Source organism: Nuphar pumila, chromosome 6, assembly GCF_984573655.1.
Source record: "Nuphar pumila chromosome 6, dmNupPumi1.hap1.1, whole genome shotgun sequence".
NCBI classification, from domain to species: Eukaryota; Viridiplantae; Streptophyta; class Magnoliopsida; order Nymphaeales; family Nymphaeaceae; genus Nuphar; species Nuphar pumila.
The window spans coordinates 60077137-60221315 of NC_143254.1; the positions used below are offsets into that span (position 1 = coordinate 60077137).

A 144179-nucleotide genomic window follows, 5' to 3' on the forward strand; every position below is an offset into this window, starting at 1 on the left:
TGGTCCGGTAGGCCCATAATGCATCGTGGATCTTCTCATGCCAGTCACGACCTGTTTCCACAGTTCGCTCCAAGATGCGAATTAAAATCTTATTGGTAGCTTCTGCCTGACCATTCCCTTGAGGATAATACGGAGCGGAGAAATGATGATAGATCTTGAACTTTGAGCAAAATGTCTTCATCTTTTCATTCTTAAAATGACTGCCATTATCTGACACGATGTCATGCGGGATGCCGAAATGGCAAAGGATGCTCTTGTGAATGAAAGAGACCACGTGTCAGCCTTCAACTGTGCGATGAGTGATGGCTTCTACCCACTTGGTGAAATATTCTGTTGCGGCAAGAAAGTATTTGTGGCCATTTGAAGCTGAGGGAGTGATGGGACCTACGACATCGAAGGCCCACATAGAAAATGGCCATGGAGAGACAACATACTGTAAATAAGTTGTCGAAGCATGAATAGAGGGTGCGTGTATTTGGCATTGCACACACTTCTTTACATAATGATAACAGTCTTGCTGCATAGTTTTCCAATAATAACCTATTCTGATGATCTGCTTGACAAGAGTTTGGTAGCCGACGTGACCACCACAGATACCTTCGTGTGCTTCTCGCACAACCTCTTTGGCTTCGTCTTCATCTAAACATCTGGAATACTCTGAACTGAATCCACGGCGATAGAGGACATTGGCCAAAATGAAATATCGAGTAGACATACGCTGGATTGCTCGCTGCTCTTTCTTCGAGAGTTCTAGGGGAAATTCTCCAGTTTCTATGAAAGTTTTGATGTTGTAATACCAAGTCTTCTTCCTTTGTTCAGCCTGGTTTATATGTTCTGTTGGAAGGAAAGCAGGTTGGTCAAGCCTGCCAATTTCGAAGGAGCGACAAGATTCTCCATTTCTGAATGTCATAATGGAGCCTAAACTGGCTAGACTATCGGCCACTTGATTAAAATATCTCTTGATATGGAATAGCTGAAATTCTTCAAACTTGCTGACAAGCGCTGCAACAATTTTCTGATAGGGGAATAACTTCTGATCCTTCACTTGCCATTCGGCTTGGACTTAATTGACAACGAGTAATGAGTCGCCGTAAGTGTGCACTCTCTTGATATTGAAGTCTAGTAGAATTTTTAGACCTTGAATCAGGGCTTTATACTCGGCCATATTGTGGGTGCATTGAAAATCTAACTTGAGAGAAAATGGAATCATCTCCTTCTCAGGAGTGATTAATAAGATTCCAATGCCTGTCTCAGGCATATTCTTAGAACCATCAAAAAATAAATTCCAGACTGGAGATTGTTGGATATTGCAAATTTGCTCATCAAGGAAGTCATCTTCGGCTTTCACCTCTTCTGCTAGAGGAAAATCTGCCAATTGATCTGCAATTTCTTGACCTTTGATTGATTGCTGCGAGACATATTCTAAGTTATACTGCATCAGTAAGACTTTCCATTTTGCGACTCGTCCGCTGAGGAAAGGCTGCTCTAAAATATACTTGAGAGGATTGAGTTTAGACAAAATTTTGACTTCAGATGCCAGCAGGTAGTGTCTTAGCTTCTGACACATCCATACAAGAGCTAAGCATGTCTTCTCTATGTGAGAGTATTTCTTTTCATAGTCTATGAAAGTCTTACTCACATAATAAATGGCGTGCTCTATCAAGCTACCTTCTTTGTACTGCGCCAAGAATCCGCCGCATGCAACTTGATTGACTGAGATGTATAACAAAAGAGGTTTTCCCAATTCTGGCGGCTTTAGGATTGGAGGATTGAGAAGATACTTCTTGATTCTATCGAACGATTGCTGACACTCTGGTCCCCATTTGAACTTCACTCCTTTTCTGAGTAAGTGGTTGAAAGGTTCACATCTCATCGCCAAGTTGGAAATAAATCGCCGGATTGATTGCATGCGTCCCTGAAGGCTACGCAACTCTTTGAGATTTTTTGGGGGTGGCATATCAATTATAGCCTTTGCTTTGGCTGGGTCGACTTCAATTCCCTTTTTGCTGACCAGAAAACCCAACAATTTGCCTGATTCGACTCCAAAAACACACTTTTGCGGGTTAAGTCTTAACTTGTAAAGAATGAGTCGCTTAAAGACTTTATCAAGGGCTTCGAGGTAATCTTCTCCCCCTTTAGATTTCACGAGAATATCGTCAACATACGCATCCATGATTTTGCGCATTTGATCATGAAAGATAACGGCCATTGCTCTTTGGTACGTTGCTCCAGCGTTCTTGAGCCCAAAAGGCATAACTGTATAGCAGAAAGTGCCCCAAGGCGTAGTAAAGGAAGTTTTTGATTGGTCGCGGGCGGCCAACTTAATCTGGTTGTAGCCGGAATATCCATCTATGAAGGAGAACATGGCATGTCCTGCCGTGCTGTCAATCAGAAGATCAATGCTTGGAAGTAGATAATCATCCTTTGGAGTTGCCTTGTTGAGGTCTCTGAAGTCTATGCAAATCCTGACTTTGCCACTTTTCTTTGGGACAACGACGATATTGGCTAACCAGTCTGGGTAGTCAATAGTTCGAATAAATCCTGCTTTGAGCAGATCTTCGAGTCCTTCTTTGACTTGTTGTTCTATTCTGGGATCCATTTTTCTCAGCTTTTGCTTAACAGGTTTTACATCTGGCTTCAAAACAAGTCGGTGTTCGACCAGTTTGGGATCTAAGCCCGGAATATCTTCATATGTCCATGCGAACACTTCTTCATGTTGCTTGAGAAAATTTGTAAGCCTTTCTTTCTCTTCAGGACTTAGACTGGTACCGATCTTGAGAATCTTGGGATCTTCCTCTGAGCCGATATTGACATCTTCAGTAGGATCTTGTACTAGAGCAGATGGTTCATCTTGCTTCTGAACTGAGGCGAACTCTGGTAATTCCTGAAGAGACGGATCAAATTCTGCATAATCATCTAACTGTTCTGCAACCTTGCTATCTACTGTGCTTGCTTTGACTCGGTGAATTGCTGCCAATTTCTAGAAAGCCTTTGGGTTGATAACGAGTTTCTTGATTGTTCGGGAAGACATTTCTGAAATTTTGGATAAGAAATTGGATTCAGGAAAAATCGTCTATCATATGACAAACAATTATTAAAAAAATAATTATGCATAAAATGACATTGAGTTATAAAATGAGGATATAGAGATAAAAGAGACAAATGGCATTCAGATAGACAAAGAAACTTGATATTTTATTGATTTGACTTTGATAAAAGACATTTATTTTGAAAGGAATAGAAAGGAAATGCAACAACGATTCTCAATATGCTCCTTTAACAAAAACAGTCTTCTTTGGTGAGCTCCCGCCGGAAAACCCTAATCCTGCCCTGTGGGGACGATGCTTCTGGATCATCGGCTCGATGCGGCCATCTTCATTTTTGCCCAGTCCTTTAAAGGGTTGATAACCATGCTTCAGAAGTAAATCAAATCCCTTTCTTACTTTTATGAATTGTGGAAACAATGGATGATCTTTGACAGTGTCGTAGCTGACACGACCTCCAATCTTGAAGAACTTGGGACCTCTCCATCGGGTCATGGCTACAGTGTGCAGGGATAATTCTAATGTTGCCTGGAGTATTTCCCGACTTTCTCTGAGACTGATTTCTTCACTCTCTCTGATGCTAGAAATATCTGCAGTGAATGATGGTCGAGGGATCATAGGCTGTGGGAGCCTTTCTTTTGGGTCCTCTCCGAGCACTGTTGTAATCATTCCACCTTTGGACCATTTTACGCATTGATGCAGGGTGGAAGGCACTGCATTAACATTATGAATCCATGTCCTTCCGAGCAACAGATTGTAGGTGGGTGGCACATTGACCATCTGAAAAAGCACTGAATGTACCGAATAATTAATGAATACTTCCAGGAATATCTTCTCTTTTGTCGTTTGACCATGGTTGTCAAACCCATAGATGGTAATATGATCTGAAATGTATTCCTCTTCCTTAATGCCTAGCGCCTTTGCGGTCATTTCAGGACATATATTGAGGCTGCTGCCTCCATCTACTAGCACATGGGGTATTGTCATTCCCCTTACCCGAACGACGATGTAAAGAGCATTATTGTGAAAGGAATGAGGCTTTGGAAGGTCCTCATCCGAGAAAGTGATCGGCGCATTAGTCATGGCTGAATTCACGATTTGTGCCATGTCTTCAGGAGTGGTACTGAGCTTAACTTTGATCTTTCTGAGCAGATCATCCAGTACTTGCTGATGCTTGCAGGAACTCTTGGGCAAGTCAAGAATGGAAACATTGGAAAGAGCGGTCAGAGGCTTCTGACTCGAATTCTCCGGCTTGGGCTTGATGATTTGATTGAGAAAATCAGGAAGTCCCTTTGACTTGGGGGTTGACTTTACAGGTGCTTCAGAAACTTTCATCTTGCCGAATGCTGAAATTAGGTCCATCTTTTTAGAAGCTGGAGCGGCCTGTCGTAGCACTGACACCTGATGCTGAACCTGGAGATCTTGTGCAGAACACGGCTTGATATGCTCATGCGGTAAGAATAGTTGTGCGGACACCACTACTGTGGTGTGTGAAGGAAAAGGCTGCTTAAGAATGTCCATTTTTTCTTCTTCTTCTCCTTCTACCAATAAATTCTTGTCAATAAGATCCTGCACAATGTTCTTGAGAACGAAACAGTTCTCAGTGTTGTGTCCCACTGTTCTGTGGAACTTGCAGAATTGATCCTTCCATTTCCCCATAGGCACAGGGGGATCAACCAACCTCGGTAACTTGACCATTTCCTTCGACAACATATACTCGAGCACATCTTTGAGTGATTGGTCAAGAGGAGTAAACTTTCGGCCATAACTTTATCCTTCATGTTTAACTTTTTCACGCAATTTCGGCCCTTGGTCTTGTTGAGAAGGCTTGTTGTATTGAGGAGCAGACTTCATTTTCTGATCTCCTTTGTTGTTGGGATTGCCTGCGCCGTAGCAGTAATCTTTCTTCTGCCCTTTGTACTGATTTCGGCTATTGTTGTTGTTGTTGTTGGCAGAGAAGGGAAGTGAGCTTTCTTCTTCTGCTCACCTTGGGGGTTACTTTTGGAAAAAGTGAAGCCTTCATAGACTCCATTCTTTACGCTCAGCTCGAGCCATTCTGCTCGCTCAGTTAATTCAATGAAGGTCCGGGACGGTGCAGTAGAGATTAATCCTCTTAATGGTTGAGAAAAGTTGTTGAGGATCAATGACAAAGCGTGCCTTTCAGATATGGGATCTCTCATTTTGTTGCAGGCTGACCTCCATCTGTGAATGAAATCTCGTGCTTTTTCATTCTCATTCTGCCTCAGACTGCAGAGATGACTTAATGTCGGGAGTGCTTCTGTGTTGAACAAGAAGCGTTCAATAAATAAATTCACCACTTTATCGAACTCCTTGAGCTCGATGGGATTAATATGCTCAGCATACCATTTAGCTGTAACTCCTTCCAAGCAGTGAGGGAAACACAGGAATAGTGCTCTGTTATCTCTCTTGAATCTTGAGCACTCTGCAAAGAAAGTGGCGAGATGGGCTTTCGGATCGCCAAAACCATCGAACTTGATGAATTTTCGGGGAAGGTTTTCGAGATCGTCATCCCCTTCGAGGCCGTCATAGAAGTCCTCACTGGTGAAGACTTTCTTGCCCTTGTCGCGGGCTTGGAGATCCTTAACAACTCGGGCCATTTCCCTGAATTATGACTGCAGATGTTCTTCTGTGACCTGATTCTTTGATTTGCGACTCTTCCTTTGTTCTCGGCCACGTTTCTGAAATGCCGGTGGCACCTCATATTCTTCTTCAGTGTCTTCCGTTGATTCTGATTCATCTGAGATTTCTTCTGGCTAAACCTGCTTCTTGGAAGTTTTCTTGCTCTTGTGCCCATGGAACTTTTCTCTGAATTGATTTTTCTTTGCACTAGTCCTAGCTTGTTCACTCATCATTTTATTCATCATCTTTCAGAACATGGCATACATTTGCGGATCTATGCCATCATCCTCTTGCTGTTGATCTTGATTCACGGGATGATCCATTTCTCCTTCTAAGGCTGAGGAGTGCTGAGGTGATGTGGTTCTTCTTCCTGACCTTGTTCGAACCATCAAATGTTGCAGATGCTCTAGAGTTGCTGTGGATGCTCTAATGTAGCTGTGGATGCTCTCTGCAAGGCAAAGACCTGATTAGATTATGAAGGAATTGGCTTTTGGAAGAAATATTTATTGAAAATATGGTAGACAATTTGAAGAAGATATCCCATTACTAGGGACTGAGTCGTCGCAAGAATCACGACAATTGTGTTGTCAATTCTTAGCATGAGAAACAAACAACGAAAATATGCCTTGTTAGCTAGGCGAGGTCGTCAAACCACAATAGAAAAAGAGAGAATTTTATTGAAATAAGAAAACATGATTTTATTGATCTTGACAAAGAGGTGGAGGACAAACAATTTGCCACCATTCACGATAATCAGCAGACACTCTAGGACCAGGAAAGATTTTAAGAGAGACAAAGGAATCCCAGCCGTAGCGGGCAGAATGATATGCCCTAGACCATTGTGCTGAAGTGAGATCAAACTCTGCCATAACTCCTGATAACAATCGGGTTTCGACGTACTGCTGTCTCTGGGAGAACTGTCGAACACATCTCTCTGGTTGGTAGTAAGTGCAGAAGAATGGTCCCAGCAACTTGAAACGCTTGCCATAAGCGTATATATATCTGGGAAGGGATAATTGCCGATCAAAATAGTCCCAGACTATGTTATCTTCTTGAATGTTATTGATCATAGACCGATACTGTGCCACTGGAAGAAGTTCTTGACCATTGTATCTAAAAGAGCTTGCTCGGGCTGGAACATGCTGAAAGAACCAGGATTGAAGTGCGTAGATGCATCCTTCAACTAAAATGGATTCTCCAAGTGAGAATCGAGTCAGACCACGATATAGGAAGGCAAGCGCTGCCATGGCTATGGAAAGACGGTTGGTTTGTCGACTTCCCCATCTTCTCATAAGCTGGATTATTCCGATGTCCATGTAGTTTTGTCCATCTGGAAAGAGGGATAGTCCTACAGTGCACAGAACCATTGCATTCTGAATCCTTTTTTTAGCTGTCCTGGATAGCGAACTGACTTCAACGAAGGTCCCGTACTGGCGGTATAACTCGAGCAAGTCAACATATTCATTTCCCTCCAACTGGATCAGCGGCCAGGATCGGCGGCCTGTTATACGAGCTAATGAATCTCGGGGGTCCAAACCCTTGACATTGATAAGGAACTGATGTTCTAACGGATCTCCTGGTTGACTGGCTGGTTCTGGCAATCCCATGATCTCTGAAAATTCATCCATTAAAACGGTCATCTCTCCCCATGGGAACCAGAAGGTGCACGTCCGAGGATTCCATCGCTCCGCCATTGCATGGATCAGGTTGCCATTGATGGTCTGCTTTCCGACTGCTGATGCCAGTTCTAATCCGCACTCGCTCAAATGGTCCGGGAACATTCGGGAAAAGCTTTTTAGCTAGGAATAGTACCACCGGGGAATGAAAGTTCCGGTGCTAAGGGCTCGATGTTCAGGACGACCTTGTCGCACCTCGTAGGAGATGTGACCTTCAGGAAAGATAGGATCGACTTGACTGGATGCCATCGAACTGAAACAGAAAAAGACTCGGAATGAGACTTAGGAAAATGTAGGAAATTTTGAAAAATTTTGCAGGCAGGATATAAAATATAGCTGGAAATTTGAGATCCAGTGGAAAGGTAGAATAGAAAAACCACCTGGAGTTTTGAAAGAAATAGGATGTTTTGAGAAAATCATCCAGGGTTTGAGAAAATAAAGGGAAAAGATGAGAAATATGGGTATTTGAACATATTTTTGGGAAAATGTAAGGAAATAGAGGTAACATACAAACAATCACATCCTGCACAAACATTCATGCACATACAGCACTCCCTAAAAGGCTGACACTAGATGCATCATTTTGAAAACAGCTGTAGGACCCTAATCCTAACTCTAGGTTCAGATCATCTTTGTCCAATCCAGTTATGCCGATATACCTGAACCGAAATTCGAGGTACGTGGCATATAATTTCGACTTCGGTTCTAAGGTAAGGTTTTCCAACATCCTTGAGCGCCTACCGATATACTTCGGACTGTGGCCTGCGGTACGTAGTAGGGGGGTGTTAACCCAAATAGGTGGCCCAGTTGTAAGGCTCTGTCCCGAACTAGGGTTCTGGAAGAGAGCCCAGCAACGTGAAGACCAGGTAATGATAGGTAATTGGGGTTTTAAAAAAATGATCACATGCAAGAAATAGATGGCTCTAAATCTAGAGAGATAGATTTTGAAAATCTTTGAAGAAGCATACATTGTTTGCATTCAGATCCTAAATTGAGGAGAGTTATATTTAGACCTAAGTCTATGTGAACATGAAAAATATCTCCTCAATCTGGTCCTACCAAACCATGCCTAAGCTATATGCAGTCAATGTCAGCTAGGTCAGAATCTAGGCTCCTAAGTTCGCATGATATAAAAAGTAAAGATCTGACATTTTGTGAACACATAATTTCAATAATGGAACTAAGTCAAGCATAATTTAGGTCAAACAAGGACAGGTCCCATCATGGTCGCCAAACCTGTTATCGTCGCAAAATTTTTCCCGTCTTCCCTTCCTTGCGGAAGAGAGGGAAATGGTTTCACGATTCAAACTTGACCGGATTTTGGAAATTATTTTAAATACTCACCTCCATTTTGAAAATTTGTGGGAAAATCCATGGGATGGGGCTCGACCTATCGGTACGAGGTTCAACCGTTCTTGCCGCCTTTAACAGGGGTAATCAAACCAAGGACCAAAATTGTGCTTGACTCGGTAAAATTATCGAAATTGCGTTCTATCCTAAATGCACAGAGAATTCAGGCATGTGCTATGAGAATTTTGGAAAATGTAAATTGGAAAATATGATGTATGCTTAGAAAACATTTGGAGTTGAAAAGCATTTCTCAGGAAAAAGATGGAAATCAATCTCTCAGGAATCTCAGACGAAGAAGGTTTGAAATCTTGAGAAAGTTTATAAAAATTTGGAAAATCTTGAAGAAGTGAAAATCTCGAGAAAATTTTGAGAAAGTTTAGAAAGACTTAGAAAACCATGAAGAAATGAGGATCTCAGAAAAATTTTGAGAAAGTTTATAAAGACTTAGAAAATCATGAGGAAATAAGAATCTTGGGAAAATCTTGAGAAAGTTTATAAAGACTTAGAAAAATGAGAATCTCAGGACAATTTTGAGAAAGCTTAGAAAGACTTGGAAAATCATGAGGAAATAGGATTCTCAGGAAAACTATAGGAATTCTTGAGAAAATATGAACATTTGAAAAAGAAAGCACTTGTTGGGAAAACTCAGACTTTGAGAATTTTCTTAAGAAAAGGATAGAAAATTTATAGGAAAGATTCATTGGAGAAGGAAATTTAGAACTTTGGAAATTAAAATCCTGAGAATCTTGTCTTTGAAATGTCTGAAAATCAACTTTGATTCTTGAGAAAGATGAGAAATTCCTTTTGAAAAGAATCTTAAGAAAATAACATTTCCAAGGAAAATCATAGGAAAACTTTGATTTGGAAAATCCAACTCCGAATATCATCATAGTTTCTTGAGAAAATCGATTCCATGAAGTGAAAATCTTTTGAGAAAATCATGAGAAAAATGAATGATGCAGAGGATTTGAATGAATGAATGCACTTTGAAAAACTTTCTGAAAAAGTTGTTGAAAAAAATGTGGATTAAGCCAAAGTAAATTCTTCATATATTCTTACTGTGGCCATGAATATATTCAAAATTTATTTGAGTTAATTCACAATATTTTGAAAACATTGGAAATATGAGGTGCATTTTTAAGATAGCCTAAGAGTGTAGGCTCAATGTGACTGTTAGAGAGATGATGGATTTGGGTCTCGTCCATATTCTGACTAGGGCCGTGAATATGGATTCCACCGAGTTCATCAACTCTCTAAGAGTTGGTGCACGTGCCATTCGTGTTCATCCACGGTGAATTTTGAAAATTTGAGATATATGCATCATAGAATCAGGATATTACTGAAATCAAACTATATGAGATGCGGCCTAATCTAAGCAGTAAAAGTAAATCTTATTCCAAGGTTTACATTGGATTGTTACATTGCATAACATAAAGTAAATGAAAATTGAAATGGAGCCGAGGAATCAACGTCTTCTAGATTTTCCTGCAAAATGAGAGTTAGTGCAAAATAACCAAGGAAATGGACATATATATATAATATATACAAAGAAGAGATGTGCATATATATCAAAATGGCTAAATTGGTGCTAAATGATATGTAACAATGGAGGTGTATTTGTATGAGAACATAGTTATATGAATGCTCATATATGGAAGTAAATGCACATGAAAGGATATATGGATATATATACAAGTATATGCATATATTTATATATGTATGTTCATAACATATATCTATATATATATACATATATATGTATACATATAGGTAGATATATAATATATATGCATATATATAGATATATATATATATATATACATATAATGAGAAAATATACATATTAATGGAAATTCCATATAATGGGTAAAATCAGAAATTATAGGTATATACAGTTTCTGTAGGGGATTTTACATAGCCGTATTTCCCAAATTACAAGATAATTTTCGATAAAAATGGGTATGAAGCTTCCCTATATATCAATAACGAAGCGTGCAAAAGAGGGTATAGAGATCATGAACGGATATGGATATATCCGTTCATGAACTTGGCTAATTATCAAGACTGCACACCTGCAGAAAAGGAAATGGGTATGGATACAAAGATGCTGCTACTGTGAGTGGTGGATGTGAAGGATGATAGATTTGTGTAAAAAAAACGAAAAGGTGCAGGAGTTAAATATTATGTACAGCTGCAAGGTATAATGAGCATTGATAAGGAGGTTACAGCTATGAAGATGATAGGTGATATGCTGCTGTAGGTGAAAACGTCTGAGGGACATCACTCAAATGTGCAGTTATCCACTATTTATTTCCTACAAAATTGATTGTTTTCCTTACATATACAGATAACATATAAACTACGTTGAACCTAGTTAAATAATCGACTTCCAGCGGTTTTATTGAATAGAAACTCAGGGATAATGAATAGAAACAGATTTTCCTGTTTAGTGGCTAACACTTCATCATTGAGATGAAGGTTTTATAGCAACCAATACTAACGTGAATCTGGGTACACAAAGGGGAGTAGTGACAAATAAAGGCATAATAACCCTACAAACTGATAAAAGGTTAATAATGTAGACAGGATAATGAACAGAAAAAAAAATGGAGATGGATGGGTCCATATAACTGATTCTGTTTTTAAATGATACCCTTTAAGATAACCATGAACATATCTACGCAATGAACAACACCATAGAATCTCATATTTACAGATCTTGGGTAACATAGTAGAAAACAAGTTAAATAACAGGAGAGATGTGCAAAGGAGAAAGGCTGAAAATGCCAACGCAGGTGAGTCTGAAGCCAAAAGTGACAACAAGCTAAATTACAGAAAATCTGTAAGAGCAGTTTCTGAGACAATTAGAATCATATGCTGTTTCACATCCTTTAAGTTACTACAACTCAAATCTACATGATAAAACAATCAGCTATGGATGCTGATAAATAACTCCAAACATACTGTTAATCAATATTAATACAACCCTTCATATATATATAGAATGGTAGCAAATCTAATATCAGCATTTTGGAGCTTTTAGTATTCAACATTAAGAACCAAGATATCTAAATCGTACAGAGGAAATGCCTCTCACGCTGAATATCCTGGATCGCTGAAGGTGTGATGGGCACAACCACACGGCTTGTGATAACGAGACTATCAAATTTACAAGATGACTTGCAGCAGTAGATGGGCTGTAGGTAAAGTGCATAACAGAGAGAAAAGATGAAATAAAAAAAAATAAAATGAACAACAATGGTGACTGAATGTATATAGGTTGTGGATAGGAGAGGTTCGATCCATGATAAGAACAAACCCTCTTATCTGGTTTAGCCTGATTGTGAAATCCTACCCTCTGCCCCTTTCAATATCCTCCATTATGCTAAAACGAAACCATAGAGGTACCTTGTGGATCTCCTGCACCAGCAATAAAGGAGCGATTTCCTGCTACTGGGCTGAAGGAAAGTGGGTAAGAAGCCCTCTATCTCCTCTGCACCAAATGGATTTGCAGCCAGCAAATGAGGGCCGATCCTCTGCTGTTGTGCTAACGGGAATGGGTAGGAGGCTGCTGGGCGTTTTAAGCTGGCTATAGCTTATGCTGGCTTGGCTGCAGGATGATGGCAGCCTATTGGGTTGAAGGAGATGATGGGAGACGATGGCTGCTGCTGAAGATGGGCTGAAGAAGATCTGCTGAAGGTGGATATGCGGCTGAAGATGGGCTGAGCAACAACCGTTGAGATGGCTGCTGCAAGTGAAAGGGGCTCCACGCTAAGAAGGGAAAGCCAAAGCTTCCTTTCCTCTGCTGTTGGGCTGAATAAAAAAAATGGGGAAAACCAGAACACGTTGAGGATGAAATCCCTGCAGAAATCCCAAAAGAAAAACCGTAAATCCCCTCCCCAATTCAATCGGCTACCTCCCTTTTTAAAGTCTTTCCTTCTCTTTTCCAAAGGTCCAGCTTCCTTTCCCCTTTGAAAATACGTTACCTTCGTTCTTTTTTTGAAAATTTTGGCAATGTGAAACCGATACCCTTATTAAGTTTGAAAACTTTGTTGTTTCAAAGAGGACGGTTTTATCATTTTCAAAAGTTTTCAGTTCATTTACCTAAGGTTTTACGTAAAATGAACTTTTTTTCAGGAAAGTTCAGCTGTGGCGCCGTTTTGGGGCTGTTTCTTTTTTAAAAAAAATGAATAGTAAATAAAAATAAAATAAAATAAAAAGAATAAAATTAAATGGGAGATGCCACCTCAGCCAATTTTTTTTTTTTAAATTCTTTTTTAAAATAAAGTTTTATTTTGTTTTGCAAATCTTTTATTTTCAATTAGGGTGCCACTTGTGTGTGGGCCCACTAACTAAAAGAATAAATAATAAAAAAATAACATTAAGAAGAATTTGCTAATGGGTTCGATCTCCGGGTGGGTCCCGCTTGAGAATAAGAAATTTACTTGGGAGCCTGAGTATGATGCTAGTTCAAAGGCGGGTCCCGCTCCATTTATTTGAAAATACGAGAAAAAAACATTATTTGTTTTCAAGAATTTGGAAAAATTGGTTTTTCAAGGCAAAAATATGGATAAAAGTAAAAAAAATTTGTAAAGAGAAAATCTTTTGCAAAAAGTTTTGAGATAAAATCTTTAAAATCAATATCCAAATATCCAGATCGTTTTTCTTGAGAAAAATTTTGTAATTCAAAGTCCTGGGGGTAAAATGGGAAAGATTGGTAATTTTGAAATCCCAAGGTTCTAAAAATCAATTTGAAAAAGTTTAAAAATCAAATCTGGATGGACAATTTTGAAAATCAGGAGTTCTGGATCTCAAAATGACATGTTGTGCAGTGAAATGATGCAATGCTATGCAAAGACATGTTCTATGAAATGTCACTCTGAGTTCGAACTTGGAAATTCTAGCTTTTTGTCCAGAAAAAGGATTTTGAAATTTTGCCATTTGAAGATGTTTTTGAACCTAAATATGGAAATTTTGAGGCTCAAGAATGAAATTTAGGACTTTCTGCAAGGTTCAATCTTGGAAAATGACCATTTTACCCTTCATTGCTTCTAAAGAACTGAAATATGATAATTAAAGGCGATGTCAATAAGGTGAGTGAAAATTTGGGGTGTTTACAAAGGTCCATGGCTGGGCCCTTGCACGCCCAGCCCAGGCCGTTTGGTGGCCTGGCTGAGTCCACGGCTGGTGGACTGGGCCGTTGTGGGCCTTGGGATGAGCCCTGGACTGACCCAAAGCTGGTCAGTCCGGCTCTTCTTCGCAAGGCAAGGTTGGCTGCAGCTTATGCTGCAGCCCACGGTTGGCTTGGGTGGTCTGGGCCACACTGGACCCAGACCTACCCGAGGTGGACCCACCTAGGGGTCAGCCCACCACGGGTGAGCCACCAAGGGTGAACCTCCCCCTCCCCCCTTTTTTTCTTTCCTTGGACAGCCCAAGCGCACCACCCGGGTGCCTTAGCACCCGGGGGACTGGGTTAGAGGTTTGACCTGCAGGGTCCAGGGCTACAACCCTGGTTCGAGCCACCACTTGGCTCGAACCAGGGGCCTGTATGGGCCCTTTTCCTGTGTTTTGCCCTGGCCGCTGCCCTTTGGCAAGCCGGAGGCCTGGTGCGCATGGCACCCAGGCCACCTCCTTGGCGCAACCACTTACTGGGTGCACCAGGTGGGTGCGGCCTGGCTCAGCTCATGGCTGGGCTGAGCCAGATGCTACAGACCTAGGGTCTGTAGCAGGCAGCTGACACACACCCCCTGGACCGGTTGGCTGCTATGCAGCTGGAGGCCGGGTGCTTAGAGCACCCGGAGCTTGGTGCTGGGCACACCACTTAGTGGTGCGCTGGCCCCTTTGTGGGCCTGGTCTGGACCCACGGCTGGGTCAGACCAGGCGTAGCCTACCCCCAGCAACCTGTGTTGCTGGGTCTGGACCCCCTGTGGTCCAGACCATCGCCTTGGTGTGGCGCCACCTAACTCGGGTGGGCGCCCCACCATCTCTCCTTAGCGCCCCTTGTGGGCTGGCGTGCACCCGCTGGGTGTTTTGGTCTGGACCCACCCTTGGGTCAGACCAGGGGTGCCGGTGGGACACCTCAACTTGTGTCCCTGCCCCTGGTTGTCGGCTGGGCTTGGACCAACAGGGTCCAGGCCTGAGCTTTAGGCTCGCCTCACCCAGCCGGGTGGTTGGGTTAGCCGCACCCCACTGGGTGTGAGCTAAGGCCCAACACCCTGGTCCGAACCCATGGCTGGGTTCTGGCCAGGGGTTTTCGGGACCCAGCTGGGTCTGGTCAGTGTGACTATCGCAAATTTTTTCCTTTCTTATTGATTTTCTCTCTCTTCCTTCTCTTTCCCTTTTCTAACCCCTATTCTCCTCCTTTTTGAAGGGAGAAGAATAAAAGAAAGAAAAGAAAGAGAGAAGAGAAAAGAAAGAGAAGAGGAAACATTTTGCGCGTTTTCACTTGACCTTTATTTGAAAAATATTTAGAAAATAACTCACCTCCGTTTTTGAAAATATTGCGGAAAAATGGAGAGACGGGATTCGCTTGTCGGTACGAGGTTCGACCGTTCCTGGCGCCTTTACCAGGGGTAATCGAACCAAGGATCGAATCTATGCCCCTTTTGCTTTGCTTAAATATATTCTAAAAATCTATTCTAACTCTAAATGCACAAAGAATCATGCTTGTGCAATGCAAAATGTATGCTCCTTTTAAAAGATGTTTTTGAAAATTTCCAAGTATTCTGAGATGAACTTGGTAAAGGAGTGAAGAAATGTTTCAATCTAACTTAAAACTTGAGATAGATCAGAGAAATTCTAAGTTTTTGAAGTAAATTAGGATTTTTGGAAAATGAGAAAGAATGACTTGAAGCTTCTAAAAAGTGAAAGGAAATGAAGTTTCAAAGTCAAAATCGACTTTGAATTTGGATTTGAATTTAGAAAAGGAAATGAATACTTGAGATTGAATTGAATTTGGATTTTCAAGTTTGGAATGGATCTGGGATGATCAAATGGTATTTAAGAATAGAAATGGATTTAGGGAGTTCAGATGAGATCTGAAAATGGAATGAAATCTAGAATTGAGAATGGAATTGGATCTAAAGATGGGTTTATAATCTGAGATCTGAGATCCGATATAAAAGTGGGTTCTGGATCCTAGGAGGGATTTGGATCTAAAATCCGAGATCCAGAGTAGAATTGGATTCTAGATCCTAAAGTGGATTTGGATCTGAAGTCTGAGATCCAAAAGTTGAGTTGGACTCTGGATCCTAAAGGGAAATTGGATATGAAATCTGAGATCCAAATGTGAAATTGGGTCTTGGATCCTAAAATAGAATTGGATCTGAAGTTTGAGATCCAATATGAGTGTTGAATTTTGGATCTTAAAGTGGAATTGGATCTGAAGTCTAAGATCCAAAGTGAAATTGGAGTCTGGATCCTAAAGGTGAATGGGATCTAAAGTCTGAGATCCAAAAGTGGAATTGGACTCTGGATCCTAAAGAGGAATTGGATCTGAAGTCTGAGATCCAAAGTAGGTTTTGAGTTCTGGATCCTAAGATGGAATTGGAGTTAAATTCAAAAGATGAATCAAGAATCTCAAAGCTAAAATTTAACTGAGTTGGATTAAAAATAAATTTGGAATTTCAAAGTCAAATTGAGTTTCGAAATCTGATTTGAATTTGAATACAAAAATGATTTTGAAATCTCAAAGTTAAATTGAACTTTGAGATTGAAAATAAAATTGAATTTGAAAAAATGAAAGGATGAATTGGATTTGATAAGGATTGAAGATAGATTGAGGAAGATATTTACATTACTTGGAGTTTTTGAAAAATGCATTTTTTAAAGTATGATGTAATTTTATCCTAAATGATGAATGAATTTGAAGAATTTGAAATTGGATTTTGAAAAGTTATTCCATTCTTTAAATGAATTAAAACAAGATTGAAGATATAATACATCCTTGACTATGGTCATTGAATGCATTATATAATAATCTATATTTAAATTCAAGAGAAGAATAAAATACATTTGGTGCTTTTATAGAATTTAAAATAAAATTAACTCTCAATATACCCTGACTATGGCCATTGGTATATATTTCGAGTCAATTTTAAGTTAAATTCTAATAAAAGGAGAAAATATTTAAGGAAATATGATGAATTTTGAAAATGGATCCAGTGTGGATCCAGTGTTATTTCGTAAAAGATAAAAATACTAAGTTTTGTCCATACCCTGACTATGGCCATTGATATGGATCATCAACTTAGGATTAATTTATCTCTTACGAAATGGTGCACGTGTCATTTGTGTTTCACCATTTGTGAGAATAAAGGTAGAAAGAATGCATGAAAATGAGCAATTCATGATGTTTATAATGCTCATCCATTCTATCTAAAAACAGACAATGTAAATCCTCATTTATACCTAGCTATTACAATCCGAACTGATATGGAAATAATAAATTTCTAAGGAAACCAATATTTCTTATACATTCCCTGCAGGAATAGAATTAGCATAAGGCAAAGCATAAAGTATGAAAAGGAAAGCTGAGGGTTTGTTTTGGAGCTAGAATGCATGCTATATATAGTGATAATATATATGTGAGGGATATGGGATAAAATGTCGAATGAGATATTATGCACATGCGAAAGTGGTATACTTAGACTAACTAAAAGGGTGTGTTCACATAGCCTAAATGATATGCTTGGGTCGACTAAAAAAAAAATGTTAAATGTTTGTGGAAAACCTAAGCTATAATGCAGATATGATATCTAAGTTGATGGATAGAGTGTATGTATATTAGTCTAGGAATGCTTATGTTGAATGGGGAGTGTATGCTAGTGGCCATGATTGGCTGTATGTGTTAATAAGGAAATCACTGGATTAAATGCTGAACCACATGCTATTGCATTCAATACTGTTGTAGGGGCTCTACTTGAACGAACCCACGATGGGAGCAAGGGTCCTCAAATCAATTCATTAAAACTCTTTTTGCTTACAGTGCATTTTCAAATCGTTGTTAATCCCCTGGAGTGGCATGATAACAACAAATTTTTCATAATGGTGACCCGGTCACTTTTTCAGTAGACTGCCATAGGGATTAACAAAAGTGTTAGTGGAAAACATGACAATAAAAGATATATCAGATGATGGACAATGGAAAATGTACAGTCACATCCTTGTAAAAATTCCAAACTGATGCATTATGAAGATTGTGGGTAAAGCCACGGTTGATGGCATAGTAGGCAGCTATACACAGTGAAAGCTTCAACAATGTTAAGCCACAACAATGGTTGTTACTGTTATGAATGCTAAAAATGAAAGTCGCAACAAGTGATGTTGTAGCCTCTGAAGGTTACAGTAACAAGAACAACAAAACAATATGATGGAACTATAAATGGTGATTTTACAGAGGAGGGATTTGTGTATGGATCACTGGTGTCAAAACATAACAAAGATTGGCGAACATACAGGAAAAGAGAAAGAAAATGTATATATATATATATATATATTACACAATATATATGCCTCAAATAATGAATAAACTGAGTCAATGACACCTACCTGCTCACGATAACCTGGTAACACTTGATTTATGCCAATAAAATGACGGTAGATAGAAAGCCTTCTCTGTCAGTTTATCTTCCTGCAAGGAAAAAAAGAAAATTCCAGCGTCATATCATGACTTAACTGACAATATTCCACAGAGGGTTCACCATCTAGAGGATTGGTAGCATGACTTTCCCCTTTCAAGCCTCAGAGGGCAAAGCAATAACCAGTGATGGGTCGCCAATCTGAGGCATAATCACAAGGATAATACATGTTTTCACTGTCACAGCACTATCCTTAAGAATTTAGATAACACGAGTCTCCAACAGCCTTTGTTGCAAGATCTCGAACGCTCAGGAGCAAGTATAACTTTGAAACAATACAATGACTTGATCTATATAAGTTATGCTTGAAACTAAACCATGAAGATCAAACAAAACGAATGAAAAGATGTGTCTGAAAATGAAGCTAAAAATAAGATGGATTAAACTGCGCATACAGAGAAACTTAGTAAAAAAAAAAATGTTTGCTGATTTATCTAGGTAGCAAAAAAAAGTGTAACTAAGGATGAATGTGATCATAGTACCTCAACGCATCCGCACAATGTAACGAAGGTTAAATAGACAGAAAAGAAAGAAAAAAAAAGGAAAACGACAGTAATATGATGAAATCAGAGGAATAAAACAAATTGAATGGATGAATGGAGATCAAGATTATAATGAGAAATGTGATGCTGAAAGTTCACGGGACTCAACAGAGAACCGAATGCTTTTCTTGTAAAAAAAAAAAAAACTCAAGTCTGGCTTACACCTCCAGACATTACCAGCATAAACGATGAATTCTTTGTGCATAAAGAGGTCTGGTACCAGCCCATGACCTGACGAGGGATATTGAATTTCCTGAGGACACAAATGCATAGGTTTTCAGCATATCTCATGCTTTCTCAAGAAGAACTAAATGAATAACCAAACAAATCTGGTAGATCCTACAATTGACCTCTTAACACGCATAAGCTATCATTGTAGAAATAGCAGGCTTCTTTAAATGACATACGGTACTGCAAAAGAACAAAAAGGAAAGAAGAAAAAAAAATAAAATAAAATATAACTCAACAGGGGTTCAAATGAGAGCCAACAATGCAGATGGCTTCTAACCGTAACTCCGAGGCAGATTTGATTTACTTTTCATAGCGAATCAGAATTGTGATATCCCCAACCAATTAAAGCATAATTCAAATACAAACACTGAGACGCTGCATCGAACAAAGGTTATATACTAATTCCACATTAGCAAAAGCCCTCGGTGATTTTTTTATCAAATGAACAAAAGCTAATACAGAGAGGTCGATAAGTAAAAGTGTCAACGATGCATGAAATGAGAGTGGGTGTTACAGTACAGTAATGTTTACATTAACATCCAGATGAATGTGTAACTTGTATGCTACTGATTCAGCCAATATGTGAATGTTAGCCTAAGCAATACCACATATGAATCTAAAGAAAATTTGACTCCAAAATGGCCGTCTGTTCTGGTTATCCTTTATCTTAACGTGACTGATGCAATGAAGAAAATAACCAGGGACATTGAGGCTGGGTTAAGGCAATGAATGACCATGATCACGATGAAACAATGGTGGAAAATGACATTAAAACAAGAAAATCTAAAATAAGAAAATCATACAAACAAGAAATCTAAGCTTGAAACGAGAATCGAGATATAGACCAAAGCCATGAATCGCTAGGAGAGAAGAAGAAGGAAGAAGAAAGAAAGAGAAGAAAAAAAAATAATAACGAAAAGATGAATGAAAATAACACCAGAAATCAAAAGAAATCGTAAAACAAAGGAAAGGAAAATCAAGATGTAGGAATACGGATTCCATTGCTGTTGCACAATATAAATTGATTTGTTATATACAAATCAGATCTATGGGATGTGCGCTTATCGGGATAAAAACGATAAATAAAAAAAGAAATTTAGAATTAAAAAAAAAAAGGAAGGAGTTCTTACTTTATTTGCAGAAATCCTAAAGGCGGGGGGGGGGGGGGGATCTTCTTTTTACCATGGAAGTCCCCTATTGCTGAAGAGGAAGGGGGAGGAGATGAGCGTCCGGGAGGAGAAGGCCGAAGGCGTAGCTCTGCAGATATTCCAAAGGATGGGATGGACCTTCCCTTTTGTCTACGGTGGGAACTTTCTACTTCAGAAGGCCAGGAGGAGACCCCAAAGGGGGAGCCCTTGTAACTCGGCGAATGAGAGATCGATCTTTAGTCTCCTGAAGGAAATTGCACCAAAAGGAGGAAAATGAATGTTGCTAGTAATGAACGTAATTGATGGTGGCGTCTTCCCCCCCTTTACTCATTCATCCTACATCCCATTTATAAGAAAGGGGAGGAAGGGTCTGGAGGGCGATGGTGATTCTGTTGAAAATTGAGGGTGGATGGCCATTGAATCGTGAAGATCTTTCCAGAAACCGAGATGCGAGAGAAGGAGCGGGCAGTCGGCGATGGAGGGTTGAGACGAAGCAGGAGGGCAGTTTGTTGTTGATCGAGGGTTGAGGATGGGGAAGCCGTTTCGTGAGAGGGGAGGAGCTTGATGTCGCACATGGGGCTGGCATGGAAAGGCAGAAGGCCTGCGAGACCGTTGAAGATGAACGGAGGAGGCCCCAGGCCATGGTGATCGAAGGTGGCTGAAGAAGAGGGATGCACATGGGGGTGGTTGGCCATGGAAGGAGAGAGGCGAAAGGAGAGAAACAAACTTTGAGAAAAACTTGAGAGAAAACCCTAACTCGACTATTTAGCTTTGTATTTTCCAAAAGAGGTCTTCTTATAAAAAGATTTTCAAAAATGGGTTTCTAAAAACCATTTTGCAATTTTCTTCATTCATTTTTTATTTTTTTGTTCTTTTCTGAGTATTTTCATTTTTTGTATTTTGGGAAATACAAAATTCTAAAATGTAAGGTAAAACAAGAATTTAAACTAATTCTTTTGTATTTTTGAGAAATATTTGCAAAAAGAAGATTTTCAAGGCTATTTTGAGGAAATTTCTATAGAAAATGGGTTTGGACCCGAGTTTTGAGAAAATATTCGAGTTTTAAACCTCGAATCGAGAAATACAACTCGATGGATCCAAACGGATACCGGACGAAGTGTCTGAGCTTTTCAAAAGATTATTTTGGTAATTTTGAGATTTTAATTTAAAATTTGGATAATGAAGCTCATATTTGGATTTTGATAATGGATCCGGATCCAAAATTGAGTCAGATGTGGAAAATGAATTTAATTTCAATCAAATTTTGAGAAACAAAATGGAATTTAGATTAAAAACTGACTCAATTACCTAGAAAATGGGGGCAAAGGGCAGAAAGGGGATATTTACAACATTTTGAAAAAATTGGGGTGTTCACAGTCAGGTGCTGGCTAGACCTCGCTTGGGGCCTTGATTTGGTTCGGTGGGCCCCAGGCTAAGCCTAGCACCCTTAAGGGTGCTCTAGGCTTAGCCGGGTGCGGGCACACCCGGGTTGGCGCGTGCGGGCTGAGGCCAGTATGGCTGTCATCCCCACTTGGCCAGTTGCTAGGCGGGGACCAAGAGTGGTAGGGCCCCCGTGGCCTAGCCTCTTGTCCAGCCCCCTTCGGGTTTTTGGTTCCCCGTTGGCGCCACAGCGGCACCGGGTGCTAAGGCACCCGGTAACCGTGTCACCTTGTTGGGCAGCCCCTTGGAGTGCTCTGACCTGGGGTTTGAACCCCTTATGGGTAGCACCAAGGTTGGCGCGACCCCATGAAGTTCCAGGGGAACTCATCCGTGGCAACAGTCGCCTTTCCGTTCCATTAGGGAATGTCGAGCCTTATAGGCGGTATGTGTCTCTTGAAAACAACCTATGTCGCGATTGAAGGCTTCAATTGCTCGTACCCGGCAACCCCGTAAGGGAGGCAGTGCGGACAGGTTTCAAGCGGTGTTGCGACACACGCACGCATAGGGATGTCCGATTCTATGGACCTTTAGGGTTTCGGTCACATTCGTGCCCCAGACGTGCGGACCGCACATTTGGATATGCCAATGTTATTCCCATTAGCATGGGATTATATTGAATTCTATTCTATCCCCTGACACTTGTGATGCGGGTCTCGCGAGGATCCCTGGGGATGGATCCGCTACGCGAGATTCTGTCGTGTTATGATAATTGTACGCGTTTTTGGACGAATTCGCACCTATGCGGGTTGTCCTGTTTCGTGAGTGCAAGTTGGCACATTCGAACACGCACATCACTAGCTCACTTGTCGAGCATCTTCGTGTTTAGACCCCTCTCGTATATTGATAGATATACGCTGCACCAGAGGTGCGCCTTACATGGCATACACTTGAAAATATATTGGAATTATCGTAGGGTTTGACACTTTTGACCTATTGAGGTCTTGAGACTCGGATGGAGTCTACGGGCAATGGCCCGGGTTGGTGAGAATGTACTCACATATTCGTGTCGCCCTAGGCATAAAATAAAATGTTGTATTTTATCGTCTTCACAGGCGATGTGCTCGTGGTGGCTGTGTGAGGCCGAGCACGTGGATGGGTAGGCCAAGTCTTCGTCTGCGTACCCCGCGGGGACCACGAGGCGCGACTACCTCGAGAGGAGGTACGACCGGAAGTTGAGCCTAAATAAGATAAACCTGCCGCGCCCCATTCACAATTTGGTCACCCAGGGAGAGGGTGAATGGTACAGCCCCGAGTGACGTGTCGTTACTACGACTTGTTCTTTAGAGGAGCCGATGTGCCCTCTGACCTCCAGTCACTCGGAGTTAGGGAGGTCAAGGTGCCCTCTGCAGGGACCCTTACTACTGCAGTAGTGCGGATTGCAATCCTTTACCCCTGCGAAAGGTTTCTCCTGGCTGCGTGTCGCCCGCAGGTGGTTTTCTCGTTTTGTAGCACCCCCGGTTACCACATTAGAAATTGAATTACAGACGCGGGTGCATGTCTCACAAAACTCGAGGGTTTTCCTTCGCGTACCCGAAGGAGGTAAAAAGATGAACATAAGGACTAACCAATCAGACTGACTTACTGTAGTTGTTACTCTAGAGCAGTATATACTTTTGTTCAGTTGCTACACTCTGTTGGTTGTTTCTTACTCTGTTACTTTAGTTGCTACATTCTGTTGTTGTTCAGTTTATGCTTTGCTGCTCTAGTTGTTGCACTGTTACTTACTTGAAGTTTACAGTCTTGTGACACATGCACCTACCTGACACGCACTGGTATTTTTATTCAAATGCTTCTAACTGTTCCATCATGCTAGTTATAGTCTTGTACTTAGCACACTTGTAGCATGTTGCTTACCTTCTGTTTTTCCTTAAAAATGATAATGTTTGGATGGTTTGTCTCACCAACTCACAAGAGTACTGACCCCGTTTTATGGGGATGTAGTTGATGAGTAGATGCAGCGCGATGTGACGGTGCACAGCAGAAGCCTTGGGACCCACACTTTGCAGCAGATTCTGGCTCCTTCTGGTTTTGGGGTTTGAGGGGTTGTACCTCTCCTTTTTGTGAGACTGTCCCCTTTTTGTACCCAGTCTCGTTTTGTATCATTATAACTATTGTGGAATTGAAGAATACTTTACTTGTCTACTGTGGTTTGGTTTTCTCACTGTGGCTCGCTCAGACTTGCGGCCCTTGCTTTACCCCTGTTTCCCTCCTTTACTTCCGCTAGTTGTTTTTCACTCTGTATATCCTTCAAAAAAAAAAATTTCCTAAAAAACCAAAGGTTTTTACAAGGTCGGGGTATGGGGCGTCACAGAGATTGGTATCAGAGCTGCAGTTTATAAGTGTGGTCCAAGACTTCTGCGTGCATCGTCCATCGCACTGTAAGTATGTTCTAAATGATTGCTTTCATTGTTTCTTAACGATTTTCTATTGTATTTAGCCTTGCATAACTTGTTAGATGCCTGCTGATTCGAGAAATGAGCGAATGCTCGGAGCTCTTATCGACTTGATTCGAGGCACAGAGGCCCTCGATCAAGCGGTTCAACAAATTGTGCGGTGTAAGACCCATAATTTTTCAGTATCTTTCTGAAGAAATTCACGAGGCATTTTCAAGTAAAAATAGCATCTGAACCCGAAATACGAATCAGATCGATTTGTACGAGCCAGTTATACTTAAGATATTCGTCGCTTTGCGAATATATGCTCAAACACTCTAGAAGCCATAACTTCTTACCTAAACGAAATCAAAGGATTTTCTCGAGCCAACTTTCTTAGTTACGTCAATACGAAGAGAATGGCGTACTCAGAATTTTTCGGAAAAAAATCGCCGAAAACCCAAAATTTTTGCGGGACCCACAGAAATGTTGGTGGGACCCACAGAAATATTCCTTAGAAAATATCTTGTGGGACCCACAAAATATCCTATGGAAATATCTAGTGGGCCCCACCTCAAAAAGAACCTCCAGGAATTAAAATATAGCTCAGGGGTAAAAGGGGCATGGAAAAACCCAAGAGGAGGTGGGCTTGGGCTATAAATAGCCCTCCCCACTCTTTCTCTTCTCATAATTTCGACCCCCCCTCTCTCTCTTGCCTTCTCTCTCTCTCCTAAACCTCCCCTAGTGAGCCCAAGTGAGTCTGAGCCCACCTGATGTGGCCTGAACCCACCTGACCTGGTCTGAGCCTGCCTGACCTGGTCCTAGCTCACCTGACCTGGGTCTGAACCCACTTGACCTAGTCCTAACCTAGTTGACTTGACTTGAACCTAGTTGGGTTTAAAGTCAAAGTCAAAGTCCCTTTTTGTCCAGATTCCGGTTTGGATTTCTGAACCCAGACTTAGCCTACTTGAGCTGAGTTCGAACCTGCTGAACCCAGTTGACCTGGACTGAACCTTGTTTGGTTCAAACCACTTAGGTTGAGTAGCTTGACCTACTCTCCCTCTTTCTCAACTAAGTCAGCTTCATCTGACTTAGTCTGACCTCTCGAAGGAAGGCTCAAAGCCAAAGAAGCAACCCGGAGCCGTTTCTTCCACGATTTGAAGTAAGTTCGCTTCGTTGATCCATCTCTCTCAAGTATTTGATTGTTTGTATATAGAATATACTTTCTAAAGTAGTATCTTGCTTTAGTTCTTGGTTGAGCCCTCTAGGACGCTCCGGTGTTCACGCGCTCGCCTCGTAACTATCGTCGGATATATATGTTCGAATGCGCAGTATATGCATTCTTCAAAAATAGTATCTCACCCTAGTTCTTGGTTGAGCCCTCTAGGACACTTCGGTGTTCACTCGCTCGCCTCGTAACTATCGTTGGATACAGATGTAGGTGTATATCTGCTGATTCTGCCGACGCGTCTTATATCGCACAGGCTATGTAATTTACCTTTGCCGTCGCGTCGTATGATGCCAAGGCTCCCTGTTTTCTGCACTTTCGATTACTGCACTTCCGATTATGCATTTACTTACGCCGTCGCGTCGAACGATGCCAAGGCTTCTGCTTTCTGCAATGTATTTACTTACGCAGTCGCGTCGAACGATGCCAAGGCTTCTGCTTTGTTATATATGTAGAATATTTTGTTCAGTTACACACCCTGAACAATAGTATATGCATTTCTTTACGCCGCCGCTGTATAAAGCACAGGCTTCTGCTTATACTACATATATAGCGCATAAATGAGCGTTCAAATGGAGATCAACTCCAAATCGCCCATGCGATTCCTTGACCGCTCCTCGTTCAAGATTCTGCTTGACGAATGAAGCCCCTATTGGAAAGGCTTCGCTTTTTGGCAAAATGCTCTTTACGTAAAGACTAAGTCAAATACGTATGGCCTGGCTATGGCCCAGGGTTCCTGCAACCTTGATGGATGCAAAGTACGCACAACGGTGCGCATCCATTTTCCCGAATTAAGCGTGGCGATTTCCTACCAAAGAGGGGAGATGCCGCTGAAATGGATAAAAGAAACGCACGCTTTCTCCGTAAAAGAGAGGAAGTGCTGCTGAAATTTCTGAAGAAGCTAAGAATAGCTCAGAAAGAACGTAGCAGGATACTCTGACATATAGCAGAGTGCTACCCAGTTCATGGTTTGCCCTCTACAACGTAAAAGGGTTCGTCGCACCACTGCCGGTAGAGCAGGGGAGGTGCTGACGAAATGGTCGGCAGAAGAGCTGCCGAAACCAATGGAACGGCATAATGATGTCCGTTGATGGAACGATGCCAGATCGGCTCGTATCCTTGTGCCTGCAAGGGCACCTTGCTCGTAAGGGCCGCTGAGCCGGAGTAGAGGTTGCGCCTTGGCTAGGTTTGGACTCGTTGCGTAAAAATACGCCGAGTAGCCGATCTATTTAGATCGAGTCATATGCATGCTCATTGAGAACGGTTACACAACCAGACTCGTAAGGGCCGAAGAGCCAGAGTGTGTTGTTTCCACCCAAAGAGGTGTGATGCTCGTGGTGGCCGAAGTGCCAAAGAGCGGTGTTCTGCATGCATATGAATAAGACTTAAGGTCGCACATACCCCGCGGTTGAAGATTGTGTTAGGGGTACCCCCTCAGTAATGACTGTGTTGGGGAAGACTGAATGGGGTCGGGTACATACTCCCGTAGTGCTGAAAGCACGGGCTGCCTAAATGGCATGCAGATTCTGTCCAAGTAATTGTAAGACTGGCAGACCCCTTCAGGAATTATGCTCACTGTGGAATGACAGTGATGGTACAGCCTTGAGTGACATGTATTTTACTTTGGACCTGATAGAGTCCACAATGGCCTCAGTCACTCATGGGTTTTGAGGTCGTGGTTATCCTTAAGATCTAAGGATTGAACCCAACTACTGCAAGTAGAGGATGCATCCGAATATGGGCCTAGTAGGATTCTCCCAGTTGAAACACACTGCCCTACTATGGATAGGGTCAACAGGCCTCTGGGGTATCTAAAATACATAGAATAATCAACCCTCAGAACGTCGCGTTGATGCCCGGACAATAGCTCTACCTGCGTACCAAAGGCGGGAGCGGTTAATTATCGAAACAATGCATTAGCTTAGGTTCAGCGATGCTTTGAATGTATGAGTGGATGACGTGTTGAGTCAGTCCTGCATAACCTTTGTGAAGGTGTCATGTTCGGTATACTACTGGACCGACTGGGCAAAGACCCGTGTTGTATCCGCACGACTAAGCGAAGCTCGAGGAGTTGTCCTTAGATGCGTGGGATACGGATGTGCCAAGTATGAAGACTTGAGCTAGACATCACTTTGAGACCCGGAAGAGGTCATGGCTAAGTCATGGAGACTTAAGCGGCTATTCAAATCACAGCCCTGAAAAGGCTTGCTCTAAGTCATGAGGACTCGAGCGGATGTTCAACTCATAGCCCTGAGGAGGCTCTTGCGATATACGCTAAGTCTTGGAGGCTTGAGCGTCGTTATTGCGCATTGCGACCCTGAGTGGTCATTATTGTATTTGAGTTGAATGGATGTATGACTGCATGTTTACCAGACCATCAGTGGTTCTGACCCCGTTTCATGGGGATTTCAGGTGTTGTACCTGCATGGCGATATGCGGAGCAAGGCGGCATCGAGTTCCAGGGTTTCTCTAGACAGAGTTGTACTGCTTCCTTTTTATTGAACCTACACTGCTTTCCTAAGCAGTAGTGTTGTGATAAACATATGTTTTCGATAAAATGGAACACTTTGGTGGTCAATGAGTTGCTTGGCCACATACCTGCAACGTGCTCGGAGTTTTCTAAAACTGACGACTCATTATCGTCTGATTCCGCTGCTAAAAGCTTTTGTAAGTTCCGCTGCAAAGAAAAAAAAAAAAAAATTCATGAAAGTTTTAACTTAGCTTTGTTTTGGAAATCCGGGGCGTTACAGAATTGGTATCAGAGCATGAGTCTGAGAAACCTGGTTCAAGATCCGTCGTGTTTGCGGTATCGCACTGTAAGTATAAATTTTATACTTTCTCTGATTTGGGTGTATTTGTGTGAATAGATAAAATGGCTCCTAGGACGAGGAGAACCATGCCGAGCGAGGAGTCCCATACGCAGGACTTCCTCCTAGAGACACTCAACAGGCTTGTGTCTGCCATTCGTGAATCAAGGCAAACACCAGCCCCACCTCGCAATGAGAACCTTGGAGGAATAACATATGAAAGGTTCCTCAAACTCGACCCACCTATTTTCATTGGCAGTGCCGATCCAGACCTTGCAGAAAGTTGGATCGATGAAACAGAGCGGGCATTTATGGTATTGGGAGTACCAGAGGATAGAAAGACTAACTTCGGCACATATAGGCTGAAGGATAATGCACGAAAGTGGTGGGATACCACTAAGCTTATCCAGTTCTCACAAGTCGAAGTCGTTCCTTGGACTGACTTTCGGAGAACTTTCTTGGATAACTACTTCCCGTTGCACTCCAGAAATAAGAAAAAGATGGAGTTTCTGGAACTAGAGCAGGGTGGTATGAGTCTTATCGACTATACTACCAAGTTTCAGAACCTTGAGCGGTACTGCTCTCGGTTATTCGATACTGACCAAGAGAGGGCCGATAAATATATCAATGGATTTCGGGAAGGGCTACGATCTCGAGTCATAACTAGCATGCCCCAAACATTTCAAGCCGCTGTGGCAGCAGCTTCAAAGATTAGTGCAGACTGGGAGCAATGCAAAGGGGTCGTAGTGAAGCGACCGGTAGCAAGTAATGGGAACAACAAGAGGACGTTCCCCGGTGGCCAAGAATCACGACCAACTTTTTATAAGAGGGATTTTCAGGAGAACAACTTTACTCCTCCGGCCGAGCGGCCATTACAGATGGTAGAAGCCAATCAGCCCTACCAACAGTCTAATTTTCGATGCCCGAGGTGTAGCTCAGATCATCCCGGAGGGGTTTGTCCTCGCGATACGGGAGGTTGCCTGTATTGCGGCAAACCAGGGCATCGTGTAAGAGAATGCCGCAAGAAGGCCTTAGATCTTCAACGAAGAAATATGGGATCTGGAAGACCCTCTCAACAAATACAACAACAACGACTGCCACTACCCAGGATAGAGCAGAAACCTGTGGCAGGTCGTGTCTATGCGGTGACAGCCGAACAACTCACGGATAATGATCGTATCAAGGAATCTGAATACCTTGATAGATAGAGTTGTGTTGGGTAGGAAGCAATTGAAAGACAAGATCCAATGAATGCTTGAGACAAGTGGCTTATGACCTTGTGTACGGTCATCTGGATAGATATGTATCCTTGCTCTGTAAAGTAATTTTGGATTTGTCAAATAAAAATCTTAAGTGCTTATGCCCAAAATTTATGGCTATAGACCCCATGATTGAAAAATTAAGTTTGCGTAATTAGAACGTTAAAAGTTACTTAATAAAATAAACCATCGAGGAATTGTTCCCAAGAAGAGAGTCCTGTGAGGTTTTATATATTCAAGATCAGATTGTCTAGCCAGAGTGAGCCTGTGAGGGTATACAGCTCCGTGCTAGTGTATATGTTCCAAAATCAGTAGCTTAGCTAGTATGATTCTGTGAGGGTGTATTGATCCAATATCAGGTGAGTCTGACGAGGGCGAACCTGTGAGGAGGTACGTTTCCAATACCAGGTAGTCTGACAGGGGACTTATTCCAATATGGTTAATCTCTAGAAGAATGATCTGTGTGCACAAAATAGTTACACAGGATGGCTATGATAATAGCCGGTTGGAAGAACATTGATTCAACAAACTATCGTGGTTGTAGCATAATTTGAACTCAGATATGAGAAACATACCTCATTGATCACGAATCATGATATGAGGTTATGATTGGAATAAATGCGATGTTGAACTAAGTGAACAACATTATGAATCTAACATATGGGAGAAATATCCCGAGTTACGCACTTAGTACTCTTAACTGAATTTCGCGGACAAAATTCCTTTAAGGGGGTAATGATGTAAGACCCATAATTTTTCAGTATCTTTCTGAAGAAATTCACGAGGCATTTTCAAGTAAAAATAGCATCTGAACCCGAAATACGAATCAGATCGATTTGTACGAGCCAGTTATACTTAAGATATTCGTCGCTTTGCGAATATATGCTCAAACACTCTAGAAGCCATAACTTCCTACCTAAATGAAATCAAAGGATTTTCTCGAGCCAACTTTCTTAGTTACGTCAATACGAAGAGAATGGCGTACTCAGAATTTTTCGGAAAAAAATCGCCGAAAACCCAAAATTTTTGTGGGACCCACAGAAATGTTGGTGGGACCCACAGAAATATTCCTTAGAAAATATCTTGTGGGACCCACAAAATATCCTATGGAAATATCTAGTGGGCCCCACCTCAAAAAGAACCTCCAGGAATTAAAATATAGCTCAGGGGTAAAAGGGGCATGGAAAAACCCAAGAGGAGGTGGGCTTGGGCTATAAATAGCCCTCCCCACTCTTTCTCTTCTCATAATTTCGACCCCCCCTCTCTCTCTTGCCTTCTCTCTCTCTCCTAAACCTCCCCTAGTGAGCCCAAGTGAGTCTGAGCCCACCTGACCTGGCCTGAACCCACCTGACCTGGTCTGAGCCTGCCTGACCTGGTCCTAGCTCACCTGACCTGAGTCTGAACCCACTTGACCTAGTCCTAACCTAGTTGACTTGACTTGATCCTAGTTGGGTTTAAAGTCAAAGTCAAAGTCAAAGTCCCTTTTTGTCCAGATTCCGGTTTGGATTTCTGAACCCAGACTTAGCCTACTTGAGCTGAGTTCGAACCTGCTGAACCCAGTTGACTTGGACTGAACCCTGTTTGGTTCAAACCACTTAGGTTGAGTAGCTTGACCTACTCTCCCTCTTTCTCAACTAAGTCAGCTTCATCTGACTTAGTCTGACCTCTCGAAGGAAGGCTCGAAGCCAAAGAAGCAACCCGGAGTCGTTTCTTCCACGATTTGAAGTAAGTTCTCTTCGTTGATCCATCTCTCTCAAGTATTTGATTGTTTGTATATAGAATATACTTTCTGAAGTAGTATCTTGCTTTAGTTCTTGGTTGAGCCCTCTAGGACGCTCCGGTGTTCACGCGCTCGCCTCGTAACTATCGTCGGATATATATGTTCGAATGCGCAGTATATGCGTTCTTCAAAAATAGTATCTCACCCTAGTTCTTGGTTGAGCCCTCTAGGACACTTCGGTGTTCACTCGCTCGCCTCGTAACTATCGTTGGATACAGATGTAGGTGTATATCTGCTGATTCTGCCGACGCGTCTTATATCGCACAGGCTATGTAATTTACCTTTGCCGTCGCGTCGTATGATGCCAAGGCTCCCTGTTTTCTACACTTCCGATTACTGCACTTCCGATTATGCATTTACTTACGCCGTCGCGTCGAACGATGCCAAGGCTTCTGCTTTCTGCAATGTATTTACTTACGCCGTCGCGTCGAACGATGCCAAGGCTTCTGCTTTGTTATATATGTAGAATATTTTGTTCAGTTACACACCCTGAACAATAGTATATGCATTTCTTTACGCCGCCGCTGTATAAAGCACAGGCTTCTGCTTATACTACATATATAGCGCATAAATGAGCGTTCAAATGGAGATCAACTCCAAATCGCCCATGCGATTCCTTGACCGCTCCTCGTTCAAGATTCTGCTTGACGAATGAAGCCCCTATTGGAAAGGCTTCGCTTTTTGGCAAAATGCTCTTTACGTAAAGACTAAGTCAAATACGTATGGCCTGGCTATGGCCCAGGGTTCCTGCAACCTTGATGGATGCAAAGTACGCACAACGGTACGCATCCATTTTCCCGAATTAAGCGTGGCGATTTCCTACCAAAGAGGGGAGATGCCGCTGAAATGGATAAAAGAAACGCATGCTTTCTCCGTAAAAGAGAGGAAGTGCTGCTGAAATTTCTGAAGAAGCTAAGAATAGCTCAGAAAGAACGTAGCAGGATACTCTGACATATAGCAGAGTGCTACCCAGTTCATGGTTTGCCCTCTACAACGTAAAAGGGTTCGTCGCACCACTGCCGGTAGAGCAGGGGAGGTGCTGACGAAATGGTCGGCAGAAGAGCTGCCGGAACCAATGGAACGGCATAATGATGTCCGTTGATGGAACGATGCCAGATCGGCTCGTATCCTTGTGCCTGCAAGGGCACCTTGCTCGTAAGGGCCGCTGAGCCGGAGTAGAGGTTGCGCCTTGGCTAGGTTTGGACTCGTTGCATAAAAATACGCCGAGTAGCCGATCTATTTAGATCGAGTCATATGCATGCTCATTGAGAACGGTTACACAACCAGACTCGTAAGGGCCGAAGAGCCAGAGTGTGTTGTTTCCACCCAAAGAGGTGTGATGCTCGTGGTGGCCGAAGTGCCAAAGAGCGGTGTTCTGCATGCATATGAATAAGACTTAAGGTCGCACATACCCCGCGGTTGAAGATCGTGTTAGGGGTACCCCCTCAGTAATGACTGTGTTGGGGAAGACTGAATGGGGTCGGGTACATACTCCCGTAGTGCTGAAAGCACGGGCTGCCTAAATGGCATGCAGATTCTGTCCAAGTAATTGTAAGACTGGCAGACCCCTTCAGGAATTATGCTCACTGTGGAATGACAGTGATGGTACAGCCTTGAGTGACATGTATTTTACTTTGGACCTGATAGAGTCCACGATGGCCTCAGTCACTCATGGGTTTTGAGGTCGTGGTTATCCTTAAGATCTAAGGATTGAACCCAACTACTGCAAGTAGAGGATGCATCCGAATATGGGCCTAGTAGGATTCTCCCAGTTGAAACACACTGCCCTACTATGGATAGGGTCAACAGGCCTCTGGGGTATCTAAAATACATAGAATAATCAACCCCCAGAACGTCGCGTTGATGCCCGGACAATAGCTCTACCTGCGTACCAAAGGCGGGAGCGGTTAATTATCGAAACAATGCATTAGCTTAGGTTCAGCGATGCTTTGAATGTATGAGTGGATGACGTGTTGAGTCAGTCCTGCATAACCTTTGTGAAGGTGTCATGTTCGGTATACTACTGGACCGACTGGGCAAAGACCCGTGTTGTATCCGCACGACTAAGCGAAGCTCGAGGAGTTGTCCTTAGATGCGTGGGATACGGATGTGCCAAGTATGAAGACTTGAGCTAGACATCACTTTGAGACCCGGAAGAGGTCATGGCTAAGTCATGGAGACTTAAGCGGCTATTCAAATCACAGCCCTGAAAAGGCTTGCTCTAAGTCATGAGGACTCGAGCGGATGTTCAACTCATAGCCCTGAGGAGGCTCTTGCGATATACGCTAAGTCTTGGAGGCTTGAGCGTCGTTATTGCGCATTGCGACCCTGAGTGGTCATTATTGTATTTGAGTTGAATGGATGTATGACTGCATGCTTACCAGACCATCAGTGGTTCTGACCCCGTTTCATGGGGATTTCAGGTGTTGTACCTGCATGGCGATATGCGGAGCAAGGCGGCATCGAGTTCCAGGGTTTCTCTAGACAGAGTTGTACTGCTTCCTTTTTATTGAACCTACACTGCTTTCCTAAGCAGTAGTGTTGTGATAAACATATGTTTTCGATAAAATGGAAAACTTTGGTGGTCAATGAGTTGCTTGGCCACATACCTGCAACGTGCTCGAAGTTTTCTAAAACTGACGACTCATTATCGTCTGATTCCGCTGCTAAAAGCTTTTGTAAGTTCCGCTGCAAAGAAAAAAAAAAAAAAAAGAAATTCATGAAAGTTTTAACTTAGCTTTGTTTTGGAAATCCGGGGTGTTACATGCGGAGTGCCCAGATACTTGCACATCCGGCACCTCCTTGTGGGAGATGTGACCAGTATCACGCAGGACAGATTTGTCCTCGTGCCTTGAGCTTATGCCCCTACTGTGGCTTTAGGGGGCATATTGAGATCGAGTGTCAGCGCAAGTTGGGCGACGAACTCATCATGGGTAACGCTGAGACCAAAGAGAACAAGGCTTCTGTGCACGGTCAGGCACAGTCAGCAGTTGACCCAGCAGGAGGTGCACAGGTTGCACCAGGTTCTCCTGAGTACACGCCAGCTTCCTACTCTCGATCAGTATCTCCGGAGTACACGCCTTCTTCTCCTCCTCGTCCGATGCAGAGATGATACGGAAATCGGAACACCTACCGCAACTACTATACTCGTAGGCAGCGGTGATTGTGTTTGTTCATATGTGAACATGTGTGGCTGAAACACTGAGTCAGTGTTCATTTTGTAGACTTGCTTTGTTTTGCTTTTGCTGCGGAGGTTTATGTATGGTAACCCTGTTATAGAGGGTAATTTTGGCTTGTACCGAATATATGTATGCTTTCTTTAGTTCAAGTAATGAAATTGTGCTTCAACTTGTCTTCTTGCTTATACATTTCTTCTTTTGATAAGATGGCTTGGCGCGAGCGTTGCGATCGTATCATGGACACTATGAGCAACCTAGCTGAGGTGGTGGGCAGGCTGGCTGAGGCCATGCGTGCTATGGGAGAGAACATGCGGACCTCTCAGGAGCGAGAGACCCCGGTTCCTACTCCCTCTCCAGTTCCAGCAACAGCCGTGCCTTATAAGCAGTTCATGGCTATGAACCCTCCCTCCTTCGACGGAAAGTCTACACCCGAGGCAGCCGAGGACTGGATACGAGAGATGGAGCGGATCTTTCGGGTGTTGCAGGTCAGTGACGACCGGAAGGTGGATTTCGGCACGTATCGGCTCCGGAAGGATGCCGAGAGGTGGTGGGCGACCACCCTGGATGTTAAGTTCGCAGGCGGTGCAGTCACATGGGAGCAGTTCGTAGAGGTTTTCTACGCAGCCTACTTCCCGACCCACGAGCGCAGCCGAAAGATGCAGAAGTTCCTCGATCTTCAGCAAGGAACTCTACTTTGGCAGACTACATTACAAAGTTCAGGAGCCTGGAGCGCTTCTGCCGTCATGTCTATGTGACCGAGAAGGAACGAGCGATGAAGTTTGCTCGTGGACTGAAGTTAGCCTTGTGCCTGAGAGTGTTCACACGTGCTCCCTCGACTCTTGAGGAAGCCCTGGAGACGGCTACACTTCTGGAGCAGGAATGGACAAAATCCCAAAAGACTCCGCAGACCAAGGGTAACCAGCAGCAGCAAGGCCAAAAGAGTTGGCCTAAGAAACGTTCATTCCAGCAGAATTCGGGTGGAAAGAAGTCCGCCCCGCCAGCAAAGAGGAATCACAACAACCGGCAGCGACAGAATCGCCAGCCCCAGCAGCAGCAACAGCAGAGACAGGTGGTGGCAACATCAGGTTGCCCAAAGTGTCGGATGGATCATCCTGGCCGACCATGTCCACGGGACCTTGGAGGATGCATCTACTGTGGCAAGATGGGCCACTACATCAAAGATTGTCGGAAGAAGCAGTCTGACGATCTGAGGAGGAACACGCCAGGAACATCACAGTCAGCGCCTCAGCGACTTCCTCAGCAGCAGCAGCAGATGTACCCGCCGCAGCAATCTTCTCAGCAGAAGACGGGTAACCAGAAGACGATGGCAGGGCGTGCCTACGCAGCCACTATCGAGCAAGTGACCAAGGGAGAGTTTGTCCAAGGTACTATTCCAGTCGCTGGTCATGCAGCTTTTACCTTGTTTGACTGTGGTGCTTCGCATTCTTTCATAGCTTCGAGATTTGCTAGTTCTTTGCCTTTGTCTGCTGTATTGTTGAATTATTCTTTGGAAGTTCGTACGCCGACTGGTGATCAGTCTTTATGTATTTCGTACATTCCGAGCGTAGATGTGTCAGTGGCAAGTCAGGACTTGTCAGCTGACTTGATCCTGCTAGATATGACGGAGTTTGATGTCATTCTAGGCATGGATTGGTTATTTGAGTATCATGCTCAAGTTTTATGCAGAGAAGGCAAGGTGGTTTTGTACCCTCCTGATCGTCTAGTTTTGGAGATCAGCCTTGCTCGACCTATTCGAGACAGTTGTATGATTTCGTCGTTTAAGGTTCAGAAATATCTGCGGAATGGGGGTACTGCCTTCTTGGTCAGTATCACCCCAGTTGAATCAGTGTTAACCCCTATTGAGGATCTTGAAGTAGTTCGGGAGTTCCCCGATGTGTTTCCTGAGGAACTGCCTGGATTACCTCCGAAGCGCGAGATTGAGTTTTGTATTGAGTTGTTACCTGGAACAACTCCGATCTCAAAAGCACCGTATCGTATGGCTCCGGCAGAACTCGAAGAACTGAAGCGTCAGTTGGAAGAGTTGATGGAGCAAGGGTTTATCAGAAACAGCGCATCGCCATGGGGTGCACCTGTTCTGTTCGTGAAGAAGAAAGACGGATCCCTGAGGTTGTGCATTGACTATAGAATGCTCAACCAAGCGACGATTAAGAATAAGTATCCATTGCCGAGAATAGAAGATCTCTTTGATCAGTTGCAGAGAGCGAAGATATTCTCGAAGATCGATCTCAGATCGGGTTATCATCAACTCCGGATCAGAGAAGAGGATGTCTCGAAGACGGCTTTTCGAACTAGGTACGGGTTGTACGAGTTCGTTGTGATGCCTTTTGGGCTCACAAATGCACCAGCAGCATTCATGGATTTGATGAATCGTATTTTCCGTCCGTTCGTGAATACATTTGTGATCGTATTTATCAATGATATCTTGATCTACTCAGAGACCCCTGAGCATCACCAAGAACATCTGCGTATTGTATTGGGAGTACTTCGGGAGCACAGATTGTTCGCCAAGTTCTCTAAGTGCGAGTTTTGGCTTCGGCGAGTCATATTTTTGGGTCATGTGATATCCAGTGATGGGGTGTCAGTTGATCCAGCGAAGGTCGAAGCAGTGTTGGACTGGAAGCAGCCTCAGTCTGTCACCGATATTCGCAGTTTTCTCGGGTTAGCTTGTTACTACCGACGTTTTATACAGGACTTCTCCAGGATTGCGCTTCCTTTGACGAAGCTTCTGCGTAAGGGAGTCAAGTTCGAGTGGACTGACTCTTGCGAAGAGAGTTTTCAGATCCTGAAGACGAAGCTGACTACCTCTCCGGTGTTAGCTTTACCTACTGGCAGAGGCGGTTTTGTGGTGTATACCGACGCCTCGGGTGCAGGATTGGGATGCATGCTCATGCAGCACGGTCGTGTTATTGCATATGCTTCGCGGCAGCTGAAGATTCACGAGAGAAATTACCCGACTCATGACTTGGAATTGGCAGCTGTGGTGTTCGCCTTGAAGTTCTGGCGACACTATCTGTACGGAGATACGTTCGAGGTCTTTTCTGACCACAAGAGTCTCAAGTATTTATTTTCGCAGAAGGAGTTGAATATGAGACAATGTTGTTGGCTCGAGTTTATCAAAGATTATGAGTTTACGTTGTCTTACCACCCTGGTAAGGCGAACGTCGTTGCAGATGCGCTTAGTCGCAAATCGAGCAGTGTTCTAGCCAGTCTTGTGTGGAGCCAGAAATTGATAGAAGATTTCATGGCTTGGAAGCCATTCGCGATCGGAGGTGGAACGATCAGATTGTCTGGGTTGACCATTTGATTAGAATTCTTGCCTAAGGTTATTGAGGCACAGAAGCAGAACACTCAATATCAGAAGTTTGTCGATCGAGCTTGTGAAGAGGGCTCAGTCTTTTGCATGGATGATAGCGGTTACATCCGCATGAAGGATCGACTTTGGGTGCCAAATGACCCCGAGTTGAGAAAGGAGATTCTTGATGAGGCACATCTGTCAAAGTACACCGTCCACCCTAGTGGTACGAAGATGTTTAAGGACCTTCAACGAAGGTATTGGTGGAACGGGATGAAGCGTGAAGTCGCAGCATATGTATCGAGGTGTTTGACTTGTCAGCAAATCAAGATCGAGCACCAACGTCCTGGTGGCACCATGCAGAGGATTGAGATTCCTCAGTGGAAATGGGAGGATATCACGATGGATTTCGTGGTAGGTTTACCGCGAACCAGGCGAAAGCACGATGCGATATGGGTGATTGTGGACAGACTCACCAAGTCTGCTCACTTCTTACCTATCCGGATCATTCAGCCGCTTGAGATCTTAGCAGACTTGTATATCCAAGAGATTGTACGGTTACATGGTGTACCTACGTCTATCATTTCGGATCGTGATCCCAGATTCACGTCGCGATTGTGGAGATAGTTGCAGTCAGCTTTGGGAACGAAGCTGAAGTTCAGTACTGCCTTTCACCCTTAGACTGATGGCCAGTCAGAGAGAACGATTCAGACGTTAGAGGACATGTTGCGAGCTTGTATGCTCAACTGGAAGGGTGATTGGGATTCACACTTGTGTTTGGTCGAGTTTGCCTACAATAATAGTTATCATGCTAGTATCGAGATGGCTCCTTACGAGGCTTTGTACGGGAGACCCTGCCGATCACCGTCATATTGGGATGATATCAGCGATCGATCCAGTGAGTCACCGATTATTCTTCAGCACTACACTCAGCAAGTGGAGAAGATTCGAGAGCGTCTAAAGGTAGCCCAGGACAGACAGAAGAGTTACGCCGATAAGAGGCGGCGAGAGCTACAGTTTGATGTCGATGACATGGTTTTTGTGAAAGTATCCCCGACGAAGAGTGTCTTTCGTTTCGGAAAGAAAGGAAAGTTGAGTCCTAGATACGTTGGGCCATTCAGGATCCTCAAGAGGATCGGTGGAGCAGCCTATCGGATTGAGCTACCGCAGCAGTATGCTCAAATTCATAATGTTTTTCACGTGTCGATGCTGAGGAAGTACATTCCGGACCCATCGCACGTCATCCGGTACGAAGATGTCGAAGTTCAAGATGACTTAACTGTGGCCGAGAGACCTGTTGAGATCATCGATCATCGCAACCAAGTTCTGCGTACCAAGACCATTCCGTTGGTTAAGGTACGGTGGCAACACCATGGCATCGAAGAATGCACATGGGAGCCAGAGGCCAGTATGAGGGAGAAATACCCTCACCTTTTTGTGGCCTAGTATTCGTGATTTTGCGGACAAAATCCCCTTTTAGGAGGGAAGGATGTAAGCCCCGCTGTTTTTCATAAGAATTTTAAATGATATATATTTCATTGTTGGAAAAATTCCTTGTTCGGCACGAGCAATGCTCATAAATTTAGCTATTATCGCTTTCTGAGGTTCTGACTCGCGTAGATTTGCTCCACGAGGCGATTCGGGGCAAACCGCGATGGATCCAACCTCAATCTTTGTAGATCATATGTATATTGTGTTCACATGAGTTCGCTCCGGATTTGGGGTTTAAACGAGAGCAATATCTTGTTATTTCATGGATTTTGGCGAGATAGGGGTATATCGGTAATTATGAGTCATACCGAGGCCCAATTTCGCCGTAATTGAGAAATTAAATATACTTTATGAAAGCTTAAATCTTAATTTACATATTGTAATTTAAAATCTTGATTTTTGGATTAGTTTAGATTAGTTCTTTTTAAAAAAATACTTATTATATTGAGATTTTGCAAAAGAAAAGAAATGAAGTAAATTGCAAATCCTCAAAACCTAGAAGAGGGTTTTTTGAAAACATTTTTACAAGGGGTAGGTTAGTGAATTTAGAAAAGTTTGGCATGGGCTCCACCTCAGCCCATGTCTCCTTTTTAAGGCTTATGAAAAAACATATTTACAAAAAACCACTTTTCAAAATGGAGATTTTGAAAAGTTGGAAAATTTTCAACAAGAGGCCTTAAAAAGGCATTTTTAAAGGTGGGTGGGCTCAGCCCACGTTTTGGGGAATAGGCTGGGCGCCCCTTAGGGGGTATCCCTTACCCTTTTTCAAAAAAAAATATATAAAAAAAAAGAAGAGGGAAATGGGAGGGGCGATTTTTGGGTTGACATTGACCATGAGAGGTCAAGGCCAACCACTCCCCTTTGATTAAGGGGAGTGGTTGGAAGGTACCAAGTACCTTACACCCCCTCCATAGGGCCTAGGTGACTAGGGTGGGGCGTGGGAGGGGGAGACCACCCATCTCCCATCCTTCACTCCCCACCACTCATCTTTTCCCCCCCTTTTTAAGCAAGGGAAGGGAAGAGAGAGAGGGTCGATACCCTCTCTCTCCTTCCACTCTTCTCCTTCTTCCTCTTCTACACTCCCTCCTTCCCCCTTGGTGCTGCTGCTCAGCTGGACCGACCTAGCAAGGTGAGCCTCTCCTTCTTCATTTTTTTTTCTTAGCTTTGGTTTCAAATTTTTTTTTGGTGTATATGCTTGTTTTTTTTTGTTGTAGTGTTAGACGCCCCCCCCCCCCCCCTTGGGGGCTGGTGCTGGGCAAGGTCCATGGCTGGGCCCTTGCACGCCCAGCCCAAGCCCTTTGGTGGCCTGGCTGAGTCCACGGCTGGTGGACTGGGCCGTTGTGGGCCTTGGGATGAGCCTCGGACTGACCCAAAGCTGGTCAGTCTGGCTCTTCTCCGCATGGCAAGGTTGGCTGCAGCCCACGGTTGGCTTGGGTGGTCTGGGCCATACTGGACCCAGACCTACCCGAGGTGGACCCACCTAGGGGTGAGCCCACCACGGGTGAGCCACCAGGGGTGACCCCCCCCCCCTTTTTCTTTCCTTGGACAGCCCAAGCGCACCACCCGGGTGCCTTAGCACCCGGGGGTCTGGGTTTGAGGTTTGACCTGCAGGGTCCAGGGCTACAGCCCTGGTTTGAGCCACAACTTGGCTCGAACCAGGGGCCTGTATGGGCCCTTTTCCTGTGTTTTTCCCTGGCCGCTGCCCTTTGGCAAGCCGGAGGCCTGGTGCGCATGGCACTCGGGCCACCTCCTTGGAGCAACCACTTAGTGGGTGCACCAGGTGGGTGCGGCCTGGCTCAGCCCATGGCTGGGCTGAGCCAGATGCTACAGACCTAGGGTCTGTAGCAGGCAACTGACACACACACCCCTTGGACCGGTTGGCTGCTATGCAGCTGGAGGCCGGGTGCTTAGAGCACCCGGGGCTTGGTGCTGGGCGCACCACTTAGTGGTGCGCTGGCCCCTTTGTGGGCCTGGTCTGGACCCACGGCTGGGTCAGACCAGGCGTAGCCTACCCCCAGCAACCTCTGTTGCTGGGGTAGTGGAGCTGGGTCTGGACCCCTTGTGGTCCAGACCATCGCCTTGGTGTGGCGCCACCTAACTCGGGTGGCCGCCCCACCATCTCTCCTTAGCGCCCCTTGTGGGCTGGCGTGCACCCGCTGGGTGTTTTGGTCTGGACCCACCCTTGGGTCAGACCAGGGGTGCCGGTGGGACACCTCAACTGGTGTCCCTGCCCCTGGTTGTCGGCTGGGCTTGGACAACAGGGTCCAGGCCTAATCTTTAGGCTCGCACCACCCAGCCGGGTGGTTGGGTTAGCCGCACCCCACTGGGTGTGGGCTAAGGCCCAACACCCTGGTCCGAACCCATGGCTGGGTTTTGGCCAGAGGTTTTCGGGACCTAGCTGGGTCTGGTCAGGTGCTGGCTAGACCTCGCTTGGGGCCTTGATTTGGTTTGGTGGTCCCCGGGCTAAGCCTAGCACCCTTAAGGGCGCTCTAGGCTTAGCCGGGTGCGGGCACACCCGGGTTGGCGCGTGCGGGCTGAGGCCAGTATGGCTGTCAGCCCCACTTGTCCAGTTGCTAGGCGGGGACCAAGAGTGGTAGGGCCCCCATGGCCTACCCTCTTGTCCAGCCCCCTTCGGGTTTTTGGTTCCCCGTTGGCGCCACAGCGGCACCGGGTGCTAAGGCACCCGGTAACCGTGTCACCTTGTTGGGCAGCCCCTTGGAGTGCTCTGACCCGGGGTTTGAACCCCTTATGGGTAGCACCAAGGTTGGCGCGACCCCATGAAGTTCCACGGGAACTCATCCGTGGCAACGGTCGCCTTTCCGTTCCGTTAGGGAATGTCGAGCCTTATAGGCGGTATATGTCTCTTGCAAACAACCTATGTCGCGGTTGGAGGCTTCAGTTGCTCGTACCCCGCAACCCCGTAAGGGTGGCAGTGCGGACGCGTTTCAAGCGACACACGCACACATAGGGATGTCCGGTTCTATGGACCTTTAGGGTTTCGGTCACATTCGTGCCCCAGACATGCGGACCGCACATTTGGATATGCCAATGTTATTCCCATTAGCATGGGATTATATTGAATTCTATTCTATCCCCTGACACTTGTGATGCGGGTCTCGCGAGGATCCCTGGGGATGGCTCCGCTACGCGAGATTCTGTCGTGTTATGATAATTGTACGCGTTTTTGGACGAATTCGCACCTATGCGGGTTGTCCTGTTTCGTGAGTGCAAGTTGGCACGTTCGGACACGCACATCACTAGCTCACTTGTCGAGCATCTTCGTGTTTGGACCCGTCTCGTATATCGATAGATATACGCTGCACCAGAGGTGCGCCTTACATGGCATACACTTGGAAAGGAATTGGAATTATCGTAGGGTTTGACACTTTTGACCTATTGAGGTCTTGAGACTCGGGTGGAGTCTACGGGCAATGGCCCGGGTTGGTGAGAATGTACTCACATATTCGTGTCGCCCTAGGCATAAAATAAAATGTTGTATTTTATCGTCTTCACAGGCGATGTGCTCGTGGTGGCCGTGTGAGGCCGAGCACGTGGATGGGCAGGCCAAGTCCTCGTCTGCGTACCCCGCGGGGACCACGAGGCGCGACTACCGCGAGAGGAGGTACGACCGGAAGTTGAGCCTAAATAAGATAAACCTGCCGCGCCCCATTCACAATTTGGTCACCCAGGGAGAGGGTGAATGGTACAGCCCCGAGTGACGTGTCGTTACTACGACTTTTTCTTTAGAGGAGCTGATGTGCCCTCTGACCTCCAGTCACTCGAAGTTAGGGAGGTCAAGGTGCCCTCTGCAGGGACCCTTACTACTGCAGTAGTGCGGATTGCAATCCTTTACCCCTGCGAAAGGTTTCTCCTGGCTGCGTGTCGCCCGGAGGTGGTTTTCTCGTTCTGTAGCAACCCCGGTTACCACATTAGAAATTGAATAACAGACGCCGGGTGCATGTCTCACAGAACTCGAGGGTTTTCCTTCGCGTACCCGAAGGAGGTAAAAAGATGAACATAAGCACTAACGAATCAGACTGACTTACTGTAGTTGTTACTCTAGAGCAGTATATACTTTTGTTCAGTTGCTACACTCTGTTGGTTGTTTCCTACTCTGTTACTTTAGTTGCTACATTCTGTTGTTGTTCAGTTTCTGCTTTGCTGCTCTAGTTGTTGCATTGTTACTTACTTGAAGTTTACAGTCTTGTGACACATGCACCTACCTGACACGCACTGGTATTTTTATTCAAATGCTTCTAACTGTTCCATCATGCTAGTTATAGTCTTGTACTTAGCACACTTGTAGCATGTTGCTTACCTTCTGTTTTTCCTTAAAAATGATAATGTTTGGATGGTTTGTCTCACCAACTCGCAAGAGTACTGACCCCGTTTTATGGGGATGCAGGTGATGAGTAGATGCAGCGCAATGTGACGGTGCACAGCAGGAGCCTTGGGACCCATACTTTGCAGCAGATTCTGGCTCCTTCTAGTTTTGGGGTTTGAGGGGTTGTACCTCTCCTTTTTGTGAGACTGTCCCCTTTTTGTACCCAGTCTCGTTTTGTATTATTATAACTATTTTGGAAATGAAGAATACTTTACTTGTCTACTGTGCTTTGGTTTTCTCACTGTGGCTCGCTCAGACTTGCGGCCCTTTGCTTTACCCCTGTTTCCCTCCTTTACTTCCGCTAGTTGTTTTTCACTCTGTATATCCTTCAAAAAAAAAATTCCTCAAAAACCAAAGGTTTTTACAAGGTCGGGGTTTGGGGCGTCACATCCTCGCAGCTACAGAATACTTCACCAAATGGGTCGAAGTTGTAACTCTGCGAACAGTAGAAGGCCGACATGTGGTTTCCTTTATCCATAAGAATCTTCTTTGCCGTTTTGGCGTCCAGCATGATATTGTGTCAGACAATGGCAGTCATTTCAAGAATGAGAAGATGAAAACCTTCTGCTCGAAGTTCAGGATTCATCACCACTTCTCAGCTCCCTACTATCCTCAAGGAAATGGCCAGGCAGAGACCACCAACAAGAGTTTAATCCGCATTCTGGAACGAACAGTGGAAACAGGTCGCGATTGGCACGAGAAAATGCACGATGCACTTTGGGCATACCGAACCACCATTCAGACTCCAACCAATGCTACTCCTTCAGAGCTCGTCTACGGGACCGAGGTAGTATTACCTCTTCATGTTCAGAAGCCCGCACTCAAGTTTGCGTCTTTTGTCGAACTTCCACTCGATCAGTATCAGCAGCAGAGGTTGGTACAACTTGATCTATTAGATGAGAAAAGGCTCAAGGCAGCGGAGCACGCTCAGGCCTACCGTCAGAGGATAGCTCGGCACTACACCAAATCAGTTATTGAGAGAAGATTCTGAGTCAATGATCTTGTGCTCAGATCAACAACTCATCTCAAGCATCGGCCGAAGGGCAAGTGGTCACCCAATTGGGAAGGCCCTTATGTGGTTAAAGAAGCGTTGCCCCGCAATTCCTATCGTTTGATCAACGCAGATAGAGTGGAACTGCCAGATCCTATTAATGCTTTACATTTAAAGAGATTTTACACTTGAATTGTTCATCATAGCCTTTTGTACTCTTCAAAAGTCTTTCAATAAAGATATTCTGTTAAGTTCTCACATCCTTCCATGATACTGGGGCATTTTATTTTAATCTATACTTATCTACCTTCATCATAATGCAGGCAGGATCAGACGAATCCTTTTCTAAATTCCTACCAACTCGTTTTTAACTTGATCATCTTCATTGAATTGCATTCATTTCATTCTAAATCAAATTTTATTAGTTTATTGTCAACTTTATTTGTCAAGTTTCATTAGTTTTATCAAGTTTTATTCCTTTATCTTTAAGAAACCCCTTCAGGTTAAGGGATAAACATGATGCCTCTTTTCCATGAGGTATTCTTTTATTTATTTTTCCCCTCAGGATAAGGGAAAAACCTGACCCTCGTTGTCTGAGGTGTTCCCATTCAGGATAAGGGATAATCCTGATACCCTTCATAAGAGCATCGCTGCTACCCGGGAGAATTCTTTTTCAAAATAATTTTTCAATAAATCTCATTAAATTCTTCTCCATTTTATTAATTTTATTCTTCTTCAGGTTAAGGGATAAACCTAATTATTTCTCATAAATTCTTCAATTCACCTCAAATTTTGTTCTATGTTCCCTCAGGATAGGGGAAGATCCTGAAGCCATCATAAATAAATTCGGACCTTAAGCCACCTTGGGTCAAGGATCTCGAATGAATCTCTTATCTTCATCATCAAAATCTATTCATGCTTTTGTCAATCTTTCAAGTTCCGACTCCCGGGTTAGAATCATTTCCTCCCCATCTGAGTTCCGACTCAAGATTTCGTTTTTTCATTTTTTATCATTATTTTTCTTAAAAAACCGGGTTCCGACTCAGATTTTCCTTTTGTATATTCTTATTTTTGAAGGCTCAAGTTCCGACTTGAACTTCCTTTTGAATCCAATGCTCGTGTTGGACAAATGGTTGTTTTGAGAATTCGAGTTTTCAAATTCAATTCTCATTCATTTTCTTATATTTAAAAACCGGGTTCCGACTCGGATTTTTCTTTTTATATATTCTTATTTTTGAAGTCTGAAGTTCCGACTTGAACTTCCTTCTGAATCCAATGCTTGTGTTGGACAAATCGTTGTTTTTTTTTAGAATTTGAGCTTTCAAACTCAATTCTCATTCATTTTCTTATATTTAAAAATCGGGCTCCGACTCAGATTTTCCTTTTGTATATTCTTATTTTTGAAGTCTCAAGTTCCGACTTGAAATTCCTTTTGAATCCAATGCTCGTGTTGGACAAATCGTTGTTTTGAGAATTCGAGTTTTCAAACTCGATTCTCACTCATTTTCTTGTGTTTGGAAAAAAACAAGTTCCGACTTGGATTTTTCGCTTTTGTATATCCTTGTTTTCTCTTGAATTTTCCATGTCAATCTAATATTCATATTTTGAACCGAAGTCTCCTTGAACTTCCCCTTCAGGATAAGGGATAATCCTGAAAACACCGGCAATCATTCTCGCTTAATTCTCAAGTATCTTTGAATGTCGGTTTCATTTTTCAATTCTCCTTTTTGAAAAACCAAGTGCTCGTGCTGGTGTGTATTTTGAAAACCCGGTGCTCGTACTGGTATGCATTTTCGAAAACCCAGCGCTCGTACTGAGGCAATTTTGAAATCCAGTGCTCGTACTGGTACATCTAGCACTCGTGCTAGTGTCTGGCTGGCTGATCAGTTAGCCCTCCCGGTTCAGTCTTTGTACTAACCAATCAACATTACTCAAGTCTTAAATTCTCTATTTTAACCTCCGGGTTATCATTTTACCAAAAATCAATCTTTTCTTGCGAAGGACCCTCTTCAGGGAGAGTTCGAGGGAGCTCGTTCCTTTCGCATGCAACCATCTTTCATTCGCAAGAAACCCTCTTCCAGGGAGAGTTTGAAGGGACTCGTTTTCTTCGCGAACAGTTTGCAAAACAACAACCAGCTTTACACAAAAGAACCCTTTTTCCAAGGAGAACTTCAACGGAAGCTCGTTTCTTTTGTGGTCCCTGTTTTTCTCATCTTTGGCCAACCCCTTCACAGAGGACCCTCTTCTAGGGAGAGTGTGATGGACTCGTTCCTCTGCGATACTTTCTCAATTTTGTTTTTCGGCCGCCTTTCCATAAGAGAAGCCTAGAGATAGGGAGTTTTGACGAAAGCTTAATTTCTCTTCGAAAGTTCCGTTTTGCAAACACCTCCTCTTTCAGGGAAGAGAGGAGTATTTTCAACTTCCCATTCAGGTAAGGGCTAAGCCTGAGTCTCTCTTTTTGGGAAAAAAAAGAGGAGAATTTTGTCACGGACGTGTCAATTCGATATCAAGTGACCTCTTTCATCAAGGATTTTAAGAATATTTTGCCAATTTGTTATCAAGTCATTGTTGATCTCAAAATTTTCATCATATAAAAAAATTACCTCAAACTACCTTTAGTATTATTTCCAAAAGGGCAAGACTTTTGTGAAATAAGAACTGAATTCAAGCTTTTTCTGTTGGTCAACCAAGAGGATGAAGAAAAATCTTCGATATGACCGGCAAAGGAAAATTCGATGATGTTGAAAAGCCATGAGCGAATGGATATTGATCATAGCTATGGCACATTCTTAAAGACCATTCTTTGGCAGTAAGACAGTGGAAATATCCTAAGCAGTAAAAAAGAACCTACCCAATCCATATCTCCCCAGTCGTTTGAGCTGCAAATCAAATATCCGCAAAAGAGATCTCTCAATTGTCGTCAAGATGAAGGCAAATTAAGCGAGTGGACCCCCGGGGCCAAAGAAGATTTGAAACATCTCCAAGATGATGGAGTTGTGATGGATCCTTCCAAGGAACGTTCAGAGCACCGCCAAGATGAAGGCGGATGCGATGAACCTACCGACAAACTCTAAAAGATATTTGATTTCTGCTATCATCTAGAGAATTTTGACCAATGAACCTATATCATCAAGCCTAACTCTTGAGAAAAACAAGGATCGAAACATCTCCAAGATGAAGGAGTTTGTGACGTACCCTTCCCTTGGAAAAGAGAGAAAAGGTCAAGACATCTCCAAAATGAAGGATGATGTAAAAACCCAAGAAAGCTCCATGACTGAAAAGAGTACAAAAAGATCATCATGGGAAATGCCCAGGATATCAGATTGCCTGAAATTGCCAAGAATCATTTTTTTTTATTTAAAATTCTTTTATCAATATCTTTTCACTCAATTGCTTTTATGAAGCTAAGAATATTCCCTCTCTTTTCATATCAAGGAAATTGATATCTTCCTTAAAGAAGCTCAACAACAACAAACTTTGAATTTGACTTTTGATTCTGCAGAGTTAGCCCAATTGAAGCTAATACTCTAGGTAGAAAGAGGTGATATTTTTTTTATACACGATTCAATCATACTGAATCAACTATAATTTTTGATATCTTATTGGCAATATTTTCTCATTGTCCCAAAAAGAAATGTGAACTTGATATTCGTTTTGACGTATCCTGATGTCATTCCTCCTTAGGACTGAAAAGTTCTTTCCTTCCATCTGATCTGAGCGCTCTCAGATTCGCACACTTCCCCGTGTTCCCCATTGTCCCACCATGGACAGTTCCCGCTCAGGATAAGGGTTAAACCTGAACTTTTTGCAAAAGTTTTGTTATTGTCAAAAGCTATTTTCAGTCTCAGCAATGAGGCCCCCAAAAACAACCCCTTTTCAAGCTTTAGGGATCCCCATTTTCATCCTTTTACAAAAAACCCTCTCGGACTTGCTGTGCAAAGTCTAGAGGTCCCATCACAGTTTTCCTCGCTCCTCGAGGATGCTGTATAAATTCAGGCTAAGGAGTAAACCTGTTACCTCGCTCCTCGAGGTATCACCCAAACCTTCTGCGAGAGGTCGTCTGTTTTTAGAAAGCTGATTTAGTCTCAGCAATGAGACGCCCCAAATCATCCCCTTTTCAAGCTTTAGGGAATCTCTTATTTTTCTCTTCTCACAAACCCCTTCTGGATTTGTTCATCCAAATTCCGAAGGTCCCATCATGGTTTCTTCATCCAAAGATTCCGTATGGTTGCCCCTTTCAGGTTAAGGGTTAAGCCTGAGCCTCGGTCCATGAGGTATCTTTCCATTCAGGTTAGGGTTAAACCTGAGTCTCATTTTTCGACTAGATATCCTTTCTAGTCCTTCCACGATGTCTTCATTTGAGAACTTCGTGCGATTCTCCCCCACTCAGGACAAGGGTTAAACCTGAATCTCGCTTTTGCGATGCATTTGTTGTCCCATCACGGCTTCCTCGTTCGAGGATCCTGTATGGTCGTCCCTTTTAGGATAAGGGTTAAGCCTGAACCTCGTGCCTCGAGGTATTTTTCCTTTTTCAGGTTTGGGTTTAAACCTGAGTCTTGTTTCGATGAGGTGTTTTCCTTCAGTCCCATCGTGGTTCTTCCCATTGAGGAATCCATGCTCTGTATATCCACCCAGGAAAGGATCATGCTAGAGTTTCATCTCACGAAGCATTTCTCTCAGAAATGTCCCATCAAGGTCCTCACATATTCCTTTCCCCATTCAGGTTGTCTTGAGATATCTTCGTCCCATCCAGGTTAAGGGCTAAACCTGAGTAATTCCAAAAGGTTGATCTTGTCTCACCCATGAGACTTAATCAAAATTCTTACCTTTCACCATTTTGGGATCTTCGCCCAAAGTCCCATCATGATTTCCTCATTTCTATCATTCAGTCGTATCATTGTCGGGGATTTCGTCTCCTCAAGACCGTTCAGGATAAGATTTTAAGCCTGAAAAGCCATGCTTTCGAAATAATTTTTCCACGCCCAGTTCAGATCTGCTGACTGAGGCATTTTTCAAAATTTGGAATGTTTTCTTTGCCACTAAGCTCGGCTTTCAACCGGCTCAGTAGCAAAGAGGGGCATCTATGAACACCCCAAATTTTTCAAAATGTGGTATATATTCTCGTTCTGCCCTTTGCCCCCGTTTTCTGGGTAATTGAGTCAGCTTTAAACCTAAATTCTATTTTATTTCTCAAATTCTGTTGAAATCAAATTCATTTTACATATCTGACTCAATTTCGGATCCGGATCCAGATCCAGATAAAAGATTCAAATCTGAGCTTCGTTGTCCAATTTTTAAATCAAAGTCTCAAAATTTCCAAAATAACTTTTTGAAAAGCTCAGACAGTTCGTCCGATATCCGTTTGGATCCATCAAGTTGTATTTCTCAATTCGAGCTTCAAAAACTCGAATATTTTCTCAAAACTTGGGTCCCTTGTGAATATTTCTCGAAAAAATACAATTTTTTTTTTTAAATCTTTGATTTTAGGATTTTATTTCCAAAATGACAAAAAAAAAATCGAAAATGTGAAGAAAAAAAAATGTAAAGAAAGAAATCCAGAAAAATATAGTTCGAAAAACCTCTTTGAAAAAGCATCCTTTCAGTTAAAAACCACCTTTTTTTTTTTTTAGAAAAACCTTTTCGGAAAATAGCCATGGTCTTGAAAGATTTTCAAGAGGGACCCGATCTTGGAAAAAAAAATATATATTTTTAAGTAAAAGGAGATCCACAATTTTTCTGTCTCGGGCCCTCTCTCCTTCCAGAGATTTCTCCCCTTCGCAGGCTCGAACCCTTCATGGCTGAACACCCCCATGTGCATTCTTCCTTCCTGAACCCTCGATCGCCAACGGCTTGGCGGTCTTCATTTCCTCCACCCTCGATCTCCAACAGGGCACAACTATCGCTCCTTCTGGAACCCTCTCCTTCTCCTATAAAAAGGGTATGCAGGGAAGAAGAAGGGGATCGGCCGACGCTCACCCTTCCCCATCCAACATTTGCGCCCCATCTTCTCCTTCATCTGGGCTGGCGAAAGAACTCCCTCTTTTACAACAATACTCAGAGGAAATCTTTTTCGCCCGCCTCCCTAGTTCAGAATTCCAATAACCCGGTAAGAATCATGCTTTCTCCTTTTTGCTGTTTTCGATTTTTTTTTTTCTTTCTTTCCTTCTTCGTTAACACATCTGTTTAGCCCCTCCGTTAGAGCACTATTGTGGTATCGGTTTGCATGTAGCAAATCCCGATCCCCATATATCGTGCAACATTAATGGAATCTTCAGATTCCTACATCCACTTTTTTTTTTCTTTTCTTTGTTTTCTTTTTCTTTCTGTATCTTGCATCTTTCTTTAGTTTGCATTTCTTTACTGTTCATTGGAAGCACGGCGAATAGCATCGAGTTGATTACGGCAGCTTCGATATTATACATATACAATAGTATCGTTGCATACTGAGGCTGCAATATATCGGTTTGATCATTGCTAAAACCCTTGGATTTATCACCACTGTATATTTATGTCATAATTGTTGTCGCACCATGTGAATTTTTTTTTTACTCCATCGGACCTTATTTCTTGCGATCATTTTGATTCGTTCTGATCATCCGATGCCGCACTGTATGTTTTAATCCGTCGTTGTTTTATGTTTTCTGATAAGAAATTTGCATCCTTAAATGTTGCGGAAATCAAATCTGGCGAAAAAAAAAAATTTCATCACTGAGCATGTTAGGGAAAAGATCACATTATCTAGATATTCTTTTCATCCAGAGGTTGTCCTTGTTCAATCTGTAAGTAGGTGTCGAGTCCGGGGTCCTGTCCCCGATAGGGATCAAGGCGATTTTCAGTTGCAGTGCGCAACCCCAAACTAGGGATTATGACTAACCAGTTTTGACCACGGAAGGACAACCATCAAGATTCATCCACGGATGGGTTTTCTTTTTTTTTTTGCAATGATTGACTCTGGGAAAATGCAGAGGTAGTGTCGATCTGAATATCATCTACACCAGTCAGTTTTGGAACTATGCTGTTAAATGACATTGTGGATCGTGTGCAAGACGATCATTGAAAATTCTGTTGAGCTTCCCTACAGAGGCTTCTCCCAAGCCGTTCATCTATATTATTGTGTATTAAAATTCAGCAGTATTATTGGGTGCCATTGGCATATTGAACCTATCTTGCCAACACAGCCTGTTCACGGTAACATCCACTGTTTTGCCCACCTCAGCCCATTTGATTGAGCGCAACCTTTTGCTTCTTTTCTTTTTTTTTTCTCTTTTATCATTGTTACCACAGTAGATATATTCTCTTATAGAACCACACCATTTAGCAGCATGTATTTCACTCTCTCCATAGCATCATCAGGTCCATATTGTTGTAAAGTAATGATAGCTGTGGCAAGTTGGACGAATGGTGGCCAGTTGCTGCCCCCAAATAAGGATTACATGATCGGCCTCGATGGGGACTGTCTCTCCACCTCAAGTAGGTGTATCGACTGTTAAAAGGGTTTGTTTATTAAGGCTACAAAGCACCTAATGGGAAAACCCCTTGATTCGTTCACTGTTAATTCATTTTTTTAAGCATTAGGTAGCACCCACATCCACCTTGACATTCCATTTATCACTTATATGTTGCTTATTTGCCGCCTTTTGTTTATACCTGTCACAATATGTTATCTTCTGTACATTAATCTTTTGTTTTCATCAATCTGTCATAATAGCATATGTCTGTTAATTGTTATACTTCTGCATCTCCCTCGGAGCCTATTCGGGACTCCTGGCTAGTGTCATTCACATACCATCACCAGCACATTTCCTGTTGCATTTCACAAGTGTACAATACCACTGCGCAACTTCCCCCCTGTCACCCAGTTCACAGCACATACACAGCTCCCAGTAGTTGTGTGCCACCACTAATGCCAACCAACTGTTGCCTCACCTCCTTACTTTTGCACTTGTATTTTGTATGTTCATCTTGTAATGTGATTACCGATGGGGGGTTTGATTTAGTAATATTGGATTGATAGGGTCGAATTAACCCTGATTAAACAGAAGTATATCCCTTAAAATCCATTTGCCAACCTGATGGATTTACATTTCATATCTCTTAGCGTCGGATGCAAACCATAAGTTGGGAATAGAGGGCCTCTTTCAGGATCAAAATGAAATTTTGTTGATCCTTCTATGTTTGTGAAATTTCCCCTTTTCTTTTAAAACCCCGGGAAGGCTGTGTATGTTCGAAACCAGTTTGTTATGCCATATGCTACCAATCTGAAGTTTTCCTTATCCTTTTACAGGAATCGCATGCTATCAGGTTGTCACGAGTAGGTACGTATCGCTTATTTGGTTTATTCACTATTTGAGGTTATATATGCTGTGCGATATATTTTTTTTTCTTTTTTTTCCAAATCCTGTATATTTGCCCACTTTTGGATATGTATGTTATCGGCACAAATGATTCATGTACCAATATTAGCATAACGACACCACCTGTTGTAACTTCCAGCATCACTTATGCACATTGATGTTTCTACAACATGTGCAAGCACCTCTTCCCACACTCATCTACACCTCACTTTCTAAATACATTGTTCATCTATCACTGTCCCTACATTTTTAGCAGTTTAAGCCCCTTTCCTTCTCAATTCTCATGGTGAATTCGTCATGATTTTTCTGTAAAATTCTATTGCAAATCACTGCTTAAGTTGTGTGAAAGTCTATTGGATTCATATCTGGATTTAGAATGACTTGGATTTCTGTTAGTGCCACGGGTGGGTCAGTCTTGGTTAAAATAAGAAAATCTACAATTTTGTGTGAACATTAGGTAGCATTGGGTAAATCAGCATCCGAGCGTGGATTAATCCCCATGGTTTGATTGGATCAAAGGGTCCGTTGGTCTAGGTGATGAGTTAGTTAATGTGTGAATCAATATACGCTGTGTTAGAATATCAACAACTAGTGTGTGCATTGATAGTTGGTGTACATGTGTGTGATTAGTAGATCTGAGTTAACAGTGCATGATTTAAAGGTGTATACTACATGAGTAGTGTAATATGTTAAAAAGTAAAATAGTATGTTTTAGGCGGTATTCTGTGTCAGCAGGGTGAGTTGGTATGTGTATTAACATTGCATATTTTAATAATCTGTATCAATGGTCTGTTGGGTGAAGTATGATAGAGTATGTTAGCAACGAAGGTCAGGTAAATGATACCGTGGGGGGGGGGGGTAATAGTAATGTTATGTACATTAAACAGTTTGCATAGGTTTAATCTGATGCTTAGCACATATTACTCCTTTAGATCAAAATACTACATGGTTCGACTGTATTAGCAGTATATTAGACAATGTGAGATCATATAGTAAGATCGCGTTAGTATGGTGTGTCAGATAGTGTGGTATAGTCATCGATTCACCTCTTGAGTTTCGTATCTAGGTCGTGCAAGCTGAGTGGGCTGATTGGTACCTCTGAATCTTGTTGTGTTTATTGTGGAAAAGTAATTCTCAATCCCCTTTTGATTGCTGACCATCACAGTAGTTTTTTTTTTTTTTTAGTCTTTAGCATTTTCTTAATGTTTTCCCATCAAGCATGCATATTATCAGTTTCAACATATTGTAACATTTGTTAACATCAGCCTTAGCATACATTTAGTCCTTTGTATTTGCCTAATATGCTTTAGCATTACCATGCGTACCATAATATACACCAGTTTAGCATATCACATGTATATTTTAATATCCACCACCTACATCACATATTATGCATAGCATAGGCATCCTTTCATTAATCGTGATCATGTGTATATCACTTTCAGCCTGATTTTCTTCTATGCCTTGCAAATGTCATGAATTGTTAACCCTTTTTTTTTTAGGATTATAGATTTCTCTTTTTCAAGTTAGATATTTTTTATCCCTTCAGAAGTTATATCCATGATGTAATAATCAGATCATCAATGAGAATTTATATTTCCTGTTTTAGATAGAATGAATGAGCATTGTAAATATCATAAATTACTTGCTTTTCATGCATTTTTTCACGAATGACTACACGAATGGCACGTGCACCATTTCGTAAGAGGTAGATTAATCCTAAGTTGATGATTTACATCAACGGCCATAGTCGGGATGTAAACAAGACTTAGTATTTTTATCTTTTATAAAATAACACTGGATTCACACTGGATCCTCTTCAAAATTCATCATATTTTCAAAATATTTCCTTCTTTTATCAGAGTTTAACTTAAAATTAATTCAATATATATACCAATGGCCATAGTCAGGGTATATTGAGAGTTAATTTCATTTTTAACTCTATGAAAGCACAAAATATGTTTCATTCTTCACCTGAATTTAAATATAGATTATTATATAATACATTTAATGACCATAGTCAAGGATGTATTATATCTTCAATCTTATTTTAATTCATCTAAAGAATGAAATAGCTTTACAAAAAAATTCAATTTCAAAATCTTTAAAATTCATTCATCATATAGGATAGAATTGCATCATATTTTCAAAATTTCCTTTGCAAAATTCTAAGTGATTCTTCTTCTTCATTTCTCAGATCAAATCTTGTTCAAATCCAATTCATTCTTTCAATTTACAAAATTCTATTTCATTTTTTAATCTCAAAGTTCAATCTAACTTTGAGATTTCAAATTCATTTTATATTCAAATTCAAAACAGATTTCAAAGCTCAATTTGACTTTGGAATTTCAAATTCATTTATGTTCGAATACTCCAAATCCAATCCAAAGTTCAATTTAACTTTGAGATTCCCTTCATCTTCTAAAAATTCAAAATCAAACTTCAAAATTCAAAGTCTAACTTGACTTTGAAATTCATTTGTATATTCAAGATTCAAATTCTGAATTTCATTTTTTAATCTAGAAGTTCTTGATTCATCTTCTGAATTTAACAAACTCCAAATTCATTTTTAGGATCCAGGATTCAACACTCAAATTGGATCTCAGATTTCAGATCCAATCCCAACTTAGGATCCAGAGTACAATTCTACCTTGGATCTCAGACTTCAGATCCAAATCCATCTTAGGATCCAGAATCCAATTCTACCTTGGATCTCAGACTTCAGATCCAAATCCATCTTAGGATCCAGAATCCAATTCTACCTTGGATCTCAGACTTCAGATCTAAATCCATCTTAGGATCCAGACTCCAATTCTACCTTGAATCTCAAACTTCAGATCCAAATCCATCTTAGGATCCAGAACCCAATTCTACATTTGGATCTCAGACTTCAGATCCAAACCCATTCTAAGATCCAGAACTCAAGTCCATCTTGGATTTCAAATCTCGGATCCCATTCTGTTTAGGATCCGAAATCCAACTCCAATTCTAGATTTCAATTTCATTTTCGAATCTAATCTGAATCTCTTAAATCCATTTCTATTCCTAAATAACATTGATTTTCTCAAATCATTCCAATTTCAAACTTCAAAGATTTAATTTCATCTCAAGTATTCATTTCCTCTCCTAAATTCAAGTTCAAAACTCAAAATTCATTTCCGATTTCGAAAGCTTCATTTCTTCTCATTTCAAAAACTTCAAATCATTCTTTCTCAAAAGTCAAGATCTATCCTTCCAAACTCTGATTCACTTTAAAAACTTGGAACTTCTCTGATCTATCTCAAGTTCTAAGTTAGATTCAATCACTCCTTACCAAGTTCATCTCAGAATACTTTGAAATTTCCAAATCAATTTTCAAAAGGAGCATACATTCTTGCATTGCACAAGCATGATTCTTTGTGCATTTAGAGTTAGAATAAATTCTTAGATTATATTTAGGCAAAGCAAAAGGCATAGATTCGATCCTTGGTTCGATTACCCCTGGTAAAGGCGCCAGGAACGGTCGAACCTCATACCGATGAGCGAATCCCATCTCTCCATTTTTCCCGCAATATTTCAAAACGGAGGCGAGTTAAATTTCTAAATATTTTTCAAATCAAGGTCAAGTGAGACCGCGCAAAATAGTTCCTCTCCTCTCTCTCTTTCTTTCTTTTCTCTTCTCTTTCTCTTTTCTGTCTTTTATTCTTTTCCCTTCAAAAAGGAGGAGAATAGAGATTGGAAAAGGGAAAGAGAAGGAAGAGAGAGAAACAACGAAAGAGAAAAAAATTTGCGATGATCACACCCATGCCCAGCTCAGGGAGAGCCTTGTTTGAGAATTGAACTTCATAATTCCATTTTTTTCTTTTTTGGTTTCCTCTAGATTCACGCTCCTCTGGCGCCCATTATCGAGGTAGCCGCTCATTTCGGGAGTTCCAAAACTGCAGGAGAACACAAGGTAAGCCCCTATTCCAATCGATTTTATCATGATTTGATTCGTGTTGTTGCTTGAAGAAAGAGCTCATCCGAGGAATGGATTGAGCTATTCTCATAAAACGACATATATAAAAATACATGATTATGCTGCCTTGATGATTTTTAGCATTCATGCATTTATTTAGATTTAATTTGTATTTTATTTCATTAATTTAGCATGTTTTATAGGTTAATTAGGTTTAATTAAGCATTTATTTCAATTATGCTCAATTTCAGTAGCTCTCTATTTTTGTCAGTCAGTCCACACATCATTTCATGCATTTATTTTTTATTAAAAATTCCACAAAACTCATGGAATGCGCCCTTAGGTGTCCCTAGAAATGTGCCAAAAATTCGGAGAGATTTGAATTCGTTTACTGTGGTAAACGTTCAAAAAGGTGAGTCGGGTTTTATTACCTGGGATGCATTTTAAAATCTCTTTTCCGACTTGTAAAATCATAATCTCCCTCATGGGAGATCCGATTTTCGATTCAAAAGATGTTCTGAACGCGGGAAAATGGCTAGTTGTTAACATGAGTTTTTCAGATGTTTCTGATTTTTTTTAATGTCTGACAAAAATCCGAGAGTTCGGGACACGTGTTAGAGCCTGATTTGGGCTTCTTAGATTTTGGATCAACTTAGGTCGACGGGTTCTCTTTGGATATTGATCCAAATCCAAATCTGTAAATGTGAATATTATGTCCGAGATGTCCTCTATTTTCATCTGAAAGTTAGTGATTTTTAGAACAATTGTGATATCTGTTTCGGATTTTTCTTGACAGTCCTCTGTTTTGTCACATTTGTCTGTTCTGTTGATTTAGGTAGAAAAAGTTATATTTTTATGTGTGTTTATGTTGATCAAATGCCGAAGTCATGAACATGAAAGCTGTCCCTGTAGGTGTCATGAGTAGTTCTGTTAAATATCAGAAATTTCCATGCATGTTTTCTATTTTTTTAGCATTTTAAATTAGATTAAGTTGATTTTACCTCCCTCAGAACCAAATCCCTGTTACCGAACTCACTGTGGCTCAAATTCCGAGGCTGTAAAAACCAAAAATGTTCCATTTTGGGTTCTATAGCATTCTGCAAAATGTCATAAGTTTTTATGGTGTAAATTTTTCATTATCATATTAAGCATTGCATTTGGTTCGGGTCCGTAGGCGAAATCCACCCTTTTTAGGACTTTCTTTAAAGTTTAGCATTCAAATCATATCATTTCGTGATTTTTAGCATTCTAGGTTGTTTATCAGAGTATGTAGATGCTTCATATCGAATTTGGTGTAATTTGGAATTCATTTGAGGCTCGGTTTAGCCATATCATCAAAATAGGGCCCCGCGGGACCCGGATCCAAGCGAAAAACAAGCGACATTCGTTATTTTTGATGAATGATAGCATGTCAAATTCTGATTTTACAGTCTCAATGTGTTTATCAGCATGTCATCATGCCTCATACTGCATTTCACCATCATTTGTTCCAATTTTAATTTCAAAATATCAATTTTACCAAATTTTCCTTCAAAAACCCTGATTTTAAAGGTATAACTTTAATATTAGGGGTATTTTGGTCATTTTGACCCCAATTTCGAATTTCAAACTATTTTCTACTAAATTTCTTGCATTTTCATCATTTCAAATATCAAGGAAGCATGAAAACAGGGTTTATATCCAACTAAGTCCAATAATTTCAGAATATTATTGGAAAATGTTGGAAAAACCCACATATTTGAGTTAACCTTATTTCAAGTTTGGCAGGGACATTCAAAAGAAGGAGCTGAAGTCTAAAATTTCTATTTATTACATTTATTTAGTGATGTAATAATGTAAATTTTGGAATAAGAGATTTAATTTTCTGCTTAGACTAGGATGCATATCATATAGTTTGAATTTATGCAATATCCTGTTTCTATGATTCATGCACATTATTTCAAAAGTACTATGGATATACATGAATGGTGGTTGATATTTTGGAATGCTCTTTTTTAAAACAATTATTTTCAATAAAACTTTGGAAAATCGTCAACCAAAAATATAAAAACCGACTTTCCACAAAGTGGTAAGTACGGGTCGATCCTCAGGGAACAGGAATTAATAACTACAATTCTAGAAAATTTAATTTATTAATATCAAATGGCAATCTACAATTATAAAGTGAATACAACTACAATTAAGCACTAAAAGAACACTAAACAAGCATTCAGTCTTCTGCTCCACACCAAGGATATTTCTGTCTTTTCGCCATTTAGAGAATCTTCTCACTTGTATAATAACCCTGGAAACTAAATATGCTTTTCAACCTAAAAATGCAGAAAAGTACAAAGTTAGTTTTCTATTTTAATTATGCAAACAACAACTAAAACTATATCTAATTCTACGAAAATAATAAACAAATGCTACTTATCAAACAAAAATTAAATAAAATACTAAATTAATTCTAAAATTAACCAAATTACTTCTACTAATGCTGTATGATGATTATGCAACTTCTAAAATACAGAAACTACTGAAAACAAACCTAAAATGCCGAAATTAAGAAAATTACGAAACTGCCCCTAACTAGTGTAAACTAGCAATCTGACAGGTTATCGGAAAACCACTGTTTGACAGGACAAACGAGGTCCGATTTTCCCGAAATTTGTTCTGTTCTGCAACTGACAGATTAAACAAATTGACAGTTTTTACAGAATTGAAAAACAGTATCTGGAACTCTAGATATAAGCGTTTCAAATCTGGGAAAAATCAGGATATCGTCAGTCCTGTAATTTAAAATCCAGAAAAAGCGGTTTTCACAAAACGCTTAAAAATCAGACCAAATCAACTCCGAATGAACTGAAATTTGGTCTGCAGTTAAATAACACATTAATAAAGTGAATAGAAGAAAAAAATTTGGAAAACACAGAATTTTTGCTCAGAAAATAATTCTGTTGCGACAGGGCAAAAATCTGGTTTTTATTTGAGTGCACTATTCACTTTATGAACCTATTTACCCCCTATCAAATGTAATCTACACCTAATGCAATCTAAATGACACTGTATAACAGTGTATATGCAGATGAATATTAGGAAAACACTAAATGCACGACGAACAAAACACTACAAGCAGTTTATGACTAGAACGAAGTTAACTAACAATGGAAATGCAACTATGCTCAATAATAAAATACAATCTAACTACTAAGTTAACTAATATCTAACTATCATTCAAACCACAATGAAACACATTTCATACATACTAAATAAATACGCTATACGTACACACACTTCTACACTAAAACTAAATTAGATAAATAAACTAATTAATATAGAAATCAAAAGAAATAATAAGAAATGACTTACTTAACTAAAGAACGAAGGCTAAGGTTAGGTTTCACTTGGTTGACTCGACTAGGATCGGTTTCGACTTGAGTAGGTTCAGTTTGGGTTTGGATGCACTCGGATGGGATTAGGTAGGTTCGATTTGACTAGGTTGAAAGATATAGGTTCGAGCTAAGGTTGACTCACTAATTGGATTCGGTTTTGAGTTACCTTAATCAACTAGGTTCGGTTGACTTAGGTGGACTCGGTTTGACCTTAGTTAAGGTTGGGTTGGGTTTGGCTAAGGTTGACTCGATCTCGGATTGGTCTTGACTTGGACTTAGGCTAGGCTAGGGTTTGAACTTGGTTTAGGATAGACTTAGTCAACTAGATTCGGGTTGACTTAGACTCAACTAAGTTGGACTCAACTTAGGTTCGACTAGGCTCGAATGGGCTAAGGTAAGCTCGGTTTGACTCACTAGGTTTAGACTAAGTTTTTTCCCGAGTTAGGTCTTTGACTAGGTTTGACCAAGGTTGGGTTTTGGATTTAGGTCTAGCAAGACTAGGATGAACTCGGTTTAGGTAGGCTTGAACTAAGTGGAATCAACTAGGTTTGACTTAGATAGGTTAGGTAGACTAGGTTGACCTAACTTAGGTTAGGGTTGACTCCACTAAGCTTGACTAAGGTTGGGCTTTGGTCTTAGACTCGACCTAAATGCGGTTTAGGCTTTGACTTGGGCTAGGCTACGTTTTGACTAGGCTCAAAGGGGGTGTAGACTAGGGGTTGACTCGACCTAGGCTCGGTTTGACTAGGTTAGGTCTAGACTAAAGTAGTAACCTCCTAATTAAGCTACAATTAATCCAAAGTTCACGATTTTAATGGAAGAGGTTGAAAAAGGAATGTAATAATTACCAATGTTCAAACTTTGAAATGCTTTGGATTCTCAAAAATCGCCCCATTTAAAGAGGGAGTTACACTCCTTAATTGCCTTTAATGCCTTTTTGAAAATCTGAAAAGGCCAATCTAGAAATCCACGATTTTTGCTTTTCAAGATGGAATTAAAATGCTTTTAATGCTCTATGGAAATCGTGTAACCTAGATTGGAATTTTGGTTTAATTGCAAAACACTTTCCAAAGTTAAGGAGTAACTCCTTCTTTAATACACATTCAAAATTCAAATTTTCCTTAAATGCCTCACACGATTTTTGAAGAATATCCTTTTTCCAAAAGCTTTCCAATTTTCAATTACTTTAATTACCTCCCTTCTCCAAAAATCGCCAACTTCAATGGATGCTACTTTCTAAACTAATAGACTTAATTATACCTAGGGAACAAAAGAACTTAAATGGAAAATCGATTTCCTAGGAGTTAATGCTAACCTAATTCCAAAACTTACCTAAATGCCACCCTAAAAACGGCCAAAACAATAAACCCTAATACATTGAACCTAGACACCTTCCTAACTCAACTAATGACCATTAAGACTTTCTAAAAATCGACCAAGAGCTCAAGGAGAGCTCTAATGGCTGCCGCCCACCTCGGGGAAGAAGAAGAACTACACGAAAATAAAAAAAATATATAAAATTATAAACTAACGAAAAGCAATAAAACCAAGTAACTACTATTTTGATAAAACTAAGTTAGAAAATATTAAAAATGACTCCTAATTACACAAAGGCTAACAATAACATCACTATGCTGGACTTAAAATCATAAAAAAAATTAAAGAAAACTTGATTTTTATAATTTTCAATAATACACTCAAACACCAAAACGAAAAATGATTAAAACAATTAAGTAAATCAATCCTAAAACAATGGAACGACTAACACCAATTTATGCTACTGTTAACACACTAAACACACAGAAAGCAACACAACTTACCACTCTAAACCCCCTTTTAACAAAAATATAAAGATCGGCTAGAATATCCCTAGCCGAATTTTTTTTTTCTTTTTTCAAAAATAAAATCAAAACGAACCACACGCACAACCCACGACTTAGAATAAACTAAAATGAAATTTCCAAATGAGATTTTCAGCAACACAATACAAGACACAAGCTGGACAAAACAAAAATAGCAAAACAGAAAAATATTTTTGTAGAAATCAAGAATCGGCTAGAAAAAGTCTAGCCGATTTTTCTTCTTTTCAAGCAAAAACAACACACAAACAAACCTAACGACTAAGATGAATCAAAATGAAATTTGTGTCTGAGATTTTCTAAAAAGAAAACACCTATAACACGCTGGAAACAAAAACCCAAATCGACTAGAAAAGCCTCTTGCCGATTTGCATGTTTTAGATAAAAACGATGGAAAAACACAAATCGAATACACAACCAATGAAAGAAAACCTAATCTAACGTGCTGGTCTGTGCACGCATGCTATTCTAAGGTTGAAATAAAAAGAAAAACAAGAAACATACAGAAAATAACAAAACAAAAACCACACACACAAATCGGTTTTATCTAAAAGAGAAGGAAGAAGAAGACCTACCTTTTGGAAGATCCGACGACCGGGGGGGTGAAGAAGAGCGGACCGTGGCTGGATGTAGACGTCTTCTACAGTTCAAGGATGCTGTACTTCACCAAAAACGGCACCTATTGCAGCTGCTACACGTTGGAGATCCACCGATGATAGCATGTGAGCCGATTCGCGATTGGAGGGTGTAGAAAGCCGGATGGAGGTAGGGCCGGCTCACCTTGGTGGTGTGTTGCGCACTCCCGCCCAAGGTTAATGGTCTCCACCTCTGCTACACCTGCAAAAGTACAGAAAAATGGTGAAAAGACAGCAAGGAATAAGAAAGAAAGGAAAAGAAACCAAAGAAAGCTTGAAAATCAAGCATAGGTCGATCTTCAATGGCCAACACTTGGGGAAGATGGAGAGGAAGGAGCTGCTGCTGTAGAGTCACTGTAGGGGGCGTCCAAACACAGCCAAAGACGCCTAGGGTTCTTGAAAAAAAACTATTTATAGTTTTGACATTTTTCAGAAAGAGTGTTAAAAAATAAAATATTGCTAGGCGCCACTTTCTGGGGGGTTTTTAGAAAAAACTTTTTGAAATGAGTATGGATAGGTGTGTGGGTTGGGTTTTGGGCTTTCTAAGAGTTGATCCAAGGTCCAATTGACCTAATTGGGTCAGATATGGATCCGATCCACCTCGAAATCCGTGCCCAAACACTGAAATAGCCATAACTCTCTCATTTTAACTCCGATTTTTTTGAAATTCAAACCATAGCCCCTTACTATCAAAACACATCTAAACATGGGTTTAAAACCTTGAACTTGATACAAAACGCATGAAAAACTTGTTTACATGATGTGCATTTCATGCATCATCAAATACCCCCATGCTTGAATGTTTGTTAGTCCCTTAACAAACCCTAATCATGATATTCACTGAAGACAAGAAATGCTAAGCATGAATGCATAATACTACCTCACTTTCGTAGGAATCACGGTTGCATTTAGCGTATGCAACAAGCCCTTTAAACCCCTGGCTTACACTAGTGGATGAGTAAGGTCTCGTGAGGGTTTGCAGCGATGCTACCCACAAACATCAATAAAATGCAAGGATGATCTTTCAAAAATATTAGGCTCTTAAGAATGCAGTTGTAACAAATATTTCATGTAATTGACATTCTCAAAACAAGTTTAAAAATCTCATGCCTCCACAGTAAAAATTCTTTTCCTTCACTTTTCTAATATTGTAGCTAGTTCATGATTTTTCTCCGAAAGTCAAGTATTCTCATGTTGTACTCATTTATTCTCACTTGTATATTTTCTGCACAGTAATGCACATATATACTTAAGCAATGAAAATTTTCTCATTCAGCACATTCTTTTTCTTTCATTTTCAACTTTTGATCTCTTGCGCATTCTTCTCATATGAGCACTATTTCGAATAGTCAGTTTTCGTGACCCGTGTAGCGAGCTTTGGGTCAGTGACTCCCAAGTCGGCCGACCTTAGGGCACTAGATACAGAGTATCCCTCAGACTTAATTGCTCGAGTCACTAGACCTTCTATTCTAATAGTTTACGTATAGTCTTCCTCTTGTCATGTGCAATGTCTCTATCTCTTAGGCTTTCTATGCAGTCCATGTAACAAGCTTTCGAACCGGTGGCTCCCAAACCAGCTGGCTTTGGGGCACCAGATGTAAAACACCCTTCAGATTCTACTTACTCGAACTACAAAGGCCACAGATATCGACTTAGACAAGAGATGATCTCCTTCGTTATCCTTTTCGTTAAGATACTCAAACACTTCATCTCGTGTCTGAGTTCTACTACTAGGATTCACAAAGACATCAACAACTAAACGTAACTCTATTCTTTTAAACTCATTTTTCAAACCCATCTTTCCATTGCTTATTTCTTTCACAAAACATACTGTGCATACTTATACAAAAGTGATTCAAAATTTTCTAACAATCAAATACTATCTTTTCTTTGAATTATCTCATAAACAACTACTATATTTGATTCAGTTCAGAAAAAAAAAAAAAAAAAATTTATGGGGCTTAAAAAATTTTTAAACTGTTAGATTATGCTAAAAACAATCATATATGCTACACTTTGTTCTTAAATGCCTACTTTGATTACCAGTCATACAAAAAAAAATTTGTGTATTTTTGTGTGCATGCATCTAAACCACCCCCCCATGCTTGAATGACACTGTCTCTAGTGGCATACAAAATGAATAAAAATGTAATGCAAATGCACATTAAAAGACACTAACAAAAATATGGGAGAAAGGATAGATACAACCTGATTTGCTCTGAGCTTTTGAAGTTGATTTTCCTCTGATTCTTGAATTCTTTGAAAACTCTTCTCTGTACCTGGTAATTGATACACTAATTGTTAAGTTCATCCTGCATACATCAAAACACAAATTAGCACATGTGAAATGAAATACTAAATAAATAAAAACTCTGAAATGAAAAATAAATAATGTACATATGATACATCCCTCTGGTCGAATCTTCATGCCTTCGTGAGATGCACTATCTCACACTCACCATCCTGTAAGGCATCTGAAATGAATGGCTTCAGTCTTTGCCCATTTACTTTGAATGTACCTTGGGTCATAGGATCGAATAATGTCACTGCTCCATGGGGAAATACTTCTTTTACAATGTATGGACCTGTCCATCTCGATCTTAACTTCCCTGGGAATAAATGTAAACGAGAATTGTATAGCCACACTTTCTGATCTGGCTCAAACACTTTTCTGACAATATGCTTATCATGAAATGCTTTTGTGCGAGCCTTGTATAATTTGGCATTCTCATATGCATCATTCCTGAGTTCCTCTAATTCTGAGAGCTGCAGTGCTCTCTCTTTGCCAGCCTGGGTGAGGTCAAAATTTAATTTCTTGATAGCCCAGTACGCTCTATGTTCTAACTCGACAGGAAGATGACATGCTTTCCCGAATACAAGGCGATACGGGGACATGCCAATGGGAGTCTTAAATGCAGTTCTATATGCCCAAAGTGCATCATCTAAGCGCTGGGACCAATCCTTGCGGTCCGGACGAACTGTCTTTTCTAAAATTCGCTTAATCTCCCTATTGGATACTTCAACCTGTCCACTAGTCTGCGGATGATATGGAGTGGTGAATCTATGATTGACAGAATATCTTCTCAGCAGAGAAGCTATCTGAACATTCCTAAAATGCTTGCCACCATCGCTAATCATCGCACGTGGCACTCCAAAACGACTGAAAATGTTGTGCTTAATGAACTTAAGCACTACTCTGTGATCATTGGTCTTGGTGGCCACAGCCTCGACCCACTTGGACACATAATCAACCGCCACCAGAATATATAAATTTCCGAATGAGGGCGGAAATGGTCCCATGAAATCAATGCCCCAAACATCAAAAATTTCGACTATCAAAATCGGTAGCAAGGGCATCATGTCCCTCTTGGACATGTTTCCAATCTGCTGACATCGCAGGCATCGCCTACAGAACTCATGAGCGTCCCTGTGGAGTGTGGGCCAATAAAATCTTGACTGCAAAACCTTTGCAGCCGTCTTCCTACTACTAAAATGCCCTCCACAGGCTAACGAATGGGAAAAATTCAAAATGGATTGGTATTCCTCCTCCGGAACGCATCTCCTAATGATCTAATCTGCACAGTATTTGAACAACTCCGGTTCATCCCAATAATAGTGCCTCACCTGAGATAGGAACCTCTCACGCTCATTCTTGTTCCAATGCTCAGGTATCTGCCTCGAAACCAGATAGTTCACAATATCTGCAAACCAGGGTAACTGCGATGTACTGACTGACATGATCTGCTCATCGGGGAAAGAATCACTGATCGGTCTCTGATCCTGCGTAGTCTCCACGATCAGTCTGGAAAGATGGTCTGCTACTACATTCTCGCTTCCCTTCTTATCTCGAATCTCGAGATCAAACTCCTGTAGTAGTAGGACCCAACGAATTAATCTCGGTTTGGTGTCTTTCTTATTCAACAAATATTTCAATGCAGAATGATCAGAATAGACAACTACTTTCGAACCGAGTAAATAGGACCTAAATTTATCCAATGTGAAAACTACCGCAAGTAGTTCCTTCTCTGTCGTAGTATAATTCATCTGTGCATCAGACAGAGTTCTACTCGCATAGTAGATCACATAGGGCTTTCTATCAATGCGTTGTCCTAGAATGGCCCCCATAGCATAATCAGAAGCATCGCACATAATCTCAAATGGGAGAGTCCAATCTGGAGGTCTCAAAATAGGTGCAGTAATCAAGGCCTCTTTGAGAATCTCAAAGGCCTTCATACAATCCTCACCGAAAACAAAGGGCTGGTCTTTCTCCAATAACGTGCAAAGCGGTCGAGAGATTTTGCTGAAATCTTTTATGAACCACCTGTAAAATCCCGCATGCCCTAAAAATGATCGAATCTGCCTCACAGAGGTGGGTGGAGTCAAACGAGAAATGGATTCCACCTTCGCTCTGTCAACCTCAATACCACGCTTGGACACAATGTGTCCAAGTACAATCCCCTCCTGGACCATAAAATGGCTCTTTTCCCAACTCAGGACGAGATTGGTCTCCACACACCTACTCAGTACTCGAGCAAGTTTGTGGAGGCAATCTTCAAAAGAAGAGCCATACACAGAAAAGTCGTCCATAAAAACTTCCATCACATCATCAATCATGTCCGAGAAGATAGCAAGCATGCACCTCTGAAAAGTAGCCGGGGCATTACAAAGCCCAAAAGGCATACGTCTAAATGCGAAGGTGCCATAAGGACATGTAAACGTGGTCTTCTCTTGGTCGTCAGGATGGACAGCTACCTGATTGTATCCTGAATATCCGTCTAGAAAGCAGTAGTAGCTCTGTCCTGCGAGTCGCTCTAAGATCTGATCAATGAATGACAATGGGAAATGATCTTTCCTAGTTGCCACATTCAACTTCCTATAATCGATGCATACTCGCCATCCTGTAGTGGTCCTCATCGGAATTCTCTCACCCTTCTCATTCTCAACCACAGTGAGTCCTGACTTCTTCGGCACAACTTGAATCGGACTGACCCACTGACTATCAGAAATAGGGTAAATGATTCCGGCATCCAACCACTTCACCACCTCTTTCTTCACCACTTCCTTCATGTTGGGATTTAGCCTTCTCTGCATATCCCTAAATGGCTTGATTTCCTCATTACAATGGATCCTATGCATGCAGAATGAAGGATCAATCCCCTTTAGATCCGCTACTCCCCATCCAATCGCTGCCTTATGCTCTCGAAGAATAGTCAGCAATCTCTGTTCCTGTTCCTCAGTGAGCAAGGACGAGATGATCACAGGCAGAGTCTCATCATATCCGAGGTATGCATACTTGAGTGAATCCGGTAAGGGTTTCAACTCAAGTTTCGGAGGCGACTCGATCGACGATTTGGCGGGGGTCTCCGCAAGTGGTGGAAGAGGTTCCCTGACTGCTCCCCAAGGTGGTCTCTCCGACGACACTCTAGACACATCTACACTATCTAAACCGCTATTCTTCTCTATATGGTACAAATCTAAAGAATCCTCAGTAATGTACAACTCGGGCTGCTCCTCCACTAACTCCTGTGCAATGTCTACATGAAAGCAGTCCATGTCTCCTGCTGGTCCCATCGCGGCATTGAAAATATTCAGCTTTACCTTCCTATTGCCAAATGAGAGATCCATGGCTCCAGTTCTACAATTGATGCACGCATTGGCAGTCGCCAAGAATGGTCTGCCTAAAATAATCGGAGTCTGGTGCTGGCTGTCTACTCCTTCCATATCAAGGATAATGAAATCGACTGGAAAATAAAAGTCATCCACTTTAACTAGCACGTCCTCCAAGACACCTCTCGGTACCTTGACGGAACGATCTGCCAGTTGAAGTGTAATCGGAGTCGATCTCATCTCCCCTAACCCGAAAGAATCAAAGAAATATCCGGGCAGAATGTTCACGCTTGCACCAAGATCGAGCAATGCGCGTTCTATCCGGATGTTCCCTATAGTACAAGCAATGATAGGTGCTCCAGGGTCCTTGAGCTTGGGTGGTGTCTGATGCTGAAGTACTGAACTCACCTGCTCAGTCAGATGGACCCTGTTAGGAACTCGCTCTCTGGATTTCCTCTTTTGCGTACATAGCTCCTTCAGGAATTTGGCATAAGCCGGCACCTGCTGAATAGCATCGAGCAAAGGTAGGTTGATCTGCACATGCTTGAAGATATCAAGCACGTCCTGGATCTTCGCACCTTGCTTCCCTCTATAACCAGGAGACTCTAATGCTTTGGGATAGGGTGGTGGGGGAATATACTCTGCTGGCTCCTCCTCTTTGCGAGAAGGCTCACTCCTATCCTTCTTCTTCTCTGAGGATAAAGATGATGAAGGTGATGATGGGGATGGGGATGATGATTGAGCCGACGTAGGTGAAACAATGGTCTCTGGCTCCTCTATCTTCTCTCTACTCTCAACGTGATACTCACGTCCACTTCTCAAGGCCATAACTGATTTAGCCTGCTGCTGTGTCTCAGTATGAAATAGGCCTCCAGTCATCTGGTCCTTACCCTTCGGGTTCATGACAGCCTGACTCGGCAATGTACCCTCGGGTCTCCTACTAATAGCCTCAGCTAACTGTCCCATTTGCGACTCTAACTTCGCAATGGACTGCGTATGTGAGCTCAAAATCTGGCTACACTTCTCGAAGGCGTTCTGATTAGAGGTTTTCACCTCTTGGAATGCCTGGAGAAGTCTTTCCTCAAAAGATGTCTGCGGGGCAGACTCCTGCTGAATCGGGGAAGGAACTGAAGAAGAAGAAGACTGAGCATAGTTCGGTCTTTGAAATGGCTGAGTAAAAGATGGCTGCCGAACTGGCTGAGAGGAAGAAGGCATCTGTATAGAAGACTGTGGATTCTTCCTTGAAAAATTGGGATGGTTACGCCAACCCGGATTATATGTCGATGAAAATGGGTTATTTGGCGGTCTGACGTAACCCTGAGCTGCCTGAACTTGTTCTTGAACAAATTCAGGGTACTGAGCTGCTGAAGGGCACTCAGTGATCTCGTGTGCCGGACTGGCACAAAGAGTACACACCTGCTGTGTAGTGGATGGTCCTGAGAGAAGCTGGTCCAGCTTCTGAGCAATCATGTCTACTTTACACTGTAGTGCAGTAGATGGACCAATCTCAAGAACGCCAGCTTTCTTCTGAATGCTGGGTGTGGCTCTATCAGAATGAGAGCTCGAAGCATGGTGGAGTGAATTCTCAGCCAATGTATCAAATAGCCTCCATGCTTCGTCCTCGCTCTTCAGCATGAATGTCCCACCGCATGAAGAGTCGATCATCTGACGATTCTTGTCAGACAATCCATCATAGAAACTCTGCACCAGTTGCCATTTCGGCACCTGATGATGGGGGCATTTCCTGAGGAGATCCTTCATTCTCTCCCAGGTCTCATGAAAGCGCTCACCATCTAGCTCTGAAAAGCTAGTGATGGCTCTACGATATTGGTTCGTGCGACCAATGGGAAAGTATTTCCGAAGAAACTCCTGTTGCAACTGATCCCAGGACTCTATTTCTACAGAATCTAAGGACTTTAGCCAATACTTGGCTTTGTCCTTCAATGAAAAAGGGAATAGAGTCAACCTCAACGCATCATCATCGAAATTCTGTATCTTAACAGTAGAACAGATTTCGAGGAATTCATCTAAGTGTCGGTAGGGATCCTCATGACTAAGGCCATAAAAGGATGGAAGCATTTGAATAATGCTGGCCTTAATCTCATAATGTGGCGCTCCTACATCGGGTCTCCGAATGCAGGATGCCTGAACATAGTCTGTGGGAATGAAGTATTCCCGCAGAGGGCGTGAAAGAACTGGGGGTGGAGGTGGAGGATTCATGTCAGCCATTGTTGCCGAACTTCGATGAGAATGTAAAATTCTCTCTGGGTTGTCAACAAATGGGTGTAATGGGGTTCCTAGACCTCGTCGACCCTGCATACACTGGTACTAAGACCAGATGTAAGCAAACGACCTAACTAAAAAAAATTAAACTAGCACAGATACTAAAATGTAAATAAGCAAATAACAGTAACTAAAAACAAGCAAATATGCTATATAGCTATGTCAGAATTCTATACTAAATAATTAAATAACAAAGTAAACTATTCTAAAATGCTAAAACAAATAAATACAGGAAATCACAAACTATGTTTTTCTAAAACCCACCTGTCTAATCGCTCCTTGCAGAATGATAATTAAGTGAATCCTAAAAAGAACAATATGTGAATCCTATATTTACTAACTATGTTAATCCTATATTCACTTACTAATCCGACTAACTAAAAAGAAAACAACTAATTAACTAACTAAAACAAAATAATAATAAATTAAACTCTAAGAAATAAAGTAATTAATTCGCCGTTCCCCGGCAACGGCGCCAAAATTTGGTTGATATTTTGGAATGCTCTTTTTTAAAACAATTATTTTCAATAAAACTTTGGAAAATCGTCAACCAAAAATATAAAAACCGACTTTCCACAAAGTGGTAAGTACGGGTCGATCCTCAGGGAACAGGAATTAATAACTACAATTCTAGAAAATTTAATTTATTAATATCAAATGGCAATCTACAATTATAAAGTGAATACAACTACAATTAAGCACTAAAAGAACACTAAACAAGCATTCAGTCTTCTGCTCCACACCAAGGATATTTCTGTCTTTTCGCCATTTAGAGAATCTTCTCACTTGTATAATAACCCTGGAAACTAAATATGCTTTTCAACCTAAAAATGCAGAAAAGTACAAAGTTAGTTTTCTATTTTAATTATGCAAACAACAACTAAAACTATATCTAATTCTACGAAAATAATAAACAAATGCTACTTATCAAACAAAAATTAAATAAAATACTAAATTAATTCTAAAATTAACCAAATTACTTCTACTAATGCTGTATGATGATTATGCAACTTCTAAAATACAGAAACTACTGAAAACAAACCTAAAATGCCGAAATTAAGAAAATTACGAAACTGCCCCTAACTAGTGTAAACTAGCAATCTGACAGGTTATCGGAAAACCACTGTTTGACAGGACAAACGAGGTCCGATTTTCCCGAAATTTCTTCTGTTCTGCAACTGACAGATTAAACAAATTGACAGTTTTTACAGAATTGAAAAACAGTATCTGGAACTCCAGATATAAGCGTTTCAAATCTGGGAAAAATCAGGATATCGTCAGTCCTGTAATTTAAAATCCAGAAAAAGCGGTTTTCACAAAACGCTTAAAAATCAGACCAAATCAACTCCGAATGAACTGAAATTTGGTCTGCGGTTAAATAACACATTAATAAAGTGAATAGAAGAAAAAAATTTGGAAAACACAGAATTTTTGCTCAGAAAATAATTCTGTTGCGACAGGGCAAAAATCTGGTTTTTATTTGAGTGCACTATTCACTTTATGAACCTATTTACCCCCTATCAAATGTAATCTACACCTAATGCAATCTAAATGACACTGTATAACAGTGTATATGCAGATGAATATTAGGAAAACACTAAATGCACGACGAACAAAACACTACAAGCAGTTTATGACTAGAACGAAGTTAACTAACAATGGAAATGCAACTATGCTCAATAATAAAATACAATCTAACTACTAAGTTAACTAATATCTAACTATCATTCAAACCACAATGAAACACATTTCATACATACTAAATAAATACGCTATACGTACACACACTTCTACACTAAAACTAAATTAGATAAATAAACTAATTAATATAGAAATCAAAAGAAATAATAAGAAATGACTTAACTAAAGAACGAAGGCTAAGGTTAGGTTTCACTTGGTTGACTCGACTAGGATCGGTTTCGACTTGAGTAGGTTCAGTTTGGGTTTGGATGCACTCGGATGGGATTAGGTAGGTTTGATTTGACTAGGTTGAAAGAGATAGGTTCAAGCTAAGGTTGACTCACTAATTGGATTCGGTTTTGAGTTACCTTAATCAACTAGGTTCGGTTGACTTAGGTGGACTCGGTTTGACCTTAGTTAAGGTTGGGTTGGGTTTGGCTAAGGTTGACTCGATCTCGGATTGGTCTTGACTTGGACTTAGGCTAGGCTAGGGTTTGAACTTGGTTTAGGATAGACTTAGTCAACTAGATTCGGGTTGACTTAGACTCAACTAAGTTGGACTCAACTTAGGTTCGACTAGGCTCGAATGGGCTAAGGTAAGCTCGGTTTGACTCACTAGGTTTAGACTAAGTTTTTACCCGAGTTAGGTCTTTGACTAGGTTTGACCAAGGTTGGGTTTTGGATTTAGGTCTAGCAAGACTAGGATGAACTCGGTTTAGGTAGGCTTGAACTAAGTGGAATCAACTAGGTTTGACTTAGATAGGTTAGGTAGACTAGGTTGACCTAACTTAGGTTAGGGTTGACTCCACTAAGCTTGACTAAGGTTGGGCTTTGGTCTTAGACTCGACCTAAATGCGGTTTAGGCTTTGACTTGGGCTAGGCTACGTTTTGACTAGGCTCAAAGGGGGTGTAGACTAGGGGTTGACTCGACCTAGGCTCGGTTTGACTAGGTTAGGTCTAGACTAAAGTAGTAACCTCCTAATTAAGCTACAATTAATCCAAAGTTCACGATTTTAATGGAAGAGGTTGAAAAAGGAATGTAATAATTACCAATGTTCAAACTTTGAAATGCTTTGGATTCTCAAAAATCGCCCCATTTAAAGAGGGAGTTACACTCCTTAATTGCCTTTAATGCCTTTTTGGAAATCTGAAAAGGCCAATCTAGAAATCCACGATTTTTGCTTTTCAAGATGGAATTAAAATGCTTTTAATGCTCTATGGAAATCGTGTAACCTAGATTGGAATTTTGGTTTAATTGCAAAACACTTTCCAAAGTTAAGGAGTAACTCCTTCTTTAATACACATTCAAAATTCAAATTTTCCTTAAATGCCTCACACGATTTTTGAAGAATATCCTTTTTCCAAAAGCTTTCCAATTTTCAATTACTTTAATTACTTCCCTTCTCCAAAAATCGCCAACTTCAATGGATGCTACTTTCTAAACTAATAGACTTAATTATACCTAGGGAACAAAAGAACTTAAATGGAAAATCGATTTCCTAGGAGTTAATGCTAACCTAATTCCAAAACTTACCTAAATGCCACCCTAAAAACGGCCAAAACAATAAACCCTAATACATTGAACCTAGACACCTTCCTAACTCAACTAATGACCATTAAGACTTTCTAAAAATCGACCAAGAGCTCAAGGAGAGCTCTAATGGCTGCCGCCCACCTCGGAGAAGAAGAAGAACTACACGAAAATAAAAAAAATAAAAAAAATATATAAAATTATAAACTAACGAAAAGCAATAAAACCAAGTAACTACTATTTTGATAAAACTAAGTTAGAAAATATTAAAAATGACTCCTAATTACACAAAGGCTAACAATAACATCACTATGCTGGACTTAAAATCATAAAAAAAATTAAAGAAAACTTGATTTTTATAATTTTCAATAATACACTCAAACACCAAAACGAAAAATGATTAAAACAATTAAGTAAATCAATCCTAAAACAATGGAACGACTAACACCAATTTATGCTACTGTTAACACACTAAACACACAGCAAGCAACACAACTTACCACTCTAAACCCCCTTTTAACAAAAATATAAAGATCGGCTAGAATAGTGATTCTCACTGATTTCCAGTAATGAACAGTGGAATGCCAACCATTTCCAGCAGCATTCAGTGAAAACACAATCCAGATCTTATGGACCGGATATCAATTGTGCATTAATAATCAATGAAAATGTTCAGAAATTAACAAGAATTACTGATCATAGACTCGATGGAATTCTCAGTTGATAATAGAAATCCTCCATCAGAAATAACAGCTGTGTAGAAATCTTCACGCTGATTATGAAATTTGTGGCTAACACAAGGGATTCCTATCAGCTATTCAATGCAACTCTACAACTCTGATCAGTACCAGATTATATGGGAATTTGATGACAGATTTTTAAATCAAATGAACTATGGATTTCATAATGTAAACTGGAATTTAGAGTTAATATTCATCTAACTGAAGAATCACTTTCAGAATTGAAAATCGGGAAAAAAAATTCTGGAACAGCAATCGACGATCAATATTTTTTTCCTGTTTTGCTTTACACAGAACATAACATGAGTTTCACAAAAGACGACAACCTGAATTCATTAAACCAGAAGAAAACGATAAATGTGAAAAAAAAGAACAGAAGAAGAAGAAGAAGATCTGAAGGAGAAGAAGAATCGGAGAGGAGAAGGAAGAAGAGGAAGCTGAAGAAATTGGAAAAAGAAGAAGAAGATTCGGATGAAGAAGAAATGAAAAAGAAGAGGAGAAATAAAACTCACCGTGAACCAGAAGAGGGATTAGGGAAAGAAGTGGACTCCACCGTCCATGCCGTCGCCGGATTGAGTAGCCACCTCCACCGGAAAGAGAAGAGAGATAGGAAGAAGGGGAAGAAGGAGGTAAGAAACACAGTGGAGGGAAAAGAGGGGAAAGGGAAGACTCAGGCGTACATGGTGAAGACGGATTTGAAAATCCCCCTTCGTGGGTTTTTAAAGAGCAAACCGGTTTGTTAAACCGGTTTGTTATTTTTTTTCAAAAATTAAAAGAAGAGCTTCAAGAAAAATTATTTGCTAAAAGACTCATTTGATTTAAAAATATAACTACTCTACTATTTTCATAATTTTTTTTTTCTTTAAAGAAGACTAAAACAATTTTAGTAAATGTATACTAAATTGCAAAATAAATCTATTTTTCTCTATTTTCTCTATTTTTTTATTTTTTTATTTTTTTATTAAAATGCTCTATCCTAGCATATACATGGTTTTTTTAATTGATTTTAATATGAAATCATGCATGTTTTTTATGTAAAATGTACCTAAATCTATGCATGATCACCAGTTTTTAAGAAAAATGTTTTAAGTCTATCATACCAAGCACGAGGCGCTTGTTTTAAACCATACAAAGCACGTTTGAGTTTGAAAACATGATCTGGATATTGTTCATTTTCAAATCCTGGAGGTTGTTTTACATAAACTTCTTCATTTATAAATCCATTTAGAAAAGCACTTTTAACATCCATTTGATATAATTTGAAATCCATATAGCTTGCATATGCTAAAAACATTCTAATAGATTCAAGTCTAGCAACAGGAGCAATTGTTTCATCAAAATCAATACCTTCCTCCTGGTTGTATCCTTGAGCTACTAGTCTGGCCTTGTTTCTTATAACATTACCTGTTTCATCTAGCTTGTTTCTGAAGATCCATCTTGTCCTAATGATCGGATGATCCTTTGGTCTTGGTACAAGATCCCAAACTTCATTCATTTGGAATTGATTCAGTTCTTCAGTCATGGCTAGCATCCAGAACTCATCGATGATGGCTTCATCAATCTTCTTTAGTTCAAGTTGAGAAATGAATGCCATATTTGCAATCCGTTCTAGCTGAGCTCTAGTTTGATCTCCCTTTGTCAGTTCTCCCAAAATCTGCTTTTCAGGATGATCTTTGATATCGACAAATGTTCTTTGATGATCATCTTCATTAGACTTAGCTGTGTTATCTAAAAATAAATTTGTACTTTCAACATCATCATCATTAGTTTGCTTATGAACAGATTGATCAATAGATTCACAGAAACTAACATGCATAGATTCTTCAATAGACTTAGAACACTTATTGAAAACCCTGTATGCTTTACTATGACTAGAATATCCTAAAAATATGCCTTCAATAGATTTAGCATCAAATTTATCTAGGCTATCTTTTGTGTTTAGGATAAAACATTTACAACCAAAGACTTTGAAATGGTCTATTCTTGGAGTTCTGTCATAGAATAGTTCATAGGGAGTTTTATTTAATAAGGGTCTAATGAGAACTCTATTTGTTATGTAGCATGCAGTATTAACAGCTTCTGCCCAAAAAGATTTACCAAGATTGTTGTGTTGGAGCATAGTTCTAGCAGATTCCTGAAGGGTTCTATTCTTCTTTCTACTACACCATTTTGAGGTGCAGCTCTAGAAAAGGCAAAGTTATGAGAAATACCATGCAAGTTACAAAAATTTTCAAAAAGTTCATTTTCAAATTCTCCTCCATGGTCACTACGGATTTTAACAATAGAACAAGATTTTTCATTTTGTAATTTTTTACATAAAATTTCAAATTGACAAAACGTATCACTTTTGTTTTTCAAAAATATCACCCAAGTTAATCTTGAGTAGTCATCTACAATGACAAAAACGTATTTATTATGATTATGACTAGCTACCCTAGAAGGACCAAAAAGATCTAGGTGGAGAAGCTCTAGGGGTCTTTTGCTAGAAATGATATTTTTTGATTTAAAAGATGATTTTGATAGTTTTCCTAATTGACATGCATCACAAAAATAATCCTTTTTAAAAGATATTTTGGGTAACCCACGTACTAACTTATTTTTAGCTAATTTAGACATGTACTTAGAATTTACATGACCCATTCTTATGTGCCATAAATGTTGAGAGTCATTATTAGCTATAAGGCAATGTTCTATGATGTTTTCTAGGTATAGTTCATATATATTATTCTTTCTTATACCTTTTAAGATGATGTTTTCATTGGTGTCTGCTATGAGGCATGCATCATGATTAAAGCTAACATTATAACCTGTGTCACACATTTGACTGATACTTTGTAGGTTATGTTTTAAGCCTTTAACAAGGAGAACGTCTTTGATAAGAGGTCTATCTATGTTACCAATATTACCAATGCCAATTATCAAACCTTTGTTGTTATCTCCAAAGGTGACGGTTCCTCCTTCTTTATGATGAAGAACAGCAAAAAGGTCTGGATGTCCTGTCATGTGTTTTGAACATCCACTGTCTAGAATCCATCTGTTCTTCTTATTTGGAGCCTGCAAATCATCAAGTAAATTTTCTTTTTGGTACCCAATCGGGTCCCTTTTTGTTAGACCTTGGAACCCATATCCATTTGGATTTGGGTTTGTCTACAACCTTAGAGGAGTTAAAAAAATTGTAATACTCATTATTTGGTTCAAACGAACTTTTCACAAACGTGGTCTTTTGATTCATACAAGAAGGCTTTTTGAAATGAGAGTAGTCAATACCATTCTTGTAGAAGGATACTTTTTGAGAAGATAGGAGTTTATCCAAGTTCTCTTTTCCTTTAGTAAACGTGAAAACCGTTTTCATAAGGTTTTCAGTTTTACTTTTTAATTCTGAAATTTCTACTTGCAGATTTTTAGTCTTAAAGCTAGTAGATAAGATTTCAGAAGCAATAAGAAGATTTTTCTTTTTCAACTCAGAGTTTTCACTGCTGAGTTTTTCATTTTTCTGAGAAAGCTCTAAATTTTTAGATTTTAATGTTTTATTTTTGGAGCTTAATTTTCTAGATTCTTCAAATAGTTCTTGAAAAGCATCTAGAAGTTCTTCAAAGGAAAAATCAAAAATTTCACTTACAGAGCTTTCGTTTGCCATGAAGCACATGTTTGCAGTTTCGGCTTCATCATCACTTGACTCTTCACTGGTGGATGGTTCTGAGTCATCCCATTGAGCATGCAGAGCCTTTTTCTTGAAGAACCTCTTCTTTGGTTCCTCGGTCTTGGATTTTCTTTTGAGAAGGGGACAGTCACGCCTTAAATGACCTCGCTTATTACACTGATAGCACATGGGATCTTTCTTAGGATCATTTTTTTCCTTGTGCCTGTTTGGAAGTCGGTTCCTTCTCATGAAGCGCTGGAATTTTCTGGTTAGTAGCGCAATTTCAGATTCTTTATCTGAGTCTTCATTCTCAGATAGAGCTGGGAAAGCTAGAGTTTTCTTTATTGGTTGCTCTTCTTCCCTTCTTTCTTTCATGTGGACTTCATAGGCCATAAGATTGCCTATTAAGTCGTCCAAAGTAAGCTTGGATAAATCTTGAGCTTCTTCAATAGTTGTAGTCTTTTTCTCCCAATTAGTTGTGAGAGATCTCAAGATTTTCTTCACCTTTTCTGTCTGGGAATATGTTACACCCAGAGATTTCAGATCGTTGGTGATGTTGGTGAATCTGGTAAACATCTCTGTGATGGGTTCATCTTTGTTCATTTTGAACAACTCATATTTTCTAACAAGAGATGAGATTTTGACTTCTTTTACTTTGTTGGTTCCTTCATGAATAACCTCCAAAGAATGCCAAATGTCATATGCAGATTCACATATAGATATTCTATTGAATTCGTTCTGATCAATGGCACAATATAAGGCATTCATAGCCTTTGCATTTAGGTTTGCCATTTTCTTTTCTTCATCAGACCATAAGTTATAGTCTACGGATGGAGATGTGTATGGATGCTCAACAGTTTTCCATACAGCAAAATCTATGGATTTGAAAAATATAGCCATTCTGCACTTCCAGTATTCATAGTTGGAGCCATTGAAGAAAGGAGGACGAGATGCGTGTTGACCTTCAATATCACGAGCATAAGATGTAGATGCCATTTGTGCTGGAAGACTTGTTATGTCGAAACCAACAAACCTGCTCTGATACCAAATGAAATTCCACTAGAGGGGGGGTGAATAGTGAAATACGATAAAGATCGATAAAATAAACTAATCAGGCAATAAAGCACAACACATAAAACACAAAATTTATACTGTTTCGGTCAATATCCAGACCTACATCCAGTCCCCAAGCAAACCACTTGAGCTTTCCACTATAACATCCGAGTCACCGGATAAATAGTACAACACTCTCTTCCTCAGAGGTCTTCTTCTCTCAACAGAGAAGGGGCACACCCTCTTCCACAGAGGTCTTCTTCTCTCAACAGAGAAGGACAACACCCTCTTTCTCAGAGGTCTACTTCTTTCAACAAAGAAGGAATACAGTGAATAACAGAGTTACAATACTTCCTATAGAACCTTCAGAAAGATATGAATGCACGAATGGAGGATTCTCAGAATGTTCTGTTTGTCACTCAGAGGATACTCTTTGTCAAAGAGCTGAGCTGGACTTGACTTTTTCTCTTTTCTTTCTTTTCTTTTTCTCTTTCTTTTTCAAGGCTCTCTTTTCAAATAATGAATAGAATTTTTCTCGTTGTAAGCTCACACGTCTATTCCATTCCCTGTTGAATAGTTTATTTGAGTGTGTTTATATAGCTTTTAAAAAAGTAGTCGTTACATTTTGAAATCGTAGCCTTTTTGAAATGTGAAATGTTATGTCATTTCAAAAACATCTTTTAGAGAAATTCGAGAATGCCTTTTTCCATAAAAGTAAAATATAGGGTACACTAGTCGATGTAATATTTTAGGTAATACATATTTTATGTAAAAAGTCTATTTCTTACAATAGTACATTGAACGTTGGATTGTAGTTTTGTCTTTATTCTAATTAATGATTTGAGGTACATAAGTACTTCTTTACTTTAAATGAGTGTAAGTACAATGAGTGCTTTGAGATATTTATTTGTACATAGTCATGTCAAGTGTTTTCTTTATGTTGTGTTTTTCAAAGTCTTCAGAGAGAATGAGGACTCCAAGAAGGTCGACATTGTTGAGAAGGATATTAAGCAAGGATTTCTTACATGAGGTATTTAATGCTTGTACAAAGAGAATGATGACTTCAAGTAAGTCGACATTCTATGGGTTTGTAGAAAGGTAACTAGAGTCTTTATCAAAACCTTTATTATATTTGTTTTCTTTGTGTAGCCGATTTTCATGTTTTGTCTTTTACCCATATTTTAACATTATTTCTTTAAAGAAGATAACTAGAGTCTTTTCAAAAACATATTATATTTGTTTTTCTTTATGTAGCCGATTTCATGTTTTGTCTTTTACCCATATTTAAAAACATTTCTTTAAAGAAGGTAACTAGAGTCTTTTCAAAACATATTATATTTGTTTTCTTTATGTAGCCGATTTTATGTTTTGTCTTTTTCCTACATTTCTTTTCATGTTGTCTTGTATATGATGTAAGGTACAATTATTACATTTTGAAATCATGTCAAAATACCTTTTTCATAAATGGTTGTAAGAAGGTACAATTATTAGTTTTCAAAAAGGAGCTTTTTGAAAATATCGTATGCTTTTATGATATAGTTTTTATGAATGAGTATGTAATATGCAATATGCATGTTCCTGAAGGTTCTGTTACATATGACTCTAAAGAAGAAAAAAAATTTTCATCTTGAGGTAGCCGATCTCTTCAGTTGATCTTTAGGAATGCATGGCTCATCAAGCTTTTTCTTCAAGGAGTATGATTGCACTAGTTGTACTTGAACAGGAAGTCTCCATCCTTTTTTGGTGAGATATCCTTGCATCAAATACTCGTTAGATTTATGGCCAAAACATATTCAGTCATAATATAACATTTTTTAATAGAACATATTATCATATCATATAAAATCAAATACGACAGTGTATCATATTATGTGACATCAAAACAGAGTTTCTCAACATTCGCCCCCTTTTTGATGATGACAAAATATGCTCCCCCTGTCAAAAAGACATTATGCATAGAAATAATAATATGATAAAATATTGAAAAAATGTTTAAAGAAAGTATTTCTCCAATAATGGTTTTTAAAAGTTTTGCCCAAATTTCATCATTTGCTTATCAGAAAGCCAAAATTCTTAGAGTTCTGATCGAATCAAGACTCTTTCTCAGAGTCCTAATCAGATCAGGACTCTGAACCAAAACTTCAATTTCATCCTGTTTTTAACTGTTTTTCAAAATTCTCTCATTTGTTTTCTCAGAAAATCCAAAAATCTGAGAGTCCTAGTTCAATTAGGACTCTGTCCCCAGAGTCTCAGTTGAATCAGAACTCTGTTTTATTCCAATATTTATTATTGTTTTCACTATTTTAACAAGTTCTTTCAACTGTTTTTTAGAAAATACCAAAAAAAAGCTAGAGTTTCAGTCCGATCAGAACTCTGTCCCAGAGTCCTAGTCCAGTCGGGAGTCTGTTTGGAGTCTGTTTTTATTCCATTTTCATTTATTTTCATTTGTTTTCAAAATTTATGTTATTTTACAGAGTCCAGTTAGTTCAGGACTCTATTTTAGAGGTCGGTCGAGTTAGGAGTCTACCCCTGGCTGTGTTTTTCTGACTTATTTCATCATTTCTTGATAAAATCTTTTGAAAATTCTTTTATTTGGCTTTTAAAATCTAAAATCTCAGAGTCCTAAGAGTTCAGGACTCTATCCCGGAGTTCCAGTTCGCTTGAGACCCTATTTTCAAAGATCTTGAATTTCAAATACTGATTTTAACCCCTTTTTAAAACCATTTTCAGTATTTATTTCAAATTTTAAAAACTCTGATGTGGGGTCCACTCAGTTGGCGCCATATCCAGAGGAGTTCTGACCCAGTTGGAACTCTGTGCCATTTCAAAACTTTTAATTTCAAGTCTACTTTTGAATCTCTTTTGAAAACTCCTTCAATTTCAAGTTTTAAAATCGCTTTTTAAAAAAAAACTCAAGTAGGGCCCACTCGGGGTGGCGCCATATTCGAGTAAGTCAGGGCTAGACTAGGGTTAGTCGGTGTCTTGGTTAGTGTTAGAGGTTTAGAAGAGTCAAACCCCTTTTGAAAAAAAATCATTTTGAAAGTTAGTTTTTAAAACTAGTGTTTTTAAAGGTTTTTAAAAGATGTTTTAAAAACCCAAATGTGAAAATGCCAAGTGGCATCACATTTGGGGATTTTCTAGGATAGTCTAGGGGTTAATTAGGCATTAGAGTAGATAATCTAGGCTAGGGGTAGGATAGTCTTTTCACCCCAAAATCGCCCCCCCCCCCCCTTTAGAGTCCAATTTTCTTAAAAAACTTGATTTTTAAAACCTAAAAAAATCTTTATAAAAGGGAGCATAGGGGGGGACGATTTTATGATTCATCCTTGAGGTTTCTTGGAGCTTCTCTATCCTCTCCAGCCTTTCCTCCATTGCTGCAACTCCAAGGTAAATTTTCTCCACCTTTTCTTATTTTATTTAATGTTTTTTAATGATTCAAACCTAGATCTAGGCTTGGACACCCCTCCTTATGAAGATCCAACCATGGTTTCACCTCAAGAACCATCAAGAACGGTCCAAGAAGATGATCTAACTCTGTTTTTTATGTTTTACAGGGATTTTAATCCATTAGAATCAATTTTAGCATTAGTTTTTGCATTATTAACCAATAAAATACATGATTTACCCTTTTAATGGGTTAAATCTATGTTTTAAAGGTAATATTGAATTCCAGCCATTGATTCCCTACTTTTATTTTATTTTCATGGTTTATTCATGTTTGTTTTACGTTCTATAGCATAAAAATAATTTTTATTTACTGTTTTATGGTTTATTTTATTGTTTTCATTAGTTAATGCATATTTTCTCAAGTTTCTTAGATTTCTGTGTGTTTTTTAGTTTAGAACAGAAAAGAGCATGCTGTTTTGGATTGAAATATATGCTGTTAATTTCTGATTTTTTTATATGTGATGCATGCATATGTGATTGATCTACTGTAAAAAAATCAGAGATTTTGGACTTCGGGAACTCTGTCAGAAAAATCAGACATCAAGTCGGGTTTTTAAAACTTTAAAATCGTTGTTAAAATCAAGAGGGTAACTTGCTGTGATGATATTTTTCTCATCCTATATCCGATTTTAGATCTGTAAATTGATATGGATTCATTTTGATTAGATCTATCTACTGTGAAATTTTCAGAATTTTTGACCACTTTGTATTATTTTTCCTCTGTCAGAAACTCTGATTTTTAATTTGAAACTCGTTAGGGTTTACCAAAACCCTAATCAGACTTGTATTGTTTATAAATCCCAAAATACAGATCCGATTCAAGATATGTAAAAAGTGAGTATTATTATTTTTCTGTCAACTATTCACTGTTAAAATATCAGATATTTTGGAATAGTATTGATTCTTATCCCGGAATTTGTAATCTGCAGTGTCTGTTTTAATTCATGTTAGGTTTGCAATATTCAGGCCCGAATTGCCGGTAGGGGATCTCCTTGATCCCAAGTGCTTTTTCAGATCTGTAAAAAAGAAAAATTCTGTTTTTATGTCTATTTGGTCTCTGTCAAAAATCAGAAATTTTCATAGAGGTTTGATCCCTGGTTAGGGTCTTGGACTGAGACTGGTTGGTGAGCTAGGTCAAAAATAGCATATTTTTAGGGTTTAATGCAATTTTCGGATTAATTTAATGCCAAAAAAATATTTTTATAATTCTAATTTGATATTAGGGTTATAAAGTGCAGGTACCAATTTTGAGGATTTTTAGAATCCGTTTGATGCTTGAATGGCTTGAATTGCAAAACAGGGCACCCGAAGAATTCCAAAACACTGCAAAAATCATAAAATTTGTGATATTCTTGGATTTTCATGTATAAGCATATATTTTTAGGGTTTAATCATATTCATAATCATATTAGGATGCTTTAGGTCTAATTTGATGCTCATTTGATTTCATTTAGTGCATAAAACCTAAGTTTTACCAAAATATTTTCTAAAAACCCTGATTCCAAGGCCATAGTCTTGCTATCGGGGGCAATTTGGTCATTTGACCTAAATTTCAAAATCCCTAACCCTAATTTTCATATTTTTAATCATGTCATAGCATATTTAGTTTGATTTATTTTCATTTGAACTTCAAAAACTTGCATTTTATCAAAATATCTTTCTAAAAACCCTAATTTCAAGGCCATAGTCTTGTTATTAGGGGTATTTTGGTCATTTTGACCCCAATTTCGAAATTTCATATCTTATCTTCCTTATTTATTCAATTTTATTTCATAATTTATCATTTTGATTTAATGGAATCATGGCAAAAAGGCTTATATCTAGCAAAATCCAGTAATTTCTAGATATTGCTGGATAAATCTAGAAAAGCCAACATATCATCACTAACAAAGTTTTCTAGTTTTGCACGTACATTGAAGACTTTATTTTTCATGTATTTAAATTTCAATTGGTGATGTAAATTAAATTAAACTTTGGAATAAGAATTTACATTTTCTGCTTAGCTTAGGCAGCATTGCATATAGTTTATTTTTTTAAATAATGTTAATGTGTGATGGATGATGATTCATGCATATTCAAACTCACTATGGTCTACACGAATGGCACATACGCTAGCTTTTATGAAGTTTATAAACTTGGTAGAATTCGTATTTATGGCCATAGTCAGAATATGAATGATACCTAGATTTATGATCTTCACATTAGCCACATTCAGCCTACACTCTTAGGCTAATTTCAAAATGCACTGCATTTCTCAAAAATACAAAAAAGATTTTCCCAATTCCTCAAAATCATATTCATTCATTTCATGAATTTTCCAATTCCAATTCCAATTCAAATTCAAATTCCAAGTCAAAGGAATCAAATTCTTCAAAATTTCCTAAGTCTTATTCAAAATCGATTTTCTCAAAATATGGATTTGCCAATGATATTTCAAGTATTTCCCAAGTTCCAAATTCGATTTTCTAAGTTAGATTTTCAATTTCAAAGTTTGAATTCAAAGAAATCGAGTTTTTCAAAGTTATTTCACATTTCTCAAAATCGATTTTCACAAAGTCCTTATATTTCTTCATAAATCGATTTTCACTTTCTCAAATATAGTATCTCAATCATGATTTACAATTTTCAAAGGGTTTATTTTCCAAATATTTTCCAATCTTTGAAGCAAACCTCATGTTTTCAAATATGCATTTTCAGAAATTCATAGCACATGCCTGATTCTTTGTGCATTTAGGAATTAGAATATGGTTTAGACAAGTTGAACAGAGCAAAGCAGTAGATTGATCATTGGTTCAATTACCCCTGGTAAAGGCGCCAGGAACGGTTGAACCTCGTACCGACAGGCGAGTCCCATTCTTCGGAATAATCCCGCATTTTAAAAACGGAGGCGAGTTATTTTCAAAAAAAATTTCAAAGGTCAGTTTGACTCGCAAAAAGTAAAAATTTTACGATGATAACACCTATACTTGATGCATAATTTATTATGTGGTATAAATAGCTGAACTTATAAAGATGTGACCAATATGCCTACATAATTGGTGGTCCAAACAAGGTGAAGTGCTATGAACTAACCCTGATATGAGGCTAACTAACATTCAATGGTAGATAAACTAACTGGCTATAGTGTGGTTGTTGTGCAAAATCTGCAGTGGGTGGGTACCTAACAGAGGCTGGGTAGTGAGGAGATATGTGCTGGGGAACAGGGTTGTGGTGGAGTTTGTTTGAAGGTGACTAGCTGCAACCGTATCCAGTACTGCTATGGGTGGCTAGGATGAGGTCCTAATAATGCTCGACTATCACCTTCAAAGATGATCCTATAGCAGAGTCTAAATGTTGCTGAAATGCATGAGGAAAAGATGCTAAACCACTATATGTAGCTAAAAAAAAGATATATATCGTGTGTTACAGCAGATGGGATGAGATGGCCTATGTGGGAAAGGTATTATTAGAGGTAAGATGGGTGGTAGACAGTGGGTAAAGCATATGTTAGCTGGGCAGTATAATTAGAAACTGTATGCAGGGGGTAATTACAGTGAAAATGTTGAGGAGGTCATTTTGAATGCAGAGAGTGGAAGTGTACAGATGAAGGTGCAGAGGTGTTTAAGTGGTGTGCTTGCAAGTGTCATGCTTTATGCAGTGAATATACAGATGCAGGTGTAAGGGGTGGAGTGTACATGGTATGGTAAGAAACAGGTAGGTATGGCTGGAAAGATGGAGGAGTGATAGTGAAAACATCAATATGAAATCGATAAATGAATTAAAAATGCACAGATTTGATGCTCATGTATATTGCAGCATATATACAATGATTTGTGTACATAAGTGAAAGTATGTGCTGATAGTGGGAGTGTATAATAGTGAAGTGGAGATTGTGACAGGAAATGGATGTTGTTTTAGCGGTAAGGGTGGAGACCATACAAGCACGATGATGACTGCTAGACACATTGCAAGTAGAGGATGCTGAGTGAATGCCACTGTCGCAGGGTGTACAACAATGGATGTGAGGCTGGAATACACATGCAGCTACAGGGGTGAATGTGATGGAGACAAAAATCTAGGCTAGCATGACAAATGAATCACATTAATGGAGTTAATGTATTTAGATAGACGTGTATCAGTGAACACTATACACATGGCAAAGAAAGATCAGCGAGATTGAAATTTTAAACTAGGACAGCTGAAAAGAAAAAAAAACAAAAAGGGGACATATTGTAGCTGAGCAATATGTTTCACTGCATGCATGGCCACGCCAAAGCACAGAGACTACGAGGGGTGTTACCATCATTGTCCTCAATGCTAAGTTTACCGCCATGGTTGATAAGATATTCACAAATTGCCTGCCTCTCACACACATCTGCATAGTGCAAAGGAGTTTGGCCTTTAATATCCTTGACATCTACATCTGCGTACTTGCTCATAAGCAGTTTAACAGCAGTTGAGTGGCCACGGTCTACTGCCCAGTGTAGTGCAGTTCTTCCATCAGTGTCTGTAAACAACAAGAGTATGTTAGTGTTCAGAATGATTCTTGATTAAACAATTCATTTATTTAAAGAATTCTAACAATAGCTTCAACATCAAGCAGTGCTAAAAGACTTGTCAAATCTGAACTGGGCAAACTTGATCCTATTACAAAGCTGCGAAGCAGGAGATAGAACTCAATCACAAACATGAAGCCTACATAAAACAATGATGAATCGTCACTGCGTGGCACCGGAAAATTGCAAATAAAGAGTGGCAATTAAAAAAAAATACTGCTGATGCAACTTAAACAGGTAGAAATGACATGGCCTTTACACTGGAAGAAAGATTTTAAATAATCATGTATTTCAAGCTCAAATATGATCAGTTCATTCATGTTGATAAAGAGGAAATTACAATATAGCGATCACAATCATTCCTTGCAACTGCTGCACAAAAATATACCTCCATCTACATACCAAATAGGACTTCAAATTGAAAGTGTGAAAAAAAAGGGAAAAAAAAATTCTGATATGAGGAAAAACATCTGTAAGAATGCATACTCTAGTGAACCCTGTGCTTAATGCAAAATAGTGTTTATCATACAAGGGCCAACCAAATTTTCTTGCACTGTACACATATTAGAAATCAGAATTAGGTATGAATTATTTGGACCAGTAAAAAACAAAATATGATCCCATCAAGACGTACATACAGTTGGGATAGACTGAAAAATTCTACTGATCCCTAATCTTGTAGAGTCAAGGTAACAACACCACCCATGAAGCGTGATGTGCTCACAAATAATTAGTAGTTAGGACTCAATTTTTCTGAGGATTGACTTTTTCATGCGTTGGAACCCTTCAACTTAAGGCATGTTCACTCAGTCACTAGATTATGCAGAACTTCCTTGCGTAAAAAAAAATGTTGCTAAGATTTCAAGTTGAGCAGATATAAAGGATCCAATCCTTACAAGAAAAATGCAACCATCGGTCAATCTAGAATCCAAATTTTCATCATCCTTTTGCATTACTGCAAACTAGTGAAGTCACTTTTTGCAATTTGGAAAGGTTTTAATATAAAAGCAAATTGGGTCCAGAATTCATATTACTGGGATCAAATAACGTTCAAAAACTTCAAAACAAAGGTATAAACATGTAAAACCACGCAAGTATCACCACACCAATTAAGAGAACCAGTTTACCTAGAACATATAAATCTCATTTTTTTTAAGCAACGAAGATGTACCATGTAAAAGGGATACGAATGTTTGGGATGAAGAGAATAGATAGAATGGAGATGCGATGAATGGGATGCGATGCACAACCACACACAAAAAAAAATGTTGAATCCAGGAAATATGGTGATCTGTTTTGCCCAAAATAGAACTGCAACTTCATCTACCGAATACACAGTAACCTGGTTTAACAACATAATCAGAAATCCTTTGTTCCTGCAAAAAAGAGAAAAAAAAGAGGAATACAATACCTGATATATGGGAGCAAGCTCATAGGATAGAAGGATGGATATGCCTTCTTGCATATGGATTTTTGTTTGGCTATGGTATTGCTTATATATATATATATATATACATACATGTAAATATGTACAGGTATAGATGCACATTTTCTCATAAATATAGAATATGCCATATGCCTCTTTTAGCATGATGGGACATCTTAAGCTAGAATTAATTTCTTCCATTTCCTTTTATCCTGGCTTGGTGCTAATTCTTCTTTCTTGCAGGAATTTCTAGAAATATTGATGTCTTTCTTAGATTAGGATTTCAAATTCAGTTCAAGTTGTAATAGCTAGGCATTAATGAGAATGTTTACATTTTCAACTTTTAGATAGAATGAATGAGCATTGTGTATGCCATAAATCACTTGTTTTCATATCATTTTCATCTTATTCCTCAAAATTTTTACAAATGGGACCATGAATGGCACGTGCATCATTTTATAAGAGGTGATTAAATCCTAAGTTGATGATTTGCATCAATGGCCATAGTCAGGATGTGAACAAGACTTAGGATTTTCATCTTTTATAGAATAACACTGGATCCTCTTCAAAAATCATCATATTTTCCTAAATATTTTTTTCTCTTTTATCAGGGTTTAGATTAAAATTAATTCAATACATATATCAATGGCCATAGTCAGGATATATTGAGAGTTAATTTCATTTTAAACTCTATAAAAGCACCAAAAATGTGTTTTATTCTTTATCTGAATTTCAATATGATTATTATATGATACATTCAATGACCATAGTCAGGGATGTATCATATCTTCAATCTTATTTACATTCATTTAAAGAATGAAATATGATTTTCAAATCTAATTTCAAACTCTTTAGATTCATTCATCATTTAGGATAGAATTGCATCATATTTTCAAAATTCTCTTTCAAAACTCCAAGTGGTTTTGAGTATTTTCTTCAAATCAATCCTTATTTCTAGATTCAAATTCAAAATTCTATCTCATTTTCAAAATTCAAAGTCCAAATTAACTTTGAAATTCATTTCTATATTCAAAATTCAACTTCCTATTCAGGACCAAATTCAAATTCAATTCAATATCTCAAAATCAATTTCAAAGTTCAATTTAACTTTGAGACCTCTGATTCATCTTCTGATTTCAAAATTCAAAATTATTCTTTATCTTTAAAATGCTTCTCAATTTAAAAATCAAAGTTTGAGATTGATCTTGAAAAAATTCGATTATTCTCCAAAGTTTTTAAAACTCAAATCTGGGTTTCCAAAACCCAGATCCATCTTCAAAAGTCCCATCTGGACTTTCAAAATTCAAATCCGAAGTTAGAACCCAATCCCAATTTTGGATCCAGATTTCCAAAATGCAACTTCATCTTGGATCTCAGACTCCAAATCCAAATTCCATTTAGGATTCCAAGTTTCGAATCCAACTCCATCCTTAGATCTCAGACTTCAGATCCAAATTCCATTTAGGATCCAGAATTCAACTTCATCTTGGATCTCAGACTCCAGATCTAAATTTCATTTAGGATTCCAGGTTTCAAATCCAACTCCATCTTGGATCTCAGATTTCAGACTCAATTCTCATTCAGGATTCTAAATCCAGAATTCAATTTCATCTTGGATCTCAGACTTCAGATCCAAATTCCATTTAGGATCCAGAATTCAATTCCATCTTGGATCTCAAACTCCAGATCCAAATTCCATCTTGAATTCCAACTTTCGAATCCAATTCCATTTTCATTCCAGATTTCAAAATCCAAGTTTCTCTCGATTCTCAAAATTCTAAAAACCAATTCTGTTCCTTAATTCTATTTTGGATTTCTCAGAATCTCATTTTGATTTCAAACTTCAAAGCTAGAATTTAATTCCATTTCAAACATTCATCCAGGTTCAAAATCCTAATTCAAAGTCCATTTATGACTTTGAAACTTCCTTTTTTTTTCTCCTTTTTATCTTAATTTCAAAAACATTCCTTTCAAAGTCCATATTTCTTCTCCCAAAAAATCTGATTATTTCAAAGACTTAGAATTTCACGTATCTTTTATGATCTATCTCAAGTTCTAAGTTAGAGATCATTTCTTCACTCTATTATCAGATTCATCTCAAAAACACTTGGAGATTTTCCAAATTCCTTTTTTCAAAAAGAGCATACATCCTTACATTGCACAAGCATGATTCTTTGTGCATTTAGACTTAGGATAAATTCTTAGATGGTATTCTAGCAAAACAAAAAGGCATAAATTCGATCCTGGTAAAGGCGCCAGGAACGGTCGAACCTCGTACCGATGAGCGAATCTCGTCTCCCAATTTTCTCGCAATATTTTAAAAAACGGAGGCGAGTTATTTTCTTAAATATTTTCAAATCAAGGTCAAGTGAGACCCCGCAAAAGAGTTCCTCTCACTTCTTTCTTTTCTTTTCTCTTTTCTTTTCTTTTTTGTCTTTTATTTTCTCCCTTTAAAAAGGAAGAAATAGAGGCTGGAAAGGAAAAAGAGAAGGAAGAGAGAAAAACACCAAGAGAGGAAAAATTTTGTGATGATCACAGGTTTGGCGACCGTGATGGGACTCGTCTTCGTCTGGTCAAATTTATGCCTTTTCTTTTTACTTTGATATTGTCTAAGTCTTTATTCTACAAATGTCAGCTTCATTTTCATGCAAACCTTAGGAGCCTAGACTCTGTCCTAAGCTGACATCATTACATATATGATTTAGGTATGGTTTGGTAGGACCATATTGAGGAGATTATTCCATGCTCACATTAGACTTAGGTCTGAAATACAACTCTCCTCAATTTTAGGGATTGAATGCAAACAATGTATGAAAGTGTATGCTTCTATTCATTTAAAATTCTATCTCTTTTAGGACTTGCATTAGAGCTTTCTAGTTTTTATCTGCATGTTGAACATGTTTTTGAAAACATCCCTACCTATATTGTCCCGGTCTTCACGTTGTTGGGCTGTCACACTGAACCATAGTTCAGGAGAGAGCCTCACAACTGAACCACTTATTTGGGTTTGCGCCCCCTACCACGTACCTAAGGGACATAGTCAGAGGTATATCGGTAGGCCCTCAAGGATGTTAGGAAGCCATTACCTTAAAACCGGAGAAATATTTCTATGCCACGTACTTTGAGCTTTGGCTTGAGTATATCGGCATATCTTGATTGGAATCAGATGATCTAAAACCTTAGAGTTAGGATTAAGGTCCTACAAGCCATTTCAAATATTGCATTTAGAGTCTGCCTTTAGGGAGTGTTGTGTGCATATCCTTGTTTGTGCAGCTTTGGTTATACAATGTTTCTCTTATTTTCTTATATATATGTATCAAAACCTTTTCAAAAACCCTGGGTGTATTATTTAAAATTTTCCCCTTACTTTTAAAACCCCAGGTGTATATTTTCCTCTACCGACATTTCTTTTCTCTTTTTAGATCAGATTTTCTTCAAAACCCTGGAAAATTCCTTAAATTTTTTTTTTCTTCAATCTTTCAAAAATTTTCAGGTTTGATTCTTCAAGAGTCTATCTGTAAGTCCTGCATTCTATCTAAAATCCTCCTCATTCTTCTTTGCCCCAGTATTATTTCGATGGTGTCTGATTCTCTCGATGTTGTCTTTCTCAGAGATCATGTCTACTATCAGATACAAAATGGATGCCCAGATCATCGGGTCATCCAGTCTCATCCCTTCTACTCTTGATGGTATTATTCTTGGTTCACCACCTTCTCGCGTATGTTCCCAGACCACTTGGATGACTGTGGGTTGGAGATGGCATCGGCAGTAGGCAAGCGAACCATCAACGGTTGTTTGATTTAGGCTATGGCAGAACAGTGGAATCCATGTACCTGCACATTCTAGTTTCCATGGGAAATGACTCTACTGATGGACGAATTCAATGATATTATGGGTTTGCCCGAACCAGCTGGTCAGCCAGATGATCCTGTCGAGCAGCAGTTCCTGACCAACATCAAAGGGGTAGATGTTCGAGAAGCTTTGGCCAGAGCAACAGGGAGCAGATCCTGGCCTCTCACTAAGATCGATGGGAATAAGTTCATTGACTTGTTCGGACTCTATCGCAAGTACGAAGCTTATGAAGAGGTTGACACCTTGTCTCAATCAACAAAAGACAGAATTCAGCATGCCATGATCCTATGTATAGTGGGACAAGCTTTCTTCCAAGATGGTCAAAATTTCATAGATATCAGAGTTGCCCAACTCTTTCGAAGATGGGCAAGCAAGCAGACCCATCAGCTATTAGTTTCTATGGAAGCCTTAGCTTTTCTTTACCGAGGCTTGGCTCATTTTGCCCTTGGAGAGACCATTCTGGTAGAAGGATGCACTTATGCCCGACAGTCGTGGTTCCTATGACATGTTCCATCAAAGGCCAGTTCATTTAGATTTAGCAGTAAGCAACCGAAGTCAGCTATTCAATATCGAGCCTTGATCGAGAAACTGCATTAGGAGGAGATTGTTTGGGACTTCTTTGACAAAAAGGAATCGATCCCTCGTTACACTTATGCTCGCAGCAAGCGCTACAAATTGCTTGGCTCCTTCTTTTGTGTCAATTATCAGACAAAAAGATGTCTCAGACAGTTTTCACAGCGGCAGGTTCGCGCCAACATCCGCTTCACGACGGAAAATATGCCAGAATTCAATCTACAGTCGGATCAGTGGTCTGGGGCATACCATGTCACCAAATATACTTGGGATTCCTTCATTTCTCTATATGTATTTCTGGGATCAAATGTATCTTCTGAATATCAAGAGTGGTGGCAAACTGTTTGCCCACCCTCTCTCTGTCTTTGAATATTACTATCAATAAAATTTACTTTTTGGGCCAATTTTTATTCTTTTATTTTGTTTTATAAATAGTCATAATTCTGGTGACGACATCATCCCAGGTAAATGGGACATTCCTCCTACTTCTCTTTAATATCTTTTATCATGGTTGACGACCTCGCCTAGGTAACAAGGCACATTTCTCCGTTATCATAAAAATGGTAACACAAATTATCATAAGTCTTGTGATGACCCAATCCCGGGTAATGAGATAATCTCTTAAAAATTGTCTACCAAAGCCCTTCATTCTTGCTTTTCCCAAAAGAATTATGATTTGCAAAAAGTCTCTTCCATACTCTAACCATTCCCGTATTCTGCAGAAAAACTGTGGCATCTCAAAGATGGTTCAGACAAGAGCTGGTACGCAGACTGTTCAGCAACATAGTGACAGCGAGAAAGAGGAAATGAATTCTCCCAGATCGTCAAGGGGACACAACTCAGGAGAAGAAAGTGATGTTGATCCTACCATGTATAAGGTTTTCCAGAAAATGATGTCAAAGATGATGGCTGAGCAGGCTAAGGCTGATCCAAAGAAAGCAACTTTTAAATGCAAAATTAAGAAGAAGCCCATGAAAAGGCCCGTCAAGATCAGTAAACAGAAAATACAGCGTGATAGCACCTCTGAGAACTCAAAATCGGCTGAAGAGGACTCTGAAAAAGAAGAGCAAATGATGTATATCCTGAAGCATCTGCGACAGCCTAAGAGAACAGTTGGAGAGCATGTGCCAGTGAGGAAACCCATGTACGGGGCTCCCGCAGAAGATCCGATCCAAGCATTGACAAAGATAGTCAAGGATCTGCAAATCCGGGACAAGGGAAAGAAATCATACACCCGGCAGGATTTTTACTCTGCATTGGAAGGGGATAACAATCTAGAGAACCGCCCCCGGAAGTTTATTAAGTTCGATGGAACCGGCGATCCTAAAGCCCATCTGGCAATGCAATGTACTTCGCAGAATGCGCAAGGTTCAGCGAGGATAACCGTGCTCTTTTCCTCTGCTTCCCCCGCAGTTTGGAGGGGATAGCTGCCAAATGGTATGCCGAGCATGTCAATCCCATTGAATTAAGGGATTTTAATAAAGTTGTTAATATGTTCATTGAGCGGTTCCTGTTCAATATGGAAGCCCTGCCCACGCTCAATCACCTGTACAACCTTAAACAAGAACCCATTAAAAAGGCCAGAGACTACATCCACAAATGGAGAAGTATTTATAACAAGATGAGGAATCCCATTTCTGAGGAGCACGCCCTCCAAATTATCCTCAATAACTTCTCTCAGCCTTTGAAAAGCCTCATTTTTCCATACCCATTCAAATCATTTATTGAGTTGACAGAACGAGCAGAATGGCTCGAAATGGGAGTGAAAAATGGAATGTATGAAGGCGTCACTCTGGCCAAGAATGTCCAGGATTCGAAGAAGGAGGCACACTTTACTTACTCTGCCAAGGCTCTAGGTGACAGCTAGGGCAGTAGCAGCAAGAACGGCAATAGCAGTAGCACAATGCCTGAGCAGAACAGAGGAAGAAAGGAAAGTTCTTTAAGAACAGTGATAAGCCTCTTATAAGTAGTCCTCAACAAAAAAGGGATCTTCAGGAAAAGCCCAAACACATCAATTGGAGCAGGGAACGAAAATTTACTCCCTTGGACTAGCCTCTGGAAAAGGTCCTGGAATACCTGCTGTCCCACAAAATGGTAAAACTTCCCAAAGTTGCAGATTCGCCAGTGATCATGGAAAGATTCAAGGAGCAGTATTGCAAGTTCCACAGGGCGATGGGCCATGATACAGAGTATTGCTTCGTCCTGAAGCACTTGATCCAGGACTGTATTGACAAAAGTATCCTCGTAGAAGATAAAGAGGAAAAAAAAATAGAAATTTTATCAGCTCCATTCCCAAACCATTCTGCATCAACTATTTCAGAACATTCATTTCTTCCACAAAACCATATACATCCATGCTCCAGTGAAGACATAAGTCTCCAGTGTAAGACCCGTGATTTTTTTTGAGGAATTTACTGCCTAATTAATATTGAAATGTATGCTTCGGTGTATTTATGAGATTATACCACGTAATTTGATGTAAATTGACCGTGCTTTGTATTTTAGCTTTGTACGCGCAACTCAAAAATCGCATAGTTTCACTATGTAGGTAAGAAGTACCTAATTCTGGATGAATTAGCTTCTTGAAATTTTAAGGGTTAATTTATAATATGTTTTTATAGTTTGTCCCCGAATTTGGGACCTATACGACATAAAAACACTCTCAGTGCATGTGAATTACGAGTTTGATCTATGATTGGACCCGAATCGTAATATGCTTAATTCTCGCAAACGGATGAGAATTTCCTCAAGAGGCTTTGAGAATTCTATGTTAATTGAGGTGTTATAGAGAACTAAATGATTTATTGGAATTTATTTAGTAGTTTAATGCATAAAATAAGTGTTGTTTTGAAATAAGAGCATGTGGCGATTTTGGATTTGGATCTGGGTCAACTAGAGGACCCAAACCCTTTGGGCGTCCCCTCTAGAGGACCATTTTAGACTTGCTTGACCAGCTGGTCAAGGTTTGACCAGCTGGGTGGCATATTTGAAAGAAATTTCATGGTTTTGGAAAAGAAGGCCATGATTGGCCTTTGTTCTTTTCAAAACCCTCATAATGAAGCCTAGAGCTCATTATGAGGGGCGTTTTTCCCATAAAAGGAGCATGGGGATGGCACATCATGGCATTTTTGCAATGTTTTTGAACTATTTCAAATGCCAAAAGTTGATTGGTTGGGTTGGATGGCACCCCTTGTAAATCCTACAAGTTTTAATGGCCTTTATAAAACCTTTCCAAGGGCGTTTTTGAAAGATTTCTGAAAAGAATTGAAAACACAACATGCATTGGGCGTGAACTTCTACGGGAGGGGCGTGGAGCACCCCAGCCATCCATCTAGGCTGGGTTAATCCCAGCCATCCAATCTTTTAACCCTAGTTACTTAAGCTTTGAAGAGAGAGAAAGAGAGGACCCCTTTGGGCGAATTTCTTGGAGCCTCCTCTCTCTCCTCTCTTGCTCTCCTCTCTCTCCTCGATCTCCAACGTGAATGTATGTGTGAGAGGTACCTAGCTGCAACACTAAACCGTGGACACCACCATCTCCATCTTCTTCACCTCCTCCATTTCCTAAAAGCCTCGTAGGTGGGACACTCTTTCACAAAACCGTGGTGGTGGATTTCGGTTGAGCCCTTTGTTCTTATTTTCTCTCATTTAAGAATCTAACGGATAGGCTGCATGCATTAAGAACATGGTTCTTCGTTTTGAACATGCCTTCATGTTGTGGATAGCTTAAGAGCATTTGAGTTTTCTTCATCTTTATTGATTTTATTGAGCACTCTTGCATGCATCGAAGTTGGGTCATAATATGAGTAAGGTATTGGTGTTCTTTGCATGATTCGTGAGTCTCTACTACACAATTAATGCAGTTTTATGGATTTTAACGGGTGTTCTTGCATGGCTGCATTTCTGATTTTCGCATGCTTGCATGTTTTGCATTGGGCAAATTATGATCGAATGCTTTTCCACTACTCGTGTTTTCACCATTCCCATTTAGTTTTGGTTTCTGCTAGGCGTTGGGCCTTTGTCCTTTTTTTTTCCCCTTGGCTGGAACGGTTCAGACCTGCTGGATGTGTCCAGCAGGGTTGAACCCAGACCAACCCCAGTGGACATCCCTTATTTTCTCTCCTTTCGGTTCAGCTAGAGCTTTAGACGAACCCACCAACTCAGATTGGTGTGGGTTCGGTTCCCAGCCCCAAGCCTAACGTGGTCTCGACCGCACACGGTCCAGACCTGTCAAAGTCCTGCTCCATCTTGTTCAGTTCGGGCGGCAGCCCCTCACACGCTTCCAGATTGGGCATTCGGCCCTTGTTGCTGCTGCAGCAATTTTGGTTGCAGCTTGGTGCAGGCAGCAAGCCTGCACCCCTTCTCTTTTGCGATGCTGGCTGAAGCCAGCTGGGTCTGGACTTACGGTCCAGACTGTGCTCAAGTTTGAGCACACCCGGGACAGCATAGATGTTGTCCTTCTTCGGTTCAATTTCCTGCACCTTGTGACAGCGTTTCATGCTGTCTTCACCTTTTGCCGGCTCCGCAGTGCTGCCCCAAACTGGACCTGCACATGTTTGTGTGGTGCCCCATGGCACCGAGGTGTCTGTTTTGGTTGGGGAACCTGTTTTGGTTTAAAACCAGCTCAACAGCTAGTCTTCCCTCCACACTGCCGCAGCTGGTTTTCTTTTTGCCACTTTTATTAGTTCTAGCACGCACCCGGACTGCAGCCCATGGGGCTGCATGTGTGCTTATGCAGCACGGGGTCCAATACCCCAATGATTTCCACTTTTTGACTCGTTACGGCTTAGACAAGAGCGCACGGTCGCCAAAACAATAATATGTATATAGTTGTATGTGCGCAAACAAATAATAATGTCATCGATATGATTGTATGGACTTAGCCCTTTCGCACGCGTGTCCATTTCGTTATGGAACGCGAAATGTTTACAAGTATTACCTTCTTCAATGCCTTTAAATAATTATGGTTTTTACGAAATTGGAAGGGGTATGGCAGGCCTCTCGCCATACGATGCACGACACAAATTTTAGTATTTTCACGAGTTATGAATTGCAAGACATCTTGTCAAGTGCGAAATAAAGAATGTCAACCCATCGATATGGGTAATGTGAAGGCATATCCCTATGCATATGTTCATATGTTCACTTTAGTATAGTACACAATGTAATTGAGATTGATGCCTTATCGAGTGCTTTCAAATAAGGGTTTTTGTAATTACGAAACCTAAGGCGTAGGCCATCCAATGAATATAGTCACATAATCGTGCTCGTTGTGGTTGTTTGCACGAATTAATGTACTCCCATGTTTTTCTCACACTACTTGAATGTATTAGTCACATTGGCAATGGAATGTATTTTCCCTAAGTACATAGGGATTCTCGAGATACATGTTGGGTATCGTAGTCTTGTGAGATTTGTGGAACTCCTTGGCGAGTTCGGTTGTGGGCAATATCCCCACGTAGCGAGATGAGCTCGCTTATAGTCGTAAAACATGGGTTACAAACTTTGGCACAGCTTATGAGTCATGCTTTACCGTGGCAAAATGCTTCTAACTGTCTCATCATAGTGTGCAACGTTTTGTATCGACACTTAGCTAGTTCTCACACTTATGGCATGTTGCACATTCTTGTCCACTTGTAATTGTGCACAGATCACAATGACACATCAGTTTGCATGTCACAGCTTATGTTATTGTTACATTAGTAATTTATGTTTTGTGATGCATACCATGTTACAGATGTTATAGACTGTGTTAGATTTATGTTTCTTGATGCATGTTATGCCAATTGATATGAATTGTGAAATGAATAGTCATAGTTAATTACTCATGCTCTGCCTAATTGCCTTGATTCATTCTAGTTACATTCTTTGATAGATCCATGTGTAGTTTTATACTTGCTCATGATGTAATTGCTCAAGTATTATAAGATTAGCATGCTATGTATGTTTTGGATAGCTTGCTTTCAATTTCGATACTTGGTATACTGTGTTTGGTTTGTCTCACCAGCTCGAAAAAGTACTGACCCCGTTTTATGGGGATACAGGTTTTACTTAGGCGTGCAATGGAGCTCGGTGTGCTGCAGTGGACTCTGAACCCACACTTCTGAACCTCGCCTGTTGGATCCTGGCAGTATTTTTGTATAAGGGATTGGTTGTACAATTTTGGAAAGATGTATTTAATAAAAGTTGTTTCACTTAACTGTTGTTTCACTCCTGTGGTGGCCGCCCAGGGCTTTCCGCTTGTTTCTCTCCCCTTTTGGTTTCTTCCGCACTTGCGCAATTTGTTTTCACAAAAAAAAAGGAGTTTACTCAAAAATTCAAAGGATTTTCAAGTCGGGAAATCTGGGGGTGTCACAGTTTTGGTATCAGAGCAGTGTTTTAAAAGAGAGTTATGAAGTGTGGTTCAAGTCTCTGCACGCATCAGCCATCGCACTGTAAGTATTTCTAGTTCAGTTTATGTTGTTTCGTTACTGGTTCTGCTTGATTTGGTGAATTGTGTGTTTCTCGGGTGTCGTCCAATGTAAGACCCCATTTCATGCTTAAGCCTCGTATATCGGGCTTAAGACATCGATTGTCGGAACCTAAGGGTTCGCTCACGCTTGTGGATCTAGTTTTCCAAGTTGTATCGAGTCGACTTCTGTGAGAGTTGGAGATTTTCGACTGAGACCTAGGGGACTACTTGCGTAGTTCGCCCTTCTCGTTCCACATGGTGTTGGTGGAGACGATTGATAGATCATAGCAATTATCGAGCTTTTAGCCTTGTCATATTGTAGACGAGATGGCTTCGACAAGAATAGTCATGTGAGGCTCTGAGCAGATGTTTTCCCTCTTTTCCAACCCCATTGGAATTGTTCGTAACCCTGTCTTTGACGAGGGTTGTTTTGCTTGATGTGATCCCTTTTGGATCGAAGGCTGAAGCCTTGTCTATGCCAGTGAGCCTCAGTGTATCCCATTGGCGGATACTGTTCGTTCCCCATGTCGTTCTTGGTGACGAGAACGTATCTATTGTTACGCATTTAGCATACTGCGTTTGGATTGCCGGTGATGGCACTTGACTCTTGAGAGGGTCATGTTCTGGGGATTCTTAACACTGATCATTTGGGTGTTGTTGCTCGTAAGAGAGCGTTGCGAGAATTTTTGTTTCCCCCACCACTATCTGAAGGATTGTGATGCGTTGGCTCAAGAGGTGATTTCTGGTAGTGCCAACTGTGCCGCTGGATGGAGTAGCTCTCCAGTGATGCCGTTAGCATGGTGATTTGCTAACGATGCCATTAGAGTGGTGATTCTCTAATGAAGGTCATTGGAGTGGTGATTCTCCAGTGATACCATTGGAGTGGCGATGCTTCAGCGATGCTGTTAGCGTGGTGATTCGCTAACGATGCCATTAGAGTGATGATTCTCTAATGAAGGTCATTGGAGTGGTGATTCTCCAGTGATACCGTTGGAGTGACGACGCTTCAGTGATGCCGTTAGCGTGGTGACTCACTAACGATGCCATTAGAGTGGTGATTCTCTAATGAAGGTCATTGAAGTGGTGATTCTCCAGTGGTACCGTTGGAGTGACGACGCTTCAGCGATGCTGTTAGCGTGATGATTCGCTAACGATGCCATTAGAGTGGTGATTCTCTAATGAAGGTCATTGGAGTGGTGATTCTCCAGTGATATCGTTGGAGTGGTGATGCTTCAGCGATGTCGTTAGCGTGGTGATTCGCTAATGATGCCATTAGAGCGGTGATTCTCTAATGAAGGTCATTGAAGTGGTGATTCTCTAGTGATACCGTTGGAGTGGTGACGCTTCAGCGATGCCGTTAGCGTGGTGATTCGTTAACGATGCCATTAGAGTGGTGATTCTCTAATGAAGGTTATTGGAGTGGTGATTCTCTAGTGATACTGTTGGAGCGGCGATGCTTCTGCGATGCCATTAGCGTGGTGATTCTCCAACAATGCCATTAGGATGGTGATTTTCCTAATGAGGTTGCTGGGATGGTGATTCTCTAAGCAAGGCTGTCACCACGGCAATTCACTAACGATGCCGCTAGCGTGGTGATTCACTGACGATGCCATTAGGATGGTGATTTCCTAGTGATGCCGCTAGGGCGGTGATTCCCTAACGATGATGAGATTAGCGATGTTACGATAAATGATACCATGTGATGATGTTAGTTGAGTTAAGATGACTCTCGTGTTTTGTCGTGTCGTGAGATGATAACTCTCCTTGTTTCGTTAGAATGGTGTTTTCTAACGTTCATCGTCTAGAATAGTGATTTTCTAGCGATAGCGACCTTGTTTGGTGTCGCTTGAGTTCGTTCGTAGAACGTGCTTTTGTTGTGTTGTGTCGCACGATTGAAAGGTGATGTGATTTTTGTCTGAATTATGTGTGTTTTATGCTCATGATTGTTGTTTGATTTCTGCGATTGTTGTTGTGCAAGCTAGGTTTTTCAGACCTACCTTTTGACTTACTTTGCCTTTCTGTCATGATAGATGACTTAGAAGACTAGATGCAATGATGTTATGGGCACTGTGAACAACCTTGCTGAGGTTGTGCATCAGCAAGCGACTGCAATGCATCAGATGGGTGAGAATCTTGAGCACGTAGCCCAGAGTGTGCAGAATAGTAGTGTGGTTACGTATAAGCAATTCATGGAGTTAGATCCTCCTACTTTTACGGGTAGGACAGACCCGAAAGCTGCTGAGTCGTGGATACACGAGATAGAACGTATTTTTTGTGTTTTGGATGTCCTAGAGGAGAAGAAAGTGGATTTTGGCACTTATTGTTTGAGAGACCATGCTGAGAAGTGGTGGGACACTGTCTCGTCGGTCAGATTCAAGGACACGACTGTTACGTGGGACGAATTTGTGGAAGTTTTTAACTTTGCTTACTTGCCGAAGCACGAGCGCAGTAGGAAGATGCAAGAATTTCTAGACTTGCAACAAGGAACGATGACCCTGCCCGACTATATTACGAGATTTTGTTGTTTGGAAGGATATTGTCCGAACATTTACGTTGCGGAAAGTGATCGAGCAATGAAATTCACTCGTGGATTGAGGCCTACTTTGAGAACCAAATTGTTCACTAGCTGTTATCGTCGCAAAATTTTTCCCTCTTCCCTTCCCTTGCAGGAGAGAGAGGAAAATGCTTTTGCGAGTCAAACTTGACCGGATTTTGGAAATTGTTTTGAAATACTCACCTCCGTTTTTTAAAATAGTGGGAAAATCCATGGGATGGGGCTCGACCTGTCGGTACGAGGTTCAACCGTTCCTGACGCCTTTAACAGGGGTAATCGAACCAAGGACCAAAATGTGATTGACTTAGTGAAATCATCGAAATCGCGTTCTATCCTAAATGCACAGATAATTCAGGCATGTGCTATGAGATTTTGGTAAAATGCAAGTTGAGAAAAACATGATGTATGCTTAGAAAACATTTGGAGTTGTAAAATATCTCTCAGGAAGAAGATGGAAATCAATCTCTCAAGAAACTCTTATGAAAAGGGTTTGAAACCTTGAGAAAATTTATGAAGTTTTGGGAAAATCATGAATGGATGAAAATCCTGGGAAAAGAGAAAGAGTTCTTGAGAAAAGATAAATATTTGAAGAAGAAAATATTTGTCAGGAAAGCTCTGTCTTTGAGAATTTTCTTTTGGAAAATGATTGAAATTCGTGGGAAAACTCTTAGGGGCAGGAAAAGCAAAACTCAGGAAACTAAAATCTTGAGAGTGTTAGACTTGAAATATTTGAAAATCGATTTTGCTTCTTGAGAAAGATTGAAAAAACTTCTTTTGAAAGGGGATTTTAAGAAAATAACATTTTCCAAGGGAAAATCATGGGAAAACTTGACTTGGAAAATCCAATTTTGAATTTTTTTTAGAAGTTTCTTGAGAAAACCATGAGAAAGTAGATGATGCGATGATGCAGATGATTTGAATGTATGAATGCACTTTGGAAAAGGACATCTGCAAAGATTTTCTGAGAAATTTGTTGGAAAAATGTGCATTAAGCCAAAGTAAACCCTTCACATATTCTGACTGTGGCCATGAATATGTTCAGAGTTTAATTGAGTTAATTCACAGTATTTTGAAAAATTAGAAATATGATTTGCATTTTTGAAGATAGCCTAAGAGTGTAGGCTCAGTGTGACTGGTAGAAAGATGATGGATCTAGGTCTCGTCCATATTCCGACTAGGGCCGTAAATATGGATTCCATCGAGTTCATCAACTCCCTAAGAGTTGGTGCACGTGCCCTTTGTGTACATCCATAGTGCTTTTGGAATAAAATGCATGAATCAAAAAATCAAGATATTACGAAATCAAACTATATGATATGCATCCTAATCTAAGCAGTGAAAGTAAATATTATTCCAAATTTACATATGATTATTACAATTCTGACATAAATGAAAAAAAAAATTAAAAGGACTCGGCATCTCTCGGACTTTTCCTGCAAAGTGAGTTAGCACCAAGGAATAACACAAAAGTGATTTGGGAATCTCATATTAATATCAATGCACCAACGATTATATACAGGTTACAAGGGAAATATCCATGAAACTATAATACTGGAAGCATATATGAAATGCCTATGAAACTGCCTGGACGCCATGTATGAGGGATATTACATATACAATATACCTAAATATAAAGTAAGGAAATGTGTATGATATTCATACGAAAATGTTTATGACATATGCTAAGTACAGAATGTACATGATAAGCAGTAAGAACATAGACTAAAGCCGAATAATGAATAAATATATATATATATATGATGCACCTTTTAATATAATCCCTAAATTACCAAGAGGGTGTTGATGAACATGTATGGTAAGCTTACTGATATGGTGAGAAATACAGGATATGTTATGAATATCTAGACTAATATGACATGAAAAGATTATGAGAGGTATCTTGAACAAGCAAATAAAAGCATGGAGATGCATCAATGACTATACAATGGTATTCCATGTCATGCAGAAATAATCATTAGTGTGCTAGCATGACTGGATGAATAATATGCTAGACATCCACGTGATGACATGACTATGTTCACATTCAGCAAAATCAGATATTCTGCAGCCTATAGGACAAAGGTTGATTCCTGGATGTTATGGCTTTAACACAGTCATGCTCTCAAAGAAGGGAAGCAACCAAGTCCTTAAGAGGGATTTAAAGATTGGTGTCTGTGATCATCGCAAAATTTTTCCTCTTTCGTTGTTTCTCTCTCTCCCTTCTCTTTTCCTTTTCCAACCTCTATTTTCCTCCTTTTTGAAGGGAAGAAAATAAAAGAAAGAAAAGAAAGAGAGAAGAGAAAAGAAAGAAAGAGAGAGAGAAGAGGAACTCTTTTGCGCGGTCTCACTTGACCTTTATTTGAAAAATATTTAGAAAATAACTCGCCTCCGTTTTGAAAATATTTGCGGGAAAATGGATAGACGGGATTCGCTCGTCGGTACGAGGTTCGACCGTTCCTGGCGCCTTTACCAGGGGTAATCGAACCAAGGATCGAATCTATGCCTTTTGCTTTGCCTAAATATAATCTAAGAATTTATCCTAAAGATCTAAATGCACAAAGAATCATGCTTGTGCAATGCAAGGATGTATGCGCTTTTGAAAAATTTGATTTAGAAATTTCCAAGTATTCTGAGATGAAATTTGATAAGGGAGTGAAGAAATGTTTGAATTTTGAACTTGAGATAGATCAGAGAAGTTCCAAGTCTTTGAAATAAATCAGAGTTGGAAAAATAAATTTTGATTTTGAGAAAGAAAGAGTTGAAGCTTTGAAATAAGAGGAAATGAAGTTTCAAAATCAGAAATGGACTTTGAATTTGAATTTAGGAAAGGAAATGAATACTTAAGCTGGAATTGAATTTAGATTTTGAAGTTTGAAATTGAAATAAAATTTGATTTAAGGGATTCGGATTAGATCCAAAAATGGAATTGAAATCTAAAATTGGAATTGGATTCCGAATCCTAATACGGATTTGGATCTGAAGTCTGAGATCCAATGTAGAGTTGGACTCTGGATCCTAAGATGGATTTGTATCTGAAATCTGAGATCCAATGTAGAGTTGGACTCTGGACCCTAATATGGATTTGGATCTGAGATAATCAAATGGTATTTAAGAATAGAAATGGATTTAGGGAGTTTTGGATGAGATCCGAAAATGGAGTTGGATTTGAAATATAGAATTGGGAATGGAATTGGATCTAGAGATGGATTTAAAATCTGAAATCTGAGATCCGATAAAAATTGGGTTCTGGATCCTAAGATGGATTTGGATCTAAAGTCTGAGATCCAATGTAGGGTTGGATTCTGGATCCTAACATGGATTTGGATCTGAAGTCTGAGATCCGAAGTGAAATTGGAGTCTAGATCCTAAAGGAAAATTGGATCTGAAGTCTGAGATCCAAAAGTGGAATTGGACTCTGGATCCTAAAGAGGATTTGGATCTGAAGTCTGAGATCCGATATGAGTGTTGAATCCTGGATCCTAAAGAGGAATTGGAGTTAAATTCAGAAGAACTTCCAAGTTTAATTTGAACTTGGAAGAATGAATTTTAGAAATTGAATTTTTGAATATACAAATGAATTTCAAAGTCAAATTAGACCTTGAATTTGAAATTTAGAAGATGAGTCAAGAATCTCAAAGTTAAATTGAACTTGGAGATTGGATTGGAGTTTTGAATGAATTATGGAATGTCAAAGTCAAATTTGATTTTTTTGAAATCTGATTTGAATCTGAATATGAAATCTCAAAGTTAAATTGAATTTTGAGATTGAAAATAGAATTTTGAAAAATGAAAGCCTAAATCGAATTTGATAAGGATTGAGGATAGATTGAGATATTTACATTTACTTAGAGTTTTGAAAAAGGAATTTTGGAAAATATGATGTAGCTCTATCCTAAATGATGAATGAATTCAAAGAATTTGAAATTGGATTATGAAAAGCTATTTCATTCTTTGGATGAATTAAAACAAGATTGAAAATATAATACATCCTTGGCTATGGTCATTGAATGTATTACATAATAATCTATATTTAAATTCAAGAGAAGAATAAAATACATTTGGTGCTTTTATAGAATTTAAAATGAAATTAACTCTCAATATACCCTGACTATGGCCATTGGTATATATTTTGAGTCAATTTTAAGTTAAATTCTAATAAAAGGAGAAAAAAAAATATTTAAGGAAATATGATGAATTTTGAAAATGGATCCAGTGTTATTTCGTAAAAGATAAAAATCCTAAGTTTTGTCCACAACCTGACTATGGCCATTGATGTGGATCATCAACTTAGGATCAATTACCTCTTACGAAAATGGTGCACGTGCCATTCGTGTTTCACCATTTGTGCAATTTTGAGGGAATAATAATAAAAAAAAATGATATGAAAATACATAATTCTAGAGAATGTTTATGCTCATACATTCTAATCTAGAGCAGGAAATGTAAGATTTTCATTAAGACCTAGCTATTACATTCCTGAATTATAAATCACAATTCCTAAGCGAAAAAATGAAAAATGACCCTTTTCTACCTAATTCCCGCAACATTCACCACAGGATGAACATGGAGGGAAATTGAGAATACCATATCTAAGATTAACATGCCCATGATTATATCTAAGTCATGCTGGAAATGCATATATTGATGAGAATGTAATACTAATGTCTAATGTATGGACCTCCCCGTACTGGCCCAAATATACTGAAGGATAGAACGCCTGTATGATGCCTATGCATAATGGATGAAGGGGGGGGGGGTTCAAGGAACTGGCTAAATTGCCTATGTTAGTGGAGAATGCCTGTACATATGAAGCTATGACAACATCAGGGATTGATGAATGTAAATGAGTCTTCAGCGACTCGAGAGTCATGATGGATGCAAATGAACCAGCAATAGCCTTTAGGCTGTTGAGGCTGCGTATAAACTACAATGGTCCATGGGCTATCACATGTGTTAATGGAGGACAACAATTCATGGACTGCTACATGCAAATAAATCCCTAGTAATCTATAGACAGTTGTGTCTACAAATGTTATTATAGCAGTCTGCGGACAGCTATGCATGCGAATGAAAATTTAGCAATACATGGACTGCTTTATGAAGCTACAGCAAATGAAGCTATGATGACTTTATAAGAAACCACAAATGTTCAGTGCTGGGCGTATATATGCAATATATCAACAAATGCCAATACATAGTGTGATACAAGAGATGACAGGGAGCCAAACAGAGATGGTATACCCAGTTAATTGAATATCTCGAATGGGTTAATTTGCATGCAGTAGGTGTATAAGCAGTAATCCTACAAGACATATGCCAGAGTGATACACTAATGAATATGTAATGATGACCTACAGGAAGCATAAAAAAATGCTATATACAAATGACAATGAGAATGTAAAGGGCGACAGTGACAGAAGTGATTTAATGTACCAATGCTGATAATGGAATCTAAAAAAAAAATGAGAAATAAAGCACACTTATATAGCTGGAAACTAAAATGGTGCAGCAAAAAAAAAATGTTGATACTGTACAACAAAATGTGGATAACAGTGGAGGTGGGAAACCATTTTAGGTGTTGGGGCATTGTGTTGGCAATGGAGGCAAATATCTCAGATGCCTTAATGAAGTGTTGAGTACAAGGTGTACAGGGAAGATGTTGTGACTGAATAGTGGTGTAAAATGACAGTGAGCATGGTATGCATACCGTGGAAGGAGTGTGATGTCATATCCAATGTGGATGGTGAGATGTGTATTATACAGTAGCGCTGAATGTAAAACACCAATTATTTTCTGCACCTTGAGCCCTCGGCAAAGCGCTTTCTTGTAATGACATGCTGATCTTGCATGGCTTTCTGCAAGTGCCGGTTAATTTTCTTCAAAATGATTACATAGCAAAGCAAAACCTATAGTATCCTTGGGATCCAATATACAGGAATTGGGTGCGTTGCCTAATCAATTGGCCTTGATACAATAGACTGAGACTCATGTTAGCGAGTAGATTCTTTTAGCCGATTTATGATAATTAGTCCCAGCGAATCCGAATTTATACAATACCATTGAATGTACAGCACAACGGGAATCAATAGTAGATGGTGATTGTAACCCAATGAATTGGTCAGAATGAACATCAATACGAATCGCAACTTAATGTACAAATTGTAAGGCGATGGATAGGACACATATAGTAAACTAACAAGACATAAAATTAATAAACAAATGAGTGAACTAATGAATTGAGATGCACGATGCAGGATGCCATAGGATGGATCCAATCAGGAGATGTCCCAGCGAGTGACTCAAATGAACCGGACATGTCAAATGACAATAGACATACAGAGTGATCGACTGTAGGTACATGGCTTTTATATATCCTACAAACGTTGATCAATGACTTGAATAGTGCCCTACAAATATCCCCGATGCAACAGGAAAATTGCACAGATGGATTGATCTCCACAGATCGATTCCCTCAATCTGTTCAGATGACTTGAACGTTGGTTTTATCTTTTCAGAACAACTTGCTTTCGTAACCTTAGTTGTTTCTATGAGGTGATTCCTGTCATCAAATCGATTTTAATCCTCGCCTAATGAAGCAACCTAGTACTGTTATGAGCCAGGCCATGAACGATGCTCTGCTACACTTTGAATACTCGAAGCTGATACTAAATCGTCTCCAGGGATGCCTTGGGATCATTACTAGCCATCACCCATGCATATGTTACCAGATGCAGGGGAGGTAAATGCAGGATGAATGGAGAAGAGGACGACCAAATATTATTCAAACAAGGGATAGATCACAAATCAATGGCTAGGCGAATTGTGAACCCACAGAAATCATAAAGTATATTTAAAATGACATACGCAAATTGCAATACAGGGGGAAGAAAACAAGAAGTCAAAATTTTAAATAGAAAGTTAATCGACCAAGAAGAGGGAAATGAGAATCCACTCATAGGCATATGATGGTAAATACAAATGGATTATGGTTGAAGATTACGATAACAAAATATAATAGGAGATCAGTTAAATAACATGAACATTACAGGAATTTAATCAAACAACAGAAATGGCAATGTAAAACGAAGGACGCAGGCATGATGTGCGCAACATACTGTAGGCAGTATGAACACCAAACAAAAACAAAAAAAGAAGAAAAAAAAAAGGAAAATATTCATATTACGATTTGCAGAAAATAACAGAAAGAATGCATGAAAGAAAGGAAAACAGGAAATCTAAGACTGAACAACATGCGTAAGTAAATACATAAGATATTGGAATCTGAAAATTCCATTTGATATCGCACGATGTGCGAGAATCCGTGTTTGCTATAAGCGAAACAGATATCCCGGTAGTGCTTTAATAAAAAAGAAAATCAGAAACTAGAGAGAGGTTCTTACCTAGTACGCGGGGGTTCTGAAAACCAGAGGAGAACTTTCGCCCTTTCCTGCCGTGAAAATCTTCTCAATCGACTAGTGATAGATGGACGAGTGAACCAAAAGGGGCCGGGAATGGATGATGCTCACGATCGATCAATAGGGGATCCGATTACAGATAACCGCAATCATTCTTCCAATGCTCTTTACAACCTTGTTTACAAGAGTTTTGAAGGGAGAAGGTGATAGAAATGATGCTCCGCTTGTGTATTTTCCTTCAGAATCCGAAATAAAGAAGAAGGCTTAGAAAGGGGGACCGAGGGGAAGGAAGGCGCTGGATTGGAAAGGCAACAAGAGCCAAGACGGGTGGTCCAAAATCGATGCCAAAATGTTCCTCCCCTTTTAGCCGTCCCCTTCAGTTGTTTATATAGCGGACTGAGGAAAGATCTGGAAGAGGGGCAGTTAGCGTTTAGTGGTGGATGCGAGAGGCGATCAAAGGTCGCGATGAAGCAGAAAGTCGAGATGGAGAGAGATGGGGGCTGTAGATGGAGGTCGCACATGGGACTGGCGGGGTGGGGAAGAAGGCCTGCGAGGCCGTTGAAGATGAAGGGTCGAGGCGAATGGCCATGGTGATCAAGGGCGGAGGATAAGGAAGGCGGTTCTGCGAAGAGGGGTCAAGGGAGGCCATGGAGGGAGAGAGAGCGGCGGCTGAGGGAGGAAGGCGAGTTAGGGTTTTCAAAACCCTAACTCGACCCTTAAACCTCGAAAATTAGTTTTTCCACAAAAAGGCCTCCTTTTCAGGTTTTTCTAAAAAGATGGTTAAAGGTGAGTTTTTCGGCAAAATCTTCAAAAACCACGTAGTGTTTCCTAATTTCTTTGGTTTTTTGCATGATTTTTCCATTTTTTTGTATTTTTGGAACAGAATCTAAGTTTTTTTTTTTTTTTTACACGAAAACAAAGATTAAACACTAATTTTTTGTATTTTTCTGAGAAATATTTACAAGAGTATTTTTCTGAGAATTTCAGACTATTTTGGGAAAATTTCTTCAGAAGAATGGGTTTGGACCCAAGTTTTGAGAAAATATTCGAGTTTTAAACCTCGATTTGAGGACTATAACATGATGGATCCAAACGGATACCAGACGAAGTGTCTGAGTTTTTTTCAAAAGGTTATTTTTGATAATTTTGAGAATTTGATTTAAAATTGGATAATGAAGCTCAGATTTGGATTTTGATGTAGATCCGGATCCGAAATTGAGTCAGATATGTAAAATGAATTTAATTTCAACAAAATTTGAGAAACAAAATGGGATTTAGATTTAAAACTGATTCAATTATCCAAAAAAATGGGGAAAAAGGGCAAAAAGGGGATATTTACAACATTTTGAAAATTTTGGGGTGTTCACAGATGCCCCTCTTTGCTACTAAGCCGGTTGAAAGCCGAGCTTAGTGGCAAAGAAACACTCCAAATTTTGAAAAATGCCTCAGTCAGCCGATCTGAACTGGGTGTGGAAGAATTTATTTTGAAAACACGGCTTTTCGGGCTTAAAACCTTATCCTGAATGGTCCTGGGGGGATGAAATTCTCGACAATGATACGACTGAATGATAGAAATGAGGAAATCGTGATGGGACTTTGGGTGAAAATCCCAGGGATGGTGAAAGATAAGAATTTTGATCAAGTCTCATGGGTGAGACAAGATCAGCCCTTTAGAATGACTCAGGTTTAGCCCTTAACCTGGATGGGACGAAGATAGATCAAGATAATTTGGATGGGGGAAAGGAAATATAAACGGACCTCGATGGGACATTTTGAGAGAAATGCCTCGTGAGATGAAACTCAAGGACGATCCTTTCCTGGATGGATGTACAAAGAAAACGGATTCCTTTGTGGGGAAAACCATGATGGGACGGGAAGGATTACCTCGTCTAAACGAGGCTCAGGTTTAACCCAAACCTAAAAGGAAGGTACCTCACGGAGCAAGGTTCAGGCGTCACTCGTATCCTGAGAGGGACGACCATACAGAATCCTCGAGTGAAGAAACCGTGATGGGACAACAAATGCATCGCCGAAGCGAGATTCAGGTTTAACCCTTGACCTGAGTGGGAGATGATGCGGAATCTTCGAATGGAGAAACCGTGATGGGACTAGAAAGGACATCTAGTCGGAAATGGGAATCAGGTTTAACCCTAACCTGACGGAAGGTACCTCGTGGAGCGAGGTTCTGGCTTAACCCTTAACCTGAAAGGGACGACCATATGAAATCCTCGGATGAAGAAACCATGATGGGACCTTCGGAATTTGGACGAATAAATCCGAGAGGGGTTTGCGAGAAGAGAGAAACAAAGGGGTTCCCTAAAGCTTGGAAAAGGGATGATCTTGGGCACCTCATTGCTGAGACTAAAATGAGCTTTCTAAAAACAGACGACCTCTCCCAGAAGGTTTTGGGTGGTACCTCGAGGAGCGAGATAAACTGTGATGGGCCTCCAGACTTTGCACAACAAGTCCAAGAGGGGTTTTTGCAAAAGGATAAAAATTGGGGTCCCTAAAGCTTGAAAAGGGGTTGTTCTTGGGCGCCTCATTGCTGAGACTAAAATGGCTTTTGACAATAACAGATCTTTTGCAAAAAGTTCAGGTTTAACCCTTATCTTGAGCGAGAACTGTCTATGGTGGGACAGTGGGGAACACAGGGAAGTGTGCAAATCTGAGAGCACTCAGATCAGACGGAAGGAAAGGACTTTTCAGTCCTAAGGAGGGATGACGTCAGGATACGTCAAAACGAATCATCAAGTTCATACTTCATGTTGGGATAATGAGAAAATATTGCCAATAAGATGCCAAAATTGTAGTTGATTCAGAATGATTGAATTGTGCTCATGTGTGAAAATATCACCTCTTTCTACCTAGAGTATTAGCTCCAATTGTGCTGACTCTGTAGAATCAAGAATCAAATTCAAATTTGTTGCTATTGAGTTTCTTCGAGGAAGATATCAATTTCCTTGATATAAAAGAGAAAAAACATTCTTAGCTTCATAAAAGCAATTAAGTGAAAAGATATTGATAAAGAATTTCGCATAGATAAAGATGATTCTTGACAGTTTCGGGCAGTTTGATATCCTGGGCATTTTCAATGATGATCTTTTTGCACTCTTTTGAACCATGGATCTTTCCTGGGTTCTTTTACATCATCCTTTATTTTGGAGATGTCCTGACTTTTCTCTCTTTTTCGGGGAAGGGTACGTCACAAACTCCTTCATCTTGGAGATGATCCGATCCTTCTTTTTCTTTCTTTCTCAGGATTTATGACATTGGTTCTTGGGTTGAAATCTCTAAATGATAGCAGAAATCAAATATCTTTTAGGGTTTGTCGGTAGGTTCATCGCATCCGCCTTCATCTCGACGGTGATCCAAACTTTCCCTGGAAGGATCTGTCACAAACTCCGTCATCTTGGAGATGTTTCAAATCTTCTTTGGCCCCGGGGGTCTACTCGCTTAATTCGCCTTCATCTTGACGACAATTGAGAGATCCCTTTTGCGAATATTTGATTGCAGCTTAGGCGACTGAGGATATATGGATTGGGTAGGTTCTTTTTCACTGCCCAGGATATTTCCACTGTCTTACTGCCAGAAAAGTGATCTTTAGGAATGTGCCACAGCTACGATCAATATCAGTTCACTTATGGCTTTTCAACATCATTGAATTTTCCTTTACTGGTCATATCGAAGATTTTTCTTCATCCTTTCGGTTGACCAACAGAATAAACTTGAATTTAGTTCTCATTTCACAAAAGTCTTGCTCTTTTGGAAATAATACTAAAGGTAGTTTGAGACAATTCTTTATGTGATGAAAGCTTTGAGATCAACAATGACTTTTGATAGTAAATTGGCAAAAGTATTCTATAAATCCCTGATGAAAGAAATTGCTCGATATCGAATCGACACGTCCATGACAAAATTCTCCTCCCTTTTTCCCCAAAAAGAGAGACTCAGGCTTAAGCCCTTACCTGAATGGGAAGTTGGAAATACTCCTCTCTTCCCTGAAAGAGGAGGTGTTTGCAAAACGGAACTTTCGAAGAGAAATTAAGTTTTCGTCAAAACTCCCTATCTCTAGGCTTCTCTTATGGAAAGGCGGCCGAAAAAAATAAAGTTGAGAAAGTATCACAGAGGAACGAGTCCATAACACTCTCCCTAGAAGTGGGTCCTCTGCGAAAGGATTTGGCCAAAGATGAGAAAAACAAAGGGCCACAAAAGAAACGAGCTTCCGTCGAAGCTCTCCCTAACAAAAAGGGCTCTTTTGTGTAAAGTTGGTTGTTGTTTTGCAAACTGTTCGCGAAGAAAACGAGTCCCTTCAAACTCTCCCTGAAAGAGGGTTCTTGCGAACAAAAGATGGTTGCATGCGAAAGGAACGAGCTCCCTCGAACTCTCCCTAAAGAGGGTCCTTCGCAAGAGAAAAAGATTGATTTTTTGATAAAATTGATGACCCGAAGGTCGAAATGGAGAATTTAGAACTTGAGTTGATGATGATCGGTTAGTACAAAGACTGAACCGGGAGAGCTTAACTTGATCATTCAGCCAAGCACTTGCACGAGCGCTAGATGTACCAGCTTGAGCACTGGATTTTGAAAGACATACCAGCATAAGCACTGGTTTTCAAAAAAATGCCCCAGTACGAGCGCTGGGTTTCGAAAATGCATAACAGTGCGAGCACTGTGTTTTCGAAAGTGCACACCAGCACTGGGTTTTCGAAAAATGCACCCCAGTACGAGCACTGGGTTTTTGAAAATGCACACCAGCATGAGCACTGGGTTTTTCAAAAGGAGAATTGAGAAATGAGGCTGACATTCGAAGATACTTGAGAATTGAATAAGAATGATTGCCGGTGTTTTCAGGATTATCCCTTATCCTGAAGGGGAAGTTCAAGGAGAACTCCGCTCCACAAGTGAGCATTAAATTGACAAGGAGATCCAAGTCAGAATTTTGAGAAAATGAGGATATACAAAAGCGAAAATCCCAGTCAGGACTTGGTTTTTCAAATATAAGAAATGGGTGAGAATTGAGCTTAAAAAACTCGAATTCTCAACACAACAATTCATCCAACACGAGCATTGGATTCAGAAGGAAGTTCAAGTCGGAACTAGAGACTTCAAAAATAAGAATATACAAAAAGAAAAATCTGAGTCGGAACCCGGTTTTTAAATGCAAGAAAATGAGTGAGAATTGAGTTTGAAAACTCGACTTCTCAAAACAACGATTTGTCCAACACGAGCATTGGATTCAAAAGGAAGTTCAAGTCGGAACTTGAGACTTCAAAAATAAGAATATACAAAAAGGAAAATCCGAGTCGGAACCCGGTTTTTTTTTAAATAAGTGAGAATTGAGTTTGGAAAAACTCGAATTCTCAAAATAATGAATTGTCCAACACGAGCATTGGATTCAAAAGGAAGTTCAAGTCGGAACTTGAGACTTCAAAAATAAGAATATACAAAAAGAAAAATCCGAGTCGGAACCCGGTTTTTAAATGCAAGAAAATGAGTGAGAATTGAGTTTGAAAACTTGACTTCTCAAAACAACGATTTGTCCAACACGAGCATTGGATTCAAAAGGAAGTTCAAGTCGGAACTTGAGACTTCAAAAATAAGAATATACAAAAAGGAAAATCTGAGTCGGAACCCAGTTTTTTTTAAATAAGTGAGAATTGAGTTTGGAAAAACTCGAATTCTCAAAATAATGAATTGTCCAACACGAGCATTGGATTCAAAAGGAAGTTCAAGTCGGAACTTGAGACTTCAAAAATAAGAATATACAAAAAGAAAAATCCGAGTCGGAACCCGGTTTTTAAATGTGTGAGAATTGAGTTTGGCAAAACTCGAATTCTCAAAACAATGATTTGTCCAACACGAGCATTGGATTCAGAAGGAAGTTCAAGTTGGAACTTGAGACTTCAAAAATAAGGATATACAAAAAGGAAAAATCTGAGTCGGAACCCGGTTTTTAAGAAAGATAATGGAAAAACGAAATCTTGAGTCAGAATTCAGATGGGAAGGAAACGATTCCAACCCGGAAGTCGGAACTTGAAGGATTGACAAAAGTATGAATAGATTTTGATGACGAACGATGAGAGATTTTATTCGAGATCCTTGACCCAAAGTGGCCTAAGACCAGAATTTATTTATGATGAGTTAAGTATTTTCCTCTATCCTGAGAGAGTATAGAACAAAATTTTTAGGTGATTTGAAGAATTTATAGGAAATGATTCAGGTTTATCCCTTAAGCTGAAGAAGAATAAATGGAGAAAAATTTAAAGAAATTTATTGAAGATTTATTTTGAAGAAGAATTTTCACGGGTAGTAGCGGTGCTCCCATGAGGGGTATCAGGATTATCCCTTATCCTGAATGGGAACACCTCGGACAACGAGGGTCAAGTTTTTCTCTTAACCTGAGGGGAAAGACAAAAGAATACCTCATGGAAAAGAGGCATCAGGTTTATCCCTTAACCTGCAAGGGTTTTTAAAGATAAAAGAATAAAATTTGATAAATACTTAATAAAACTTTGACAAATTAATAAAGTTGACAATAAACTGATAAAATTTGATTAGATAAAAAGAATGAAATGAACGCAATTTAATAAAGATAACCAACGTTTAGCAAAGAGTTGGTAAGATTTTTTTTTAGGAGAAGGATTTGTCTGATACTGCCTGCATCATGATGAAGGAAGATAAGTATAGATCAAGATAAAATGCCCCAGTATCAGGGGGAAGAATGTGAGAATTTAACAGAAGAATATTGCTTTATTTGAAAAGACTTTTAAGGAGTACAAAAGGCTATGATGAACAACTCAATTGTAAAATCTTTTCAAATGTGAAGCATTAATAGGATCGGGCAGTTCCACTCCATCCGCGTTAATCAAACGATAGGAATTGCGAGGCAGCGCTTCCTTAACTACATAAGGGCCTTCCCAATTGGGTGACCACTTGCCCTTCGGCGGATGCTAGAAATGAGCTGTTGATCTGAGCACAAGATCATTAACTCGAAACCTTCTCTCAATGACTGATTTGGCGTAGTGCCTAGCTATCCTCTGACGGTAGGCTTGAGCGTGCTCTGCTGCCCTGAGTCTTTTCTCGTCTAATAGATCAAGTTGTACCAATCTCTGCTGCTGATACTGATCAAGCGGAAGTTCAACGAGAGACGCAAACTTGAGTGCGGGCTTCTGAACGTATAGAGGTAACACTACCTTCGTCCCATAAATAAGCTCTGAAGGCGTAGCATTGGTTGGGGTTCGAATGGTGGTTCGGTACGCCCAAAGTGCGTCGTGCATCTTCTCGTGCCAATCACGGCCCGTCTCCACAGTTCTTTCCAGAATGCGGATCAAAATCTTGTTGGTGGCCTCTGCCTGGCCGTTCCCTTGGGGATAGTAAAGGGCTGAGAAGTGTTGATGAATCCGAAACTTCGAGCAAAAGGTCTTCATCTTCTCATTCTTGAAATGACTGTCATTGTCTGATACGATGTCATGTGGGACGCCGAAGTGGCAAAGAAGATTTTTATGAATAAATGAAACCACATGTCGGCCTTTTACTGTTCACAGAGTTACAACTTCGACCCATTTGGTGAAGTATTTTGTAGCTGCGAGGAAGTATTTGTGGCCATTAGATGCTGAAGGAGTGATGGGACCCACCACGTCGAAGGCCCACATCGAAAAGGGCCAAGGAGAGACCACGGACTGCAAGTATGCGGTTGGCGCATGAATGGAAGGTGCGTGCATCTGACATTTGACGCACTTCCTCACAAATCGATGGCAATCTTGCTGCATGGTTTTCCAGTAGTATCCTGCCCGAATAATCTGCTTGACGAGTGTTTGGTAACCGACGTGACCACCACAAATTCCTTCGTGTGCCTCTCGGACAACTTCCATGGCTTCATCCTTATCTAAGCATCTAGCATACTCAGAACTGAAACCACGACAGTAGAGAATATTGGCGAGGATGAAGTAACGTGTTGACATGCGCTGAATCGCGTGTTGCTCCTTTTTTGGCATTTCCACTGGAAATTCACCGGTTCTGATGAAATTTTTAATGTCTTGGTACCATGGCTTCTCTTTCTGAGTGACTTGACTCACTTGCTCAACTGGAATGTAGGCAGGTTGATCAAGTCTGCCGATCTCGAAAGAACGACAGGATTCACTGTCTTTAAAGGACAAAATAGAGCCTAAGCAGGCCAGGTCATCGGCTATGTGATTGTATTCCCTCTTGACATGATTGAGCTGAAATTCTTCAAGGTTGCCTATGAGAGCTAAGGCAATCTTCTGATAAGGGATTAACTTTGAATCCTTGACTTGCCATTCAACGTTAACTTGACTGACAACAAGTAATGAGTTGCCGAAGGCGTGTACTCTCTTGACATCAAAGCTTTGCAAAATCTTGAGGCCTTGTATTAGAGCTTCATACTCGGCCATGTTATGAGTACATTGGAAGTCGAGTTTGAGGGAATAAGGAAGCATCTCCTTTTCAGGAGTGATTAGTGTAAACACCCCAAATTTTCCACATCCATTCTCAAACAACCCCCCTCATGCAGTGCCAACCTTGTTAGGTCAGTGTAGGAGTCAAACCCTGAGTCAGTTTAAGAAAATCACCATTTTACCCATTTTCACTAGGAAAATTACCATTTTACCCCTAGGTCATCCCAGACCCCAGTCAGTCAAAGTCAACCAAGCTCATTGGTCAGTTCAAGACAGTTAGAATATCAGTCATCTCAAGCTCATCTGAGCTCACAATGAACAGACCATTTTCATTTCTGACCATTCCTGCCAAAATGGGATCATTTCTTCAAAAATGAGCTCATTTCTCACTCGAATCCAAGCCAATTGTCTCAAAGTCAGTCATGTTCCCCAGAGTCTAACTTGAGCTCACCAGAAGTTCAAGTGCTCCAATTTCAGTTCAAAACCATTTCCAAGTGTCTAGGAGCCCATTTTAGTCCATTTCAGATCTTTCAGCTGAAATTGAGCCGAGTTCAGTCAGTTGAGTTAGTGTTTGAGACTTGATTTTAGTTCATCTCAGTATTCCTGACTTTTGTTTTAGCTCAAACCCAGTTCAGGTTCGTAATTCACTTCATTCCAATGACCATTCCATACCATTTCTCTAAAAATGGCAGCTTTTCTTGAAAATTCAGTCGGAAAGGTCAGTTGAGTCAGTGCCTGGTCAGTTCATTTGAGTTCTGAAACTCTAAAACCCAGCTCATCTCAGTTCAATCCAGCTCGAACCCCAATTTTTAGTGTCACTCTGACCCAGTAGAGTCCCGAAAACCATTTCTTGAGCTATTTTGCAAATTTTATCAATTTTAATGCTTTTTAAACTGGTACAAGTGTCAATCGGGGTGTGACATCCAAAATTCTTTATTCAAGGTTAGCATTTCGCATAACATTTCATGTCATTTCTCATCATTTCATATCATTTCTCAGCATTTCATAACATTTCATCACATTTCATTTCATTTTCGAAGTCCAGAACTCCAGCTTTATAAATTTCAATCCAGATTGAGTTTTAAAAGTTTTCAGAAATCAATTTCAAACCTCAGGTTTCCAAAATTGACATTTTCACCCCGGGAGTCTAAATTTGGAAATATTTTCTCAAGAAAAATAATCTGGATTTCTTTCAAAATCAAATTTTCAAGTTCTACACTGAATTTGCTTCGCAACGAGCTATTGAACTTCAAAATCCGAGCTTGTTTCAAAAACTGCCAAAAATAGCTCGTTTCGTCTAAAATTTTTCTAAAAAGACTATTTTGCCCCTCTAATCGTCAAAATGAATTTCAAAATCAAAATTTGGACCCGCTCTGAGATGGCCCATTCATTTGCATTTTTATTTTATTAAAAAAAAAAAAAAGATGCTTCTTTTTATTTGTTTATTTTTTATTTTTATTGATTTTTATTTATTTTTTATTTTTATTTTTTTTAGAGAGGAGGTGGGACCCACAAGGTGGTCACCCAAATCTCCAGCCCCACTTTCCATTTTTTTTCCCCATGTTTTTCTTTCCCTTTTCCTTTTTCCCTCCTTTTCTTTCTTTCCTTTTCTTTTTCTTTTTCTTCCTTTTCTTTTTCTTCTTTCTTCCCTTTCTTTCCTTCTTCCCTTTCTCCCTTCCTTCCTCCCTCTTGCCCAGCCATTCACGTAAAGGCTGTTTCCCTTTCCTTCCCTAATTAAAGCAAAGAACTTAGGGAAAGATATAATCTTCCCTAAGTTAAGAAAACCAAAAAAGAAAAGAAAAAGAGAGTTACGGCTGCTATCTCTCCCCATTCAATTCTCTCTCTCTCTCTCTCTCTCTCTCTCTCTCTCTCTCTCTTTTGGCTGCAGCTATCCTTGGCCACTTTGAAGCACCATCCTCACCACCTGCAGCAGCATTCTAGCAGCCCACCTTGCTGCACCTTCAACTACACCAAGGCACCACCACCTTCAACCACCACAGCTACTTTGAAGCAGTCTTCAGCATCATTGGCAGCTCCCTTCCAGCCTTCCTTCAGCCCATCTCAAGGAAACTCCAACCACAGCAGCAAAGCCTTCCAGCCACCAGACCATCTTCCCTTGGCTCCAGCCACACCTTATCAGCAACAAACACAGCAGCAACTTCAGCCCTGCCATCAAAGAGTGAACAACTCCAACCGGTGCAAGGAGCTTCCCTCCTTCTCCCTTCAGCTACCTCTTCGGCCATCTTCATAGCAGCCAGCTTCGTCTCCAAACTCCCTTCAACTTCAGCACCTCCAGCCAGTTCCAGCACTCCTATATGTCCCAGCAGCACCACCAATGTTGAATTAACTCCATCACCACAGTTAGAACCTTGAAGCGTCACCTACAGTCGGATCTTAGAAGTACCACCTCTCCCTTTGAGCCGTACCCTAGCAGCCTCCTCTTTTGCTGCTTCAACTCCATTCGTTGCAACCAAACCCTCCAAGGTAAGATCCTCGCATCGTTAGTACTTGTTTGATGAAGTTTATGATTTTTTTTTTTTTATGTCAAGGCTATCTAGGTGAGAGGATCCATCCGATGGATGGATCGGATCCATTTCATTTGTAGCCAATATCAAAATAAGCATCATACCCTCTCAACTTTTATTTCATTTTCTGTTTATTTTCATGTCGACTATACATTTGTAGGCATTACATTTATTTTATTTTATTGCTTTATGAGTGTTTCATTGGTCTCATTAATATTTACCTAGAGAACTATATGTTTTGATTTTATGCATGGAGTCCAGTTATTATTTTATGCTTGATTATTTGTCAATAAATTCTAAAATTTTTTTATGAATGCCTCTGTTTGTCTGAAATCTTCTAACAAAAATTCGGATTGATTTAATGTATGTAACTTCATTTTAAAAATCAAACCCTAAATCGGGTTTTCTGTCTCTCTGAGATTTCAATTTCTGATTTAGCAGAAAAGAACCTTCAAAATCACCCATGTGGGAGATTCAAATCGTCCTTAAAAAAATCATAGTAGATTCATCATTGAATCTACTAATGATATGGAAATTTTGAGGTTTTTCCAGTCAGTTTTGACCTCTGTAAAAAATCAGATTTCTCAGACCCCTAGGAAAATATCGATTTTCTTTTGTCAGGATATAGACAGATATTAATGCACAGACTCCTCCAAATCTGTAGTCTGTCTGCAAAAACTTTCAACATGAAAGTTGTTCCTAACATGATTTCCTGTCATTTCCCAAAATTTTGGAATTTTTGGATCTGTTTCATTATTTTTCCCGGATTTTCTCTTTCTGTCTAACAGATTCCAATGTCCAGAAATTCCAGAGATTTAGGTCTCTGATAATAGGGTGGTCTTTTCCAAACCGTAACCCGAATCTCAATAGTGTCAAAATATAAAATCTTTATATGTTTGTCAGGGACATTTTCCCACAATTTCAGCCATTTTCCCATCTGTCTGCCATTTTTACCACATTTTCTACCGAAACCTGTCTGTTTCCTTCATTTCCTAGAGTCGTCGGATTCCGATCCGACTTGCCGGAGTGGCACAGCTCCGATCATAGGTCAAAAACATAAAGTGTAAAAGGCAAAAATTCTTGTCTTACTGTCATCTGTCATCCCATAAAATTTGGGAAATTTTTATGGAAGTTTGATATCCTAAATCCCCTTTAGAATCAATATTTTAGGCAAAAATCATGAAATTTAGGGTTTTTATTTGAATTTCCATATTTAAAAATACAAAAAAATTAGATTTTCAAGCTCCATTCTATTTTTAGGGTTATTTTAGGTGTCCATGCCAAATTTGGCTTAATTCCAAGTTCATTTACTCCATGTGTTAGTTTATCTTTAAATTCAGAAGCGAAAATCAAGCGAAAATCAGGTTAAATTCGATATTTTATGATATTTTCGCCATTTTAGGATTTTTATCATGTACATAAGCATGTAGAATCATATTAGGGTTAATTTTAATCTCCTTTGCATTTCATATTTTTCAATTTTGCAAAATTTATTTCAGAAAACCCTGGTTTCAAGGCCATAGTCTTGTTATTGGGGGTATTTTGGTCATTTTGACCTAAATTTCGAAATTTCAATTTCTAATTCTCCCAAAATTTCATGCATATCATCATATTTCATCATATTATGTTTGATTTATTTCATTTGATTTTCAAATTTCCAAAATTTACAAAAATTCTTTCAAAAAAACCTGATTTCAAGGTCATCAGGGGTATTTTGGTCATTTTGACCCCAATTTCGAATTTTCAAGTTTATTTTCGAAATTTATTCATTATTCATCATGTTTATATCAAAGGGGGTATGATTTTGGGTTTATAACTGAATAATATCCGATAATTTCCCATATTTTCGGATAAATTCAGAAAAACCTACATTTTTGTGCTAACCTTGTTTTCTAGTTTTGCAGGAATATTCAAGAAGAAGATTTTATTTTCTTATTTTATTTCAATTCAATGTAACATCAAATGTAATAATTTGGAATAAGAGTTACATTTCTGCTTAGAATAGGGTTGCATTGCATATAGTTTAATTTATGCAAATTTTAATATGTGATGTATGATTCATGCATATTTGTTTCAAATTCACTATGGTTTACACGAATGGCACGTGCACAAGCTTTTATGGAGTTTATAAACTCGGTGGGATTCGTATTTATGGCCATAGTCAGAATACGAAGAAAACCAAGATTTATGATCTTCGTATTAGCCACATTCAGCCTACACACTTAGGCTAACTTCAAAATGCACTGCATTTTTCAAAGTTTTAAAAGGATTTCCCAATTCCTCAATGAAATTCCCTTTTCAAATTCATATTCATTCATTCATATCATTCAAATTGCATTATTTCAAACTCATTTTCCAATTTCAATTTCAGAAAATTCAATTTTCTCAAGAATTTCCAAGTCTTTCTCAGGATCTGATTTTCTCAAAATCCTAAGTTTTCAAATGACATTTCAAAGCATTTCCCAAGTTCAAATCAAGATTTTCCTATGTTTTCAAATTCTCAAATTTCAAAATCCCAAGTTTTTAGAAATTTATTTTCTCATATTTTCCAGTTTTCTTAAGAATTCATTTTCCATTTCAAAAGTCATTTTCCAATGAATTTCTTGATTTTCTCAGAATTCTCAAATCTATTTTCTCAGAAAAGCAATTCCAAATTTCAAAATCGATTTTCTAAAGTTCAAATTTTCCTGAGAAATCACTTTCCAATGCAAATTTCTGATTTCCAATAAAATTCAATGATTTTCCCAGGAATTCCATTTTCAAGCATTTTCTAGTCCTTTTCTAAATGCATTTCAATTTTCCAAAGCAAACATCATATTTTCTCAAACTTGCATTATTTTCAAAATTCCATAGCACAAGCCTGATTCTCTGTGCATTCTAGGAAAAATAGAGCTTAATTTAGATATTTGAGTCAAGTTAAAGCACATAATTGGTCCTTGGTTCAATTACCCCTGGTAAAGGCGCCAGGAACGGTTGAACCTCGTACCGACAGGCGGATCCCATTCCATGGAATTTTCCCGCAAATTTTCAAAACGGAGGCGAGTAAATTTTCAAAACAATTTTCAAAACTTTGGTCGAGTTTGACTCGCGGAATTCGTTTCTCTCTCGCAAGGGAGGGGAAAAATTTTTGCGATGATAACAGGTTTGGCGACCGTGATGGGACCTGTCCTCGCCTGATCAATTATATGCTTTAACTTAGCTCAATTGTCAAAATTATGTTCTATGAAATGTCAGCTTTAATTTCTGATATCATGTGAACCTAGGAGCCTAGACTTGAACCCAGCTGACATGGATTGCATAGAGACTAGGCATGGTTTGGTAGGACCATATTGAGGAGAATTATGCATGCTCACTTAGACTTAGGTCTGAAATACAACACTCCTCAATCTAGGACTTGTATGAAAACAATGTTTGCTTCTTCAAAAGTTTTCAAAATTCTATCTCTTTAGGACTTAGAGCCTTCTGTTTGCCTGCATGTGATCATATTTCAAAAACCACCCCACCTATGTCTACCCGGTCTTCACGTTGCTGGGCTCTCTTCCAGAACCATAGTTCGGGACAGAGCCTCACAACTGGGCCACTTATTTGGGCTAACGCCCCCCTGCCACGTACCAAGGGCCATAGTCCAACGTATATCGGCAGGCGCTCAAGGATGTTGGGAAAACACAAGCCTAGACCCGGAGATGAGTTTTATGCCACGTACATCGAGCCTCGGCTCGAGTATATCGGCATAGCATGATTGGACACAGTTGATCTAAGCCTAGAGTCAGGATTAGGGTCCTAAAGCTCTTTCAAAATCAATGCATTTAGAGTTGGCTTCTTAGGGATTGCTGTATGTGCATAATTGTTTGTAATTGAATTTATGATATTCATTTTCGCCTTATTTTTCCCAATTTTTCCAAAATACCAAACAATTTTCCAAAATACCTCATTTTTCATCTTTTATGAAATATCTCCTTTTTCTCAAAAACCCTGGACGATTTTTCTAAATTATCCACCTTTTCCTTCAAAACTCCAGGAAATTTTCCATTCTTTCGTTCCTCTGGACTTCGAATTTCCAGCTTTCATTTTATCCTGCCTGCAATTTTCAAATTTCTTATATTTTTCCAAAGTCTAATTCCAGTCTTCTTGTCTTTCAGTCCAATGGCATCCAGTCAGCTCGATTCTGTTTTTCCTGAGGGTCACATCTCCTATGAGGTGCGACAAAGTCTTCCTGAGCATCGATCTCTTAGCACCGGACCCTTCTTCCCCGGTGGTATTATGTCTGGTTCAAAAATTTCTCTCGTATGTTTCCGGACCACTTGAGCGATTGTGGGTTGGAATTGGCATCTGCAGTGGGAAAGTTGACAGTCAACGGCAATGTGATTCATGCACTGGCGGAGCGGTGGAATCCGCGCACTTGCACGTTCTGGTTCCCGTGGGGCGAGATGACAATACTGATGGATGAATTTTCAGAGATTATGGGACTGCCCGAGTCAGTCGATCAGCCTGGAGATCCATTAGAGCAGCAATTTCTGATCAATGTCAAGGGTCTGGACCCCAAAGATGTCGTAGCTCGCATGACAGGGGGCAAGTCTTTGCCACTGATTGAAGAAAACGAGAATGAGTACGTGAGCCAGATCGAGATCTACCGACAGCATGGAAAATTTGCAGAAGTCAACTCGCTATCCAGAACAGCTCAAGAGAGAATTCAACATGCGATGGTTCTATGTACTGTGGGACTTGCTTTCTTTTCAGATGGACAGAATTAAGTGGATGTCAGAATAGTTCAGCTTTTGAGAAGATGAGGAAGTCGACAGACCAGCCGTCTCTCGATAGCCATGGCCGCGCTTGCTTTTCTATACAGAGGACTGACCCGCTTCACACTTGGAGAGTCCATCTTAGTCGAGGGATGTACTTATGCTCTTCAATCTTGGTTCCTTCAGCATGTACCAACCAGAGCTAGTTCATTCAGATACAACGGTAAGCAGCTCCTTCCAGTTGCGCGGTACCGATTCCTGATCGACTATCTGCAGGAAGAAGAAGTGGTGTGGGACTATTTTGATCGAGAATTATCGCCTCCCAGATACACCTATGCATATGGCAAGAGATTCAAGTTGCTTGGTCCATTCTTCTGTGCTTACTATCATCCGGAGCGGTGTGTTCGACAGTTTTCTCAGAGACAGAAGCACATAGAGATGCGGCTGCTATCTGGAGTCGTGCCAGAGTTCGACCTTACATCAGCACAGTGGTCCGGAGCATACCATTCTGCCATATATGGCTGGGATTCTTTCATCATTCTCACTCTTTTCCTTGGTCCTCGTGTCTCTGTTGATCGTTAAGAGTGGTGACAGACTGTCTATATACTCCCTCTTTCTCAAGTCCACTATTGATGCAATCATATTTTTCCTTCAATAAAAAAAAAAAAAAATCCTTCAATTTTCATTCTATCATGGTTTGATAACCTCGCCTAGGTGACAAGGCATATTTGTAGTTGTTCTTTCTCCTTGTAAAGAATGACAACATAATTGTCGTGACTCCAGCGGCGACCCAATCCCTAGTAATGGGATGTTCTTTCAATTATCTATCAAATTCTCATCAAATATTTTTACTATATTCATTTCTATCTTGAATCTTCATCATCGAAATTTAATCATCCATTCTACAAAGAGCATCAGTATTCCCAAGTGGTTCAGATCAGATCAAGCAAGAAGACACCACTGTATCAGGGCATCAGTGATTTTAGAAGCAGGCAAGAAGAAATGGATTCTCCAAGATTTGCCAGAAGACAGAGTTTGAATGATAGGGATGGCATTGATCCTACTACATATCAGATGTTCAAGAAAATGATGATTAGGATGATGTCTGAGCAAGCTAAGGACTGTTTCAGAAAGGCTCCCATAAAAAAGAAGACATCTGTCTCCTTCTCTTAGAATATCACTGGTAAGAGTAACGAGCGATTTGGCATGTATCTGCCCGATATTTTATTATTGCCGATGTCCTCTATCATCGTGGATTCAGTTCTAAATATGCCAGATGCCTAGATGAAGATGAAGCCAAAGAAGTCATGCGGGAGGTACACGAAGGCATTTGCGATGGTCACGTCGGCTACCAAACTCTTGTCAAATAAATCATCCGAGCAGGATATTACTGGAGAACTATGCAACAAGATTGTTATCGTTTTGTGAAGAAGTGCGTTCAATGCCAGATGCATGCACCTTCCATTCATGCGCCAGCGACATATTTGCAATCTGTCGTCTCACCATGGCCATTTTCTATGTGGGCTTTTGATGTTGTTGGCCCCATTACTCCTTCTGCTTCAAATGGCCATAAATATTTTCTTGCTACAACAGAATATTTTACTAAATGGGTAGAAGCAGTCACTCTACGCACAGTAGAAGGTCGACATGTGGTCTCATTCATCCATAGGAATATCCTATGTCGTTTCGGCATACCGCACAATATCGTGTCAGACAATGACAGTTATTTCAAGAATGAGAGAATGAGGACATTCTGCTCAAAAATCAGAATCCATCATAATTTCTTCGCTCTTTATTATCCTCAAGGGAATGGTCAAGCAGAGGCCACCAGTAAGATTCTTATTAGAATCTTGGAGCGAACTTTAAAAACAGTCCGTGACTGGCATGAGAAGATCCATGATGCATTGTGAGCATACAGAATCATCATTCGAAATCCAACTAATGCTACTTCGTCAGAACTTGTCTACGGAACTGAAGTAGTGTTGCCTCTACATGTTCAGAAACCTACCTTGAATTTCGCATCACTGCTGGAGTTACCGCTTGATCAGTATTAGCAGCAGCGACTGGTATAACTTGATTTGCTCAATGAAAGAAGACTCAGAGCAGTAGAGCATGCTCAATCATATCGTCAGAGGATAGCCAGGCAATATGCAAAATTTGTCATTCAAAGGAAATTCTGAGTCAATGATCTAGTGATCAGATCAACGACCTGTCTCAAGCACCGCCCGGGTGGCAAATGGTCATCGAATTGGGAAGGGCCCTATATTGTCGAGGAAGCATTACCTCACAATTCATATCTGCTCATCAATGTCGATGGTGTGGAATTATCAGACCCCATCAATGCTCAACATGTGAAAATTTTCTATACTTAAATCCTCTATTCCATCCTTTGTAATTCCTCAATATATTTTCCTCAATAATGGTCAAATCCTTCTTTCCCAGTTACACTGGGGCATTATTTTGAAAATTTGTCTTCAAAACATTCTGTATGCAGGCAGGATCAAACAAATCTCTCATTTTGCATACATGTGCATTCATTTACATCATTTTGCATACATTTGCATTCATTTACATTTACATGCATTCATTTGCATCCATTTACATTCATTTGCATCAAATTCACTTCCCCTTCAGGTTAAGGGATAAACCTGAGTTTCCCTTTCAGGTTAAGGGATAAACCTGAACTTCCCCTTCAGGTTAAGGGATAAACCTGAGTTTCCCTTTCAGGTTAAGGGATAAACCTGAACTTCCCCTTCAGGTTAAGGGATAAACCTGAATCATTTTCCATAATTCTTTAATTTCGACCTCCGGGTCATCCAATTTCCAATTTTCAAATTACCAAAATTCTCAATTTCGACCGCCAAGTCATCCAATTTCTATCCCCGTTCAGGATAAGGGGATAATCCTGAAACCGTTCATAGAAGCAATCCAAGTCTATATAATAGTTCTCGTTCTTAATTGAACCAATGTCGTTCGTAGGCTGAATACCTATCGAACCCATGTCGTTCCTAGTGAACCAATGTCGTTCTTAATTGAACCAATGTCGTTCGTAGGCTGAATACCTATCGAACCCATGTTGTTCCTAGTGAACCAATGTCGTTCTTAATTGAACCAATGTCGTTCGTAGGCTGAATACCTATCGAACCCATGTTGTTCCTAGTGAACCAATGTCGTTCTCAATAGAACCAATGTCATTCTTAGGGTGAATCCCTATCGAACCCATGTCGTTCCTAGTGAACCAATGTCGTTCTCAATTGAACCAATGTTGTTCGTAGGCTGAATACCTATCGAACCCATGTCGTTCCTAGTGAACCAATGTCGTTCTCAATTGAACCAATGTCGTTCTTAGGGTGAATCCCTACCAAACCCATGTCGTTCCTAGTGAACCAATGTCGTTCTCAATTGAACCAATGTCGTTCTTAGGCTGAATCCCTATTGAACCCAGGTCGAACCCCTGCGAAACCAATGCCGTTCTCAATAGAACCAATGTCGTTCTTAGGAGGAATCCCTATAGAACCCATGTCATTCTCAGTAAACCAATTCACAATTTTGACCTTTTTAGCCAATCAATTTCCAATTTCCAATTTCCAATTTCCAATTTCCAATTTCCAATTTCCAATTTCCAATTTCCAATTTCCAATTTTCAATTTCAAATATCAAATTTCAAAATTCCAATTTCCAAAATTTGACCCTTTTGGTCATCCAATACCAATTCCAATAAATTTCTCTTGCAAGAGACCCTTTTTATAGGGAGAGTTCGAGGGAGCTCGTTCTTTTCGCATGCTATCCAATTCGTTCACTTAGCCCCTTTTCAGGGAGAGTTTGAAGGGACTCGTGTCTTTGTGAACCGTTTGCAAAACAAAATTCCAATTTCATACAAGGAACCCTTAGTTCAGGGAGAGCTTCGACGGAAGTTCGCTTTCCTTGTGACCATAATTTCGTACTAGGCCATTTCATCATGAAGGACCCTCTTTTCAGGGAGAGTGTGATGAACTCGTTCCTTCATGACCAATTTACCAACCTCACCAATTCTGGCCCCCTTTCCATAAGAGAAGCCTAATGTTAGGAAGTTTTGACGAAAGCTTAATTTCTCTTTGAAAGTTCGTTTTGCAAACACCTCCTCTTCAGGGAAGAGAGGAGTAATTCCTATTTCCAATTTCTGAATCTTCTCCTTTGGGGAAAGGAGAAGAAAATTTTTGTCATGGGTGCGTTGCGTTGTGCTTCAGATGCTCGCTCTCACCAAGGATTTCAAGAACATTTTGCCAATTTGTCATTAAATATTTGTTGATTTCAAAATTTTTATTGTATAAAAACATTACTTCAGAATACTTTCAGTATTACTTTCGAAAGGACAAAGCTTTCGCGAAGAAGGATTCAAAATTCAAATTCTTTCTATTGGCCAACCAAAAGGATGAAGAATAAATCCCCGATATGGCCAGCAAAGGAAATTCAATATTGTTGCAAAGCCATAAGTGATCGGTATTGATCGCAGTCAATGGCACATTTTTAAAGATCATTCTTGGAAAATAAAGCAATCGAAATATCCTGGGTGATACAGAAAAATCCATTCAATCCCTATATCTCCTCAATCACCTAAAGCTGCAATTAAATATCTGCAAAAGGGATCTCTCAACTGTCGTCAAGATGAAGACGAATTAGGCGAGTAGACCCCCAGGGCCAAAGAAGATTTGAATCATCTCCAAGATGACGGAGTTTGTGACGGATCCTTCCAGGGAAAGTTCAGAGCACCGTCAAGATGAAGGCGACTGCGATGAGCCTCCCGACAAACCCTAAAGGATATTTAATTTCCGCTATCATCAAGAGATTTCCAACCAATGAGCCAATAACCGTCGATATAATCCTTGAGAGAAAAGAAGGATCGGAGCATCTCTGAGATGAAGGAGTTTGTGACGTACCTTTCTAAAAAAAAAAGAGAGAGAAAAGTCAAGACATCTCCAAAATGAAGGATGATGTAATCTCCAAAAACCCAAGAGAGCTCTAATTCTGCCACAAAAAAAAAATAGTAGGCAGAAAGATCGTCATGAGAAAGAATTCCAGGATATCAGACTGCCAAAGAATCCTCTTTAAATTTTGTGAAATTCTATTATCAATATTCTTTCACAAATTGCTTTCACAATATCAAGAATACTCTCTTTTCTGCTCATATCAGGGAAATTGATAGCTTCCTTGAAAGAAAGCCAATTGCAAGCAATTTGAATTCGAATCTTGATTTTACGAAGTTAAGCCCAATCGGAGATAATACTTCAGGTAGAAAAGAGGGAATATTTTCAAAGCAATGTGCATCACTTTCAATTATTTCTAATCAACAATAATTTTCAACATTTTGACAATATTTTCTAGCTATCCTGGCGTGAAGCGAGAGCTTGAGGTTCATCTTTGGCGCATCCTGACATCAGTTGTTATCCCTTTTAAGGACTTGATAATGGGAGTTTTCAAGATTCCTTCCCTTCTGTTGGTATAATCTGAGCGCATGGGCTCTCAGATTCGCACACTTCCCTGTGTCCCCACTGTCCCACCATAGACAGTCCAATTTCGGCTTGAGGTTAAGCCACCAATTTCAGCAAAAGGCAATTTCAAAAGTTATTTAGTCTCAGCAATGAGACGCCCAAAATCAATCCCTTTTCAAACTTTAGGGACCCCAATTTCCTTCTTTTTGCAAAACCCCTATCGGATTCATTGTGCGGAAATCCGAAGGTGCCATCACGGTCTCTTCTTTCAAGGATTCCGTTCATTTTCTACTCGATCAGGTTAAGGGTATAAACCTGGGCCTCCTTTGATGAGGTATTTCATTTTCTGCCCAATCAGGATAAGGGTACAAACCTGAGCCTCCTTTGATGAGGTATTTCATTTTCCGCCCAATCAGGATAAGGGTACAAACCTGAGCCTCCTTTGATGAGGTATTTAATTTTCCTCCCAATCAGGATAAGGGTACAAACCTGAGCCTCCTTTGATGAGGTATTTCATTCCCCGGTCAGGTTAAGGGTCAAACCTGAGCTTCGTTTCTACACGAGGTATTGCCCGTCCCATCCAGGTTAAGGGCAAAACCTGAATCTCACTTCTTTTGAAGTAAAATTTTTTTTCTTTATTCTCCATTTCATATCTACCATTTTCATCAGGGCTAATATCTTCATATCCAGTCGGATCCTTCTAACTGGGGCATTTTTATAGCCAAAATTTGGTGTGTTTTTCTTTGCCACTAAGCTCGTCTTCAAGCCAGCTTAGTAGCAAAGAGGGGCATCTGTAAACACCCCAAATTTTCCACATCCATTCTCAAACAACCCCCCTCATGCAGTGCCAACCTTGTTAGGTCAGTGTAGGAGTCAAACCCTGAGTCAGTTTCAGAAAATCACCATTTTACCCATTTTCACTAGGAAAATTACCATTTTACCCCTAGGTCATCCCAGACCCCAGTCAGTCGGAGTCAACCAAGCTCATTGGTCAGTTCAAGACAGTTAGAATATCAGTCATCTCAAGCTCATCTGAGCTCACAATGAACAGACCATTTTCATTTCTGACCATTCCTGCCAAAATGGGATCATTTCTTCAAAAATGAGCTCATTTCTCACTCGAATCCAAGCCAATTGTCTCAAAGTCAGTCATTCCCAGTCAGTCATATTCCCCAGAGTCTAACTTGAGCTCACCAGAAGTTCAAGTGCTCCAATTTCAGTTCAAAACCATTTCCAAGTGTCTAGGAGCCCATTTTAGTCCATTTCAGATCTTTCAGCTGAAATTGAGCCGAGTTCAGTCAGTTGAGTTAGTGTTTGAGACTTGATTTTAGTTCATCTCAGTATTACTGACTTTTGTTTTAGCTCAAACCCAGTTCAGGTTCGTAATTCACTTCATTCCAATGACCATTCCATACCATTTCTCTAAAAATGGCAGCTTTTCTTGAAAATTCAGTCGGAAAGGTCAGTTGAGTCAGTGCCTGGTCAGTTCATTTGAGTTCTGAAACTCTAAAACCCAGCTCAATCTAGCTCATCTCAGTTCAATCCAGCTCGAACCCCAATTTTTAGTGTCACTCTGACCCAGTAGAGTCCCGAAAACCATTTCTTGAGCTATTTTGCAAATTTTATCAATTTTAATGCTTTTTAAACTGGTACAAGTGTCAATCGGGGTGTGACATCCAAAATTCTTTATTCAAGGTTAGCATTTCGCATAACATTTCATGTCATTTCTCATCATTTCATATCATTTCTCAGCATTTCATAACATTTCATCATATTTCATTTCATTTTCGAAGTCCAGAACTCCAGCTTTATAAATTTCAATCCAGATTGAGTTTTAAAAGTTTTCAGAAATCAATTTCAAACCTCAGGTTTCCAAAATTGACATTTTCACCCCGGGAGTCTAAATTTGGAAATATTTTCTCAAGAAAAATAATCTGGATTTCTTTCAAAATCAAATTTTCAAGTTCTACACTGAATTTGCTTCGCAACGAGCTATTGAACTTCAAAATCCGAGCTTGTTTCAAAAACTGCCAAAAATAGCTCGTTTCGTCTAAAAATTTTCTAAAAAAACTATTTTGCCCCTCTAATCGTCAAAATGAATTTCAAAATCAAAATTTGGACCCGCTCTGAGATGGCCCATTCATTTGCATTTTTATTTTATTAAAAAAAAAAAAAGATGCTTCTTTTTATTTGTTTATTTTTTGTTTTTATTGATTTTTATTTATTTTTTATTTTTATTTTTTTTAGAGAGGAGGTGGGACCCACAAGGTGGTCACCCAAATCTCCAGCCCCACTTTCCATTTTTTTTCCCCATGTTTTTCTTTCCCTTTTCCTTTTTCCCTCCTTTTCTTTCTTTCCTTTTCTTTTTCTTTTTCTTCCTTTTCTTTTTCTTCTTTCTTCCCTTTCTTTCCTTCTTCCCTTTCTCCCTTCCTTCCTCCCTCTTGCCCAGCCATTCACGTAAAGGCTGTTTCCCTTTCCTTCCCTAATTAAAGCTAAGAACTTAGGGAAAGATATAATCTTCCCTAAGTTAAGAAAACCAAAAAAGAAAAGAAAAAGAGAGTTACGGCTGCTATCTCTCCCCATTCAATTCTCTCTCTCTCTCTCTCTCTCTCTCTCTCTTTTGGCTGCAGCTATCCTTGGCCACTTTGAAGCACCATCCTCACCACCTGCAGCAGCCTTCTAGCAGCCCACCTTGCTGTACCTTCAACTGCACCAAGGCAGCCACCACCTTCAACCACCACAGCTACTTTGAAGCAGTCTTCAGCATCATTGGCAGCTCCCTTCCAGCCTTCCTTCAGCCCATCTCAAGGAAACTCCAACCACAGCAGCAAAGCCTTCCAGCCACCAGACCATCTTCCCTTGGCTCCAGCCACACCTTATCAGCAACAAACATAGCAGCAACTTCAGCCCTGCCATCAAAGAGTGAACAACTCCAACCGGTGCAAGGAGCTTCCCTCCTTCTCCCTTCAGCTACCTCTTCGGCCATCTTCATAGCAGCCAGCTTCGTCTCCAAACTCCCTTCAACTTCAGCACCTCCAGCCAGTTCCAGCACTCCTATATGTCCCAGCAGCACCACCAATGTTGAATTAACTCCATCACCACAGTTAGAACCTTGAAGCGTCACCTACAGTCGGATCTTAGAAGTACCACCTCTTCCTTTGAGCCGTACCCTAGCAGCCTCCTCTTTTGCTGCTTCAACTCCATTCGTTGCAACCAAACCCTCCAAGGTAAGATCCTCGCATCGTTAGTACTTGTTTGATGAAGTTTATGATTTTTTTTTTTTTATGTCAAGGCTATCTAGGTGAGAGGATCCATCCGATGGATGGATCGGATCCATTTCATTTGTAGCCAATATCAAAATAAGCATCATACCCTCTCAACTTTTATTTCATTTTCTGTTTATTTTCATGTCGACTATACATTTGTAGGCATTACATTTATTTTATTTTATTGCTTTATGAGTGTTTCATTGGTCTCATTAATATTTACCTAGAGAACTATATGTTTTGATTTTATGCATGGAGTCCAGTTATTATTTTATGCTTGATTATTTGTCAATAAATTCTAAAATTTTTTTATGAATGCCTCTGTTTGTCTGAAATCTTCTAACAAAAATTCGGATTGATTTAATGTATGTAACTTCATTTTAAAAATCAAACCCTAAATCGGGTTTTCTGTCTCTCTGAGATTTCAATTTCTGATTTAGCAGAAAAGAACCTTCAAAATCACCCATGTGGGAGATTCAAATCGTCCTTAAAAAAATCATAGTAGATTCATCATTGAATCTACTAATGATCTGGAAATTTTGAGGTTTTTCCAGTCAGTTTTGACCTCTGTAAAAAATCGGATTTCTCAGACCCCTAGGAAAATATCGATTTTCTTTTGTCAGGATATAGACAGATATTAATGCACAGACTTCTCCAAATCTGTAGTCTGTCTGCAAAAACTTTCAACATGAAAGTTGTTCCTAACATGATTTCCTGTCATTTCCCAAAATTTTGGAATTTTTGGATCTGTTTCATTATTTTCCCGGATTTTCTCTTTCTGTCTAACAGATTCCAATGTCCAGAAATTCCAGAGATTTAGGTCTCTGATAATAGGGTGGTCTTTTCCAAACCGTAACCCGAATCTCAATAGTGTCAAAATATAAAATCTTTCTATGTTTGTCAGGGACATTTTCCCACAATTTCAGCCATTTGCCCATCTGTCTGCCATTTTTACCACATTTTCTACCGAAACCTGTCTGTTTCCTTCATTTCCTAGAGTCGTCGGATTCCGATCCAACTTGCCGGAGTGGCACAGCTCCGATCATAGGTCAAAAACAGAAAGTGTAAAAGGCAAAAATCCTTGCCTTACTTTCATCTGTCATCCCATAAAATTTGGGAAATTTTTTTGGAAGTTTGATATCCTAAATCCCCTTTAGAATTAATATTTTAGGCAAAAATCATGAAATTTAGGGTTTTTATTTGAATTTCCATATTTAAAAATACAAAAAAATTAGATTTTCAAGCTCCATTCTATTTTTAGGGTTATTTTAGGTGTCCATGCCAAATTTGGTTTAATTCCAAGTTCATTTGCTCCATGTGTTAGTTTATCTTTAAATTCAAAAGCGAAAATCAAGCGAAAATCAGGTTAAATTCGATATTTTATGATATTTTCGCCATTTTAGGGTTTTTATCATGTACATAAGCATGTAGAATCATATTAGGGTTAATTTTAATCTCCTTTGCATTTCATATTTTTCAATTTTGCAAAATTTATTTCAGAAAACCCTGGTTTCAAGGCCATAGTCTTGTTATTGGGGGTATTTTGGTCATTTTGACCTAAATTTTGAAATTTCAATTTCTAATTCTCCCAAAATTTCATGCATATCATCATATTTCATCATATTATGTTTGATTTATTTCATTTGATTTTCAAATTTCCAAAATTTACAAAAATTCTTTCAAAAAACCCTGATTTCAAGGTCATCAGGGGTATTTTGGTCATTTTGACCCCAATTTCGAATTTTCAAGTTTATTTTCGAAATTTATTCATTATTCATCATGTTTATATCAAAGGGGGTATGATTTTGGGTTTATAACTGAATAATATCCGATAATTTCCCATATTTTCGGATAAATTCAGAAAAACCTACATTTTTGTGCTAACCTTGTTTTCTAGTTTTGCAGGAATATTCAAGAAGAAGATTTTATTTTCTTATTTTATTTCAATTCAATGTAACATCAAATGTAATAATTTGGAATAAGAGTTACATTTCTGCTTAGAATAGGGTTGCATTGCATATAGTTTAATTTATGCAAATTTTAATATGTGATGTATGATTCATGCATATTTGTTTCAAATTCACTATGGTTTACACGAATGGCACGTGCACAAGCTTTTATGGAGTTTATAAACTCGGTGGGATTCGTATTTATGGCCATAGTCAGAATACGAAGAAAACCAAGATTTATGATCTTCGTATTAGCCACATTCAGCCTACACACTTAGGCTAACTTCAAAATGCACTGCATTTTTCAAAGTTTTAAAAGGATTTCCCAATTCCTCAATGAAATTCCCTTTTCAAATTCATATTCATTCATTCATATCATTCAAATTGCATTATTTCAAACTCATTTTCCAATTTCAATTTCAGAAAATTCAATTTTCTCAAGAATTTCCAAGTCTTTCTCAGGATCTGATTTTCTCAAAATCCTAAGTTTTCAAATGACATTTCAAAGCATTCCCCAAGTTCAAATCAAGATTTTCCTATGTTTTCAAATTCTCAAATTTCAAAATCCCAAGTTTTTAGAAATTTATTTTCTCATATTTTCCAGTTTTCTTAAGAATTCATTTTCCATTTCAAAAGTCATTTTCCAATGAATTTCTTGATTTTCTCAGAATTCTCAAATCTATTTTCTCAGAAAAGCAATTCCAAATTTCAAAATCGATTTTCTAAAGTTCAAATTTTCCTGAGAAATCACTTTCCAATGCAAATTTCTGATTTCCAATAAAATTCAATGATTTTCCCAGGAATTCCATTTTCAAGCATTTTCTAGTCCTTTTCTAAATGCATTTTAATTTTCCAAAGCAAACATCATATTTTCTCAAACTTGCATTATTTTCAAAATTCCATAGCACAAGCCTGATTCTCTGTGCATTCTAGGAAAAATAGAGCTTAATTTAGATATTTGAGTCAAGTTAAAGCACATAATTGGTCCTTGGTTCAATTACCCCTGGTAAAGGCGCCAGGAACGGTTGAACCTCGTACCGACAGGCGGATCCCATTCCATGGAATTTTCCCGCAAATTTTCAAAACGGAGGCGAGTAAATTTTTAAAACAATTTTCAAAACTTTGGTCGAGTTTGACTCGCGGAATTCGTTTCTCTCTCGCAAGGGAGGGGAAAAATTTTTGCGATGATAACAATTAGCAAAATCCCAATCCCTATGCCGGATATGTTTCTAGCTCCATCAAAGAATAGAGTCCAAATTGGGGATTCCTGAACACTGCAGATGCGGTCATCAGGAAAATCATCTTCGGTTTTGATCTCTTCTGTCAATGGGAAATCTGCCAACTGATCTGCGATGGACTGACCCTTGACTGACTTCTGAGAAACATATTCCAAATCGTACTGCATCAGAAGGACTTGCCATTTTGCAATCCGTCCAGTAAGGAAGGGCTGCCCAAGGATGTATCTGAGAGGGTTAAGTCTCGACAGAATTTTGATTTCTGATGCCATTAGATAATGTCTCAGCTTCTGACACATCCATACTAAGGCTAGACATGTCTTTTCCATCTGAGAATATCTCTTCTCGTAATCGATGAAAGTTTTGCTGATGTAGTAGATGGCATGCTCTATCCGGCTGCCTTCCTCGTATTGTGCAAGAAATCCGCCACAAGCATTGTGATTGACAGAAATGTACAAGAGCAGCGGTTTTCCAAGTTCTGATGGCTTCAGAACAGGTCGATTGAGAAGGTACTGCTTAATGCACTCGAATGAAAGCTGACATTCTGGTCCCCACTCAAATTTCACTTCTTTTCTCAGCAAGTGATTGAAGGGCTCGCATCTCATGGCCAAATTAGAGATAAAACGCCGAATTGACTAAATACGACCTTGAAGGCTTCGCAGCTCTTTAAGATTGGTGGGAGGCGGCATATCAATGATCGCCTTCGCTTTGGCAAGATCTACCTCTATGCCTTTCTTGCTGATCATGTAGCCAAGCAGCTTGCCTGACTCTACTTCGAAGACGCATTTCTGTGGATTGAGTCTTAACTTGTAGAGAATAAGTCTTTCGAAGACTTGGCTGAGAGCATCAAGATGATCCTCTCCTTCTTTGGACTTGACCAGGATGTCATCCACATAGGCATCCATGTTCTTGTGCATCTGATCATGAAAGATCATTGCCATAGCCCTCTGATAGGTTGCCCCGGCATTCTTGAGTCCAAATGGCATGACTGTATAGCAAAAGGTACCCCAAGGCGTGGTAAAGGAAGTTTTGGATTGGTCACGAGTGGCCAACTTGATCTGATTATAGCCTGAGTATCCATCCATAAAGGAAAACATGGCATGGCCTGCCGTGCTATCGATCAAAAGATCGATGTTGGGGAGTGGATAATCATCTTTTGGGGTTGCTTTGTTCAGATCTTTGAAGTCAATACAAATCCGAACTTTGCCATTCTTTTTGGGGACTGCCACAATGTTTGCCAACCAGTCTGGATACTCAATGGTCCGAATGAATCCTGCTTTTAACAACTCCTCAAGTCCTCCTTTAACTTGCGGTGCTACTCGAGGATCCATTTTTCTTAATTTCTGCTTGATTGGTTTGCAATCTGGCTTCAACACAAGGCGATGCTCGACTAACTTGGAGTCTAAGCCTGGCATATCCTCATAAGTCCAAGCGAAGACTTCCTAATGCTGTTTGAGGAAGTAGATGAGCCTTTCCTTCTCATCTGAACTTAAACTGGAACCAATTTTGAGGATTCTTGGATCGTCTTCCGAACCGATGTTGACATCCCCCGTTGGATCTTGAATCAACGACGATGGTTCATCTTGCTTCTGAATGCTGGCAAATTCTTGCAGATCTTGAATTGTCGAGTCGAATTCTGCCAACTCTTCAATCTGCTCTGTCGCTTTGCTGGCTTCTGCCCCTGCCTTTGTTTTGCAGATTCTGGCTGGTTTATTTTGAAAAAAGTTGGTATTGTTAACGAGCTTTTTGAACAATTTAGGAGCCATGATCCCGGCAATCCTGAAAGCGAAAAGAAGGCCTCTGAGAAAAGGGTAAAAATGTTCGAAAAATAGCCTTTTGTACAGAAACAGAAAATGACACCATAGACAAGAGAATTTGTGTACACCAAGATGAACATAGAAAACAAACTTTTCATTGATCGAGTAAACGTTGATATTTACAAGTGATTGTCTGAAGGAAAGAAAAGAGATCGGGGCGGATCTTGCCCTTACAAGATGACAGAAAGAAAGGAAAAAGCAGAAAAACACTGGCATTGTCTTCTTTACTGGGCTCCCTTGACGAAGGTGGTCTTTCTGCTAGATGACTGACCCGTAAAACCCAAGCCGGTACGGGCGACATGCTGATCGGGGACGATCGGCTCCAGAATGCCGTCTTCATTCTTGCCCAGGCCCCTGAAGGGCTGATAACCGTGCTTCATCAAAAGATCAAATTCTTTCTTAGCTTTTGAGAATTGAGGAAACAGAGGGTGATCTTTGAATGAAGTGCAATCGAGGCGTCCTCCTAGCTTGAAGAAGCGAGGTCCCTGCCACTGAACTACTGCGGTGACATTTTCTGTTGGCTGGACTTCTTTCAAATTTAGCATATCCAGACTTTCACTTAGATTAATTTCTTCGGCTTCCCGGATGCTTGGAATGTCGGCAGTGAAAGTAGGACGGGGAATCATCGGCTGCGGGAGTCGTTCTTCCGGATCCTCTCCTAGGATCGTGGTGATCATGCCTCCCTTCGACCATTTAATGCATTGGTGCAAGGTTGATGGGATAGCATTGGCATTGTGAATCCAAGTGCGTCCGAGGAGTAGATTGTATGTAGGCGGCACATTGACCACATGGAACAGGACCGTATGCACCGAATAGTTGATAAAAATTTCGAGAAATATCTTCCCCTTGGCTGTCTGCCCATGGTTGTCGAAACCGTAGATCGTGATCGGATCTGGGGTATATTCATCTTCTTTCAATCTCAAAGCCTTGGCCGTCATCTCCGGACAGATATTGAGGTTGCTGCCCCCATTAACGAGCACATGAGGGATTGTCATGCCCCTGGTTCGTACTACTATGTAAAGTGCGTTGTTGTGGAACGAATGAGGTTTTGGCAAATCCTCATCCGAAAATGTGATTGGCGCATTCGTCATTGCTTGATTGACGATCTGAGCCATGTCTTGCAGAGTTGTGCTAGGTTTGACTTTGATCTTTCTGAGCAGATCTTCTAGCACTTGTTGGTGCTCAAATGAAGCGTGGGTCAGGTCCAAGATAGAGATGTTGGATAAAGCAGTAATCGGCTTCTGAACTGACTCGGAAGCCTCTTCTTTCTTCGAAGCTGCCTTGATAAAGCGCTTCGGGATCCTGGGAACTAGCTTGGCAGTTTCTGTTGCTGCCTTTGTTGGCTCCTGGCCTGGTTTCTTACTGCTGGAGAATGCAGTAATTCCCACCCTCTTGGCGGAAGACTGCGCTTGACGGAGGACGAGGACCTGATGCTGATCCTGAATGTCCTGACTAGAACATGGTTGGATACTGCCTTGGAGAGAGAATGCCTGCTCCATGATGACCGAAGCAGAATGTTTAGGAAATGGCTTGGACAAGATTTCTGGCTGCTGTTCATCCTCGTCCTCAATCAGCATGTTCTTGTCAATACAATCCTGAATGATGTTTTTGAGGACAAAACAGTGTTCGGTGTCGTGTCCGACAGTTCGATGGAACTTGCAGAATTTATCAGTCCATTTACCCATAGCGACGGGAGGATCTGCTACCTTGGGAAGTTTGATCATTCCTTTTGACATCATATATTCTAAGATGTCTTCGCGGGACTGCTCTAAGGCTGAAAACTCCCGATCATAACTCCAACCTTCGTGCTTCGGCTTTTTTGGCTGCTTTGCTTCTGGCTGGGGCGCTGGTTGGACGGGCTGTGGCTTAACAAATTTTCCCTTCTGGGCCGCAGAGTTTGTCCTTTCGACCTTGGGGTGCCCTGCATTTTTGTTGCGATTTTTCTTGCTTTTCTTTTTGCCAGAGCTACTGCTGTTATCGGGAAAATCCGTGGAATAAGCAACATGAGATTTTTTCTTTTGCTCAGGATTCCCTCGGACGAAAGGGTAACCCTCTACAGGCCATTATCCAAGCCGGTCTCAAGCCACTCGGCTCTCTCAATCAGTTTGATGAATGATTTGGCGGGCGAAGTAGAAATGAGGTTCCTCAGAGGCTGCGCAAAGTTGTTCAGAATAATCTGCAGGGCGTGCTCCTCTGGGATGGGAACTTTCATTCTGTTACAGGTGCTTCTCCACCTGTAGATAAATTCGCTGGCTTTCTCATTCTCCATCTGTTTTAAATTATACAGATGATTGAGGGTTGGTGAGGCTTCGACATTAAACATGAAGCGCTCAATGAACAAGTTCACGACCTTATCGAACTCTCGTAGTTCGATAGGATTAATGTGGTCTGCATACCACCTGGCTGCTACCCCTTCTAAGCTGCGAGGAAAGCAGATGAATAACGCCCGATTGTCTTTCCTGAAACGGCCGCATTTGGCATAAAAGGTTGCCAAATGAGCCTTAGGGTTGCTAGTTTCGTCAAATTTAAGGAACTTGCGGGGGAGATTTTCCAGATTTTCATCCTCGTCCAGACCATGATAAAAATCTTCGCCAGAGTAGGTCTGCTTGCCCTTGCTTTTGGTCTGGATATCCTTGATGGCCCGATTCATTTCTTTCATCTGCTCTTGCATCGGGTCATTAGCCGGAACGGGCTTGTTTATCGATTCGGGCTCTGCAGCGGTCTTTGCAAACAGCGGCGGAGGATTCTGATGATGAACAAACTGCTCTTCCTTTTCTGACTCCTTTTCTACTGACTCTGTTTCTTCAGAAGTGGTGTCGGGCTGTGCTTGCTTTCTAACAATCCTGATTGGTTTCTTTACAGCCTTCTTCTTTGGTTTGCTATTTGGAGCGACCCCTTTCTGACTGGCCTCCACCTGTTCTGACATCATTTTGGTCATCATTCTTTTGAACAGATTATACATGGCCGGATCTATATCATCTGCTGGGTTCTGTCCCCTGACTGATTTGGGAGAATCCATCCCTTCGACCTCACTGTCGCTGTGTTGAGGAACTGTTTCTTTTCCTGCCCTTGTTACAACCATTTTGCCAATGCCAGTGATTTCCTGCGAAAGTGAAAGGAATGGTTAGGGTTCGGAGGAGTTTTTGAAAGTGTGATTTTTGAGAAGACATGAAAGAAGGAATTGATAGACGATTTAGATAAGTTATCCCATCACCAGGGATTGGGTTATCACAAATTTTTGCAATGATTGTGTCACCTTTTTTTGTGACAAAAAAATGCGCCTTATGACCTAGGCGAGGTCGTCTATCAAATCGAAAAAAAGAATATACAAAATGGGTCTCATCACTGGGGATGAATTCGTAACTACATGAAACAAACATAAGATTTGGCCATAAAAGCTTTTTATCAGAACAAAAGTTTGCATTTTCATTAATGACAAAATTTAAATACAAAGAGAAGGTGGGCAGATAGTTTGCCACCATTCTCGATACTCTGATGATATATTAGGACCGGGAAATATAGACAAAGGAATAAAAGAGTCCCAAGTGTATTTGGCGACGTGGTATGCTCCAGACCACTGATCTGACCGTAGATCGAACTCTGGCATGCGGCCTGTCGGGAAGCGGGTGTTGACACGAATCTATCGCTGTGAGAACTGTCTGAGACACCTCTCTGGCTGGTAGTCGACACAGAAGAAAGGGCCCAGCAATTTGTAACGCTTGTCACGAGCATAGGTGTATCGAGGAATAGTCTCTCTTCTGTCGAAGAAATCCCAAACGATCTCCTCCTGATGCAGTTTCTCGATCAAAGCTCGGCACTGAATGGTTGATTTCGGCTGCTTGCTGCTGAATCTGAAAGAACTGGCTTTTGACGGCACATGTCGCAGGAACCACGACTGCAAGGCATACGTGCATCCTTCTACCAAAATGGTTTCTCCGAGGGCGAAACGAGCTAAACCTCTGTAGAGAAAGGCTAGAGTTGCCATGGATACTGAAAGCTGACGGGTCTGCTTGCTTCCCCATCTTCGAAAGAGTTGAGCGACTCTGACATCGATGAAATTCTGACCATCCTGAAAGAACGCCAACCCCACTGTGCATAGGACCATGGCATGCTGAATTCTTTCTTTCGCCGCTCGAGATAAGGTATCGACTTCTTTGTAGGCCCCATACTTGTGATAGAGTTCGAACAGATCGATGAACTGACTTCCGTTGATCTCTGTGAGAGGCCAGGATCTGCTCCCTGTAGCTCTGGCCAATGCTTCTCGAACATCTACCCCTTTGACATTGATCAAGAACTGTTGTTCGACTGGATCATCTGGCTGACCGGCTGGCTCTGGCAACCCCATGATGTTACTGAATTCATCCATTAGCAGAGTCATCTCTCCCCATGGAAACCAGAATGTGCAGGTACGTGGATTCCACCGCTCTGCCATAGCTTGAATCAGACTGCCGTTGATGGTTCGTTTGCCCACTGCCGATGCCATCTCCAATCCACAATCATCCAAGTGGTCTGGGAACATACGCGAGAAGGCGGTGAACCAAGAATAGTACCACCGAGGGAAGAAGGTACGAGACTGGATGACCCGATGATCTGGGGTTCCATCCCTTATTTGATAAAAGACATGATCCCAAGGAAAGATAGCATTGGGAGATTCGGATGCCATTTGAAATGATACTGAGGCAAGAGAGAGAAAAAAAAGAGTCAGATAGAATGCAGGACTTATGGATAGACTTTTGATGAGAAGAGGGATAGACATAATTTCCTGGAAATTTTGTAGAAAGATCAAGGGATTTTGAAGAAAGAATTTCCAGGGTTTTTAAAGAAAGATTGACACAAAAGAGAACAGAACGTAGGTAAAGGAGAAATATACACCTGGGGTTTTTAAAAATAGAGGAAGTTTTGAACAATACACCCAGGGTTTTGAAAGAGGTTCAATATATATAGGAGAACACAAGGAAAACATCGCATAATCATAACTGCACAAACAAGGATGCGCATGCAGCATTCCCTAAAGGTTGACTCTAAATGCAATATTTGAAATGGCTGATAGGACCTTAATCCTAACTCTATGGTTCAAATCATCTGATTCCAATCATGGTATGCCGATATACTCAAGTCGAAGCTCAAAGTACGTGGCATATAAAGTATTTCTCTGGTTCTAAGGTAATGATTTCCCAACATCCTTGAGCACCTACCGATATACCTCGGACTATGGCCCTTAGGTACGTGGTAGGGGGGCGCGAACCCAAATAAGTGGTCCAGTTGTGAGGCTCTCTCCCGAACTATGGTTCAGTGAGACAACCCAGCAACGTGA

The 144179-nt window shown here is 40.0% G+C and overlaps 1 non-coding gene across 1 annotated transcript; it reads left to right on the top strand.

The window, feature by feature from the left end:
* Nucleotides 1-69999: 69999 nt before the first annotated feature.
* On the top strand, nt 70000-70102 carry LOC149834890 (small nucleolar RNA R71). The gene has a single exon (XR_016432865.1). It is a non-coding gene; the product is annotated as a small nucleolar RNA R71 (small nucleolar RNA).
* Nucleotides 70103-144179: the final 74077 nt, after the last annotated feature.